This window comes from Sturnira hondurensis, unplaced genomic scaffold, assembly GCF_014824575.4.
Source record: "Sturnira hondurensis isolate 20B ecotype Veracruz unplaced genomic scaffold, ASM1482457v3 Scaffold0018493, whole genome shotgun sequence".
NCBI lineage: Eukaryota > Metazoa > Chordata > Mammalia > Chiroptera > Phyllostomidae > Sturnira > Sturnira hondurensis.
The window spans coordinates 1,650,522-1,782,275 of NW_028091124.1; the positions used below are offsets into that span (position 1 = coordinate 1,650,522).

The 131,754-nt window shown below is 60.7% G+C and overlaps 5 protein-coding genes across 11 annotated transcripts; all 5 read right to left on the reverse strand.

The window, feature by feature from the left end:
- Positions 1-1,843: 1,843 nt before the first annotated feature.
- Positions 1,844-9,665, reverse strand: ERFE (erythroferrone). Its single transcript, XM_037069201.1, has 8 exons — positions 9,026-9,665; positions 6,721-6,825; positions 6,107-6,206; positions 4,887-5,101; positions 4,708-4,816; positions 4,537-4,627; positions 3,855-3,933; positions 1,844-2,609 (listed from the first exon to the last, which is right to left on the reverse strand). Exons 1-8 carry the CDS (start codon positions 9,215-9,217, stop codon positions 2,511-2,513), a joined length of 990 nt encoding a protein of 329 aa, XP_036925096.1. The 5' UTR covers positions 9,218-9,665; the 3' UTR covers positions 1,844-2,510.
- Positions 9,666-21,094: 11,429 nt separating this feature from the next.
- Positions 21,095-31,411, reverse strand: KLHL30 (kelch like family member 30). Of its 2 annotated transcripts, none has more exons than XM_037069245.1 (8): positions 31,325-31,411; positions 28,954-29,768; positions 27,607-27,745; positions 25,851-25,937; positions 25,226-25,381; positions 24,332-24,520; positions 23,785-23,930; positions 21,095-22,408 (listed from the first exon to the last, which is right to left on the reverse strand). In XM_037069245.1, the coding sequence occupies exons 2-8, from the start codon at positions 29,725-29,727 to the stop codon at positions 22,157-22,159; spliced, it is 1,743 nt and encodes a 580-aa protein (XP_036925140.1). In that variant the 5' UTR covers positions 29,728-29,768; positions 31,325-31,411; the 3' UTR covers positions 21,095-22,156. The 2 variants fall into 2 exon arrangements, with proteins under 2 accessions (XP_036925140.1, XP_036925139.1); XM_037069244.1 differs by having other exon boundaries at positions 28,954-29,765; positions 31,325-31,398.
- Positions 31,412-35,365: 3,954 nt separating this feature from the next.
- On the reverse strand, positions 35,366-55,619 carry ESPNL (espin like). 2 transcript variants are annotated; one of them, XM_037069181.1, is made up of 9 exons: positions 54,492-55,619; positions 53,246-53,436; positions 51,687-51,873; positions 50,794-50,976; positions 47,162-47,293; positions 40,962-41,073; positions 39,927-40,036; positions 39,057-39,251; positions 35,366-37,929 (listed from the first exon to the last, which is right to left on the reverse strand). In XM_037069181.1, exons 1-9 carry the CDS (start codon positions 54,783-54,785, stop codon positions 36,322-36,324), a joined length of 3,012 nt encoding a protein of 1,003 aa, XP_036925076.1. In that variant the 5' UTR covers positions 54,786-55,619; the 3' UTR covers positions 35,366-36,321. The 2 variants fall into 2 exon arrangements, with proteins under 2 accessions (XP_036925076.1, XP_036925075.1); XM_037069180.1 differs by having other exon boundaries at positions 39,927-40,042.
- Positions 55,620-55,665: 46 nt separating this feature from the next.
- SCLY (selenocysteine lyase) lies at positions 55,666-91,725 on the reverse strand. Of its 3 annotated transcripts, none has more exons than XM_037069183.1 (12): positions 91,530-91,725; positions 84,434-84,543; positions 81,431-81,531; positions 78,055-78,235; positions 74,464-74,591; positions 74,082-74,246; positions 73,277-73,383; positions 68,268-68,304; positions 59,531-59,614; positions 58,954-59,056; positions 57,903-57,978; positions 55,666-56,536 (listed from the first exon to the last, which is right to left on the reverse strand). In XM_037069183.1, exons 1-12 carry the CDS (start codon positions 91,613-91,615, stop codon positions 56,365-56,367), a joined length of 1,350 nt encoding a protein of 449 aa, XP_036925078.1. In that variant the 5' UTR covers positions 91,616-91,725; the 3' UTR covers positions 55,666-56,364. The 3 variants fall into 3 exon arrangements, with proteins under 3 accessions (XP_036925078.1, XP_036925077.1, XP_036925079.1); XM_037069182.1 differs by having other exon boundaries at positions 84,434-84,546; XM_037069184.1 differs by lacking the exon at positions 58,954-59,056 and having other exon boundaries at positions 84,434-84,546.
- A 5,382-nt stretch (positions 91,726-97,107) lies between these two features.
- On the reverse strand, positions 97,108-125,784 carry UBE2F (ubiquitin conjugating enzyme E2 F (putative)). 3 transcript variants are annotated; one of them, XM_037069206.1, is made up of 10 exons: positions 125,650-125,783; positions 121,631-121,763; positions 119,132-119,161; positions 115,441-115,506; positions 106,467-106,534; positions 104,374-104,444; positions 102,715-102,772; positions 100,792-100,824; positions 99,859-99,921; positions 97,108-98,105 (listed from the first exon to the last, which is right to left on the reverse strand). In XM_037069206.1, the coding sequence occupies exons 2-10, from the start codon at positions 121,746-121,748 to the stop codon at positions 98,055-98,057; spliced, it is 558 nt and encodes a 185-aa protein (XP_036925101.1). In that variant the 5' UTR covers positions 121,749-121,763; positions 125,650-125,783; the 3' UTR covers positions 97,108-98,054. The 3 variants fall into 3 exon arrangements, with proteins under 3 accessions (XP_036925101.1, XP_036925104.1, XP_036925102.1); XM_037069209.1 differs by lacking the exon at positions 115,441-115,506 and having other exon boundaries at positions 125,650-125,784; XM_037069207.1 differs by lacking the exon at positions 119,132-119,161.
- Between the last annotated feature and the right edge of the window lie 5,970 nt (positions 125,785-131,754).

Below are 131,754 nucleotides of genomic sequence, written 5' to 3' on the forward strand. Positions count from 1 at the left end.
GCCCCACAGACAACGGGCACTCAGCTTCCCTCAAAAGTAGGGTTTCTGTGCAAAAGTGGGGGTGCAGACGTGGTGCTAACTGTGGTCTGAGCCCAGGCTCAGCTGCTTTCCAGAGTCCCCTCCCAGCTCTCCTGGGTCTCACAGCTGGGCGCCCCAGTGTGAGCCGGCACCTGGCTCAGGGCCGCAGCACCGTCAAGCTGCTGTGGCTGATGGGCTCTGCCTGGGCAAAGTCCCCACCCCAGCAACCCCTGAGGGGCCCTTCCGTCCTACGTCCAAGGGGAAAATGCGTGGTCGATCGAGCACCTGGAAGATACTCGTACCTCCCAGGTTCTTGTTTTTGCGTGAAACGGGCCATCGGTGTTGCCTATTTCTTTTCAGGGGAGCAGTTCGGGTCTCTGGGTCAATGCTCTCGTCAGGATGATGTAAGATTCTAAAAACTTGCCACTCCAGAGCCGTTCTGTTCACTGGCCCCGCCCAGCCCCGCACATGGTCTTATCACCCTATGGGTTAGTGGGACCCGTGTCCCTGCCGCAGGCACCTCATGGACGCCGCGCACACACCCTGCCCCCTCCCCCAGACTTCCGTGCCGGGTCCCACGGCCCCTGGGGGCTGTGGTGTCACAGAAGACAAAACCTGAGCACCTCAGCATCGGGAGACAGCGGTTTCTACAGTGAATGTCTTCTTGGGGAAGGTGGGGTGTCTGTGACTCCAGGGCCTGAGGGCCCCGGCCCCTGAGCTGGGCGAGGCCTGCCCCTGCCTGCCTGGGGGCCAGGCCTGTCGCTGCTCCCCACCCTGGGGTCCCCGATGGCGAAGACTGTATTTTGAGGTCTACACTTTATTTTTGTGACTTTGTGCGATCATGTAGCAATTCTTGCACTGGAACCACCTGGTGGGGGCAGTTGCATGGTCAGGCCTCACCTGGCAAAGCGCGGAGGAATACTTGAGTGCATGCTGTGTGGCACCGGGGCTGAGGAAGTGAGTGCGCCGTGGCTCTTTCAAGGGTAAAGCTAACTTTTCCAAAACATCTGTGGCTACACCTGCCCTTATCAGACAGCGAGGGGGCACAGGGCACAGCTGGCTGGCACTTCCTGGTAGGGCGGGTGCAGGGCCTACTGAGAAGCGTGCCCGGCTGCCAAGGGGCACAGTACTGGGGGGGCCGCGATTGGGGGGGTGCCTGGCTGGGAGTGAGGTGTTTGACTGTGGGAGTGGGGAGACTGGGCTCCTGGGGAAGTCGTCCTGAGGCCAGCTAGGAGGTTGAAGTGACAGTAGCCTTGGTCCCCTTCTGTCCCAGGTCTCAGTGCACCCAGCTGGGCCCCCAGGGCATGCTGTGGTGGCAGGTCTCAGGGGAGCCCAGCGGGTAGAGGGGTGGGCGTGGGGGCGACCCAAGGGACCCCTGCTCCTTGGGAGGAGTGCCCTGTAGGTTGACAGCCCTGCCCCCTCCTGCGGTGGCCCCTGGCCCCCAGGTCCCATCACTGCTGCAGAGGCAGGGGGACTGGCACCAGCCCCCTCAAAACCGGCTCTTTTTCTGCACGGCTCCTCTCCCCCCGTCTGAGCTCGGAGCTGCTTCCGTCCGAGTGGGGCAGACACTCGAGGGCCCCACAGCCAGCCGGCCCCTGCTGGGCTGTGCTGGGCACGGGGGCTGCTGCTCTGCTCCCCCAGCTCTGGGGGGCGGGGTGGGAGGGGCCTGCAGAGCTGTTCTGGCTCTTCCACCCGGAAAGTGGGTCCTTCAGTGACTCAGCCTCAGGGGACGGGAAAGGCCTTGGCTCTGAACCCGTCTGCAAAGAGGAGCAGGCAGCCCCTCTGAAAAACCGAGTCCGCTAGCAGGCGGGCCAGATCCGCTCTGAACCCGTCTGCAAAGAGGAGCAGGCAGCCCCTCTGAAAAACCGAGTCCGCTAGCAGGCGGGCCAGATCCGGGCACACATTAGAAGCAAAAAGAGCTGGAAGCCGGGCCCAGATTTGCCCTACCCCCTCATGAGCCCTTTCCAGCAGCTGTGTGGTGTCCAAGGCTGCTGTGCCAAGGGGCCACACAGCGGGAGTGCCAGGCAGTGCCCTGAGGTCCTTAGGAAGCCAATGGCACAGCCAGGTGGGGGGCTGGCAGGGACTGGGGAGCCCTGGGGGGTAGGGGGAAGGCCTGGCCATGCCGCTTGGGTTCCCCAGGGCCCTGCCGCCGTTCCACACAGATGGAAAGATGGACATGATGGGGCCAGGCCACAGGAGAGACACTGAGGCTGCAGGCAAGCCCCCTGATAGGCCAGGAGGGGCCCAGGCCACAGCCGGGCACAGAGTGGAGCAGGTGCTCCTGGGTGTGCTGACCCGGGGTGAGAGCTGGACCCTGAGTTCCTTCCCGGTCCTCGCGGGCAGGGCTGCCTGTCACCACCTCAGGCCGCCTGGAGTGGCCATCCTGGGCGGAGCCGTGGGAACCCCTGCGGGCAATTGCAGTGGGCCACCTCCTCCATGCAGCCTCTGTTCGTGGTCGCCAGGACCCAGCTTGGTCTGCGCAGCTGTGCCTCTCAGATGCCGAGGAAGACGGCACTGAAATGGGAGCCACTGTGCACAGTGACGGGGGAGCTGCCAGTGTTGTCCAGGAACACGGAGGTGTACTGCTGCCTCTGTGGAGGGGGAAGGGGGTGTCGGCCAGGCCGCCGGCCACACATCCTGGAGCCCCTTCCAGTGCTGCTTCTGTAGGGAGCCCCACTTAGGGCCACCAAGGGCTCCAGGGCCCAGTGGACTTATCTGCAGTTTGCAGAGCCTGGACGACTCTACCCAGGCTAAGGGTGGATCTGGCCGCTCCCAATGAGATCTACACACCAGCAGGACCCCCTGGGAACCCCCAGCACTGCAGACTCGGGGGTCCCACCAGACCCCGGGTGCATTGAGAGCCATCTGACTCCTCCCAGCAAGCTTGGAGGTGCCCGGGACCAGGCCAGACCTTTCTGCAGCTGGGTCACCGCTCCCAACAGCTGTTTGTGCTTGGGCAGGTTACTTAGCCCTTCTGTGCCACCGTCCCGTTTGCAAACAGGAGTGATAGCAGCCCTCACCTCACAGTGCTGTGACAATGAACTGGGTCACTTGTGCAAAGCGTTTAGGGCCTGGCACGGCGATACGGGGACAGGAGCTGTTGCCCACACATGTAGGCACNGGGGTCCCACCAGACCCCGGGTGCATTGAGAGTCATCTGACTCCTCCCAGCAAGCTTCGAGGTGCCCGGGACCAGGCCAGACCTTTCTGCAGCTGGGTCACCGCTCCCGACAGCTGGGTCACCGCTCCCAACAGCTGGGTCACCGCTCCCGACAGCTGTTTGTGCTTGGGCAGGTTACTTAGCCCTTCTGTGCCACCGTCCCGTTTGCAAACAGGAGTGATAGCAGCCCTCACCTCACAGTGCTGTGACAATGAACTGGGTCACTTGTGCAAAGCGTTTAGGGCCTGGCACGGCGATACGGGGACGGGAGCTGTTGCCCACACACGTAGGCACCATTTCTCGTGTGTCCCACCTTTGTGTCAGGTCCTCGTCGACTTGCCCAAACCTCACCACCAGAAGGAGATCGTCACTGAGGGCCCCGAGTGGGAAAGGACTATACACCCTGGGCCCCCAGGTCACCAGGGCATCAGCCTGGGCCTCAGAGCTGACCCCTTGCCACCACGGGGAGCACCAGCCCTCAGTGAGGGACTTGGGAGGTCTCACACCTGGAGAGAGGCGCCATGCTGGCCTGAGGGCTGTGGTGCGGCTCCAAAGCTCCCTCAGGCCTGGAGTCAGGGGGTTGCACCCGGACTCCTGAGTAGCCGCCAGCACCCCTCCCTGCCAGGCTGCCCCCTGGAAACTCCCAGGGTTGCCCCAGTGCTGAGACAGCCCGCACCTTCAGATACAGAACGCCGCTCACGGAGATGGTGAAGAGCTCTGTGCCAGTCGGCCTGCTCACGACGGTCTCAAGGGAGCTGTGGCGAAAGCAGGAAGGGTGAGCCTGAGCCCCCCACCGCAGACCCCACCATGCGCTCCCAATGGACACAGGGCCCAGCAAAGTGCCAAGGAGACAGCTGTCTTGGACAGGTCTTCTGGCGGGTGTGGTATCCGAACTGGGTCCCCCAAAGGAGGCCAGTCTCCCCAGAACCAAAGGTGCTGAGGTCCGGGAGAGGAGCATGGCCCAAGCCCTGGGCAGCTCTGCCGACTGCCTGCCCCGCAGCCCAGGGCCGGGCGCAGCCCGCTGGGAAGCCCTGTCAGGCTGATGTGGGCGGGGGGGCTTGCAAATCCGGAGGGACTTTTGCGCTTCATTCCTCTCCGTCACGCTTTCTCCAGCTATTGCCAACTCCCGCCTTCTGTGACCAGGTATGGCCGGAAGGTGGGCATGGTTCAAGCAGTGAGAGGTTCCCAGGGGCGGGTGAGAGCGAGTGGAGGGGGGAGGTGGAGTGGTCAGGGAAGGGCCCCCCCAGCAGGTGATCCAGACCTGCTGCCGGGAAGGGAGCGCGGGGGTCACCCAGGGCAGGGCGGCTGTGGAGATGGGGGATGCCTGGTCCGCTGCCGCAGCTGCCGCGCCCACTCACGTGTTCTGCTGGCACCGGGACTGGATGCAGATGAGCAGGCGCAGGCGGTTCCGGGGGCGCGGCAACTCCGGCCTCCGCTGCCCTGGGAGGGCTTAGAAGAGGTAGGGCTAGCCGCCGCCCCCGCCCCCACGGCCCACAGCCCGCCCCGCCCAGCCCCGCCCCGGGCCTCACCCACGTGCAGCGTAGCGGCGAGTGCGTAGAAACCAGGGACCGACACCGTGTACTGGCCGCTGGTCAAGTTCAGGCCGAGGCCGCGGTAGAAGGCTCCCTCGGCCTGGGGCTGCGGGGCACACACACGGTCACCCGGGGCTCCGCGTGGCCCCTCGCCCGGTGGCCCGGCGCGGACTCACCAGGTAGTAGCCGCCGAGCTCGTGCAGCGCGCGCCGCTCCACCGACACGTTCTGGCGCAGGCGGCAGTGGAAGGCGGCCTCCACCATCCGGGCCCGCGAACCCCGGTTGGAGGCTTGGGTCAGCAGGGCTACCACGGACGGATCCCCCGCCGCCACCTCCTCGTCCTCCGGGGCGGGGCGGTGCTCCGCGTCCTGGCGCAGCAGCTCGGCTGCAGCTGGCACAGAGCAAGGGGTGGCCGCGCGCCGAGCGCACCGGGCCCTCGCCCCCAAGCCCCTCACGGGAGACCCTTTAAGCCTGCGGCTCCCGAAGGCACATTGCCTCCTGACCCAGCCGCTGCTCCTGTTTCCTGTCACGCTTAGGCCACCGGGAAGCTCAGAAGGGACTTGGCCTGCGCCCTCCTTCTCCCCTTGGCCTCCCTGCCCCACCCACACGGCCCTTCCCGCTGTTGCTTCGGTCAACGCGATACTGAGTCGCCGAATGCAGCACTACCCGCCAGGCCCCGTCATTTTTGGAAGCAAGCTGAGTGTAAATAATTATTGGAGCTGTACTGGAAACAATAGTTTCTGCTTCTTTGAAGCTGCTGTGTTTAACTGGAGGGACAATGACTCGAGGAAGGGGACGCTCTGTCACCAGGGCGGCATAACAAAGCGAACCTGGTGAATCCTGTGAGTGCTGGTCACAGTGCGGGACACCCCGGCTCTGCTGCCCGCTGCCGTGCCCTCCGGCTCAGCTACCCAGCCTGGTGAGGGCGACCTGGGGCTGCTGCGCTGGCCTCCTCACTGCACTGTCCTCCTGGCGCCGTGCCAAGGGGCTGCCAGCAGCTGAGGCCCCTCGGGGGAGGCCGAGGTGATGAGGGGAAAGTTGGGGGCCACTCTCAGCGGGCCTGTGTTGACCGGGGTGAGCCTTAAGTCCCCCTGAGGGCGCAGGGGAATCAGAGGGCCACTTTGGAAGCTCAAGGGGCCTGGCCTCCCCTCCCTGGACTATCCCCACTTGAGGGGTCTGGGGTCAGGTCTCCTGTCCTTCCCTGGGCTCCCCCAATTTCCAGGTGGGGCGTGGGTGCCTGTCCCCAAGCACCCACGAAGCACAGAGCAGTCAAGTCCACCTTTCTCCATGGAGCTGCCTCCTCACCAGCTCCTGCCCTGCCCCTTGAGGGGCAGGGCTCTTCAAGGAGTCTGCCCCACCCCCACTGGAGGCCTGAGCCCCCGTGGGGTGCCCCTACCTGTCAGCAGCTGCTGCCACTTCTGCCGTCCTTCCTCGGGGACTGTGGTGCCTGTGGGGCCCTGGACACCACAGGGCTCCCGGGGCCTGGTCAGGCTGGGCTGGGAGGGAAACTTGGAGTGATGTCACCACAACTGGCCAGCTGGGAACCGTTCCCCCACTAGGGCACGCACAAGGGACTCCCACTTTGACCTCTGACCTCTGAGGTAAAGGTCAGCCTGGGGCGGGGGATTGGGGGCTCAGACTCTGCTGAGAAGGCAGTGAGGATCCCTGCTTTGACACCTGTCTTCCCAGGCCAGCCTGGGCCTCCTGCCCGGGACACAGAGGAAGGAGAAAGCGCGTAGCCATTGGGGCTGCCTGGCATTCCAGGGGTGCAGGGTAAATGGGAGGAACAGGCTGCAAACTCAGGGCCACTTTGACCCCTGGCTTGATGCTTCCTTTGCTCTCTGACCCAAGGCCAAGGGTGAGGGTCTGTGCTTGGTGAAGTGGTCGGGGTGTGCTTGGGGAGGGGGCTGGTGAGGGGTGTAGGAGTGCGGGTGATGGCCTGGGATTCAGGGAGGGCCCGCAGGCGCACGCACATACGTGCACACTAGCAGGCTGGGCTCCTATGCTCACCTTCGACTTCCTGTCTTTGACCCTGTCCTCCTTGTCACTGTGCCTGAGGAACCACAGCCAGGTGTCCCGGGGGTTCAGGCTGAGGGCCGGCTGCGTGGTGGGCTCCTGGAACACAGCCCCCAGCAGCCCCCTCAAGTTCCCATCCTTGCCAATGGTGGGATGACCCCTGGGGACCAGGCCACGGGACGAGGCCACATTGTGACCCGGACGGACCTTGTGGGAGAAGGGGACCCCGTGTGGGTGGAGGGAGGCCAGTGCGGAGCTCCGCAGCAGGCAACCCTGCCGGGCCCCAGGTTCCTTCCAGCTCCCCCCATGGGGCAGCCGCTCGGAGGGTCCGACTGCAGACGCCCAGAGGCACCCAGGAGGAGGCGACTGATTACCAGGGTCTCTAGCTATCAGCAGGCCCCCACCCCACCCGCACCCTCCAAAGTCCCAGGGGACTCAACTTCAGCCCTCAGGCCAGGGCGGCTGGGGGTCTGAGTGGCCCAGGACTGGGGTGTCAGGATTCAAGGCCTGGACACAGGGTGCAATGCTGCCCATCTTCCTCAGGACGGCAGCCTGAGCCAGGGCAGGGACAGCCCCTACACAGTGTGTTCTGACTGGTCTGGACTCCAAGGGAAGCTCCCAGGAGGCACCTTCTGGGGAGTGGCCTTTGGCCTGTGGCCCGCTGCCCACGGGCGGTCTGGTTCCAAGGAAAGGCAGCCAGCTGGGAAGGGAACTGGCCTGCGGTTCCAGTGAGGTCATGGGCACTGACTCTGGTGGCCAATGGGAGGGCCCAGAGTCTTACAGCCAGGTGGGTCCTTCCACCACAGCCAGGCCAGGTGGCCTCGTGGGAACTCTGCAGGAACCCCGTATCCCTTCAGGGACCACCATGCTGCCGGGGGGAGCGTGAGGGCTTCTGTGGGAGGAGGCCCAGAGGCCTTTGTCCTCTCTCAGACTTCCCCATGTCTCACTGGATGGCGGGCCCTACAGGTCGCCGACCTGCTGGCTGCTCACTGAAAGCACAGGGACCCGGGTCCTACCTCACGGCCACGGCCTCACACGACTGGAGGAGGCCCATGGCAGGGGTCCCTCAGGGCTGGCCCTGCCGGACAGCCAGCTGTGGGGCATGTGCCTGGACTTGGTCCCCAGCGTGCCTGGGGTGGGGGGCAGAGACAGGCGGAGCCACTTGGTCTGGCGACCTTGGAGGGGCCTGCTGCAGTGGGGGGGGGGGGGGCAGCGGGGCCGTTGGTGCTGGCAGCTGCCTTGGCTGATGAAGGTCTCCAGCCTCAGGAGCTCCACTTTGGGCCCCCAAAGAGGGTCCAAGGCCAGAACCCCACCTGGAAGCATCCCAGCTCCCTCTGTGCTTCCTGGCACTGTATCCAAGACTCCCAGCAGGCGGCCCTGCCCCCTGGGGTGTGGCTGGCCGGGAGGGGTCTGCCTGTGACCCCTGGACAGGCGCAGAGGTGGGAGAAGCCACGGGCTGCAGGGAGGTCCCTCCCAGGGAGCTGGAAGGGCTGGCCACCACCTTCACGGGTGGGGTGTCCTTGGTCTATGAGATGCTGGGAGCAGAGGCACCACCCGAGGCCCTGCTGCTGCTCCGCCCTTTGTCCAGCCAAGCGTTTTGATCCCAGGGGGACCTCAAACCACCTCCCCAGCTGCTCTACTGCTGGGAAAGGCTGCACCTCACTGAGGGCCCCCCCCACTTCCCCACTGAGGGTTCCCCCCACCCCCAACCTGAGTGCCTCCACCTCAGCTGGGAAGGAGAGCGCAGGGCAGGGAGCTAGAGATGACGCCTTCACGTCCAGAAGTCCACTTCCCTGGGGAGTCTGATGCCCCCACCCCACACTTCGTGCTCCCAGACCCACAAAAAGGCAGTTGTCCCAGGGAATTCCACCATACAGGTGAGGGAGGGGGTCGGTCATTTGCTCACACTTCTTCCCAGTTCCGTGAGAATCAAGCTACTTCCACTTATTTCCCAGCTTCTTTCCGCCCCAAAACATATGGCGTGTCCCCTGGTCTAGCAGAATTTTGCTTTAGTGCCGAAGGAGACTCCCAGAAGCCGAGGTCAAGGCGGGCCTTGCAGTACCGGTGTGGGCAGAGGGGCGGCGCCCAGGTCCCCCTGTCTCCCCGGAGCCGGCCAGAGCAGCGTCCCGATCCGCAGGTTAGAAAGGGGGGACCAGTCCGGCGTCAGTCCTGCCCCTGCTCGCGCTTCCCGTCGCCCTCCTCCCTCGCTGTGTCCCGGACCGCGGCAGGCTCCGGCTGGGAAACTGAGGCCCGGAGGTCCCCTCGGCGAGGGGGCCGGTCGCGCGTCGCAGCGTCTTACCGACGGGCTGGTGTCCAGCCTCGCGCGGCTCTCCCAGGCGCCCGCGGGCGGCTTCTTCTCGGGCATCGGCTCCTGGCTGGCGCGGGTCCCCGCGGGCGCACCGGGGTCCCGGGAACCGAGAGCGGCGGCGGCGGCGGCGGCGGCCAGCAGGCACGCGCAGACGAGCAGCAGGCGGGCCCCGGCGGAGGCCATGTGGGCGGCGGGTCCCTCTCGGCTCCGAGCGCGGCTGGCGGAATCCAGCGCTCTCGGACTCCGCGCCTTATAACGCGCTTGAATCCCCCGCCTCGCTCGGCCGGCGACGTGCCGGGCGCCCCCTCCCGGCTGGGGCGCGCGCTGCAGCGGGGGCGTATGAGGGACACAGCCGCGGGCGGTGCACCTGGGAGGGCGGGGTGCCTGGAGGGACTCCTGGGCTCGCGCGGGAGTGGGGGTGACGTGGGGAGCGGGAGCCGGGAGCACTCCCTCGTGGTGGCCTGAACGCCCCCTCCTGTCAAGCGCGTTTCTGCTCCAACGCCGACTCTGGGTTCTCTCTCTGCACACCGTCCAGCACTCCTGTTTTGGGGAGCCCCTTCTCCGTCGCTGGCCCCTTCGTCTTGTCGACTTCCTTTTCTCCTAGAAAACAGGGCGCCCTCCTCCTCTGGCCTTGGGGCATCTTTTCTCTCCAGCGCCCTTAGAGGTCCAGGTCAGTGTGGGAAGATTTTCAGGGCCCCCTTCCCAAGAGGGGACCCCCCTCTCTGGGTTGCCTTCTCCCATGGCTCAGAGATGTGTGGGTTATTTTATTTAATTAAATTGTTTTTTTTGGAGAGAGGGAGGGAGAGACACGCGGATTTGTTGTTTCACTTACTGATACAGTCATTGGTTGCTTTCTTGTATGTGCCCTGAGGGGTGATTGAACCCATCACCTCGGCATAACCCTATGGGGACGGTGCTGTAACCAACTGAGCCACGGGGCCAGAGCCGGGATGCATGGTTCCTCCCAACTCGGGAGCACCTGCAGGGGCCTGGAAGGTGTCCCCCAGAGCCAGCCCTGCACTATGCTGATGGGGGTGGAAGAGACCCAGGCCGGGGGAACTCAGCCCTGTGATGACTTAACAGGGCGTGGGGGCTGCCCTCTGCCCACTGCGCCCACTCAGGACGCTCTGCTGGGACAGGTGGGCCAGCACCTGCAGCCTGAACTCCAGGTCTGTCCCTGAGAAGAACCAGCCACCCCTCACCCAACCAGGGCTCTTAGTTCTGTTACGTGCTCTGGGTAAGAGACGTCCAAACCTGTAGAAAATTTTTATGGGTTTATTTGAGCCAAACTGAGAACAATGCTGGGAAGATAACATCTCAACGAATTGAAAAATGCTCCAGAAAATAGCCGTTTTATGGCTTATTTTATGTTAGAATCAAAGGAGGGGACCCAACAGGGTCATAGGGCCTCTCTCGGAGTTAGATTCAAGGGTCAGGAGAAAACAAACCCAGGGACCCCTGGGACTGGGTAAAGGGGAAACACAGCGGCGCGCCATCTTTTGCCTCAGCGGGGAGGGCAGTTAAGGACCAGCGCTTCCAGCCCCAGGAGGTGGAGTTCGAAACGGCCAACAGCCAGGGGCTCTGGGGCGGTGGGCGGGCCCGGAGGGGCCTGGACAGGAAGCTACCCTGACATTCCCAGGGCAGGCGGGCTCCGCTGACGTAAAGCCTGACCTTTGTCAGGGAAGCCACAGGCCCAGGCCGTGACCGCTGACAGGACTTGCTTTTAATTAGGAAGTTCCATGTTCAGACCACCAGTGACTTTGGTCTCTGAGTTTGTAGGTGTCCCTGAGCTTGTCAGGTTCAGTGTGTGGCCCCTTTTCTGTCTATGCGTCCCCGTTTGGGTCAGAAATCAACCCGGAGGATGTGCTGATGGCCACGCCCTTGGCCCCACGGTGCCGAGAAGGCTCCTGCACAGTGTGTGCATCTGTCTGGCAGAGTGAGAGGCCGCTGGGGGTGGGGCAAGACCGTGACCTTGGGTGGAAGTTTAAGGCGGAATTTTTCTCAATAGGGAAAGGCAGGTAAATGGGAGGCTGTTCGTTCTCATGGGCCTTCATTCAAAAGAACTCCCCAGCCCTGGCCAGCATGCCTCAGCAGCTTGGCTGTCACCCCGCAAAGCGGAAGGTCGCCAGTTCAATTCCAGGCAAGGAATGTGCCTGGGATGCAGGTTAGGTCCCTGGTTGGGGTCTGGATGAGAGGCGACTGATCGGTGTCTCTCTTTCTTCCTCCCTTCCTCTCTCTCCAAAAATAAATAAAATTTTAAAATATTTTAAAAAACAAGAAAAACGCGGTGGGTCATTCTACCCTGAATGCTCTCACCACCCAGTCCTGCCGCCTGTCTCATGTGTTTCGCATCTCGGACATTTACTTTCCCTTGGCGGGCACAGGAGACCAAGGTCCGGCCTGGAGGCGGCGCCGGATCTGAGTCTGATCTCCGCCCCATTGGCACTCAGGTGTCGTCACTGTTCATCTGACTCCTGCTGGTTGAACAACTGGGAGCTGCCACTTTAAGGTTCCGTCGGGGCCAAGGCCATCAGGACCCAGGGCGGCGAGTCACAATAACCGCCTAAAAAGTCCCAGAGGCCAGGCGCATGGTGAGGACGGTTCCTGCCCCTCGGTGGCCCTGTGGCGGGGGTGCGTGTCTTTCTGGCCCCATCAGCCTCGTCTGGGCTGCTGCAGCGAGTGAGCGGTCCCTGCGGGGTTGGGGGTGAGCACTTCCCCGCAATCGTGTCTGGAGTGCATTGATGTCAGAAACGTCCCAACCTGCAGAGAATTGTTGTGACTTTATTGGAGCCAAACTGATGACAGTTGCTGGGAAGCAGAATCTCAATGACTGAGAAAATGCTCTGGAGAATGGTGGTTTCGCAACTTATTTTATGCTTTAGACTCAAAGGAGGAGAGGTGAGGGGGCATTACATGAAGTCCATTGGGGGTGGATGAGAGAGAAGGCAAAGTGGGGGCAACTCTGGGGTTGGAGAGATGCACACCCCCTCCCCGCCGGGCGGCGGGTGCAGAGCGCAGAGACGGGATGCGGGAACATGCTGCGGTCCAGCCGCAGCTGGGTCCAGGGCTTCCTGGGAGGTGGGCAAGGCTTTGGCGATGGAAGACAGACACCCAGTTGGATGCTGGAGAGCAGCCAGCCTCTGTGGGACTGACCGAACTCGTAGGGTTTGATTTAGGCTTTATTTTTATAGAGAGATTGTTGTATGACATCAAGGAACAGGGGCGTGGCATGATCGGTCAAGTAGGAAAAACAAATACAGAGGTAACCAGGAAAAGTACAAGAATTTCCATAGCTTCAGTTATGTTAAACAAAAGTTGTTTTGACCAGGAGAACCATTAATCAGACAATTTGAAATAGCTCTAGGTACAGAGTTTGTACAGCTTCCTTGGAACTATGCGAATCGATGAACCTGAAACACGGGTGTCTAACAGCCCCACCACCTGCTGATCGCCAAAACAAACGTGTAAGGAGGGACAGACAGGAAATCCAGCCACCGTTGCCTCTGCCTTAGGGATGCATCTCAACCGTCCCGACCTTGTCAAGGGACGGTTGCTGGCTGGCTCCCGGCAGGAACAGGCCACCCCTGCAGGCTCAAGCCTCCTGCCCCGATGTGACCGGGAAGAGAGATCACACTGACATTTCAAAGGTGTGCGGTCTGAGAGGCAGAAGACAGTGGCCTCACTTGCTCCGCTGAGGTAGAGACTGCTGTTTGTCAAGGAGGCTGCAGGCCTGGCTGTCCCCGCGACTCACTGTGATCAGGAACTTCGGTGTGCAGGTCACCGTGGGGTCACTTCAGGTCTCCGAGCGTGTGCGGCCGGCACGAGAGCTTCCCCGGAGCAGGGTTAATGTCTGGCCCCTTTTCCATCCACACCTTTATACAGAAGATTCCTTCCTCAACATTCCTGCTTCACTGTTCTACAACATCCCTGTCCCTGTTAGCTTTCTCCTTCAACTCATTCAGAGTCAACTGGTCCTGGCTCCTATGGCTCAGCAAACTGCGCACCGGACTGGGAGCTGAAGGGTCACTGGTTCGATTCCCAGTCGGGGCACATGCCTGGGCTGTGGGCCAGGTCCCCAGTAGGGGCTGTATGAGAGGCAACCACACGTTGGTGTTTCTCTCCCTCTCTTTCTCCTCCCCTTCTCCTCTCTAACAGCAAATAAAGTCTTTTTTTATAGAAAAAGAAGTAATCAAATATTAGGACAAATTACTGCCTTTTAACTCCTCTCAGAAACACACACCCCCCTTACCTTCCTTTTGTAATCTCTTCCTTGTAAATTTTCCAAAGTAGAACCATGAAGAAAGTACTGTTGATAATACGGAAGGTATACGTCGTTGGCAGTCATTAACGGTTGGGCTGTACATATGAGGTTTGAGGAAGGCCCAAAGTGCCCTAGCAGGTGTGGCCTAGTGGATTGGGTGCCAGCCTGTGAACCCATGGGTCACTGGTTCGATTCCCAGTTGGGGCGCGTGCCTTGGCCTGAGGGGCAGGTCCAAAGAACAAGTATAATGGCTATTCTGACCAACGTTGTTAGTAGACAGGTAAAAAGTCAATTTTTTTTTAATTTAAGAAAATCAAATCTCATTTTTAAATACCTTATTTATTTGTTTTCAGGGCAAGGGGAAGGAGAAGGACAGAGACACCACTGTGTGGTTGCCTCTTGCACAGGACTCCTACTGAGGGCCTGGCCTGCAAACCAGGCCTGTGTCTCAACTGGGAATCGAACCAGTGATCCCCTACTCAGCAAGCCTGCACTCAACCCACTGAGCTATCCCAGCCAGGCCAAACAAGAGGTTCTTAAAGTTCAACATCAGTTTGTAGGGATGCAGGTCCTGTCGATGTCTTCGTACAGCTCTTCGTCTTTGATGGCGGCTTCTCAGCCTCAAGAAATCTCTACACCATCGCTGTAGGTGGAGGCAGGGGTCAGGGACAGGGACGATGTCCAGTCCTGGTTGGCACCTGATAAGGTCCTTCCCAACGAGGCTGGAGAGAGTCTCTAGTTGATATGGGTTCCAAGGAACAAGAGTCTCCTGGTTGCGAGCCGTGGTCTTTGCAGCCTTGGAGGCCTGGGAATGCGCTAGGAAACGAAGCCTCTGCTGGTTGGCCCACCCCTTTAGCCGGGTAATGAGTCCTTGTTAATAACGCGAAGGTCTCCTTTCAGCGAGGCTGGTGCACACGCCCCTTCCTTCCGACGCGCAGGACGGCCAGGGGCTGGGGTGCGAGCAGAAGGGGGCGCTCCGGGGGGAGCTGTGGGCCCAGGGAGAGTAGCAGCAGCGCCGACAGCGGCGGAGTCGGGTTGTAACTGGGCCCCTGCGCCGCCCCGCCCCCCAACCCAGAGGCCCGGGTGCGAGGCGTGGTGAGATGCTGCCCACTGAGCGGCTGGGACAGGGGGTCGTGCTGTTTGCCCCGCCACAGCGTAACTCGGGGAGCCCCCGACTGGGAATCACTTTCCTCAAACTCGACGGCCCTGCGAGGGCGCGCCTCCGCCGGCACGAACGCGTGCAGACCGCGACCAGCTCGTGTGCGAGCCCTGCAGACGGCGCGTCGGGGTGCAACCCGGCGGCCCTGCCTCGCACGGAAGGGGCCTCGTGCTCGTCTTCCCTGGGCTCTGCGGCGCTCCGGGAGGACCGACCTCCGCCGCACCTCTGCGGGCTCGGTGGGTGGGTGGGTGGGTGGGGGGGCCTCCAGTCGCGGCGTCCGCTCCGTGACGTCGTCCGTGAGCCGCCTACACGCCGCGAGGTCCAGGCGTTGGGCCTCCACGGGTGACATCGGCTTCTGATCAAGCCCGGCTGTTTGCCTGGCCGCAGGGCCCCGGTCACTGCGCGTCCCCTTCCCGCCTCCGGCTGTCCGGGGCCCTGCCGGGAGAGGCTGTGGCCAGTTTACCCGGGTGGGCAGGCTCCGGTCTGCAGAGCGGGGCTGTGGGGTGGTCTCGCCGCCGCCCCAGCGGAGTGATGTCGGCGGCTGCCCGCGGCCGCTTTGGAAGCCCCGGGGTGGCGCTATTGCCCGTTGTCTCGCGGCTGCAGGACAGCGAATGATCCTGCCACCTGTTTTCTCTTCTTCATGGGCTGCCTGCCGGGAGCGAGTTCAGAAGCCTCGCTGGCTCCACAGATCCACAGACTCTGACCGCGTCCCCAGGGACACTGTGCCCTGGGGTGAAGGGGCTCCTTCTGGGTTGAGCTCCAAGGGGCCATCACCTCCAGAGTCTCATCGACCCCCTGCCGAGGCCCCGCATCTCTCCCCAGCTGCCCAGTACAGACGCCGGACCCGGGGCGCTGCCGCGCGCCTGGCCGGGCGTGGACGAGTCCGGGGTTGGGTTTCGGTTGCCCGTGGTATTCCCCACGGGCTTTGCTCGTCCTGCGGGGTAGGTGCCTCTGGCACCTCCATGTGGGCTCTCGGGTAAGTGAAAGTAGCTGAAATCCGAGTGGGATGGGTAAATGGCCCTTGTCTTCTGAGCTGAAGAGCTCGGGCTCTTGTTTATCCACCAGAAGGGCTTTTTGTTCGGGCTCTCAGCGAGCAATTCCAAGTGAAAAGCACGCGTCAGCCCTGGCTGGTGCGGGTCAGTGGACTGGGCCCCCGCCTGTGAACCAAAAGGTCGCGGGTTCGATTCCCGCTCAGGGCCCACGCCTGGGTTGTGGGTTTGGGCCTCCTGTTGGGGTGCCTACAGGAGGCAACCAATCGCTGTCTCTCTCCCTCTCTGTCCCTCCCCCTCTATAAAATCAATAAGCACGTCCTCTGATGAGGACAAACAATAAGTAAACAAATAAATAAAAAGAAAAGCCGAAATTAAAGCCCAGTCTCCCGTTTTTTTATTCCTGTCCCCGAGTTATCTAGGCCCTTATTCTTAGCTTGGGTTTTCTCACCTCTTAACCTTTGGTTACACCTTGAGGGTTGTGTGTTTTTTTTTTTTTTTTAAGAACAGCTTAAACGAATTTAGAGCCCTCCTGCCTTAAAAACAGGCAGGTCCAGGACCCCAAGGAACACTGCCCAGGTTCACCTGCTGCCCACAGACAGCTGGTGGGTGCGACCCAGCACCGAGCTGGGTCTGCAGGGAGGTCTGGGTGGGCTTCTCGAATTCTGGTGACCATGCCTAAACCTGAAGAGGATTTCTGTGAGTTTATCTGAACCACACTGACGACCATGGCCGGGAAGCAAAAGCTGAACAGACTGAGAAAATGCCCCCGAGAATGGCAGTTTTGCGGCTTATTTCATACGTTTAGACTCAAAGCAGGAGGCTTCAGAAGGTCACATGAGATTTGTTGGTGGCAGACTTGGGGACCAGAGAAAGCCAAGTGGGAAACCCCCCGGGACTGGGTAAAAAACCTTGGCAGGGGCGGGGAGTTAACAACGAACGTTCACAGCCCCCGTGGTGAAGTGTGGGGACCGGCCAAAGAGAGGGGCTGTGTCTCAAGGGTGGGGGGAGGGCATGCCTGCAGAGGTCTGGAAAAGATGGCCCAGCGCTCCTGGTGTGCTACCTTGGGTGGACAAGGTCAACTGATGGGCTCTGTGACAGAAAGACTGACCTTTGCCAAGGAAGCCCCTGGGCCAGGACGTGACCCCCTGCCCTGACCTGCTTTGAGTTAGGGAGTTTCTTGATCGCCTCGTTGCGTGGCTACTGTGAGTGTGTAAGGCGCCGTGTAGGCCTCCCCTGAGCATGACAGGTTTAGTTCCTGGCCCCTTGTTTGCCCACAGTGCCCACTGTCTGTTTGTCCGTCCCTGTCCCCAAGGTAAGGGCATGAGAGCGTCGCTCCAAGCTTTCTGTGCCCCCTACGCCACCCCTGGCTCCGGGCTCCAGCACCTGGTAGATGCACAGCGCATAGCGTATGAGCCTGGGCAACGGCGCAACTGGGGAATGTGCCTCCCACGGGCCTGCCGTCCACACCGAGAAACGATGTCAGCCTCTCCAGAGAAGAGAGGGCACTCACTGAGTCTCTGCCACTCAGCCCCTGGCACCCTGTTCCCATGCCCACATCCTGCCCCAGACAGGCAAGCAAGGAATGCTCTGCCCTTCGGAAAAAGCCTGGCCTTCAGACAGGACAGTGACAGGCCAGGGAAATCCCCTGGCCCATGAGGCCACCCACTCAGAGACACACGGCTTGCCTGCTAGGCCCATGGTGTGGGCTGTGAGCTCCAGGATCAGCTGGAAGGGTTCTGAAGAAAACACAGCCCTGCCTTTGCCCCAGGAGGCAGGTGCCCCCTGTGGGGGGTCGCCTGGTGGTCTGGCTGTGAGGGCAGCCTGGGGAAACACGCGTACCCACCATTCTTGAACCTGGGGGTTCCTCCACAGAGCTGTCTCCCCTGGGGTGAGTGGACGTCCACATGGGGAGCCCCACGTGGTGGAGGAAATGGCTCTCCTTGGTGCCGGCCAGTCTGGGGCTCCTCGGAGTCTCAGTTCCCCTGCCGCGTGCTGGGGTAGAGGCCCGGGAGCCCGGGAGCCCGGGGCCTGTTCTAGGGTGGGCTGTGCTCACGGGGGGTGCTGCGGCTCCCCCAGCCGAGCCTGCACTGCGCCACGTCAGTGCCCTCGGACAGACGCTCGGGGCCGTGGGCGCCTGGTCACAGAGCCTGGGGAGACCCAGTGGTGGGTCTGCTCAGCAAACCGTGCCCCTGCGTGGCCATCTGGAGCAAAGGTCGGATGTGCCATTAGAAGAGGCGCATCCAGGGCGTCCAAGGCTCAGTGTGCTCGTCAGCAGAGTGGGCGGGGCAACAGCTGGTGGCCTGGAGCCTGGTCTGGGGAGCACTTGTGAGGGGCAAGTGGACAAGGCCGAGGCCAGGGGCAAGGAGGCGGTGGTGTGCACCCCTGCTCAGAGGCCAGGCGCTTGGGGACCGGGACCTGTTCCTGGGGTCCTGTGCACAGGAGCGTGATGCATGCTGGTCTCAGGGCCAGATGCTACATGGCCCGACCTGCACCCTGGGAAGGCGAGGCTCAGGCTCTGCCACCTTGGTGACATTGGGAATGTATGGGGACAGGAAGAGCCAATTCGAGGTACAGGTGACCCTAAGATTCCGTGTGACATCAGTGTCACCTCCCCATGGGGGGCCGTAGCTGCCTGAAGCCGTCACGGAGGACCACAGCCGTCGCCATGTGCAAACAGTAGTTTTTCCCAAGCGGTGAACAAGGCTGGTGCCGTCCGTCAGAGGGCCCACATCAAATTGGTTCCAGTGTGGGGCAGCTCCTGCAACGCTATCCGAGGTGACCATAGCCTGGCCCGGAGGAGGAGAGGGTGGCGGGGGGTGGCCTTCAGGTGGACTACCCTGCATGTTTTTGGGGTCACATGTCAGAGGAGGCCAGGGCTTAGCAAAGAATCACACAGGCTGGGGACACCCCAAAACAGGGCTCATGTGGCACCAGACGCCCCTCCTCCACAGTAGCCCACGGGGCTACGGTGGGGCCACATGGGGGGACTCCTACATCCCAGGGTGAAGGTGCTGAGTGGGGTGCTGGGTGGGGCCCAACAGAGCACACGGTGGCAGCCCCTTCGCATTGTCAGTCCTGGTTGACATCAAACCCTCGTTTCTGGGCCCAGCAGCTAAGGCTGGCACGCAGTTCCCACTCTGCCCTCCTCATTCCGAGGAAGGACCGTGGCCGGTGAGGTCATGGGGACCCCAGCTCCCTTCGCACCCGAGAGCAGGGGGAGCCTGAAGTCAGCTTGCTGTGTGGCCTCCCCCGTCCAGGCCTGCGACCTTTGCTGGTTCCCAGAGCCTTCCCAGCAGGTGACATCATGTCATTCTCAAGTCACGTGGTCGTTCCCTGGCACCTATGAGGACACGGAGGCTCATACTCTGGACGGGCCCGAGGTCACGACGCCACCACAGGACACCTCCTGGGCTCCCACCCCCACCACTGGAGGTCGCCAGGGTCTCCCAGGGCCCGGGGCCTCAGTTCAGCTCAGTGAGCGCTCGCTCAGGCCCAGCTACTTGCCGGCTGGGGGCCAAGCGCCGGGACTTGGCCCCTCTCGGACAGGCCCCTGGTCAGTCTCCTCTTTCCTGTTTCTGCCCTGGGCGTCTCTTGGGTTATTTTCCGTTAATTGTCGTCGTCCTGCTGCCAACAGATGAACTCTTAAAAGTTGACTTCGGTTCACCTCTCGGTGTAACGCACAGGGGAGACATCCGTGGTGAGGTCTGCCATCCTGGTAAGACTCGCACTCTTACGTGTGACGCTGTGTCACCTGGGTGTGTCACCAGGGGTGCTGAGCCCAAGCTGGCTGTGACCAAACTGCCCCTGGACAGCCTGGGATGGTCATCAGCTTTGAGGGAGTCATGTGGGCCCCTGGGGTGTTCATGCCACTCGGGAAGGACTTCCTCCACGAGGGTGTCATCGCGGTCTGTGTCACTCTTCACTCAGCTTCATGCCTGGCCGCCCTCCCTCATGCCTGGTGCTGGGGGCCCAGGGGGCGCCCACGGCAGCCACACTTCAGGCCGAGTGTTCCGTATTGTGCCGGGCCCTGGGACCGATGAGGAAGGACGCAGCCCTGGGGAAAGCGTCTTCCTGTGGTGTGTGGCTGTGACCACCCCCTCCTTGGGTCACTCCCAGGCCGCAGGTCAGCACAGTAGCTCCTCACTTAAGGGCGCCGATAGGTCCCACTTTAAGCACAATGTCGCGCAGCAAACTTGCTTTACCGCGGGCCGACCGGGGTAAACGCGAGTCCAGGTCCTGTGGCGCCTCATCCACATTCCGGCGAAACAACACTGAACAAAACAACTCTGGTCGAGAACCTGCCCTGCCTGCAGTTTCCCCTGGGCCCCCTGGGCCGACTGGTCGACCCTCAGGGCCGTGGAGGTCCACGTCGGCCACCGTGAGCTGTCAGGTGCCCTCTTCGGTTAACCACAAACACTTCCACAGGGGTGTCCACCGCCTGACTCTAGTGATCGCTGTTCGTGCCCAGTCCTGGGAACACACTCAGTGATAAGAGGGTCTCGTCTGGGATGTCCTAGAAAACCCAGGTCCAACGGCGGCAGCTGGAAATGTCCCTGTACCCACCCTGACTCACCGGGCCCTGAAGGATGCTGAGCCCAAGGTAGGCTGTGGTGGGCTGGGCTGCAGAGGACACTGGGTGGTTGCCGAAGTCTGTGGTCTGCTGGGTGAGGGGTGGTGCCTCAGTTTACCCCACATTGTCTGTGGGAAGGACGACATGCGCCCACCTGGCAGACATGAGCACCCAGGGCCGGCAGAGGTGCCCTCCCCTCCCGCCGCCCCCCCGTGGGCCCGGAGTGCGGTGGGTTTGCGCAGGTGTCCCGAGGCTGCCCGCGCCCCTCCGTGGAAGTCCACAGCGCCCCCACCTCCCAGAGTCCTCGTGTTCCAGGGGCCTTTGATAAGGGAAGAGGATGGCTCGGCTTGCCCTGAGGACATTCCTTGCACAATCATGACCTTAGTGCCCTTTTACACGAGTGCCTGGGGGGGGGGTTGGGGCTTGACTGCAGAGCTCCCGTGGGCCCATGTGGCTGTATGGCCACCACGCACAGGGGCCACAGCTTGTCTCCCCTCTGATTCTGGTTGGGTTTGGCTGGAGGAGGGACTATCGGGAGACTGGGGGGCAGAAGTGAGAGTGAGGCTGGGTCCCTGCTCCACCACTTCCTCCCCAGTGGGTCGTGGGTGGCAGGTGGCAGCGGCTGCATCCCCCAGCTCTCCATCTGGAGCCTGCTCCTGCCCCGTCACTCGTCCCTGGGGCAGAGGGGTGGGGACAGCTCTACTGGCCCTTGGTGTCTCTCCAGCCCTCGCCCACGCAGCTGGAAACAGCTCTTATTACACCCTCTTCCTTCATTTAAGTTGAGGGGTCACATGTTTCCTCTGGGGACCCTGAAGGATATAATTAGCCTGATCCGGGATCCTAAATAGGGCAACTCAGCGGTCAGAGGAGGGCCCCCGCGCAGGGACGGCTCCCCACTGCCCAGGGTGTGCAGGGGCGGAGGTCCGCCCGGGGCCAGGACGCTGCGCGTGTGCGATCAAGGCAAGTCCATTCCCACCTCTGGAGCCTGCGTTCTGAAGCAGTGCTTGGTGGAGCACCTTCAATGAATGTCGGAAACACTTCCCAGAACTTGCACACAGAAGGTCCAAGGGTCCCAAACGGGGCCCTGGGTCCCGAGCAGGCGCCCAGGAGGCCCCTCGGCGCCTGGGGCCTGGGTGCAAACTCACTGTCCCACGAGAAATGGTCAGGAGCTGCCTGCTCTGGGGGCAAAGTCGGTCTGACCTATGGGGCCCAGGGACCCATCCTCAGGGCCAGGCTGCCAGCGGCGCCTCTGGTCCCCACTGGGGCTCAGGGAGGAGCCTGAGGCCAGAGCGAGAGAGCCTGGAGTGCCCCAGGGCCCCAGCTGGGCAGTGTGGGCTGGAGCCAGGCTGGGCCCAGCAGCCTGCCTTGCAGTCCCCTGTCCCTGACAGAACCAGTGACAAAGCAGGAGGGCCACTCAGCACCCAGTTAGAGTCCTTCACTGTCTCCTCGGTGACAAACACGGGGATGAGTAAGAAGCAGCAGGAAGCCTGAGCCAGCCCTGTGTGGGGTCATCACCCCGGGGGCTCAGCAGCAGGCCTGTGTCATCCTGAGGAGGCACGCTCTGCTGGCTGGTGAAAGAGCTCACCGCTGCCCTTGCCCAGGGGGGTGTCAGGCAGGAAGCCACTAACATGTCCAAGAGGCATCCCTGGAAATCCCCACAGCACCCCTGCCCGGGCCTCCCCCGGGGGCTTCCGTTCTGATTAACAGCTTTGTTGGAAGCAAACCACCCCAGAAACAGAAAACTCCGGCCTGAGAGTGCCCGCCCTGCTCGTCCGCCCCGGGAAGCCTTCATTGGCCGCCCCCCATCCCCCAGGTTCCCGGCCCCCGCGTGGGCAGAGGAACCCTGTCTCCAGTCCCCGTGGCTGCTTCTTCCTCCTCCTGTTTTGGCTGGGTGCTGCCCTCCCCGGGGTGGGGCACAGAAAAGCTGGGCGGCAGCCTCCTTTGTCCCCAGAAGCAGTGATTTGGGGTCCTGAGTCTGGTCCACTCAGAGTTGGTGTGGCCATGGAGACGAAGACCAGGTCCCTCGGACGCTCCTGGTGGCCCGAGCCGCCCGGCCCTTGCCGGGCGAACAAAGCAGCAAACATGCATGGGGCCCCCCTTGGAGGCCGGCCGCCCCCACGCCCCCAGCGCTGCGAAGGGCTCAGTGCTCCAGGGCAGGGCCGAAGGGCTGGCCCCACTTGGAGACGTCTAGGAAGACGCTGGAGGCGCCGTGGTAGAGCCAGAGGCGGGGCAGGGCACCGTGGCGCGTCCAGGCGTCCCGCCCGGGGTCGTAGGCCTCCATCTCCACGTGGTAGTCGCCGTCCATGCCCTGCCAGCGGCCCCCGGTCACGTACAGCGCCTCACCCAGCGGCACCAGGGCCCCGTTCTCGTGCAGGCTGTGCAGGGGCTGGACCTGTGGGAGGTCAGCAGTCAGGGTGCAGCCGGAGGCCAGAGGTGGCAGGCAGGGACCTGCAGACGGGACGCCAGCTTCCTGCCACTCCCCTCCCTGGCCAGGACCCCTGACTCCCCCTTCTCTGGGGAGACCCCGCTGCCCGCCTCTGTAGCCCGCACCTTGGGACGATGCTTCCAGGCCCCTCTTTCTCTCCTGGGCCCAAATATGCTTATTTCTGAAAGCCGGGGTGTGGGGCATGGGGGCCTGAGCCTGGAGCTGCCTCCCAGGGTGGGGCCCGGGCTAAGCCGGACTCTTAGCAGTTCCCCTGCAGGGACAGATGTGGCCTCTGCCCTGACAGACACCCGTGTGGGGACACTGGCCCCACAGCGCTTTCGCTGGGCCCCTGCACCGCTGGCCTTGGCCCACGGCTCAGGAGGGCCCTGGACGGGGCTGTGCATTAGGGCCAGCAGCCTGCCTGAGGCCCAAAGGGAAGTGGGTGCTTCGGGCAGAGCCCAGGGTGGGTGGCAGGCAGAGGCTTGTCTGCAGCCTCCACGTGAAGGCAGCTGTGGGCGGCCACCCCCGGGCCTGGAGAGGGCGAGGGCAAGGGCAGCCCTCCAAGCTGGACCCCTGCCCAGAGCAGTGGCTTGAGCCGGGGCCCCGCAGGGAGGGAGGGCCTGGGGAGAGAGCCCCGCCCAGCAGGGAGCACCCAGCACCTGTTGTGCGGCCATAGTGCGGCCTCTGGTGTCAGCTGAGCACTGACACCAGGGGACAGCTGTGGGCAGTGGGACCATGGAGGCCCCGTGTGGCCCACCGTGCAGTCAGCCTGTGGTGGTGCAGCAAACACAGCGTCCCCCTCAGACCCCCAGAGGCAGGGACTCCTACAGCAGGCGGACAGGCCCAGGGCACCCGACCGCAGCCGAGGTCGCTGTGGGCTCCGGACACTGTTCCTCCGCCTTTTCCGCAAGAAACAGAAGGGCCGGGGCCCTGGGGCCCCGAGGACCAGTCTCGAGATGCCCACCACCCACTCTCTCCCCAGGGCCAGTGGCAGACAAGAAGCTGGCTGCTCCCTCCTCACCCACAGCACAGAAATCTGCTACCCTCTTGACTGCCCCAGGGATGGGAGGCTCACTCCCTCCTGGGCCTGGCCAGCAGTAAGGAAGGGTTTTCTCTCAGCCGACACCAGTTGTGAAGCACCCCCAGCTGAGCCTCGTTCTGCTTCCAACAGGGAGAGCAGGCTGCCCGTGCTGGGGTCAGGGCCCCACGGTGACCCTGGCCCCCCGCCCTCGGGTCATCGTGCTCCTGGGTCTCGGCCCAGGCTCACGTCTCGCTTCACTGCCCTCCCCACTGTGGTCAGGGGCCCTGGGGGGTGTCTCCTGGGAGGCAAGGTTGAGGCCCACCTTCTGCCACAGGTTGGCCCCAGGGTCATACACGTAGACCTTCTTGGTATTGTCACCGACCAGGTAGAGTGCGCCCTGCAGAGCGGCGCAGCGTGGCGAGGACAGGTACTTGGGGAGGAAGGGCGAGGCAATCATGCTCCACGCTTCTGTGGGGACGCCAGGTCCAAGGAGGGCCACTGTCACCGGGGATCCTGGGCCGGCCAGGGTTCCCCCGAGGCAGAGCCCCATGTGAGCCAGGGGAGGGCGCCCCTTTGCTGGGCGCTAGGAACCCACTGCACCCCCTCACAAGCCCCGCTCTCTCTGGATGGGTGGGAGGATGTCGGCGACCTAGGGGGCTGGGGGCCTGGGGGACAGGCGGGCCGTAGCACCTCACCCTGCAGACCTCCACAGGACGTTTAAGGCCCTGGCCTGACGCCCCACCCCACCCCTGGAGGGTGGCCTGGGTGCCCACCCGTCCCTGGGCCCCCACCCTCCCATTCACTGAAATGGGATTGCGGCCTTGAAGATGGGGCCCATGGCCACCTGCCCCGGTCCCCGGGGCGCCCACCTGTGACGGGGTTGTAGCACTGCAGGGCCAGCGCGTTGTACTTGCAGGCGCTGGAGCCCACCAGGTAGAGGCGGCCCCGGCAGCCGGCGGCAGAGAAGTTGCTGACGTACTTGAGGGCGGGGCTGATGGGCGCCCAGGTGTCGGTGTAGGGGTCGTAGCTCTCCACCTCCACCACGTCCTGGGTGGTGCCTGTGGGGGCAGGTGAGGCTGTAGGGGGCGGGGCCAGGGAGCACCCAGGGCCCTACCTCGGGTAGGGGAGGTAGCTCAGGGCGGGGCCTCAGTGAGGTTTGGAGAGGTGAGGGCCTTTGCTCAAGCCTGGTGGCTGAGAAGGGGCGTGGGCGCTTGCAGGCAGGGTTCCCTCCTATTGCAGCCCAGCTACTCCCAGCACTTCAGAGCGGGGGGAGGGAGTCCTGGCAGAGCTGTGGGCAGCCCGTCCCAGCCCCACAGAGCCTGGCTGTGATGACCATGGGGGCCTGTCCTGGGTGGGAGGGCCAGTCTGGGGGCCCCCGGTTCCCCCAGGCCTCAGGATCTGTGTGTATCCTCTGCTCTTGGCCTGGACACGATGGCCCCTGAGGGGTAAGAGGCTGGCCAGTCGGGGCGATGAATGAGGAACGGCCTTGGGGCCAGCCGGTTGCCTACAAGGGCCTTGGGAAATTTGTCTTTCAATATCCGTCCAACCGCTCGGGTCCCTGGGCGACTCTGACAGGGTTCTGGGGTGGAGGGGGTAAGGTGGGCTCCTGTGCTCAGGCTGGGGCGTGGTGGGACAGAGGTGACATCAAAAGGACCCATAGTGCATCCCCACACCCCAGGGACGTCCTGAGGAGGGGACCCTGGCATGAGACCTGAGCCCTCAGGTCTGGGATGGGACAGGAGAGGCTCAGCAGGCGGCCTCACCGCCGATGACGTAGACCTCTCCGTTAAGCGCCACGCTGGCGTGGTTGGTGCGAGCCTTCCGCATGGGCGCCACGGGCCTCCAGGCCGCCTCCGTCAGCGGGAAGCACCAGGCCTGGGTGGTCGACCAGGTGTCCGTCCTGGTGCCCCGGGAGCCACCTGCCGAGAGAGGTTCTGTCCGCTCGGGCGCCCGTCAGCCTGGGGTCTCTGAGCCGGGGGGGTGGGGCACCAAGGGTCCCGCTCCCTTCTCCCCAGGCCGGGCCTCCATGCTGCCAGACACCGGGCTGGGTGAGACCTTGGTGGCACAGTCTATCTGGGTGGCTTGGACACGTCCCTCCATGCCCCACAAACAAGGGAGCTCTTTCCCAAACAGGCCCCCCAACTTCGGAGATCAGAAGGGCAGAGCGACCCCCCCCCCCCGTTCTCCCACGGGTCCACCGGGAAGGTCTGGGCTGCAGGGGCGTCCTGAGGCCGCCCGGGGCCCGTGTCGGACAGGAACCGCTCCCCACACCCACGCACGGTCCCTGGATTTTATATTTCCTCGTTTTCACACCACCGAAAGCTCTGGAAGAGTCCTGACTAGACTATTGGGGGTCCCCAAGTGAGCTCCCCCCACCCGCCTGCCCACCTGTGACATAGACACAGCTGTTCAGCGCAGTCAGGGAGAAGCCCCACTTGTTGAAGTCAGGGAAGTCGGGCAGCGTCATCCAGGTCTCTGGCCGGAAGAGAGCAGCCGGGTGGCGTGCAGGGCTCGCTGCCCGGGCTCCTGCCCCACCGCTCCTGCTCTACTCACAGCGAAAGGGGGAGGGGACCCAGCACCGCAGTGGTGGTGGCGACCCCCAGGGGCCGGGGTCGGAGGCGGCCCTGGGGGCTCCATGCTCACTGCCAGGCCCGGGCTCTTGGGGCCCCACGGAGCCCAGACTGGACACAGGATGAGCTGAGAGGCGGCCCGTGCCCAGAGGCCGAGCTCTTACTGACCCCGCAGTTGACCCCACGGCCCCTGAGTGGACCCTGTGGACTGGTCCCACCTCAGTCCGAAGGGACGGTCCTGGAGAGGCCTGACCTCTAGACACTGGTGTGTCATGACAGGAGCGTTGCCACTCACACCTGCCTCACGCATCCCTCCACCCTGAGCCCTGTCTGTGTTCACGGGAGCCGGGCGTGCGGGGACCAGGCACGGGCCTGCGGCAGACAGAGCGGCCCATGCCCAGCCCTCTCGCACCCGCTGTGGGGCCTCAGCCAAGCCCCGCCTCAGTTTCTACTTCTGTAAAATGGGGGTAGTCCCACCTCCAGGGATGTGTGGAGACCATGCGAGGTGGTGTGTGTCTGTCACACAGCCACCGCTCAGCCAGGGGCGGCTTTCAAGAGAGGAACACACCCACCTCAGACCTGTGTAATGGAGCTCCACGAGGTAAACCGAGGCAAGGGGGGGATGAGAATATTTAAGTCTGTAAGTGGACACAGTCGGGTTTCTATGGGAGGCTGTGGGAGAAGGGCCACCTTGGGGGTCCCTTGGGAAGGCTATTCATTGTTGATGGCAGTTTTCAGGGTACACGGATCACTGGGCCTTGCTGGGCAGGAGCTGCATGACCCCCTGACTCACGTCTCTGTCACCCTGGGGTGGGGACTGCCCAGAGGTCAGTCACCGGCCTCTGCCTGCCAGTGTGCCCCCGGCCGCCCTCTGAGCAGGACCTGAGGGACAGCTGCCCCCAGGAGAAGCCCACAGAGTTCATCTCCTGATGTCAGGCCTGAAATGCCCCTTGCCAGCCCCTGACCTGGGGCAGCCCTCCCCGAGACCCTGGGCCCCAGATGCCATGGGGGTGCTGGTGACCTGCCCCGAAGCCCTGGGCCACCAGTCAGACTGCATGGGTGCTGCCCAGATTGCTGCCCCGGGCCAGTGTGCCCTAGGGCAGGAGAGGCATGTCCCCACTCATGCCTGGACCATGCTCGCTGGCCCCATGGCAGCTGTGTGTGGAGCTCATTCCACAGGTGAGGAAACTGAGGCTCAGGGAGGTAAAGTGACTGGCACAAAGCTGGTCGGGCAGCTGAGCTCTCCGGCCTCCTGCACCGCCCCCCATGGCCACAGACAGTTTCCTTGGCCGCACAGGGCAGGACCGCAGGAGGGAGCAGCCAGCCGGGCCGCCCACCCCACGCGATGCGCTCAGGGCAGCAGAGTCCCTCCAATGGGGCCCCTTGGCCCAAAAGACAAAACCGAGGGCTGTGGCTGGAGGGAGAGGGACCTGCAGTGCCCACCACTGTCCGCTTCCCCCAGAGCCCCCAACCCAGGCACACTTGGGACGGGCCTGACCTCTGTGCCCCTCACAGGTGGCTCCGGGCAGGCGGCAGGGGCAGCGGGCCAAGCTTGGGGTGCCCAGGGTACTCACTGGCTTTGGTGTTGTAGAACGCGAAGTTCCCATGGTGGGGGGCCTGCTCCTCCGCACCTTCCTCCTCCTCTTCCTCCAGGGCCCGCCCGCCCACCACCACCAGAACCTCTTCCAGCTGCTGAGGCAGGGCCGGTGGTGCCTGTGGGCCAGGAGGGCGGTGGTCGGAGGGAGCGGCGACAAAGGTGTCCCTGACCCCAGGGCCCTGGCACTGGTGGTGGCTGCTGAGGCAGGCGGCGGCCTTGACATTGGAGGCAGCTGTGGGTCCACTCGTGCTTCGCATTGGTGCACACTCGTGGGTGATTGAGCTCGGCGTGTGTGCACACGTGTGTGGTAACAGCAGCAGGACTCAGAACGGTGGGGACACCCCCACCCCCATGCGTCCTGGCCTTCAGAACTGCTCCCCCCAGCCCCGCCTGCCTCTCAGACGAGTTCCTGCACCCAGCTTTGGGACAGCCCCAAGCCTCACCCACACCCGCCTCCCCTGCACCTGGGAGCCCGCCCTCCTGGGCCAGCATACCCAACTAGGGTGGCCCTGCCCCTAGGGGACCGCTGCAGGGTCCACCCCGGATGGTAAGTAGCCACCTTCAGAGCTCCAGGGCCGGGGACCCACCCCCTCTCTGGCCCCGACTGCAGGCGCTCACACCTCTCATCACCACAACTACACGGCGCCGCCTGGTGGGGCAGGGCCCCCAGCTGGCTCCACCCCGAAGCCGGCCCTGCGCCTCTGGGGTGCAGGGACACTGTGCGCCCCAGCCCTGGCCTGAGCCCGGTCTTTGTCCCAGACTTGGCTGCTGGGGCATCCCCTGGAGCAATGCCCTGAGCAGGCAGCAGGCAGACTTGTCAACCCCTCGTCTCGGCCACACCCTGGTCTGTCACTTCACCAGGACCTGCCTTGCCCGCCAGGCCTCCCGCCAGCACAGATGAGAAACTGCACCCCATAAACGCTTAAGGGGCAGGCAGTGGCCGCGGCCCAGCCTGTTGGTGTCCCTCGCCCGTGCACAAGCTGGGCACAATCCTCTTTGCTCCTGCTGAGCTCCTATCCCCTCCTCTGAGGCCCGGCTCAGTTGCTGCCTCCTTCAGAGAGCCCTCACTGACTACCCACCCATGTGAGGGTGTCCCTGGCCCAGCGCTGGCCTTTCTCATGCTGCCGTAGGTCTGTTCCCGGGTGTGTCCCCCGAGTGGTGGGCTTCTTCAGGGCAGGGGGTGGGAACGACCGATTCTAGGTTCTGCTTCCTCTCCTGTTTGCTACACTCGGGACACAGTCTGCACTTGGGGTGAACGGTGTGCTCTCCAGCCCCCACAGGTGGAGTGTGTGAGCTTCCCCTCCCTGCCCCCACGCCCCCTCACCGCCTCGTGGCCCCGGGACAGGGCCGCCTGGCACGCCTCGGACTCCAGGATCAGTGGCTCCGTGGTCAGCAGCTGCCGCACAAAGGGCCCGGCCACGGCGTCCAGGCGCACCAGGCCGAGCAGCTCGGGCAGGTGGGCAGCCCGGGCCGGCGGGTCGTGGCGCACCCAGCGCAGCAGGGCCTCCAGCCGGCTTTGTTCCGGCTGCACCTGCAGCAGGTCGCCGGCCAGACAGGCAGCCAGCCGTTCTCGGGGCAACTGTAGGAACTCGTCCTCCCGGGCCACAGCCTCAAAGTTCTCCCGCAGGAAGGCCCAGGCCTTGGCGGCCACACCCAGCAGCCCCTGCTGCTCCCCGAACTCGCAGATGCCCAGGCAGTTGGTGGCGTCCAGCTGCTGCTGCAGGTAGTGGCCGCACGCCTTCTGCACGGCGGGGAAGTGCAGGCGCGCGGCTGTGCGGGTCAGCGCCTCCACGTTGGCCTGGGTGATGGTCAGCCGGCCCGTGTACACGAAGTCCACCAGCTGCCCCACCACGGCGGCCTCCACGTCCCACAGCTCCACACGCGCCGAGAAGCTCTCGGCGAAGTCACCCGCGAACATGGCGTGGAAGTAGGGGCTGCTGAGCGCCAGCAGGCCGCGGTGGCAGGGCAGCTCCCGGCCGCCCACCAGCAGCGTGACGTCGGCCAGCTTGGGCTGTGAGCGCAGCCTCTGCAGCCCGTCCAGCATGTCCTGGGCGTGTGAAGGTAGGCGGAACTCCAGGTCGTCCACGTTCCGGACCATGGCTGCAGTGCCAGTGTGGTCAGCCCCCCAGGGAGAAGCTGCTGGGGTGACGGGGGAGCAGGGTCAGTGGGGGCGAGTGGTCTCGTTCACACCAGTGCTTCCCACCCCGCAAAAGCCTTGGCTGAGCACTTCGATGTGGGAAGCGCTTTACCCGGCACCCCCAGCCCCACCCAGTCCCACAGCCTGGTGCTTGGAGAGGGCGGGAGACCCACCCACAGCCCCTCTCGATCTGGGCAGGATGGGGCCAGCAAGAGCACCCCAGCCTTGGGCGGCCCCCCATCTCTGGGCCACATGGAGCAGGTCCTTGGGGCTTCGGGGTCCCCATGGCCCCCAACCCCCACATGGACCGACCCCCTTGGTCCCTGATCCACCGTTGTTGGGGAGGACACTGGGGACATGGGAGAGGTGTCCTGCCTTGGCCTGTTATGGCCTTGCTGGTGTCTGGGGGCCAGGCTGGGGGTCTCCTGCTGAGCCCCCAGTTTCCATCACCTCCGGGTGTGTGGGTGGGTGAAGACAAACCGCGGGAGCTTCGTGGAGGCAGAGTTGGTGACTCAGTGATCACGCCATCTGATTCAGGAGACCCACCTCGGGACTTACTCAGTTACAAGCACATTTATTTATGTGCTTCTGACGCTCTCAGAAAACCTCCCCAGAGAGCGAAGGTCTGCCTGGGGGCCTCCCCCACCACTCCGAGTTACCCACCACGGGAAGGGCTGCACCCCAAAGAAACGGTCTGTCCACCAGGGGCACCTTCTGGAGCCGTGCGCGCAGCCATGGGGACAAAACATCAGAAAGGGAAGCCTGAGAACTGTGAACTGTGGAGGCCGAGGGCGGGGGGCCCTCCTGAGCTGCCGGGGGTGGGAGCTGAAGGCCTGCTCCCTCCCCAGCGGGTACCGGTCCCCAACCTGCAGAGCAGGCCCAGACCCAGGCAGCCCACCTGGGGGCCTGGGCACCTGCTCGGGCTCCTGCTGGGACAGGTTGGGTCAGTGGGCCAGGCTGAGGTCCGTCCTGCCAACCTGCTCAGGAGGCCCGTGGCTGGGGTTGGTAGCTCTGTCCTCCGAAGGGGGGGTTGGCAGGAGCCCAACGGGCCAGCCACCGCCCCCAGGCCTTGCATTCCTATCATTGTTGTGACCCTTTGGCCCCTGCTACCACGCGGGGCCGGGGCAGCAGCACCCAGCCACACTCCCTGGAGCCTTAGCAACGCCTGCCGACACCTGCCGCCCTGCTGTCCTAGCTCGAGGTGGGGGCTTCGGGAGGGTCCCCGAGCCTCAGCCGGGTGCCTGTCTGGGCCAGGCATGAGGAGAGCCCCGTGGGCAGGACTGGGAAGGACACTGATCCCAGACGCCGGACACTGGCCCTGGCTGCAGTCAGGCTGCGGCCCAGCCTCCCCCTCGGCTGCCTCTTCAGCCCGACTGGAGGGAGGCCTGCCTGCGGGTGCCCACCCCACCCTGAGGGGCTGCCTGGACCAGGACCTGGAGTCTCTCACCAAAGCGCCAGCACTGTGAGCTCCAAGCCCACGCCATCCCACCATGACCTCTCTCTTCCGGTCCCCACTCTCCCCTCCGGTTGCCCCTCTCCAGAGCCCCCTGGATCCTACCTCTCAGTGGGACGCTGCACCTCGTGCTGAAGACTCAGGCCAGAGAATGGGACTGGCCAGCTGGCTGTGGGGGCACGGAGGGCCTGCAGGGCGGAGCGGCCACGTGGGGGTGACAGCATATTTTTAGCCTCAGCCTACACCAGGAGTGGGAAGGGCGGGCAGACAGGGAAGGATGGGCCAGTGGGGGAAGGAGTTTGGTGCGGTCCCCTCCCGGGCTCTCCCCTCTGAAAGCCTGGGCGGGAGGCAGGAGGCATTCCTGGGTGGGGTGAGAATAGGCGTCACCCCTCCCTGTGGGCTGACTATGGGGGTGGGGTGGGGGGCTGGCGGTGCGGCTTCCGCCTCTGCTTCCTCGTCTGAGAGAAGGGACAGTGGAGCCTGTCCTGGGGACTCAGGAGGGCACACAGCGACCCCGACTGGGGCCCGACAGGCACGCGATTCTCCGAGATCCCTGACAGGCACCTGTGTGGCTCTTGCTCCTCTGCCAAGTGGGAGGAAGTGGTGGTCGTGAAGAGCTGGTCAGCAAAGGCCTCCCAACCTGGGGCTCGTGGTAGCTGCGGGCAGCAGGAGTGGTGGAGGGGTGCCCAGAGAGGTGAGGAGGCAGCCCTGAGTGTCCCCAGACTGGAGAGAGGGGTGCGGGATCCTGAGGCCCTGTCCCCACTGCATCACAGCGGTGGCCTTGGGGCCGCCGTGGTGCCTTTACCCGTCATGAGAGCCAAAGAGGGCCAGGAAACGGGGCCAGCGAGGGAGACGGCAGCGGCCACAGGGGGACCTGGTGTCTGGGGCTCACGGGAGCTCCGGTCCGGGACACCCAGAGGAGTCTCTGGGCATCTCCCACACCAGCTGTCAGAGTGAAGCCACAGCCTGGGGTGGCCGGGTGGGGGCTGCTGCCTGTGGGCCACTGGCCCCCTCACCCACGAGGGCCTTGCTGACACCACGTCTGGGTACGTGGGCACGCGGCAGTGGCCAGCGGGGTGGTGTCCAGAGGAGGCCTGCCCGTGTCCGCTGGGACCAGCTGGTACTCCAACGGAACTGAGAGGCCCAGGTGGCCCCAAGGGGGACAGCCCCACTCCTGGCCACATCAGGTCATTTCTCAAGGGCAGAAGGGTGTCACAACAGCGTGGGTCTGGGACAGGATCGTGGGTCATGGCTGCTGGGCCTGCCGCCTGCTGGGGAGGTGGCTGCGAGCTCTCCGGGCCTGCGCAGCCTCGTGGCACACCAGTCACTGCCGTCACCGCAGTGATCTGCTGTCACCACAGTGGTGGCTCACCCCAGCACAAGTTCACGGGCGCCTCTTCACTCAGCCCCTCATGGGCTGCCTGGGCCCTGCTTTCCGCCTCGGCTTGGCCTGCTCAGCCCTAGGCCCTGTCCCTGCCCTCCACGGTTTCAGAACCTCCCCCCTGGCCTTGGGCAGCGCCTGTGGAGGGGGGTTGCTGGAGGGGGAAGCGAGAATTTGATCTCCACCCCCACACCCCCCTCACCCCGTATTCAGGCAGGACACCGAGAGTTAACGCTGGAGGAAGGGAGGATGGGGACTCTGAGGAGAGGCTGCTGTTGCCAGGAGCTGCCCAACCTGGGCAGGGGGTGGAGGCCTCCCAGGGACACGGAGCTCGCATGACGGGTCACTCGATACCGGGCCTCAAAACGGATCCTGGTCAGCAGGTCGCCACCGAGCAGACAGGTTTTGAAAATATGCAGCTGGTTTCTTTTTACGACAGAAACAACACTTGCTAACAGTGGATAATTTGGGAAAGCAGAGGTTCTCTGGCCTCTTCCCTGCCTGTCTCCCCCGCAGTGCCGGGGTGACGACAGGCAGGCGTGGTGTCCTGGCTTGTCACCAGCATGGCCCGTGTCTCTGATGTGACTGGTCTTCCTTCAGGAAGTGTCCTGTGGAATATCGTCCTAATGCGGACCCATGGCAGCGTAAGGAGTCGGAAATGACATGCAGTCATTTCTGTTAACAGACACTCGGTCGGGTGGCGTGCCATTTGGGATGACAATGACTGACAGTGTCACTTCTGTGACTGCTTCCCCGGAAGACAGGAGAGCAAAGTGTGTGGTCACCTTTACAACCCGGGGGTTGTCCAGCTGGAGCGAGGGACACCCTGTCTCCAGCAGGGGCACAACTGCGCCTGTGCCTGCCGGGAGTGGCCGCGCCCACCCCCCCGGGCCCTCTACAGACATCTGGCCACCTGGCTTGCTCAGAGTATCTCTTCCTCCACCTGGGATTTGCTTGGGGCACAGGATGCCACGAGGTCCCCCTTTTCTCCCTGTACTTAGTGGACAACGCCCTCGAGACTATAACGTACCATCCCTTCTCCCTGAAAGGACTCGCTGTGACGTTTTCTCTCAGGGCAGACCTTTCTGGGGGAAGCGTCTCAGCCTGTTGGGCCGAGAAACTGTCTTCTAGGGCCAGAACCTGCTGGTGGGACGGACCATTGCTTCAGAGCTTTGGTCTCTTATGAGCTGAAGTGGGCCCAGGGGTGTGCTTGTTGGCCGCGGCGGCATAACAAACGCCCCGCAGTCTGGCGTCTGAACTCGACAAACACAGACTGTCTCACCGTGTCTGGGGTGGCTCTGCCTCCAGACCCATTCTCAGCAGGCACCAGGGAGCCACCGGAAGGCCGCGCTTGGGTGGGCGGTGGCCTCCCCAGAGATAGGAGCAGTGAAGGCGAGGGTCTTGATACCTGCGTGGAAGTTCTCCGTCACTTCTGTGGCGCCATGTGGGGGGCCACACGGGCTGGGACGACAGGGGGCAGGGTCACCGGGGGGGCCCAGCCAGGGCTTTGGTTGTTGTCTGACTCCGTGCTGAACCTGGAGTCAGCGCAGGTGCCGGGCTGCCCGCAGCCCCTGGATGGCCACGTCCTCTCACTGCCAGGGGATGGGCTGTCCTCCGCATGTTTTTCTGCTCGTGCTAGGGGCCGGGGAGCGAGCGGAGGAGCAGGGCTGCCTGTCTCCGGGTTCTCCTATCGGGGGAAGCCCAGAGTTTCACCTGGCTTTGTGTCCGGTCACCGCACTGGGCTCTGCAGCCGAGGCAGGGGCTCTGGGCCCTCGCCAACTGGACGTCAGGCTCACAGGCACCACGGGGGCCTACAGCTGGGCGTGTGGCCTGTCCGGCCAGCCGTCCACTGCAGGCCCTGCTCCCCACAGGTGAGCTGCCGGTCCCTGGGTCCTGGGCTGCCGAGCATCGAATCACCTGTGATGCCCTGGAAATGCGGCTTCCCTAGCACAGGCCCAGGGCTCAGGGCTCACAGCGGGTGGGGCTGCCCTTGGAGCACTGTCTCCATGAGACCCCGGGAAGCAGGGTGGCTCCTGAGGGGACGTCTCCCTCCTTCCGGGCCTCAGGCCTGGCCGTGGGCCTCCACTGCCCTGTCTCCTGGTAGTGCGCCCGACTCTACGCCCTCCCAGAACCCAGGGTGCTTGCAAGGTGCCCCCTGCTGGCCTCGGTCCAAAGGCTCTGCTGGGAAAGTGAGGCCGGGGTCACAGCGAGCGGGTGGGAATGTCCGAGGCGGGTTGCCGGCCAGTGCACAGGGCTCTCCTGAGTGCCCCAGCTTGCAGGCCACCTCTGAGGCCACGCTGTGCCCACCACCCACCTCCACCTGGCCCCTCAGAACAACACGGTCCTGCTAGCTGTGCAGGCAGCTCATAGGGATGGAGATACTGAACGCCCACATCCTCTGACACCCCCACCCCAGGGCTCACCCGGCCCCCCATCAGGCCCACACCGAAGGCCAGCCCTGGGCAGCCCTCGGTCACGCTCTGGGGCCAAGCGCTGGGAGGCAGCGTGGAGATGCTCGTGGGCGCTCAGGGTCAGCGCCTGCTTGTGGGGAGCTGCTCCTTGAACGACGACCACAGGCCGGCGAGTAACACGGCTGTACCAGGACAGAGGCCCGTCCCAGGGCGACCTCAGCCCACCTCCCATGACCCGGGGGTGGCAGGTCAGCACCACCCCCCACTGGACAGACAAGCACGTGCACCCCCGTGCTGGGCCCTGCTCTGGGCGTCGGCAGCCGGCCGGGCAGCAAGCACGGCGCGCAGACCAGCCAGGATCCAGAGTCTTTATTCAGCAAACTCCGTTCCAGGCCTGGCGCCCAGCACCCCGCCGACTTGATGCCTCCCTGTGGGGTTCTGAGGGGCTCTGAGGGACTGGCTGGGGGGGCTCCAGGCCACCCAACAGCTGGCCTGCTGCCCTCCCCACCGGCTGTGTAGAAGGCCTGTCACGAGAGGCTGGGCTGCAGGGATGTGGTGGCCACAGCAGGGTCCGGAGGCCCCTCCCCACACACTGTCTGTTGAGGCCACTGTTCAGCTACAGGACACCCTCTCCCAGAGTCCCCCGGGCCAGCCCCCCAGCTGGTGGGGCCCCACCCCTGGCTGCCCTGGGCTCTGTCCCCCGCCCACCTGCTCATGAGTGCTCTGCAGCTCTGGAGGCTCCCTGAGGGCACGGCCAACCCAGTTCCTCCTTCCCTCACAGAGAAGGCTGTGGGTGACATCCAGTGACCAGGGTCTGGCTAGTGTGCCCCCACCTCTGCCACAAGTTCTCTGGGGACTGCAGCTCACCTTTGAGGGTCCCCTCTGCTCAGAGCCCCTTCCAGCCACTGCCCCTGTCACAGATGCCCTCCCTAACCACAATGAGCCCACAGAAGCCTGGGAGGGGCTGTCCAGGGCCACAGCGCCAGAGAAACTGGGGGACAGGACGCCAGGCGCTGGAAGGAGGGCCCATGGAAAGCCAGGGATGGCATGCCTGGGGCCTGGGGACCAGTGGGCAGAGGGACCTGGGGCTGGGATGGCAGGTCATCATTTCGGGGCTGAAAGAGAGCTCAGGGGGCCCCTGGATTCGGTGGTGAGCTGAGCACCCCTGTCGGGGACAGGGCAGGGGCTCGGTGAGCGTGCTGTGTCTGCCCGGCCGTGGGCTCACCTGGCCACCAGGTGGGTGAGAAAGCACAAAAGAGGAGAAATCCCAACCCCCCCAGGGCCCCTCCAGAGGGGGCTGCCCGCCCGCCTCAGTCTCCAAAGCTGAACATTTCGGCTTCCTTCTCCTTCCAGAAGGCGAAACTGCGGTCGATGTAGCCACAGATGTCCTCGCTGTTGAAGCTGCCCCCCTGGGAGCCGGACCCCAACTGCTGTGCCGCAGGCTCGGGGCCGCCGCTGGGGGCAGTGGTGGGGGCCAGGGGCGGGAGCGGGGTCAGATCTGACTTGCGGCCTGGCTCCCTGTCCCAGGCGGGGCCCTGGTGAGGGCCGAAGAAGCGGGCTTTGATGTCCTCAAAGCCATCGGTCCAGGCGCGGCGGCCCGCGGCCACCTCGTCGGTTACGGCCTTGTGGAAGGCCCGCACGGCCTCCCAGCCGTGGGCGCCCAGGTGCTCGAAGACCTCGAAGCAGAGCAGGTGGCGCGTCTTCCGCTCCTCTGCAGGCAGGTCGCACTCCAGGAGCTGGAAGTAGCCCAGCATGAAGAGGTCCAGCGTGAGGCTGCCGTAGGGCACGGGCGCCCCGTCCACGTGGGGCAGGAACTGCTCTGGGGACAGGAGGCCCCGGGACCGCCGGCTCAGCCGCCGCAGCTGCCGGGCCGGCACGTGGGCCATGACAGCCTTCCAGGTGCCCAGCAGGTGTGCGATGATGCTCCGCTGCTGCCACAGGTGGCCGAGCCGGGGGCCCTCGCTTGGCAATGGGGAGGGTGGCGCCGGGACCCTGGCTGCCTCCTGCCCTCTCGGCCCCGCGCGGCGGGCCTCCAGGGTCCTGCAGGCGGCCGTCTTGAGGGCGGGCGTGTAGGCGGACTTCTTCCAGTGGCTGAGGAACAGCATGACAATCCGCTCCTTCCGCAGGTTGGCCAGGTCGGGGCCGTGCCCCGCGCCTGCCTCTGGCAGGGCCTCCTCGCAGCTGATGCCCGAGTCACTGGCCTCCTCTGTGTCGCCCGGCCCAGGCTCCCCTCTGGTCAGGCCACCCTGGGGCTGCGGTGGGGCGGGCCAGCAGCCTCGAGGGCACTGCCCGGGCTGGGCTCCCACCTCACAGGGCCCCAGGTTCGGGGCGCAGGGCAGGCCGGGGGCCAACTCAAAGTTGCCACGCAGCGTCCGCACGGACACCCCACACTCCTGGATCTCACGCTGGGCCTCGCTCTGCGGGGCACTGGCCGGGGCCTCCTGGCAGGCCGGCCGAGGGGGCTGGGTGGCCGGCTGCTCCTCGCCCTGCACCAGCCCGTTCACCCCCTTCAGCAGCAGCGCCAGGCTCCGCACCAGCCGGGCCACGTGGCTGCACCAGAGGGGCAGGGGCTGCCCGCAGGGCACGGCCTCCCCTGCCCCTCCGGAGCTGTGGGGCTCGGGCACTGGGCCGGGGGCCTCCGCTCCCTCCAGCTCAGGCGCCCGGGGCAGGAAGTGGCTGTTGACGGTGATGCTGACCAGGGGCTCGGGCAGCAGGGCCTGCAGCTCAGCTGCCAGCCGGCCCAGCTGGCTCTCGTACTCCTGGCACCGCTTCCGCAGCTGCAGGTCGGCAATCTGCTTCTCCAGCTGCGCCAGGTCGTCCTCGGTCAGCAGCTCCCCGAAGGGGCCCAGGATGGCCTGGTGGGTCTGCGAGTACCGCCAGGCAGCCGGCTCCACGGGGCCCGCGCTCCCCCTATCATCCTGGGCAGGGGGAGGGCGGGTCAGCGGGGTGACATCCAGGGGCCTCGCTCCTGTGTTAGGTGGAATTTCCCCCCAGGCGGGCCTGCTCCGGGTGTTCAAGGGTCTTGGATGCCTGGCCCCAGGCACTCTCTGCACCGAGGCTCGGACTCTTTGGCCCAGCTGCCTGGGGCGGGAGCAGCCACTGTCCCGGGCAGCCGTTGATCTGTATCTCATTTTAATTAACTTAAGTAGCCACAGGCGGCTGGCATCACCGGCTTGCACTGGGCTGCTCTACCCAGAGCTGCTCTACCCAGAGCCCTGCAGAGCCGCTCATTCAAGCACAGCTGTCTCCCTCTAGGGTCGGGCTCTGGAATTACAGTCCAGGGGCAGCAGGGGGAGCCTGGGAAATGTCAGGTCAAACCGTCGCCCTCTCTGCTCAGGTTTCCAAAGGTTCCCCAGAGGCCTGGCCACCAGGGGTCCTGTAATGGCTGCCTGTTCCCTCTCTGACCTCACCTCTGCCCACCACCACCATTCATGCCACTCCCGCCTCCTCCTGGTCCCCCCTCCGGCCGGCCTGTTCTGCCTCAGGACCTTTGCACGTGCTGGTCCCTCTGCTTGGCATCGCTTGTCCCACACATCCCTACTTCCCTCTGGCCCCTGCTCAGGGTCACCTCCGCAGAGAGGCTGCCCTGAGCACCCCTACGGAACGGCCCCGCCCCTTTCCCCTGCTTTGTTTCTCTCCACAGCAGCGGAGTCTCTGGCCCCTGCACACCAGTCTTCCCTGCTAGAATACGGATGCCGGTGGGGAGGGCCGCACCCTTGCACACCCCAGGCCAGGGCTTGGCACAGGTAGGAGGGGATGCAATTCACTAGGTCAGAGAATATGTGGGGATCACACCTATAACCCAGGAGACGGGGCGCTGCTCACAGCCCTCTGAGCATGGCAGAAGGGGAAACCGAGGACACAGAGGAGCACAGAGTGGGGGACCTGGGCCTCAGGACTCCAAGTGTAGGATCAGGGTCCCACCCCCTCCAAGTCTACCAGCCAGGATAAAACCCTGCCCCCTCTGCCCTACCTCTGGCTCCACCCCTCCCCATCTGACCACTCCCCGTCCCCATTCCACTGGCCCCGCCCTGCCCCGCCCCACCTGAGAGTCCTCCGCGAGGTCTGAGCCCAGGCGCGCCTGCAGCTTCCGCACCATCACCTGCCGCTTCCACTCGGGGATGGGCCGGCCGCGCTCATCCCGCGTGGGCACCAGCCCGTCCAGGTCACCAGAGGGCAGTCCGTCCAGCTGCAGCGCGGCCAGCCCCTCCGGGGCATTCCCTGCTGCCATCTCTGCCCCCTGTGCAGGTGTGAGCAGGTCACTCGGCCCGGGGGAACCCTGCCCAGGGAGGAGGGGCTGTGGGGGCGCCAGCGGGGCAAGGGAGACCACAGACAGCATGCATGCCCAGCCTGGTTAAGTGTGGGTTTTCCGAGGGCAGGAGCCCGCGCTGTCCCTCGTGGGACCCAGGGTATGTGCGGTGGGAGAGGCAACTGGACATCACCCGGGCTCTGCTGTGTCCGGCGGGGAACTAGTGGCCCGGAGCCATGCAGATGGGCAACCTCCACTGGGCACAGCCGCACAGACCAAGCCTGGAGGGGCTTGCCGGAGCCTTTAGTGCGCTGTGCGCACCGTGACCCTCCGAGAGGGGGCGGCCCTGAGTGGCATCACCCAGGCCGAGGGCCTGGTGCCCAGCAGGAGGAAGAGGAAGGAAGGGTGCCCCCTCCCATGGGTACACCAAGGAGGAGTGCGGCAGGCGGCAGGCCCACCCTCCCCACGGACGTCTGCCTGCTTCTCTACAGCAGCACTGGCGGAGGGCAGGAAACACCCTGAGTCCAGAGGTCACCCCAGGCCCCACCTGCTGTCCCCTGGGAGGAAGGCTCCGGCTGCCCCGGGGTGACCTCGCCCAGCCCACACAGGAGGACCTGAGAGCTGGCTGGGGGCCTTGGGAAGTGAGAGGCGAGGGCCAGAACGCACCGCAGGGACGGCCATCCTGCTGGCGGTGGTCACCAGGGGGACTGCGAGGCTCGTCTGCTCCCTCCGGAGAGGCTGGTCCGGGCGGCCGGGCCAGGGTGGGCGGAGAGACGCTGCTGCTGGGAGTCAGAGGGGCTGGAGTCAGAGGGGCTTCCAGAGAGCGCAGGGGGCTGGGGGATCCAGGACCCGGGGCCTGGGGCAGGGCTGGCACCGCATGTGGGGCCAAAGACCCAGCCAGCCTTCGACCCCCAGAAGCACCCCGGGCAAACTTGTTCACCCTGGGGGAGTCCATGGGCCTCTGGACACGGGCTGGTTGGAGCGTGTGCGTTTGGCCCTGGGCATCACAGCCCACGGCCAGTTCTCTGCCCGCCCTGTGCCCCCCTACAACCCGTGGTCTGGGGGCCAGACGCGGCCCATCGAAGGACAGGGCCTGTCCTTCGCCCCTGGGCCCCAGTGCCCCCAGCCCCACCACAGACACCGCCCAGGGCCACACCCCAAGGAGAAACGCGCTCTGCACCCTGCCCAGGCCCACACAGCCAGGACCCATGCTGACCCTCACTACACAGGGGCCCGCCGCGGACTTCGCTCAGCGGCTCCATCCCGCTGATAAATGCTGGTCTTGGTCCCCTAACTGGTGGCGTCCTGCCGTTTAAGGGTCGTGTCCCTGCCCCCTGCTGGTGTCTTGGAGGGCCCAGCACCTCCAGCAGGGATGCACCTCTGGGCAAGTGAGGCCCAGAGAGGGGAGACTTCACGCTGGTCGAGGGCCAGCCCCAGGGGCTGTGAGCTCACAGAGGGAACCTGGGGCTGGGGAGGGGTCAGCGCCCACTGTGGGAAATGCTGACCTCACTCTGAAAGAACAAAGACCCTAAAGGAAACCCGGAGGAGGTTGGGGGCTGGGCAGCGGGCAGGCGACCTCAGTGCGGAGTCAGCCACTCTCCCCCATTCCACCGTACCCCCAAAGGGCCTCAGGGTGAGGCCAGCAGTGCCCATTCCTGGCACCCAGGCCCCAGGCCTGTCCTCCTGGACAGGGGTACTCACAGGTGGGGCTTCCAAGACCTGAGCCCCGTCTCCCATCCTCGGGGGAGCATCTGGCAGCAGACAGAGGAGGCGGGGGAAATGGCGGGGGTGGGGGCGTCATCAGGAGCGGCACCTGGGGGCAAACAGGCCCAGTCAGTGGAGGCCCAAGTGGGACTGGACTTGGGTTGCCTGTGCTACAAGGTGGGGGTGGGGCTGTCCGGAGGTCTAGACTGGCCCCATCTTGTGGGGTGTGGGGCGAGTTTGCCTCTGGGAACAGGCCTGGAGGGGCCAAGTATGCAGGAGGGGCGGCATCCCTCCAGGTCCTGTCCCCCATGTCTCCCCACCCCTCCACACCAGGCGACTGGGGCTCCCCAAACACCTCATGCACTTGTCTGAGTGTCGCCACTCATGTGGCCCCCAAAATCACTACCACCACGTGAACCCCTATCTGAAGGTGTGGCTCACTGGCTCCCTCTAGAGGCAGCTCCAGGGGCTGGGTCAGGACCGGGTGGCCAGCTCGTGCTCACCTCTCTCAGTCCTCGCCAGAGATGAGGCCCGACACAGCACCCACGCACACGTGCACAAACACACACACACCCTCCCAGACTGTCCCTACCCTCTGTGCTGACTCGAACCCCTGGATCGGCCTCCTCCCAGAGGAAGGCAGGTGCCAGGCCTCTAGGCTTAGGGGGAAACCACTAGAAACTTGGAACTCGGCAGCTTTAGCAGGGGCCCCAGGCTGTGACCACACCTCAAAGCGGCGGCGCTGCACCCATGATGCACTCACTGCCCAGCCACCCTCCCCAGGGCCACCTGGAAACAGACTGCCAAGGTTGGGCCCGGGGGCCTGGGGCCCGGAGTCCACGCTTCACCCCCACGCCCTGCCCTGTGTGCGGAAAAGGCACCGTCCTGTCCTTGCCACCTCTCCTGCCCCCAAGCACTGAGGAGAGGGCAGCTGGAAAGAGCCTTGGCTGGGAGGGGACCCCCTGTGCAGTCTCAGCGTCGTCATTGCCTGTCTGCTGTCTGGGTGGACGCACAGGCCAGCTGAGCCGGGGACACCGGGCAGGCAGGCCGCCCTGACGCAGGAGGTGCTGTCAGCAGGAAGGCTGTGCCCGCCTCCCTGCCTCCGCCTGTCCCTTCCCAGGTGGCAGAGGGAGTCTCCCAGAGCCTCCGCTGTCCTCACAGGACCCCGACGCCTTTGGTTTGAAGCTGGAAGTTGAAGGCCGTCTGGCCCACTCTTCCAGCTGGCGGATGCCTGGGCTCCCAGCTGGGTACATGGTGGCCCCAGCTCCGTCTCAGCTGGGAGGGCTGTGAACTGTGTTCCTTCGGAGCACCCCACCCAGAGGAAGACCACAGCTCCTCACCTCTCCTTCCGGTGGGCACCTGGAGTGGGATGTGGCCTCAGGGCCAGCAGGGCGCTGCTGGGGAGAGTCGGCTGGACAGAGGACCTGGGTGCAACGAGCCCTGGGCCGGCACGTGGCAGGGCTGCAGCCCCGCACTCCGCCCGCTGGCCCTGCCCTGTTGTCCCTCATCGTGTGGAACAAGAGGCCTGCAGGTTTATCGTGCTCAGAGCTTCAACCTGGGACGTCGCTAGTCCTGCCGGGGCAAACCCCTCGGCTGCGCTGAGTGTCCCCTCACTCATCCACAGGCGGGTCGGTCCCACCTCCCGGCAAGGGGGCGGACTCTTCCACTGGCCACCCCAGCTTGGGGGTGCCCTTCACACCCACCTCCTCCAGCCCTTCAGTCACATCCCCGTCCAGGGCTCTCCGCCCACCACAGCCACTGGACAGGAGCTCTGCCTGGAACCCGCCTGCCCAGCCACCACGCACCTCATGCCTCGCTGCCTGCGGGAGCCCTGGTGCACAGCGAGCCGGGGAGCACCTGCCGGCGCCTGGCCCGGTCAACGCAGGGGCTGGGCTGTTAGCTCCGGGAGCTGGGGCCGCCCTGGGCCGCCAGGGGCTGTCAGGGGCTGTTGTGGCTGCCGCCCCCAGGGGTGGGAGGCAGCACATTAATATTTGAAGGCAAAGGTGTCAGGTGGCCAGGCGGGCGTGGGCTGCCTGTGGGATCCCTTACCACATGCCCTAACCCTCCACGGTGCAGGGACCCGGGGAGTGGACCCTCTGGGAGGGTGGGGCACCCGAGATCCTGGGTCGCATGGGAGGGAGAGACCTCCTAGGGGAGCCCTTGAGAAGACGTTCCTCCACCCCAAGACAGCCCCAGAGCGCAGAGAGGGCAAGGTGCTTTCTCAAGGCCCCACAGCCAGGGCGAGGCAGGTCTGGGACCCTCGTCCTGGCTCCTGCCAGGCCCGGAAGCCCCTTGAATCACTGCTCCTCCGTGACATGGTCCCAGGGCTCCAGCAGGGGAAGAAGAGGCAGGCGGTGGGCCTCTCGCATGCCTGCTGCGGGTGGAAGTGCTGGGCACTCTCACCGGGCGCTTCTCAAGGCCGGGTTTGTGGGGAGGGACACAGACCTGCTCCCTCTAAAACGGCCGCCCAGGCTCCAGGGTCCTCGGCTGTGTTGCAGACTTCCTGTGGGCACAGCTGCCGTCTGGGCATCCTGGGACTTAGCAGGGAAGGACGCCCCGCAAAGCATGACGCTTGCCCTCTGCCCTGTGACTCGGACCCAGGAGTCTGCTGTGTCCTTCCAGCATCCGTGATGCAGACACAGCCTGGCTTAGGAGCTGCAGCCAGGGTGAGCCAGACCCTGCGGGGTCAGGGTCGGGGGCAAGTCGGCAGCGACAGGCTGATGCACAGAGGAGGGCTGAGCCGGGCGCTCATCCCAGAGCTACCCCGGTGCCCGGGCTTGCCTGCCCTGCACCCTGCTCTGGGGCAGGGGCAAGAACCTTCCCTGCCCCTCATGGTGGGGGGGGGGGGTGAGAGGGAAGAGGCAGGGTGTTGGAAGTTGGTCTGGGGTCAAGGGGAATGAATGTTGGGCCCCAGGTGGCCTCTGTGGCTGGGGGACCTCCCCCTACCCTGTTTCTGGGGCTGAGCCCTGATCAACTGCACCAAGCCGAAGCTCTGGGGAGGCAGCCCTGAGCCTCAGGTCCCGCCCTCGCCTGGGAGTCTGGAGGCCCCTTAGGGAGCCAGGCACTAAGCAGGGGGCCTGGCAGGGCTGGGCCTGCGGGACAGGCCTCATTGCATGGTCACTGTGGTGTCTTGACGCTCTGGGCTTTGGATTTCAGCCGGGACAGGGGTCTGCTGCAGTGTTTCCCAGGTGGCAGGCGTCCCTGCCTCCCTGTGTCCCTGCATCCCCGAATCCCTCACTTAGGCCCCAGACATGAACCGACTCAGCAAGGACCCGAGGACCAGCAGAAGTTGGGTCCGGACCTGCGGGGTCCTGACAGCAGGTGCGTCGCCCCCCGAATCGGGCAGCTGCCCCAAGGCTGGCGCCCTGCCCGCAGTGTGCGACCTCCCTTCCCTGGTTTTTGGTGAGATTTGAGTGGCTCGGTGGCGGCCATGCATTATGCATTGAGGACAGCGGTGTCGAGCCGGGTTACAGCCCTGTAATGCCACCCGGGCCGGGAAAATCATGACCCGCAAAGGGGTGCCGGACACCGGTCACCACAGCTGAGATTCAGTTACTGGCCACCTGGCCAGGCCTGCCCGTCCCCTGCAGAGGAGGCTTCCCAGGGGAGCCCCTTGCCCTCTCTGGGCCTCAGTTTCCCCATCAGTAATGGGAAGCGGTGTCAGGGCCCTACTGGGCCTGGAGGGGAGGGGAGTCGGGGCCTGCCCCGAGCACCCGGCAGGTGCCTCCTTTAATCTGCAGCTAGGCTTCTCAGTCCCATTTTACAGATGAGAAGGTTGAGGCTTCAAGACGCGCAGCAGTTGCCTCCACTGCCCGGTGGCAGTGAGTGCTGGGTAGGGGCAAGTAGGGCAGTGGACGCATGGAAGGGTGGGTGCTCGGCTGGAGTGCGGAGGTGTGGCCCCCACTGGAAGGACCACGCTCACCATCGGGCCGCTGCCCCTGCCTGCTGCTGCCCAACCAGGACCTCACGTACATGGGCCCCACAGGAGGGATTTGGGGCCCAGGGATTCTGGTCCCTGTCTCAGCCCTCACTGTGCACAAGTGTGCCCAGGGAACCAAAGGGCATGGCCATGGTCGAAGTGGGGAGGTGGAAGCAGGGCCTGGACTTCGGAGCAGTATGCAGGCCCTGCCCCTGGTCCCACAGACCAGCCTATGAATGGCGCGCCTCCCACAGGCCAGGCAGGCCTCCGCCAGGGCAGCCCCGTCCCCAGGCTGCCTCTCCTGGGCCTCGAGGCCTTCGCCACCTCCCCAGAGCCTGACATGGGGAGAGGCCGGCACCGGCGACCCATGGATATTGCGTTTCCATCAATATTGTATCAGGTGCGCAGCCTGCGAGGCCTCGGCCCCCAGCTGACAGCCACCGGCCACACCTGGCAGCGTGCAGCAGGTGGCCCGGTGGGGGGACGGCTCCAGCCAGCAGCAAGTGGCTAGCTCCCCCTGCTGTCACAGGTGCTCACTGAGGGAGGAAAAAGAGAGGCCCCAGTCTTAATCCCAAATCTCCCCCAGGCTCCGAAGCTCACAGGACACGCCAGCCTCAAAGGCCAAGGGTCTGCCTTTGGCTGCACCAACCATGGGCCCAAGGCCAAGGGGCCCTGCATTGGGAAGAGGTGGAGGGGCCCTCCCAGCCCTCAGCACCGCAGGCGGAGCATGTGGGTGGGCTGGGGGCCGCTCAACTGCAGTGGGGGGCGGGGTGCTGCATCTGCAGCCCAGGCTCGTTGGGGGTATTCACTAATCCTGTGGCGTCACCAAGGAGACCAGAAGAAGCCCCAACAAACCTGAGATGGGCCGGGTCCCCACACCCTAGGGAGTCAGGAGAGCACCGAGCATCTAAGAGTATTGCACACAGTGGCTGGAGGGGCTGGCAGATGCGTGAGGACCAGAGACACAGGGCGGGGCAGAGACCCTGCTGGGACAAGGGTGGGGACAAGCCAGGGTCCCCAGCCAGGGGCAGGGCGGGACCTACGCCCTGGCAGCCGGAGAAGCCCCCCGCTGCCCTCCTGATCTCAGTGACCCCACCGGGCACCCGGCTGATGGGCAGCACACTTTGCCCACCGCTCTGGCAGCCAGTCCAGCTCCGTCAACAGCGCCAGCCTGTGCCAGGAGAGCGACCTTTAACCAAGAGGTGCCCCGCGAACACTCAGTAAAATAACGAGTAAATAAGTTATTTCAGCAGTTGCTCCAGGACAAACCAGGGCACCACCGTGTCCCCAGAGCCCCCAAGGTGCCCCTGACTCCCAGTCGGTGGGTGTGGGCGTCACGCAGTGGTGACAAGGGGCACCTGGCGGTGGGTGGCTGGGTGAGGACTGTCCGAGGGCCGGGGCCAGGGCCAGGGCCAGGGCGGGCTGCAGCCCCACCTCCACTGACCCGGGCGTCCCCCAGGGACAAGGAGGAAAGGCAGCCTGACAGGTCAGCTCTCCAGGCCTCGGTGAAAATGGGGCCCAGCCACTGTAGGGACACCTCCTGCAGGGGTGGCCTCGAAGGAGAAGTGGTGGGCTGGGACCCATCTGTCATGGCGACCACCTTGGGCCTGGAGTTGGGGGATGGGTGGGCGGGCCTGGGGGGGCCTGGCTCCCCGCCTCCGGGACTGCTGGCCCTGCCCACGTGCCCGCTCATCCACCCGCATGTCCCTCCGTTTGCTCCCTCACCCGTCTGCTCCTCTGTTTATCCAACGAACACTTGTGGCCTGTCACGCACTGGGGACGGGGCCAGCAGGATAGATCCCTGTCCTTATGCACTCAGGGAGGTTCAAGGTCACAGGCTAAGATCAGGAAACTGGGAGCTGCCACTTCCTAGCTGCACAGGGCAGGCTGGGCCTCTCAGGGTCACCACACCAGGGACCCAGGGCCCCGCTCCCACCCGTGGGTAACCTCAGTCTGACACCATGTCACCCTGGGGCCCTGGTCACGGGGGATTCAGGGTCAGGAGCCGATGACTCTGTGGCCCAGGGGGATAATAGGCCTCGGTCAAGGCCCAGCCTCCAGCCCAGCCCAGGTCCCAGCCACAGGTAGTCCCGGCCCGGTCACGGCCCCTGCTCAACCCCGAGCTGAGTGCCCAGCAGGGTGGCTCGGCCCGGGCCCAGGACTTTGTCCCTGCAAACAGCATGGTGCACACAAAGCTTTCTAGCTAACTGGTCTGTCAGTGTGGCGAAGGCCCCGTCACCCTCCCCCCACCCAGGGTGGTAGGCACCATGAGACTTACGGGCTTGGCCGCCTCCCGCAGGTACTGGGCGCAGTCTGGGTGCCCGTGGTACTCGGCCAGATCCGCCGCCGTGTAGCCGTCTTCGTCCCTCAGGGAGGGGTCCACATGGTGGGAGACAAGGGTCTGGCAGCACTGCAGGGAGGGGCACGGGTGACCCACGGTGGCCACACCTGCCCCCAGCACCCACCAGACACCGTGGAGGGCGGCGCCACACCCCCAGCTCCCGGGTGGGGAACCTGCCCCGCCCTCTGCACCCACAGCCGCCCTGGCCTGGCCTGGAGCCCCGTAGGCTCCTAGCTCCCCATTCCGCTGGGGGATCTAGGCATCCAGGTCGGGGTTCGAGGAGGCCTTGGGTGGTAGGAAGGAGGCCCGGCGGGACCCTGCCCGGCTTGGAGCCCGACCAGACCTTGCAGCCCACAACCTGGGCTCGGATCACAGAACTGCTGCTGGGTCTGCAGCACCCTCAGAGGAAAGAAACCGGGGTGCAGAGTGACAACCTGACCACAGCTGGGACTTGTGGGCAGAGGCTGGTGGCCGAGATGGAAGTGGGGTGGCCATGCCGGCGGCAACAACAGGCAGGCTGGAGGGTCCGCATAGGGGAGCAGAGAAGCAGGTGGGTCAGACTCGTCCGCTCCCCAGTCAATGTGAAATGCGGGCTGGACCCAACGGTGGCCTTCCTAACGCGCCCGAGAGGTGACAAGCCAGGGGCAATTGCCAGGCCAAGGTCAGGAGACAAGGGCCGGAGGGGTAAGCCCGGCACTCAGAGGGGCGGATGCAGGGGCGACGGTCACGCCCTGAGCGGCTCCCTGGTGACCTCCTGGGAGGAGTGAGGGTGGCTGAGCTCAGGGCCCTCCAGGGGTGGACTTGGCCCGCCATCTGCTGCAGCAGGCGGAGGCCGCTGCCCGCAGGGGAGAGCAGAGCGGAGGCCCGCCAGCAGGGGCTCCAGGGCACCTGTGCCTGGAGTGTGGGCTGAGACGCCCCTGGGCTCACGGCCCCTCGTGTGCTGGCAGGCAGAGCACACCAGACACGGTCCCAGGCCTCAGACGACGCCTGCCAGTCATCTCTCAGCTGCGACCCACACCACACAGTCAACAAAAGCAGGAGCCCGGGAAGGAGGCCAAGGGACCCAGCACCAAAGCCGGCAGACCCGCGGAGACGGAAGGACAGATAGAACAGCTGCGGCCGTGCTCACGGCCTTCAGAGAGGGGCTGGGCTGGAGGGCTCAGGCGCAGAACGACACCCACGGAAAGTGACCCGACAGACCGAAAATGTGGCCTGTGGGAAGGTGGAGACACAAACGTGGTGACCGAGCTAAAAACCGAAGCTGGAGAACCAGCGAACAGCAAAGGGACCCGCAGAAGCAGGTCGGACGGACAGAGAGCCCAGCCCGTTCGGTATTTTTTTGTGCCACGGCTCTAGTCGCACTTAGTGTCTTTAACTTCGTTCGAGACAGTCCGACTCGATTGTGTGGTGACAGCTGTCGTGTCAGCGTGCATTTGAAAAAGAAAACTTATCAAATTGGTGATTTTTTCGCAGCCCTATTAATATTGAAGATGGAAGAAAATAAACGTTTTTGGCGTATTATGCTTCATGTTTCAAGAAAGGTAAAAACACAACTGAAACGCAAAAAAAAAAAGGTGTGCGCGGTGTATGGAGAAGGTGCTGCGACTGATCAGACGAGTCCCGAGTGGTCTGCAGGGCTCTGTCGGCACTCGGGACCAGGCAGCTCTGTGCTGGGGGCCGTCTCACGAATCAGAAGGCATTCAGCAGCCCCCCGCCTCTCCCCACCAGAAGCCAATAGCAGGCAACAGCCAACTTACACAAAATATCCAAACCAATAAACTTATTGGTGAAAACCAAAAATGTGGGGTTTATTTTATGGAAAAAACCTAAATGGACTTTTTGGCTGACCCAATAACATGAACCCTGGAACGAGAGACACAGCGTGGGGGCAGGGGGCACGTCTGAGAGGATACCGGCTGGGGACCCGACAGACAGCAGGTACCAGAGAAGCCCGAGCAGCCCGGAGTAGGATGGACACAGAGCCGTCACCTCTGGACCCATCACAGCGAGGAGGCAAGACCAGACTGGCCACGCACCTTAAAAGCAGCCTGAGGAAAAAGAATGAGCTTCAGTGACCCCCGCCCCCAGCAGACCTCGTGATGGAGAGCAGAGGGGAGGCGGCATTTTCAAAGCACCGAAGAAAGCCGGTCACACCTGCCACGCTGCGGTTCTTGACCCAGAGGAGTACCCTTCGGTACTGGAGAGAAGCAAAGATGTTTGCAGACAAACACAGAAACAAAGAGCCAGCCGGCAGGACGCCCCGCCTAAGGGGCTGTCAAGCTGGGGTGTCCGACTTTTCGGCATCTCTGGGCCACACTGGAAGAAGAGTTGTCTAGGGCCACGCATTAAACACATTGCGACATGTAATGTATTTAATTACAAAAAAATCTCATAATGTTTGAAGTCAATTTACGATTTTGTGTTGGGCAGAATTCACAGCCACCCTGGGCTGCACATGGCCTGTGGGCCAGGGGTTGCACCCCGCAGAAAGCATTGCTCAGACTGAGGGAAAGGGGGTCCAGGGGGGCTTGGGATACCGGAAGGAACGAGGAGGGAAAATGTGTGGCCGTGTTGGAATAAGTCCTTTTCTGTGGACTGAATAAAAACAAAAATGTCACATAGGTTTTTAAAAACTAGAGATAAAACACATTAAAAATGGCAACCTCATCCTGTCTGACCTCCCCCCACCCCGGATCCCCTCTCTGTGGCCACATGACCACCAGGCTGTGCCTTGCGAAGTCCAAGGCTGTCCCAAGGAGCCGGGGCTGTGGGGGCCCTCTTGCTCACCCCTCGGAGAGGGCTTGTCCCACCGGTGGGGCAGCGAGGCCTCCCACGGGGCCCACCCTGCCATTCTGGGGCAAAATGAGGCACCAGGAAGGACGAGACGCCTCGAGAGGTCAGAATGCCAGGAGTTGGGCAGCCCGAGTTCAAGCCACGGATCTCAGAGCCGGGGACCTTTCCGAGGCGCCTCACAGGACCCGGGGTAGAGGGCACCTCAGGCACCAGTCAGCCCAGGGTCCTCCGTCCCCATGTCGGACCCGATGCCCTTTCTATCACAAGTGTGTCCCGACCGCTCCTTCCCTGTTCTGACCCAAGTCCAGAGACCGTGGCACACCTGCACAGGGCTTGCTGCATAGCCTGTCCTCCTCTCTGACTCGGTCAGCAAGGAGGAGGGTAACTCGCCGTGCGAGCCTTCAGGTGCGGTATGGAGGACACAGGTCAAGGGGCGTGTCGGGAGGAGCCAGAGAGGCCCCCGATGGGTGGCAGCCAGAGCCCAGCACCGGGTTCCCATGTCCGTGTCCCCATGTCCGTGTCCCCCTGCTTTCCAGGCGCTGCCTGTGAGCCAGCAGCCCTGCACACTGTGAAACCCGTGCCTCCAGGACCTCTAGTCCAGAAAGAGGCGAGGTGTCCGAGTGTGCTGGAGCCCTGCGGCCACTGCCCCCAGTCTGTGTCCAGGTGTCTGTCTGCGTGTCCCCCCGTGTGCACACGTGTGTGCCTGTGGACACCACTTTGAATTCCCGGTCCCCTCACTGACAGCCGGTCACACAGGAGCCCCTGCGCCGCCTCACCTCCATCTGCCCGTTCTCCGCGGCGTCGTGCAGGGGTGTCCCACCCCAGGAGTCCCTCGTGACGGGGGCCCCCATCAGCAGCAGCCGGTCCAGGATGGGCGTGTGGCCGCCTCGCGCTGCAAAGTGGAGGGCCGTGGCCCCCTCATTGTCCCGAGCCGTCAGGCCGATGTCAGTGAAGGTGACCTGGGGGGGGAGGGGAGGGAGCGGCTGAGGCTGGACAGGGTGACTGCTCCCAGTGGGCGGTCACAGGGAGGAAGACATGGAAGGTGGGAGGTGCTTCAGGGGCAGGAGCACAACCCCCCAGGAAGCTGGGGACGGAGCTGGCTCCCCCACTCAGTGCATCATCCCCACAGCCTGGTCCCCCCGGAGCGGCGGACACCCTGCCCGGCCTCGTTTTTGTGGTGGGGGCAGGAAGTCCCAGCCCCTCCCATCCCCAGCCAGGGTCATTCGGGTCCCAGGGTTTTGGGGCTTCCTTTCTGGACACAGGCCTCAGTGGCCCGTCTTGGGGTCCAGAGGGTGCAGGGCGGGGCCCTGGCCCTGCTCTGAGGCGGCTGGGCTTAAACAAGTGGCTGAATGGCCAAGACCAGGCACCTGTGACCAAGCACCTGGGTGCCACCAAGCCTGACAGCACCCAGGACGTGAGCTGGGGCTCCTGGGGGAGGGGCAGGAGAGCCCCAGGGGGCAGTGCCGCAGTCCGCAGTCCTCCGGGGTCTTGGATGTGCAGATCACGGGCCCCGCCTGGCACAGCTGTGAGCTCTGGGCTGCAGCCCTGCCCTGGCTGAGCTCGGAGCACACCCGACCCCCCCGCCAAGCCCTGCTCAGAGGGGCCCTGGGGAGCAGGTAGGAGCAGGGGCAGCCTTCCCAGACCTCCCGGCCCCCAGCCATCCCCCTACCAGCCAGACGACGAGGGAGTAGTGGCCGCGGGCGGCAGCGGCGTGCAGTGCACTCATGCCGTCCAGGGCGCGAAGGTGCACGTCGGCCCCGCAGTCCTTCACCAGGAACTGGGCCAGGTGCAGGTGGCCCTCCTGGCAGGCCAGGTAGAGCGGGGAGGCGCCGCTGCGTGTCCGCCGGTTCACGCTGCTGCAGAGGAGGGCGGGGTGCAGAGGCCGCTTGGTGCGGGGCGCAGTAGGTGGGGTGGGGGCTGCTCCAGCCGTGGGCCCAGAGGGAGGGGAGGTTGCACCCCATCCCTGCCCCACTGAGGGTTCCCAACCAGGCACCGCCTGGGGTGGGGGGTCAGTGGGCGGGGGCCCAGCGGCCGGAATCCTGCTTCACCCACTGCCCGTCAGGCTGCACATCCCAGAGCAGCAGACGGGGGTGCTCCCCGGGGTGACCGGCCCAGTGGGTCTGCGGGTCAGGGAGCTCAGAGGGGGCCTGCTTTGTAAGAGGGGCCACTGGGAGTGGGGCCGGGCCGAGCCACTGTCCTCGGGCGCCAGGCCGGCATTTGGGGTCGGTGTGAGCAGACGGAGCGGGTGCTGGGGTTTCCTGGATCCCCTCTGCCTCCGCCTGCTGCAGGGCCAGGCGAGTCCCCGGTCCCCGGATACTGGCTGCAGGGAGGGGCCGTCACCTACCCAGGGCTGACCCCATCCCCTGGTGACACAGATGTCACCGCTGGCTCCTGCAGTCTGTGCCAGGTGGGAAGGCTGGCCCCTGGAGCAGGGCCCTCTGTTCGAGTGCCTGTGCACATGTGATATGTGTGTGACTTAATGTGAAGTCTCCCAGTTTTCAAAGGGCAGAGCCCCCTTTAAAACTGTGGACCTTGCCCTGGCTGGTGTGGCTCAGTGAGCTGGGCGTCATCCAGGAAACCAGAGGGTGGCTGGTTCGATTCCCAGTCAGGGCACATGCCTGGGTTGCAAGCTTGGTTCATGGTTGGGGGTGTGTGAGAGGCAACCAATCAAGGTTTCTGTCCTTCTCTTCCTCCCTCCCTCCCCCTCTCTCTGAAAAAAGCCTTTAAATAAAAAGTGAAAATCGGGCCCTGGCTGGCGTAGCTCAGGGGATTGAGCGCGGGCCTGTGAACCACACGATCGAGGTTCGATTCCCAGTCAGGGCACATGCCTGGGTTGCAGGCCAGTTCCCAGCAGGGGATGCACGAGAAGCAACCATACATTGATGTTTCTCTTCCTCTCTCCTTCCCTTCCCCTCTAAAGATAAATAAATACAATTAAATAAAAAGTGAAAATCGTGGGAAAACCACGGCTCTAAGAGACACTCTGAGGAAGGTCTGCAGAGGTGAGTCCCAGGCCCCGGCCAAGGGGCCAGCGTGGGGGCCGGGCATGAGAACGCTGTTCTACGGCTGAGATGCCAGGTCTCGTTGGGAGCACGGGTGGGGACAGCAGGCTGCCCCTACTGTCTCCTGGTCCTGGTGCCTGCCCCACGCGGCCCACAGCAAAGGCCACCAGACAGCCACCAGACGGCCACCTCTGCTCCCCTAGCTGCAGCCTCCCCGGTCCCTCACCTGCTGTGGGCGGCCGTCAGGAGCTTCAGGCAGGTCAAGTCCCCACTGACGGCGGCGTGGTGCAGCGGCAAAGCCCCCTCCAGCGTCTCCAGCGTGGCTGCGTGGCCCTCTCGGAGCAGCCATTGCACCAGCGCTGGGTGAGCAAAGCGGGCGGCCAGGTGCAGCGGGGAGACGCCCGAGGCGTCCTGGTCCTGCCGAGGCACAGGTGGGCGGTGGGTCTGGAGCAGCCGGTGGGGCAGCACCAGTGCAGCCAGAGCCAGCCTGGGGTCCGCACTGCGGGGGACCCCACGTCCCTGGGGGCTTCTGCTGCCCCGCCCCCTGCTTGCCTGAGCGAGGGCCTTCTCCTCTGACTGAGCACCTGAGCGGGGCGGCTTGCTCGAGGTGAGAGGCGGGGCGAGGGCTCAAGTCCAGGTCTGGGTCCTCGCATAGGCACCACTGCAATGCTCAAGGGCCCCACACCCGAGCACAGCCACGCCTCTTCCCAGGGTCTGCTACCGTCCGAAAGGCCCCCTGAGCCGGGCTCGGCAGCCTGCCGTGTGTCCCAGGACCATGCCTCCTGGCCTTGCCCCCGTCCCCCGCCCTGAGTGCCCACCCCCACTGGCCATAGATCCTGTGGCTGGGCAGCACGTCCCCTGTGGGGTCAGCTCTCCTGCCCGGCTGCCCCTCGGGGCTGTGACTGGTGGCAGAGTCTTCCCTCTCCCGGGACCCATGGGCCACTGATGCCCACGCATGTCCACCAGACCTTACTCACCATCCCCCACACAAGGAGTGGTGGACAGACAGGGGCCAGGAGAGGATGGACTCTGGTGGAGATGCGCCCCTGCAAGCCTGTCACTCGGCCCCGGAGACCCCTCTCTATCAGCCAGGTCTGTCCCGCAGGCGGTTCCAGCTCCTGAGCCCGAGTGCACTTGCCCATGGCCCCTTCCCTGCCCCCGAGGAAGATAGGCCCCAGGGGTCAGGCCTGATGGGTGCTGGCCAGCCCCACCAGCAAGGCCAAGTGCTCCTGGAGTGAGGGGACCGGCAAATGGCTGCTCTGTGCGAGGTACAGGGTGGTGCAGGAGGCAGCTGAAGCTTGCCTGGGGTCTGTGCTGTTTGGGTGGGGCAGAGGCAGGCTGTGCTGACTGAGCCGGGGTTTGTGGTGAGTCCCCGACAGGAAGGAAAAGCCCAGGGCTGAGGACCTTCTGGCTCACGGCTCCCTCCTCACTCCCTCCACACAGACACTGGCCCTTGGGCCGTCCCTGCTCACCTGCAGACCGCAGCCCCCCTCACGCACCAGCCAGCACATCTCTGCCAGGCTGCCAGTGGCCGCGGCGTCGTGCACAGGGGTGGCCCCGTTGTGGGCCCGCTGGTTGCCGGGCAGCTTGGCACGCTGCACCAGGAACTTGACACAGGCCAGGCGGCCGGCCCGGGTGGCGTGGTGCACCAGGCCCGCCCCCACGGTATCGACGATGCCTGGGCCCAGGGCACCGGCCTCCAGCAGCTGCTCCAAGGTGGCCAGGTCCCCGTCCTTGGCGGCCGCGAGCGCCCGCTGCTCCTCCATCCTCCAGCCCGGCCCGGCCACCCGGCGGGCTCTTGGGGCTCATGCACAGGCCCGGGCTTCCTGTTTCAGGTGTGGACGCAGCTGCCGGCTCCGGTTACCCGATAAGCAGCCCACGGGGCAGATGGGAGGCGGCGGGGGTGTGGGGGGCAGGACTTGGGGATAGGCCTCGCAGCCCTGCCTGAGCCGCCCCACCGTGCCCAGAGCCAGGGTGGGCAGGGGGCGTGGGGCACAGGGGAAGAGTCCACGCCTTGTTCAGGTCAGGGGCTGGGCACTGCCCCGGGCACCGAGGAAGTGTGTGCCTCTCAGCCTGGGACGCACTCCTGCATCCAGTGGGTGTCACAAGACCCTCTCAGGAAAGCCACAGGTGCCATCTGGACTGGGGGAAAGCCACCTGGGACTCAAGTCCTGCACAGGCAGGACCCACCCACAGGGTCCCCTTCTGGGGACTCACCACCAGCCCTGTTGAGTCTAAATGCCTCGGCTGAGTCCTCATACAAGGAGCCAGAGCCGGAGCCGGAGCCCAGCCCCTGCCCCAGGGAATCTACGCCGGACGCTGTCTGGGAGCTGGCTGGGCCTCAGTGGCTGTGCGGGCCCCAAGGGACGGGGAGGGTCTTGAGGTCCCACCTCAGCCCACCTCCCACCTAGTAGCCAAGTGGGTGCAACCACAGCCCAGGGGCAGTTTTCCAGATCCAGGGCCGGACACCCAGAGCTCCCCTCGCAGAAAGCACACCTGGTCCTGGTCCCTGGGCCTCCAGATGCCGGAGCCGCAGGGTGACTGTGCAGCAGTGAGTCGGGGTTCTTCCCGACCAGCTCGGACACCCTGGGTCCTGAGAGGAATGCCCCTGGGAACCCACACAACACCGACACGAGTGCCAGAAACTTCTATTAGTTCTTTTAATCCCTGACCATGTTGCCCACGGTCATCCCGTGGTTCTTCGCTCCTCAAACCACATGAAAAGTGTTAATGAAGAGGTCACTGCTGTGTGCCCAGTCCAGGAGATGTGCCTTTGGTGGTGTCAGAATGCCACACAGTGCCACAGAGATGACAGACCCTCACAGATTAAATCCCCTGGAAGCTGGTTCAGGTGTGAACTGGTCCCACCTCAGCCTGGCAGCCCCACGACACAGCGCTGTGAGCCGAAGCACTGAGTCAAGGATCCGAAGAGAAGAGGCAGACGGAGGGGTCCGGTGAATCTGGTGCGGGTCGGTGCCGACGGGCTGACAGCCTGGGCCTGAGTGATGGGGGGCCAGGAAGTGGGGCACATGGAGCAGAGTGGCTGGGGTGTTGGAACAGGGCCTGGTGAGGTCCCCAGGGGAGGGCAGGCCCCCAGGAGGGGAGGCCGAGATCGTAGCAAATGCCAGGCCTCCGACTTGCGTGTTGGTGACTCACAATCAGTTATAAATTCTGGGATGTTATCTTCCAGGGGAAAATGCTGCCCTCTGCAGAGGGCCACTCATGACAGCCTCGCTTCCTGGAGGGGAGCATGGCCACAGCCCGGGTGCTGCCTCCTGGACTGTGCCACAGGGCAGCGGCGACAGTGATGGCCCTGCAGGGGGACCGGGGAGCCCGGCGCCCCACTCAGACCCCGGAAGGAGTACCACCCCGGCCCTCCAGCTGGGCCACGGCCTGCTTCAGGTCCTGCACCACCAGGTCCACCTGGGCCCGCGTGGTGCTGCGGCCCACGCTGAGCCGCAGTGCGTTCCGGGCCACATCGAAGGGGACACCGCAGCACAGCAGCACCGGGGACGGCCTGCAGGGGCGAGAGACCAGCACTGGCTGTTACGAAGAGGGGGCCGGGAGGAGGTGGGGACCCTGCTGCTCTTGGAGAGCCCCCCCCCCGCGCCCCTGCCAACCAGCCGCCCTGCTCCTCTGGGCCTGGAGCATCTTGCATGGCCACGCCATGGCTCCCCCGGGACAGACCTCTGCCCCCGGCAGGGGCAGCCCCTGGCTGCGTGGGCGAGGCTGGCCCTGAGACGCAGGGGTTCCCAGGTCTTGGAGGAGACACTCAGGCAGACACACACACATGTTCGCACACACCTGTGCATACACACATGTGGGGCCGAGCATCACACGTGCACACGCAGCGTTCGAGGCGGCGGCATGCTGAGTCTGTTCTGGGTTTCCCAGCGCACAGTGCAGGCCACTGTGCACTCAGTCTGGCCTTGTATTTGTGGGTGGGGGCAGTGCTGAAGCTGGGCTGTGGGTCTCTGAGGTCCTACGACCCCCAGGCGGGGCTCCAGGTTCACCTTTGCAGGCTGCGCATCGGCCAGGGGCCCAAGCAACATGGCAGAGTGGACGCCTGAACCCCCCAGGTCCACTCCTGCACTCGCAGTCCCCAGGCATCAGAGCCACAGGCCCCTGCAGCTGACCCCTTGTGGCTGTGAGCAGACTAGCTGGACAGTGGCAGCCCTGCTCTTGGTCCCTGCCCTTCCCTGGGTGGGGACCTCACTTCCATTCTAGGGGACACCACAGGGACACCCCCACACGGCAGCGAGCCCCTGCCTCCTCCCCTTCCCTCCAGGGCCACACGGGACACGTGTCCCTTCGGAGCTGTGCTGCCAGGCCCTCCTCGTCCCCTCCACCCCCTGCCCCTGGCTGTTAAGACTGCACACTGCAGGTTGCCTTCTGCCTCAGTTTCTTCGTCTGAGAACAGGCTGCTCAGACCGACCCACCCCCAGGGACGAGGGGAGCACGCTCTGAGCGATAGCAGCCCCAGTGCCCATCTGTGTGCCCCAGGCTGGCTTGACCTCACAGCCCCCCAGAGGACTCCAGCTGCCTTGGGTGCTGGTCACCGGCCCCACTGGAATCTCTGTGCCCTCGCTCACTCGGGAAGGCCTGGCCGCTGTTTCCAGTTCCACCTCGGCACCCCCACACTCACAGCAGCCACAGGCCGAACCCCTTCTCTTCCTCGGGTGCCTGGCCTGCCACCCCAAACCCCGCCCTGCCCCTGGACACCAGACCTGACCATGGCACACCCCTTAGCGCCCGTCACCCGGAGGATGAAGTGAGCACCTGCTGCCCGCCTGCCCGGAAGCTGCCTGCCCTCTCCTCCGGGTGAAGCCCCACCCTGCCCCTGGCCCCCACCCCAGGCTGCACAGTCCCTGCAGAGCACTCACCGGTCCCCGTGGTCCGAGTGGCACGCAGCCCCCACGCTGGCCTGCAGCACCCTGCACTGCGCCAGCACTGCGCGGCCTGCGGAGACAGAGGGCACGGCGCCCGCTGAGGTGCAGAGTCCGGGGCCCCACCCCGCCCTCGCCTGCCTCTCCTCTGCTGTGTCTCAAGGCTCCTGCCCTCACACCGCCACCTCATGCCACCTGCCAGAGCTTCGGGCACAGTCCCCTGCCCCCCAGCGCAGGTGAGAGGAAACGGGCTACAGGGGAGCAGGCATGATTCAGCCCCTAAAACTGGCCCCAGAATCATTGGTCCCGCCCACTGCCGAGTGGGAGACGCCATCCTCCTCACTCAGTAACCTGTCCTGGGGAGGAGCTGGATTTAACCTGTTTTCTAAGGTACAAACACCAGGGGGCGTCCCATGAAAGTGCTGCGGGGCACGAGGCCCTGGGGATGGTGGGCTCCGCCGCCAGTGTCCTTCCGTGGAGAACATGCCCGGCCTGGGCTCTCACTGCACAAACAGGCCACCCTGGGCCCTGCTGCCCGGGACAACAAACAGCCACGACTTCTCCTTCTAGGGGGCAGCTGTGCTCTGCAAATGGGGCTCCCTGGGCTGGGCACCCCGCCTCCCACCCCGCCCCGAACAGTTGTGTCTGCCTTATGAGGATCCCACCGGCCTCCAGCAGGAGGCACTGTCGAGGTCACGGGAACAAAGGGGACCCGCTGACTTGTGCTTGTCCTTGGCCTCAGCCAGGTTTCAGAGTGGCCACCTCTTCTTCCCCCGACCATACAGAGCATCTTGTGAAAAAGGGTCAGCTCGCCTGAAGCAGGGTCGCTTTCACCTCCTTCCCCGGCAGCTTTGGGAGGCTGCATGGCTGGCGCAGCCCGAGCATTCCTGGGTCCTGCCCAAGGACTCAGGGAGAGACGGTGCCGGAGCCCAGGGCCCCTGCATGGGGCAGCCGCCTGGCTCTGCTCTCGGAGCCACTGGTCCCTTGGTCCCTCTGCCTGGCCTGCGCCCGCCACCCCGCGGAAAGGCCAGGGGGAGAAGGTCATCACCTTGCAGCTGGGGTCCCCGGAAGGAGAAGTTACACGTGTTGGGGAGTCGCTCCACCCCGGGAAACTGGCAGTTCAGGTGGATTTTCTTCTCACCAAATTCAGCCTGAAAAATCAGCGAAACGTTCGGTGGCAGCTTTGAAGGCCCCTGCCCCACAGGCTGTCTGAACCCCACTCTCCTGGGAGGCAGAAGCTCACCCTCCACACAGAAACTGGTTCTTACGGGGGAGAAGCCTGACAGGGGGGCAGAGCCAGTCGGGACACAGACACGCATGAGTCCCCTCTGCGCCGCCCCGAAAGGCGCCGACTCTGCTGCGTTTCCGTCCTGAGTCAGGAAAAGATGACCCACTGGGCCTGGTGTCCTTCTGGGGGCTTCTGACTCACTTACATCTCGTCATTTAATTCTTGGCTCATGACCTTGGTGGCTCTCAGAGTCCCCACCCTGGGCACCAGCTCCTTTCCTCCAGGACACCAATCCCGGCGTGCCCCACCTGCTCCCTGGCCCCGCCCTCATCACCCAGCAGAGGAAGGAGGTGTGGCGGGCAGACAGCCCGCACCCCCAGCGTGGCCGCAAGCTCACCACCAGCCTCTCCTCCAGATAGTTCCGCACGTCCCTCATGTGGGCCTCGTAAGCCTCGCAGTTCTCGGTCACCAGCTCAGCAGCCTGGGGACATTAACCCATGTCCAATTAGTGGGAAGGCAAGGGCGGCAGAAAGCTTTGAGCAGCCGGGGAGACTCGTCCTCAGACTGGCCACTTTCTGGAACACTCCCAACAGCAGCTGTGCAGGGGCCCCCCGGCAGTCCGCCATGAGGGCTGGGAGCGTCCTCGCAGTGGGCCAGCGGGAGCTCACTTCTCGGGCCCTTCCCGGGTCCTCCACACCCCAGACACCGCAGCCCACAAGGCCCAAAAGAATCTTAACCAGAAAGCACATCCCACCTGTCCCAGAGGCACAGATGGACACATGTGGGGGCACGGGGGTGTCACACCCCCCAGGTGGGTGTTCTGCAGGGACAGGGCATGTGGGGCCGGAACACAGAGGTGGGAAGGGTGTCCCAGGCAGGGCAGCTACTCGCGCAAGGCCACAGTGGAGGGAGGGGGAGTGTGGCCCTGGAGCGGAGTGAGAGGTGGCGGGCCTGGTGACAGCAGACCGGAGCCCAGATGAGACAGGGACGAGACTGGTGGGTGTCACGAAGGACAGGGATGGCCTGCTCTAGTGCCAGTGGTCAGGGAAATGGGCAAGAGGCAGGCTGGCCTGGCTGCTGCAGCAGGTGTGGAGGTCAGGGTGAGGTCAAGGGCACCTCCTCGGTTTCTGAAGTGAGAGCCTGGATGGCAGCAGGCTGTGTTAGGGAAGAGGGGACAACAGAGGAGTGGGACACGTCGAGGACCTGGAGGAAACACCAGGCAGCAGGTGGGGCATGGGTCTCCCAGGAGAACAGTCAGGACCTGCTTGGAGGTGTCAAGTTCAAAGCTGGTATTCGAGCCATGGGGGTGCATTGGAGAGGGAGTGTGGGATGGCCCCTGGGGCCGAGGACAGGCGAGGAGGCAGAGGAAGGTCAGCAGGGTGAGGGCAACAAGCCAGAGAGCAGAGTGTCTCAGCAGCAGCCACGGGGACAAGGACAAGATGGCTCAAGCTTGGCCAGTCCCAGGGGCGAAGGGCACCAGGCAGCGAGGCTGGGTGTCAGGGTGGGAGTTGGGAGGTGAGTGTGCGCCGGCCCCCTTGGGGCAGAGAGACACAGGGTAGGGGAACCAGGGAAGGGCAGGGAGGACCACACAAGAGGGACAGCAGTGGGGTGGGATGTTCAGGCAGCATTGTAGGGGGCCAGCGTGTTCTGGTCTGGCAAATGTGACTCAGCTCTGTATGGAAAACCTACAGAAGTGAAGTGGTGGGCAGGAGCCAGACCTTCAAATCGGGTTTTCCCGTGGAAACCAGGCCTAGAAAATGCATACAGAGTGTTACGGCTTGCTCTTGCTAAAGCTCCCTCAACCTGGTCTGAAACAACAAATGTGTATTGTCGATCTTCAGTGTAATATTCAAAGCCTGTATGAGTTTTCCCAAGGAGAGAGCTGATCAGCTCGCCACCATTCCCCTCTGCATGTTATTTTCATTGTCTTGATTGTACCTAAAAGGTAGACAATAATATTCTATGTAATAGATAATAAATCTTTCTTGATGTAAGGCCCCAGGAAAACAATAAAAGCCTGTCTAGGCAGGGGTCTAGGGGCTCCCCTCTCGAGGGAGTGGCCGAGGCACCCAGAGGCGCTCTCCCCTGGAGAGAGTGGTCATGCCATTTCCTCTTTCTCCACAGGATTGTTGTCGCCTGTGCATTCATTCTCGCCGTCAGCCACAACAGGCGGACTCTGCTGTACAGGGTCCGCCACACCTGGCGCCCAGGAACAGGGACGCAAAGGCCATCAGCCAAGGCTATCGGGTTGTGGGTGGAACGCGCACAACAGCCCAGGTGAGGGCCTAGGACCCCGAGTGCTTTTCGGAGGGCGTAGGGTGTGTTGTATTTTAGGGGAAAAGGGTATCTTTTCTGAGGTAGCCCTCTGTTGCAACCACTCTCTCCTTAGTAAGCAGAAGCCTCGCTCTCTCTCTCTGGCAATTGCCACCCCCCGCGGGCACAGGTCGAGCATTTAAGAGCCACAAGGGCACTCGCCGAAACAAAGTCACCTGTGACAGGTATGAGTTGGACGTGGGCCAGGAAAGAACAGTAGGTTTCCTGCCAACTGCAAGCAAAGCCCACGCAACAAGAGGCACACTGTAAAAACACAAGCCCATCCCTGAGGCACAACCCCAATCAGGTTTTTGGGTTGGGAGAGAGAGCAATGAACTTTCCTTTCAATTCGCTTTTTTTTAAAAAAAAAAGTGTCTCTGCACATTCTTTCTTTAAAAGCCGCTTTTTGCAGCCCTTTTGATTCTGCCTTTCCCCTGCACCTGCCTGTGAACACGAAAACAGATAATAAATGAGTGTTTCGGTTACAACCGGACCCCGAAGATCACTCTGAGAACTCAGAGATAGTTAGAGGGCTGTTTCTGAGGGGCTCGGCTTCCTGCTGGGGCACAGAGGCATTCCTTCCTCCCGCTTGGGATCCCAGCGTTCCTACGTGAGGGGGGCCTTGTGGAGGTGTCCGGGGTCAATCCCTGAGATGTGCAGGGACCTCACAGGGAATTCCAATCACAGCAATTTCACTCTCGGCCCCGTCAGGGAGCACAGTACAAAGGTTGGTCACCTGGTGCTTTGAGCCCCCCACCCACAGTCTTAGACGCGTGGGAAAAACCTGGAACCCATGAGCGGGGTTAGGGGACCCTGAATACCAGGCAGCCCTCCCTGACGGTTTTCACCAACAGTATGTTTCTGACCCAGCACACTATACTCCCCAATAGCTAATTAGCTAGGGTTTAGTACAGGCTGCGGAATTTGAAACGGCAGAAATCGAAAGTAAAACAAGAAACCTTTTAACAACAAGAATGGGTTCTCATTTGTCTAAAGAGCGAGAAGTCTATCTGTGTGTGTTGCAGCAACTCCTCTGAAAACCGGGACGTGAGGTAAAACAACGTCTCATACAGCTTTTACAAACTGTAAAGGAGTGTTAGCCTGCTTTTCCCGATGAGGGAGCCTTAGGTATCAGGGTTTGGGAAAGAGCAGGTAACAAATCACAGGCTTTACAGGACAGCGGATTTCCTGTCGCAGTTCAGAACTTAGTGACGTGGGGACCAGTCGAGACCGCTCTCCTGCCTGTGTGGACTGCGAAAAAGGAGCTGGTCACAGAGGACGACCCGGAGTCCAGTGCAGGTGAGAAGTCGGATACCACGCAGCAGAGGAACAGGCTGCAGGAGTCCCACCGCAGCCCCAACAGAGGACCCGCCTGATGGCAGGACTCCTCATCTCAGTTCTGGGAGCCTTCCTCCCCCAAGAAAGCCAAAAGATCCCGACAAATACCCTGTTGGGACCGTGAGACCACGCCTTCAGCAGGCAGAGAGGAGGGTGATCTAGATGCCCTTTTGGCTTTTCCCATTACAGTCGAGGGTCAGAGGGTCAGAGGAAAACATTCCATTCCTCCAGATAAGACTAGCAGAAAAAATCAGGCCAGTACCAAAAACAGGAGCAAAGACTGTATTTCTCGATGGGTCTGGAAAAACCGGACGGGCTGCTGTTGCCTGGAAGGAAGGCTGTAGCTGGGAAGACTCTGTACCCTCAGCACATCCCTCTACTCAGAGGGCCAGACTTTTTGGTGCAATTGTGGCCCCGCAGCAATGGCCCAAAGAAGCTTTAAATATCATTTGTGACTCTGGATATATTGTCCTTAGTATTCGACATTTAGATCAGACATTAATTAAAACTTCAGTTGACTCAAATCTGCTTATTTCTGACTGTACAGTGTCTCCTGAACCAGCGAGAACACCCCCTCTTCATAACTCCTTCGATCCCACTCAGGCCTGCCTGGCCCCTTAGTGGGCGGTAACAGTAAGGCGGACGCCTTGGTCGGCGTCGTCACGGTTTTTCAGCAAGCAGAGGCCTCTCACCAGTTTTTTCATCGAAGCAGCCAGGCACTCCAAAGACAGTTTGACACTCCTCATTCCCAAGCCCAGCAAATTACCAAAGAATGCCCTGACCGCCAAGCCCGTGCCAAGGCACCTCCGGCCATAGCAGTTAAACCTCGAGGACTAAGCTCTCAAATGATTTGGCAAACAGACGTCACTCATTACGCTCCCTTTGGAGAATTCAAATACATTCACATTCCTATTGGTGCTCACTCTGATGCCCTGCATGCAGCTGCGTTAACAGGAGAATCTGTTAAAAACATACAAGCCCATTGGCTTGAGGCCTTCGGTCACTTGGGTCGGCCTCAGCAAATTCAAGTTGATAATGGCCCTGGATACCTTGCACATTCTACTCAGGCCTTCCTTCAGCACTGGAATATTCAACATAAAACAGGAATACCTTATAATCTAACCAGTCAGGCAATTGTTGAACGGGCACATCATACCTTTAAAAATCTTCTTAAAAACAAAAAAGGGGGAGTCAGGAGTCTACCCCCCAAATTTGACCATGTTAGCTATGTTTACCTATAATTTTCTAAACTGTGATGAATCACTCTGTACTCCAACCGAGAAACATTTTCAGAAGAAAGAGCCAAAGTCATCTTATCCTCAGGTTCTATATAGAGATCCGCAGGGAGATGGTACTTGGCAGGGTCCTGTAGACCTCTTAACCCGGGGAAGTGGGTGTGCGTGTGTTTCCATCCCTACAGGTCCCGTCTGGCTTCCAGCTGAGGGAGTGAAGCCTTATCATGAACAAAACCGACACCAAGCTCCACCACCTGGAGATGAAGGCCAAGCAGCTGACAGACCAGGTGGCCCGGCTGACACCGAACAGCCAGAAGGAACACAGACACCCACGCCACCGCACACGGGTTTGGATTTGCCAACAACGGGGGACACAGACCACCTCAATTATGGGGCCGAGGCTCAGACGCCCCCGGTAGGGAGTCGTCATCGTTCAGTGCCTCATAGTGTTCCTTTCTGACGTGGTGGTGTCCTCTTAGCACGTGGTGGGGACACTAAGACACTTAATACTCAAGCTGAGAAAATTGTTGTTGAAACTAAGGTGGAAGGCACCCCAGAAAATAGGTTTATTGCTTACTTAGTGGGGTTGTCAGGCAATTCAGCTAAAACTTTGCTTTTAACTGCCATTACACTCTGCCTAGGGGGGCAGGGCCCAGCTACTAACAGTAATTCCTCTCATGTGTACTGGGCTCACATTGCTGACCCACCGGGATTTGAGTTGCACACCGGGTGGGGTGCTGAACCTCCCTTTTCCACTAACGATGCTCAGTGGCCTGGAGGAGCGTGGATGTCCCCTGACGGCCCATTAGAAGAAAATAAGCACCGGATATCAGTGCCAAGACACTGTTTATGGTGCTGAATACTTATCAGTTTGTTTTTCTGTTCTTACACTTTGCGCTCACCTGTACGACACTCTGTGTGGCGAATAAGGAGCAATAGTGATTAGTATCAGCTCTCCGTGGCAATCACCATCGGTCTATGTACCCAGAAGGGATTTATCATACTCTCAACCCCGCTCCGGTTCCACCTTGTACTTTAGACCAAAGCCACAAAGACTCAGTCTCTTGGTCTTTGTGCAGAGGACTGAATGCTACTATTGTTTTTCTCCCCAAAAGTCCTTTTGTAGTGGAGAACTGGGGAGCTAATTGGAAAGCACTGGCTAAGCTTGGCACAGCAATAGTTCCCGCTCTGCCTCAAAGCCCATATACTAATATGTGGTGGGAGGGGCCCGCTACTGGGGCACCTATAATCAGAATGGTTCCTCCCGACCACACTACATTACACTACATGTAATGCCCTTGGCATTACAACTCATGGAGAATGAACTTGCCTTTTATTACTAGACTGCATCTGTATATAAGAATTGTATGTGACCCTAGGCCTGGCTGGTGTAGCTCAGTGGATTGAGCTTGGGCCTGCGAACCACACGATCGAGGTTCGATTTCCGGTCAGGCCACATGCCTGGGTTGCAGGCCAGTTCCCAGCAGGGGACTCACGAGAGGCAACCATACATTGATGTTTCTCTCCTTCCCTTCCTCTCTAAAGACAAATAAATAAAATCTTTAAAAAAAAGAATTGTATGTGACCCTAAAGGTGTCCAAGGACGTTTTTATCAAATTGACCCTCTAAAACAAGATGAGTCACAGGTTGCACCTCTGACCCTTGTTCTGGCAACCCCAGGGACAGCTCAAGTCTTTCACAATGAACCAGCAAAAACAGACTCCCTGCCGGTCCCTGCAGGCTCCATCTGTGCCAGCTGTCTCACCCATCTCAGGGTCGCTCAGTTAAGCCTCACTACAGTTGCTATAGTTAGAAGACAGACTCAGTATGGGTGCCAGTTGATGTAACCCGAGAATGGGAAGATCCCCATGGCATAATAGTGCTTAACAACGCGCTGGCCTCTTTAAGAGTCCGACGGTTTGTTGGCACTTTGATTGCATTTATTGTTTCTGCTACAGTTGTCGCGGCTACTGCAGCCACGGCCACCGCGGGCCTCATTGGGTCAGTTCAGACTGCTCATCCTGCTGATGTTCTCCTAACCAACTCCAGTTTAGAAAGCTCCAACAGGCCCAGATTGACCAAGAAATCCTGACTTGGCTTTCTGCAGTCAAATCAGCCCTCGACTGGATCGGTGAACGCCAGGATGCACTAGTGACCCGTCAGCAGCTGACCTGTGATCCTGGTTTCTCCAAACCGTGTGTCACCCCACTAGCATGGAGCTCTAGCTGATACTCCTGGAGTGATATTCAACATCACCTAAGAGGAGCTTTTTCTACTAATTTAAAGGGACACATCAATAAATTGTAACTGGAGTTAAACAAATAGTTGCAGGACATTCAACCCTTAACTCAGCAGGAGATTCCTCAAACCCTTAGTGATAATCTTGGCTCATTAAACCCAAAACACTGGTTTGATGGACTCAACCTAGGATTGTGGGTCACTGGAGCCTCTGATTGTTTACTGACTTTAATGATGTTTTGCATATTACGATGCATTTACAAATTATTTGCCCAGGGTCGCAAAAGAGACCAGAAAGTCTTGTGGAATGTGTCACCACAACAGCCTCAACCAAAAGAAAAAAAATGGGGAATTGTAGGGGACTGGTTTGTCCTGGCCTGGCAAATGTGACTCAGCTCCGCATGGAAAACCTACAGATGCGAAGGGGTGGGCAGGGGCCAGATCTTCAAGCCGGGTTTTCCTGTGGGAATCAGGCCTAGAAAATGCATACAGACTGTCATGGCTTGCTCCTACTAAAACTCCATCACCCTGGTCTAATCAGCTCACCGCCATTCCCCTCGGCATGTTATTTTCATTTTCTTGATTGTACCTAAAAGGTAGACAATAATATTCTATGTAATAGGTAATAAATCTTTCTATGATGTAAGATCCCAGGAAAACAATAAAAACCTGTCTAGTCAGGGGTCGGGGTGCTCCTCTCTCAAGGGAGTGGCCGAAGCACCCATAGGCACTCTCCCCTGGAGAGTAGTCGTGCCTGTTCCCTTTTTCTCCACAGGATTGTTGTCGCCTGTGCATTCACTCTCGTCGTTGGCCAAAACAGGCGGACTCTGCTGGCCAGGGTTCGCCACACAGGGTAGGGAGGGGGTGGGGAGCGCCTATCCAGGGGATTTGGGTGTGGCCTGGGGGGAGAGGGCCAGGGCCCGACTGCGCTGGGGACACAGAGGCCGTCCAGGCTGGGCCAGGCGGGAGTGTGGGGAGGTGGCAGTGTGTCCCCAAGTGGACAGCATGGCCAGAGGACCTGTGCAAGCCAGGAGCAGGGCGGGGTCACTGAGGGACAGGCAGGCGGCCCCCTCTGGCCCTCACAAGGGGTCTCTTTAGGACTCTTCGGCCACAGCCCATCTTGTAGGTTGACAGACGGCCAGGCTCGGGGAGGCGGGGCAAGTGGGCGGGAGTCCCCCAGGAAGCCTGCAGCCCCGACTCTGCTGTGGTGGCCTCGCTGTATCACTTACGGGGAGGAGACTGGGAAAACGGGGTGTCCCCTCCTTGGTGTTGAGCACGTGAACCCGCCCCATGGGAGGCCAGCCCCACGGAAGGGAAATCAAGGGCCTTCCCGGCGTCCGCCTACTCCCTGGGATCATGGACATGACCTCCCTAAAGCACGGCCATCCGTAAAGCCGCTGGGAAACAGGTGAGGGCAGAAGCAGGCGCGCTGCCCCCCCCCCGCCCCCCACCCCCACCCGAGACCCCAGGGCGTCCTGTGCTGCTGCGGCTGCTGGCACAGGCGCCTAAGTCCCTCAGAAACTCCTGGTGACAGGAGGGTCTTTGTTCTACTGAGGCTACTGTGGGCGGGCACCCCGCCCTCCAGGGAGGACAGAGGGGTTGGAAATGCAGTTCGTGGCCAGGGCGGGGCCCCGGGAGGGTGAGGCAGCCCTGCCCTCCTCTGCATCTTGGCCACAGTCCTTTATCACTTCCTTTTGTAGCAAACGGGCTGTGGCCAGTCGGTGTGTCCGAGCTCTGTGTACCCCTCCAGCGAATTAATAAAATCTGAGGAGCGTGGGGAACCCTCTGATCTGTAGCCCATCCCTCGGTCGCCTGTAAAGTGTGGGGGATCTCAGGGGACCGAGTCTAAAATCTAGCGCTGTCCCCAGGCACGCGGGACGCGCTGAGGCTGGTACCCCAGAGAACCGCCCGTGTGGGAGCGCCCCCTCGGTGCGGCAGCACTGAGGCTGCAGCGGGCGTGTGGGAGGGAAGGACACGGCAGGCAGATGGCCCAGGGTCCCCGAAGCTTACCTTGCCCAGGCCGGCGATCATCGGGGTGTTCTCTGTCCTGTAAGACAGGGGTTTGACCCTATGTCCATGCAAAGCAGCTGACAAGTGTCCCTGGAAGGATTCCCGTCCACAGGGATGTCGTGTCCCCATGAAGACCCAATCACAGGAACGTCCTTCCCACACGTGTGCCTTGGGGCCGCCTCTAGGGTAACCACAGGCCCCGAACCCTCCCTGCAGGTCACTGGTCCCACCCAGTGAGGCCAACACAACCCCCGACGGGCCACACGCATTGCTGTCCTTGGAGAGGATGCCACCCGGACCTGCCCCACGGGGGGGAACCCGCCCCGTTGGTCCCCGCCAACGGGGGGGGGGGGGGGGGGAGAGATCCCAAATCGGGAGAGAGCCCAAAGAGCTCATCCTGCCACTGGTCCCTCAGCGCGGCTCTGTGAGGCTCTCCATGGTGGAATGGGAGGAGTCCCAACACTGGAGTTTCGGGGTGCCAGAGAGCGAGACCCACGAGACCGGGGCCTTTACCCACTGACCTAGCAAACTGAATGCAAGGCTCTCCTCACTCTATTTCCAGAAAAACGAAACGTTGGCTTAATCACTTTCTTCCTGTTCAGTTTTGGCTGAGTCAAGCCCCAGGCCTCTGGAGCTGAGAGTTTCCCGATGGAAGACAAGGAGTGGGCTCGCGGCTTGAGGGTCGCAGGAGAGCTGATCCCACCCGGCTCCCTTGGGCTGCTGACGGTCACCTCTGTCCTGGACATGGGCGCTGTCCCACGAGGCCTGGGGACACCAGGACTTGGGCGGGAATCCAGGGGCCTGGGCGCTGGCCTGGCCTCCCCCCGCAGCGTGGGTCCTAATGTCACCCCCTATTCGGGCTCCCCCCTCCTCTGCGGACAATGCGGTCAGACCAGGAGGGGCTGCCGGGGTGGACCCGGGGGCCCGTGCGGGACCTGGAGCCCAGGTATGTTGGCTGAGTCTGCTGTCAGGCCACCACCTGACGCCGAGCAGTCACCCCCTCCACCCAGAGTCACTCGGACCCTGCTCCCGGCTGACCCCCAATATTCAGCTTTTCTTTTTTTAATTAAACTTTTTATTTGGAGACAACAGACTCTCACATGCAGTTGTAAGAAAGAATTTGGAGATGGCCCCTGCACCTTTGCTCGGCCTCCCCAGGTAACATACAGTACGTCCAACCCGGATGCTGAGGGGACCCGCCCTGCACTGCAAACACGCCTCCCTCGGGCCCCACCCTCCTGAACCGGGCAACTGTGGGTCTGTACTCCGTGTCTGTGCACTGATCTGTACTCTCTGATTTTGTGGTTTCAAGAATGTTCTATGAAGGGCCCTGGCTGGTGTGGCTCAGTGGATTGAGCATGACCTGCAAGTCAGAGGGTCGCTGGTTCGATTTCCAGTCAGGGCACAGGCCTGGGTTGCAGGCCAGGTCCTCAGTGCAGGGTGTGCAAGAGGCAACCACACACTGCTGTTTCTCTCCCTCTCTTCCTCCTTCCCTTCCCCTTTCTCTAAAAAATAAACAAATAAAACTTCAAAAAACATATATTCTACACAAGGAACCACACAGCTCATGACTTTGGGGCTGGCCCTTCCCACTCACCACAATCCCCTGGGGGATGCGCGCGGCTGGGGCGTGTGCATGGCCCCTTCCTTTTCCTGGCTGAGCCTCATTCCACGGGGCACAGTGCTCCATTCGCTGCTCCTGGGACGTCCGGCCGCTTCCAGCCTGGGGCTGCTTTGCAGGCGGCCTCCACACCCCTGCGCGCAGATGCGTGTGTGGGTCCCACTCTCCCTTCCTCTGGGACGCACCCAGGGCACCGCTGCTCAGCCAGTGCTGGTCGTCCGTCTGGTTTTCAGCGAAGCAGCCAATCGGTTCCCAGAGCAGCTGCTCCCCCCCACTCCCCCACCAGCGAGGGCTGGGGCACCGCACTGTGCGTGGGCCACTCTGACAGGCGTGGCTTCCCTCTGCCTGTTCCCGACAGTGACGATGCTGAGCGTCGTTTCCTGGGCTTGTCTACGGCCGGTGCCTCCCCTTCGGTGGGATGTCTCTTTGTGCCCTTTGTCCATTTTCTGACTAAATTGTCTGGGATTTTTTTGCGGTTGAGTTTTGAGAGTTGGTTGTATCTTCTGATGTTAGTCCTTTGACAGATGTGTCACTTCAAATTATTTTCTCCTACATGTAGCTTGTCTTAACCTCTTAGCAAAGTCTTCGGCAAAGCAAAAGTTTTAAATTCTGATGAAGTTCAACACTTTATCCATTTTCCCCTTTTATGGATGCTTTTGGCGTTGAGTCTAAGAACTCTTTCCAAGTCCAAAGTCCTGGCCACTCTCCCCCTAAAAGCTACACAGTTTTATGTCGTACGTGAGTTCACGATCTAGGTGGAGGGACCTCGGATGAACGTGGTTCATCCTGGGCGGAGGCCCCTTGGGTGCCCTGCTCCCCCAGCGCCACCGCTGGAGGGCTGTCCGTCCGCCACAGAACTGCTTCCGCATCTGACAAAAACCACCTGAGCGTGTTTCCGGTTGTGTCTGTCCTGTTCCAACGACCTACTTGCTGGGATTCTGCTAGGAATTGTGTTCAGCTCTCTAGCAGTTTGGAGAATGGACGTCTGCAGTACGCTGAGCCGTTGTCTGTGACCTGGCACACCTGCCGCTCCCTTCGCTTAGATTTGACGCCTTTCATCTGCGCCCTGTGGCCTGCGAGTCCTATGCATGTGTTGTCAGATTTATACCCGAGTATTTCTGAATGATTATAAATGGTATTGTATTTTTAATTTGGTTGTCCACATTACCAGTATGTAAAAACACAGTTGAGCCCTGGCTGGTGTGGCTCAGTGGACTGAGCACCAACCTGAGATCCAAAGGGTCACAGGTTCGATTCCCAGTCAGGGCACATGCTGGGTTGTGGTTCCGGTTCCCAGTAAGGGGCACATATGAGAGGCAACCACACATTGATGTTTCTCTCTCTCTTTCTCCCTCCTTTCCCCACTCTCTAAAGATAAATAAATAAAATCTTAAAAAAAAATCATGAAACCAATTGCCTAACCTTTACAGTGATGTTCAATGGTCTGTTTCATAGCAGGCAGGTTTGGGCGTGTTTTTGATGAAGTGGTTCCCTCGCCTACACTAGAGATCACGACTGCGGGTTGTTTGTGGCGTTATCTTACTGTCCTTGTGATGCCCACGGAATCTAGAGGGACGCCCCACTTCAGTCCTTCATAGGCACTGAGGCTCACTGGGGGCACGGCGACAGCCCACCTCAGTGTCCCCTGGGGCGCTGTGCTCTGCTGTGTGCTGTGCGCTGCTGTGGCCCGGTGAGGGCCCCCGCCCCCCTGGGCTGGGTCCTGTTGGGGGACCCAGCGGGTCTTCCCCTTTCCCCTTTCGGTTCTGCTGTTCCCGCCCCATCTGCCACTGCTCGGTCGTGGGCTGCCCCCCACCCCCACCCCATCGCTTCCGTCTGGGATGGCTGCGTCATCCGTGGGTAATGCCGCCCGGGGGGGGGGGCGGTTTCCTCAGAGTCCCCCTTCTCTACTGTGATGCAGCTGCCCCTGCTTCCCTCGGACAGACCCCTGTTCGGCACATCTTCGATTCCTCACGCCCAGCCCGCCTCTCTGGGAAGCCGGTTTCCCGCAGGGGCACAGAGCTCTGCCTACCACCTTTCGGGGCCCCATGGGCCCACTCGCAGGCCGCATGCTGATGTGCGAGCTTCCAGTGAGGACGACTGTCCTCCTTCCCAGCCCTTCGCCGTCTACAGTCGCCTGCAGCATTTCTTCCACACACACGTCGATGGCCCTGTCACTTTTGCTCCAGCAGCCGAGCGTCACGGGGACAACTCCGGAGGCGGGAAGCCCGTCTCCCTCACCCCCGATTTCACTGCTCACTGTGCCCTTTCCTTCCGAGGTCCCGAGGCCCTTCCGTCTCCCTCCTGCTGGGGCGTCCCTTTCAGTCCTTTGCAGCACAGGTCTCCCAGCGACAGTCCTACCAGCGTCCCTCGGCCTGGGAACATCCCAAGCGCCCACTGTCCCTGCAGGACGGGTCTGCTGGGCAGGGCTCTGGCCTGACCACTCCCCGGTCCCTCATGGTTCCTGATGAGGAATCCCTGTCGTTGGAATTAATCTTCCCCCAGGAAGCTGCCGTTTCTGCTCTGGCTGATTGTGGGATGTTTTCTTAGTCTTTCGTGTTCAGAAGTTTAATTGTACGTTGTGACATGCATTTCTTCCACTGCGCCCTGTTTGGGGTTTGCCCAGCTTCTTAAGTCTGCGAACTGGGGAAGTTTTCAGCCATTGTTTCACGGCCTTGACCGCCCACCCCGGCTCCCCCGCTGGGCCACACACGGCCCCGAGGCTCCGCTGGGTTTCTTCGGCTCCATTTCCTTTCTGCGGGTTAGATGGGATGATTTTATTTACTCCCCTATCTCTCGGGGCACGGACCCTTTCCTCTGCCCCCTACTCTGCCCTTGAGCCCAGCCACTGGGTTTCTGCTTTGGTCACTGGAGCTGTGAGTCTGAAGTCCCCACGTAGTCCTTACGCCTCCCCCCTTGGCGACCCCTGTGCTTCCGCTGCTCCAGGGAGCTCTCCGCAGCCTTTTCACCAGCCTTTTCACCGTGTCCGCCTCGACCCCTGCGTTTGACAGTTCTAACCTCTGTCGGCTCGAGGAGCATCTACTGAGGTTTCTGTTCAAGGTTCTGGCTGTTCCCTCGTTCCCCGGATGAGGCAGCCCTGCATGTCCCCGGGACACAGGGTGGAAAGGGGCCTGCGTGTTGGGGCAGCCCCGCGGCACCTTGGTGGCCGAGCTGGGTGACGGGCTTTGAAGCAGGTGAAAGAAACTGAGATTTCCCTCCTCACCAGAAAGCCTGCAACCTTGGAGCCCAAGGTGTAGACTCAATGGGAGGAGCCACGCTGACCCCGCAGCGAGGGAGGCCGAGCCGTGCGCACTTCCGAGGGTCAGAGGGGAGCCACCACCCTAGGCAGGCGGCACGGCAGCCTGTCAGAGCCCTGTGACCACCGCCTTACCCTGGCCTGAAATTCCGTTCCTGTCCACCTCCAAACAGCATGGGGCACAGTGGGGTGCGCTCCCCAAGCCCTCGGACGTAAAGTGCTCCGATCCTGGGACCGTAGAACTGAAAGGACAAGCCAGCCATTACTCGTCTGGGACCCGGCAAGGACACGCACGTGCTGAGTGGGGACAGGCCCCCAGAGAGCCACCCTCAGTGTGCGGCACCCCCACCTGGCACCACCCTGGACACCGGGCGTCACAAGGCCTTTGGGAGGTGGGCAAGCCAGGCCTGTGTCCTAGCCGTGTGGCAGGCAGCAGAGCCCCCTACATGTCACACGGTCGGGTTTGTGGAAGGACAGAGATGGGGCTAGACTGCTGAGGCTTTGGCTGGGTGCCAGCCCACGTTTCACATTGAACTTAACTGAACACTCTGAGCGCCCCAGTGCCAGGCCTGCAGCCCCCGCCCCCGAAACTAGCCATCGAGCCACTGAGCACTGGGAACGCAGAGGGTACGAGGGGCCTGCGTACCTTCCCCCTGGTCTCCCCCGCAGAGACCCCAGCTGCCCTCGGCCGCCCAAGGCCTCAGCACCCTCCCTCCCATGGCCTTGCCTGGTTGCGCCCCTCCGGTCCCACGTGCCATCCCAGTGGCCACTGGTCCCCCTTCTGTGAGCTCCCACGGCGGTGAGCTGCTTGTCACCACATTCAGGGTGGCTCCCCCGTGGCACAGGAGGGGACAGGTGAGTGGTGACGGTGCTGCCAGCCCGGCCCTGCCCTGAGGTGGCCCTCAGTTCACCCCGCTGTCTGCCCCCGGGGTGTGCACACCTTGTGCCCTACAATGGTCAGCAGGTCCACGCCCAGGTCCTCCACGTCCACGCGCCTCTTGCCCAGGGCCTGCGCGGCATCCGTGTGCAGCAGGATGACCGGCCGCCCGGAAGCCGCCCGCTCCCGGTTCAGGGCCTTGACTCGCCGGCTGATCTCGGGGACGGGCTGAGGTGGGGACAGGAAAGAGCTGATCTTTTGGTCTGTTTTCAAGCCACTTGGCTGTGACGAAAACTGAGTGAAAGAAGTAAGGTGACCGAACGGGGACGGGCCACAGCATCACAGAACTGAACACCAGAAGAGGCCCGGCCACAAGGTGGGGACACACCAACAGGGCTGGCCTGGGACCCCCCGCTGGGTTTTCATGAACGGAAAAGCGACTCACCATGACGACGCCGGTCTCATTGTTGGCCAGCATGATGGTCACCAAGCAGGTGGCCGGGCGGACAGCCGCCAGGATGTCGTCTGCCTCTGCCTGCCCGCTCACCGTGGACACTGGGACGAAGGTGACCTCTGAAGGAGGAAGCACAGGGGTCATCGGCGTTAGCCCTGCCGGCACCCTCTCGGCGGTTCGTTTAGACGCAGCTTCACAAGGACTTTTTCTGCAGCTAAAGCGCAGTTCGTTGTAAACGCTCAGAAAACTGTGGAGAAGGAATCTCCACCCCCGTTAGCACCCCACCCAGAAACGACGGACCCGGGTGCTTCCTTGGGGATGCTTCAGCAGGCGGGCTCACTCTGTGGGACACTCTGCTTTCTGCCTCTCAGGGACCCATGAACTTGACCTCCACTCGCTCAGCGCTGACAAGCACTCACTCTACACCTGCTCCTTACTGCAGATGGAAAACAGTGGGGGTGACCAAACAGAGGGTTTTGGCTCCAAAGACAAACACGCCCCCTTTCCCCCAAGGCCCCTTGGAAATGAGAACGGATACTTTTCTAAAGAAGGAGAACCCCCCGTGGACCAGGAATGGTGAGGAATCCCCAGGGAGCAGACAAAGGACCACGGCATTGGTGCACAGGAACAGGCTGGACAAACTTGGGACGCAGACACACAAACAGGGCCGGGGGCCATCCAAGGTCAGGGTGCAAAGCAGGGCGGGGACAACAGGGAGGGCTGTCTGAGCACCCCCACCATGTACCCCAAAGGTGGCTGGCACCACCTGCCGGAGACAGGAAGGGCGAGAGTCCATAGCATCCTCTGCGGAACTCAGACCCAAGGCAAAGGGGAGGTGGCTGGGTCAGGACCATCTTCTTATGAAGACCTGAAAAGATGCCCAGCGTCGGCAGCCACAGGGAACTGCAGACAAAAACCACAATGAGAGTCCACTTCACACCCACTAGGATGGCTACAGTAAAAAATGCAGACGGTGACAACTGTGGGCGAGGATGTGGAGAAACTGGATCCCCCACGACAGCTGCTGGGAAGGCAAGACGGTGCGGCTACTTTGGAAACAACGGTCGTCAAGGTTAAACCAGTCCCTGTAGGACCCATTCTGGGGTGTGAGCCTGAGAACTGAAACGTGCCCACAAACACACCCTCAGGCGGGCCTCACGGTGGCGGCACCACGACGCCGAGTGTCATCGGCTGATGACAGCGTGAATGTTATTCCCAGAAAATGAACCACACTCACCCACATAAAGGCGCTAAGTACTGGCCATGACAGGGGTGAGCCTGGAAAACGTTACGCTGAGAAGCAGTCACAAAAGACCCCCTGCAACACGATCCCACTCACACGAAAAAGTCCAGGTGGGGACTCTGGGGACAGAGTACAGACTGGCGGGGGCCTGGGCCGAGGGGGACGGAGGCCAGCTAGGGCACACAGGTTTCTCCTGGGGCGAGGCAATGCTCTGTGGCCGAGAGCAGTGGGGGTGCACCACACTCGGGAACTGCAGGGGGTGACAGGCTGGAGCCGACGGATGCCTGATCCTGGTCTCTACCCAGAGCACCTGGGTGGGTGGAGGGTGCATGCAATAAAGTCCACATTTTATAAGGGGGGGCGTGTCAGCAAACAGACGCTGAGCTGAAACAAGGATCAGGCTTGTCAGTGGTTCAGTTGGAAGTGATTAAAGTGAAATGTTAGGCGCGCGCATGCGCGCGCGCGCACACACACGCGCACACACGCACGCGCCCTGGCTGGTGCTGCTCAGTGGACTTGAGTGCCAGTTGGGAGCCAACGGGTCACTGGTTCAATTCCCAGTCAGGGCACCTGCCTGGGCAGTGGGCTGGGTCCCCAGTGCGGGGGCGTGTGTGACAGGCAACCACACATTGATGTTTCTCTCCCTCTCTTTCTCCTTCCCTCCCCCCCTCTAAAAACAAAACAACCCCCCAAACAACAGACAAACCCCAGCCAAACTGAGCAGGACAGTGGCTGGGGCCACGGTGCTCTGTGCCTCACATCTGNAATTCCCAGTCAGGGCACCTGCCTGGGCAGTGGGCTGGGTCCCCAGTGCGGGGGCATGTGTGACAGGCAACCACACATTGATGTTTCTCTCTCTCTCTTTCTCCTTCCCTCCCCCCCTCTAAAAACAAAACAACCCCCCAAACAACAGACAAACCCCAGCCAAACTGAGCAGGACAGTGGCTGGGGCCACGGTGCTCTGTGCCTCACATCTGTTTCTCTAACGTTAAACTGTTTCCATCACCTGCATTTCACCCTTTGCAAACCATGTGTGAGTTCAGAGCAGAGGCCGGAGGCCACAGGAACTGAGAACGGTGCACGCTGACTGCCGTCCTGGGTAAGCAGGGCCGCGGAAAGGCGGCAGCGGTAAAAGGAGCAACTTCCTGGAGAAGGGAGGCCTGGCTTTTCTAATGTTAAATTTAACTGGGGCACTCGGGTGAGACCAGGGGGAGGAAGGCCTTTCCAACAGGACAGCCAGCGCACAGGCGCCCGCAGCGGCACCCGCCCTCCGGCACACGGAAGGGCCTGCGCGTCTGCAGGCAGGCTCACCCGGAGAGCCAGGACTACGAAGTCAAAGGGGAGTGTTAACCCAGCCTGTCTTTGAGGGAAAAGGCTCTTAGTTTTTCTTTTCTTTTTTCTTTTTTTAAAAATGATTTTATTTATGCCCTGGCTGATGTGGCCCAGTAGATTGGGTGATGGCTGTGAACTAAAGGTTGCTGGTTCGATCCCCAGTCAGGGCACGTCCCTGGGTTGTGGGCCGGGTCCCCAGTTGGGGGTGTGCGATCTCTCACATACTTATGTGTCTCAAGACCTCGTGTCACAGGAAAAGCAAGAGCAGGACCAGTCCCTTCCGTGTGACAGCAGCAGGGCCCCCGTCACTGCCAGCGAGCCTGGCAGGCTCTCAGGGAGGCCCGGGCCTCCCTCCCTCAGCCTCACCGAGGGCCTCTGGTTCCCACCACCTGAATTCCATGACTTTGGTCTGTTTTCTTCATAGGGGACCTGGAAGCCAAGATTGAGTGACTGAAATCAAATAATGCAAAGCACTACTTAGTGTGTTATGGACACGCTATTTAAATGTGTACTATAGCCCTGGCTGGTGTGGCTCAGTGGACTGAGCGCTGGCCTGCAAACCGAAGGGTTACTAGTTCAATTCCCCGTCTAGGACAAGTGCCTGGGTTGCGAGCCAGGCCGCCGGTGGGGAGAGCATGAGAGGCACCCCTGCACTGATGTTTCTCTCTCTTTCTCCCTCCCTCTCTCTCTCTCTAAAAATAAATAAAATCTTTAAAAGAGAGACAACATTAGATATGCACTAATGCAGTTTGCACAGCATGCACTGTGTACGATCATCTGAAATACCACCTGGGAAAACCGACCGCCCTGCACCTGCTTGTCACTCTCCCTCCTGCCGCCCTGGGCCAGCTGGAGGGCCGGCTGTGTGCCTGCACCTGGGAGCAGCCGGGGAGCCAAGCGCGGCAGGGCAATGACCCCGGGCGACCCCGGACCACCCCCACCCCCAGCCAATCAGGCAGGCTCGGTGGAGTTGTCCAAGCTGGAGTCCAGCCAGGCTGGTCACTCACCGGCCACTTGTTCCTCCACCAGGTGCTCCAGGGGCAGGCGGATGGAGTCGTGCTCCACAGTGCAGGTGACGATGTGGGGCATGGCGCGCTCCACCGGGCTGTGATGCTGGGCCGGGTCGCCCTCTTCAGTGTGGGTTTTGTGGAAGTGGGTCACCGCAGAATGGATCACCAAGTTATTCGACTGCAGAGACACGGCAAGAGAGCACTCACAACGCTGTGCTGAGGGCAGGGTGGGGGCAGGGCAGGACCACCCAGTGCCTGGCACTGAGAAGAGGCTTCGCTGCAGAGACTAGGGGTTCCAGACTGTCGGGCGCTGCAGAGCTCGCTTCTGGGCAATGGGCCTGCTGCACCTTAGGTACGCACAAACCACTCACGCCTCCTTAAACTCTACGAACCTGTCGGAAGGGACTACTTCCCCCAGGTGGACAGCTGGGGGGAGTGCCGCTCAGCACTGTGGCCAGGCCCTGCGGCACCCCCGTGGGCCTGTGTCCAAGTGGGACCGGCCTCACCCACCACTGCTCTGCCAGCAGCAGCGTGGTGGCTGAAAGGGTGACCGGTGGTGGCGCCATCCACAGCGGCAGCGCCTTGGAAAGCCCTTTGCTGGGCACCAATAACTGGCCGCCATGAGTGACGCGACCTAGTTCAGTGGAGCGCCGAGCAGACGTGGAAGCTCCGGCACGCTCCGCGGTGGACCCAAAAGCTCGGACACTTGCTGAGTGGACAGGGCAGCAAGCAGTATACACAGCACCACAAACTGTACGGAAGGGCCAGACCCACACATGTCAGCTTACATGTGCAAAAAAACCCCGGAAAGGTGCAAGGGAAGGGGGAGAATCCACAAATCTACACATTTACTGCATTTCACACACAGGCGGCCCGCGGGGCACACAGGACCAACAGTGCTGGGCTCCTGGAGAGAGAAGCGGACCACAGAGAAAAGTGGGGGGGTGAGAGAAGCCTTTTTTTTTTTTAAAGTAACCTTTTCTCTTAAAGGGGAAGTGTGTGAAACATTAACATTTTGATGAAAAAGCACAGCAGTGGGGCCTGAGTGACTGCCCCTGGGTCTGGACGCAGCTGCGGCCGCCTGGAGCCCCGCGCCCCAGCTTCCGGCGCCTTCCCCTCGAGCATCCCCAGACTCCAGCGCGGGTCTGGCCTCTTCCTAGCCTTCAGGGAGTGGAGCCGAACTGAACCTTTTCTGCGGAGATGGCCGCAGAAAGGCGGTGGCCATCCTGGTCTTGTCCCCCGTAGAGGCACGCAGGGACAGCGGGCCCCGGCAGAGAGAGGGACGGCCCGCAGAGTTCCCGCTGATCTGAGACACACCAAGCCGGGTGTTGGTGAGGACTCGGAAGGGCTCCTCCAAAAGGGGACGAGCCCTCAGCAGCCCCAGGAGGCACCCCCGAAAATGCAGCCGCCCTCGCAGCGACTCTGCACATCCTTCTGGGCCCTATGGCGGGAAGGGCCCACAAACCACTTCAGGGGCGGGGCCTGCACACCAGAGGTCGCAGGGATGGCAGGGTACAAGGTCACCCCAGTGACTGTGTCAAGATGCAGATGCCCCGCCCCCTGCCCCATGTGCCACCTCCGCGGCAGGCAGCGGCTGACAAGGCCACGGGGACGCACGCTCGCCCCCGTCCTGAGAAACCCCACGATGGCTGCACTCCCGGTGGCCCCGAGACCACAGCGGCTCCATCAGAACTGGGTCCCAACCCCAAATGTGCCCCATGCTCCCAGGCCAGGGAGCTCTGACAAGACCAGGACAGCCGTCTGTGCCACTGGTCCGGCAGTGACAGACAGCGTCCAGGGGCCTGGCGGCAGCTCCCCCATCTCCTCACTCAGCCAGGCCACTCGGCTCCGCCCTTTCCAGGAACCCCCCACCCCTCGGCGCCTGAGCCCCATCCCTGCTGCCACCGGGAACTGCGGATGCTCCGCTGCAGGTCTGTGTCATGGGGGGTCACTGCGGGTCCATTTCAACCCTGAGGGACGTCTGCTTGTTCCAGCATCTGGCTGTCCTGAACAGCACTGCTCCGAGCGGTCCTCTCCTGTCCCTGGGCCCGGCGTCTGTGCGTTGAGGACACATGCCCCGAGTGGGGCTGCCAGCTGAGAGGGTTGGCCTCGTCCCCTGCACCGGACGATGAAGCCGCCTTCCAAGTGCCCTCCCAGCTTGCATCCTGCCATCTCAGGCTGGGTGTCCCTGCCCTCCGGCCCTGCCCCTGCTTCCCCACAGGGGACGGTGCATACGGCAGGTGTTCACTCCTGGACCTGGGTCCTCAGGAGGCTGAGATGTCCTCACTGCAGAGACCACGGGCCTCTCCGTGCAGCACGTTGCCAGTGTCCGGCCTCGGGGGTCCACAGATGCCGTCCACTTGCGGCCTCGGTGCGGCCTCGGCACCTGTGGGCCCCCAGCCGGTTGGCTGTCGACTCTCTCCACGGTGCTCCTTGACGAACCGGGATGCCCCTGTGGTGGCGCTGGGGGTAGAACGTGCTCCTCTCTTCCTCATGGTTTCATGCCTTCTTATGGTTAAGGAAGCCACCGCTCCGCAGTACCGCAAAAACACCTTCAGCCCTGGCCGGGTACTCGGTTGGTGAGAGCAGCGTCTGGGTACGCCAAGGCTGCGGGTTCGAGCCCCAGTCAGGGTGCACAATCAACGCTGGTTGTATCAGTAGTAATTCGCTCCATTCACTTAGGTCTTGTCTGGCGGCCCGCAGTAATACTCTATCGCTTTCCTGGGGGTGGGGGGTCTCACAAACTCGTCTGCGCCAGGTTTACTTCCTAAATATCCGACGTGATTTGTGGTAATTTGTGGTAAACACCCATTGTGTGGCGGGCACATAAAAACACAATGGATTTCTCTACGTAGTGACTTCGTCACATTCTCTTGTGAACTCAAACAACGTGGCTGTGGATCCCTTCGGGTTTCGGGGTGGGCGGGTAGTCACAACAGCTGTGGACGGCTCCGGGCCTCCCTTCCCCGAGCCCAGTGACACGTGGAGCCTCTCTCACTGAGCCAAGGGCTCGGTGCCCACGGGTGACCTCAGTGACCTCTTCCTGGGTCTGAAGAGGCGCGATGGCTCGGCCCTCGCCCTCAGTCCCGCCAGTGACTTGGCGGGCGTCCGGGGACTGGCTCTGGGCGAAGGGAGGGCGAACGCTCTTCACTGAAGCCACATGCAAAGCAAGTTGGCTCACACGTCGCACCACGGGCATCCTATCAGGCACCTGGAATCCGCTCACGGGATAAATACTGCTAGCCCCATCACGCTGACTGATAAAACAGCAAGCGCTAACATTGCTCTCTCTGCAAAGAACCTGCCGACCAGGAGCCGCCTTCTCTCACAAGGAAGTTCGCAGGCCCGAGCCCACGGGGCCGGGAGACTGTACCTCGGTGCCGCCAGAGGTGAAGACGATGTCCCGAGCGCTCCCACCGATCATCTTCGCGAGGCTCTCCCGGGCTGCGCTGATAACGTCCTTGGCCTTCCTACCTGGAGGGACCAGAACAGAGATTCATTAGCATGCCTTTACCAGGTGAATCAATGCATCTGGGGAGTGACAAGGACAGAGGAGCGAGCGAATTATCACACCAGACGAGTTCCGGAGACATGGTGACCTGGCACTGGGGTCGCAGTGAGGAATTAGCTAACCAGGAGCCCCCATTGGAACTGGGGGGGACTGGCGTGAGCTGGACACAAACATGGGGGACGCCTGGGAGCCCTGACGTTCCCACACGCGCTGCTTCATACCGGGCACCAGCAGACGGGAAGCCGAGGCTCCTGCCCTGCCCCCGACTCATCAGGACAGAAGGACGGAAGGTGGGGTAATGGGCTTAAAGTCACACTGCAAAACCGCAGAAATAAGCAAAGCTGAAACCCATGACCACCCCACAGAGCCAGGTGCCCTGTCTCTCACTGCAGGTCCCGCAGCAAGTGGCCGCTCTGGGGATGCACCTGCTGTCCCGAGGGGCCGGGACCCCCCAATGCCACCCAGTCTCTGTGGCTCTGGCAACCAGCCCACCAGGGGCAAAGACGGACAGACAGACAGGGCTCCGGGACTCCCTCTCTGTAAAGGTCAGTGACCACTGTCGGTCTACAGAGCCGGCAGTTGCTAAGCTTTTTTGCTTTTTCGACTGTTTGATCCTATTTGCAAAGAAACCAAAACACAAAAGCCCCAAGGACTTGAGCAGACACCATTATATGTATAATTATATGTAATAAAACAGATGTAAAAAAATAGGTGTGGCAAAAAGAAATGGACACAGCAGTCCATACACTCCTTCCGCCCACGGTGTCGATTCTCACCGAGAGTGGTGACGGGCTGAGGGCTTCGGAAAAACTTGGTCACTGCAGTGAGAGGCTGTGGGGGGACTGGTGACATCGGTGGGCTCAGGCAGGAGAGTGGCCTGCTCAGCCTCTTAGCTCCTCGAGGACAGTCACGCAGACGCTCACAGGGATCTGTGTTCTGTGTCACTATGTGGGACCTGAGTCCTTGGAGGGGGGTCTCGACTCCACCCGAAGCAGGTCCTCCTCGAGAGCGCTGCTGGCCGGGCTCGGGGGACTGCCCACTGCAGGGGGTGGTTATGGCGGGAATAGCCCAGAACCCAGGGCGGAAAGAGCCAGTTCTCCCGGGGACCAGCCAGTGATGGTGGATGCACTCGGCCGCCCCCTTAACATGTCTTTAAGTACATTCCCCCAAATGAACATTAAGTCATAATAATGAAAGTGAGAGTAATGACATCATTCTATCATAAAGGCGATTTTCTGGGCCCCCCGTTTTTTAATTTTTACCTGAGTACCAACAAAAAGCGAGTTGCAATGCATTTCTTACTAATGGCTCTTAGTTTGTGGAAACGAGGCTGTCAAGGTACGAGAACACTATTTCTATTGTAAATAGTGGGTTAGGGTTATTTGTAAACTTCTTCGTTTTAACTGCTTTTTATTGGCATTTAATTATTTTCCACATTCGCAAGGTCAATGCATCGGCAAGTGCAATCCGACTAGAGGAAAGATGAGAGACAAGGACCAGCCCGGTTTGGACAGAACACACGGGCCGAGGAAGCCCACAGGCACGTCGACAACACTGGTGCCTGCTTCCGAAAATGCGCTCGGCTCTCAGGTCGCGGGGAAACTGCGTGAACGCCTGGCATGCAAGTCCACTGCGGTGGGGAAGCCCAGCGGGGCATGACTCAGCCCTGGTGTGGAGACCCACTCGAAAGCTATTTTTGGTCACCGTGCTCCACAGGTGAGGTAGGTCTTAACAGACGGGAAACATTCGATCAGAGAGGTGCAGCTGGAAAACACTCTGTCACTCTGCTGTACGGCCAACGGTGGTAGGCGGTTCTTTCCCACAACCTCCGATGCTCTGCACCAGCGATTTCTAACGGGCGCTGCAGGAATTTTTGGAACCTGCAAGGGGCGCTGACCTCTTTTTCCTTAGATTGTCAAATGACAAAAATGACAACAGCCGACACCACAGCAGCCGTCTGGTGTGAATGCCCTGAACCAAAACTATGATATCTGAGATATGTATGTCCGTGTGTGTGTGTGTGATCTTATTGGTCACGTTGCATAAAAAGGTTATGTCTGGTTGATTCTTGGTACAAGAAATCTTCATATAATGACACCTATATTTTTGTCAGATCGGCAAAAAACATATTTCTTGGTGTGCCGAAGAATTTTAGTAATTCATTTACGTGTGCTGGGAGATGAGAAAGGTTGGAAATCACTGCTCTATGTCCAAACAAGAACAAATGAGAATAAGAAGATTTCTAGTTAAAGAATTTAAAAGTAATTTTCGATAAAAAAAAAAGACCAGGATAATTTTTGATCCCGATGATGAAAAAGATTTTGCAAATTTTGTGAGGATCAATTGAGACAGATGCCTGAAAGGGTTTTAATAGGTGTAGTTATCACAAATAAGTCTTTTTTTTTAAAGAAATTATTTATTTTTAAAGAGAGGAAAAGGGAGGGAGAAAGAGAGGGACAGAAACGTCAGTGTGTGGCTGCCTCTCACACGCCCCTCTCTGGGGGCCTGGTCCGCAACCCAGGCATGTGCCCTCACTTGGAACTGAACCAGCGCTCAGTCCACGGTGCCACGCCAGCCAGGGCCATTGCAAATAACTCTTAGTAAGGCATCTCATTTGTCTGTGGAAGGGAGACAGGAGCGTATGTTAAAGATTAAAGATTGTGGTGTCAGCAAGGCTCAGCATACCAAGTTGGACTTCCCGGAAAAAAGCTTGCAAAACACGATTAAAAAATAATAAAAAATAAAAAAAAGAATTAGAGCTAATCTATCCAACACCAAGCAAAAACTGCACCCCCCGCCAGTGGGGGGTGCCCACTTTCCCGGGCGCCTCCGCCCCCACCCGCCATCTGTGCGCGTCTACATTACCTGCAGGGTACGGGCTGCTGGGGTTGCCCCAGGCGTCCCGCAGGGCCTCGGTCACCGCCTGGATGACAGCGGGCTCCAGTGGCGTGGTGGCGTTGTAGTCCATGTAGACGCTGCCGGGGGAAGGAGAGGAGAGGGATGCGGACTCGCAGGTCCTCTGGGCCAGCTTAGTAACCACGCCGGGTCTCTGCGGAGGCGGTGCGGCCGGGGGCGGGCCGGCACCCGCCCCTCGCATCCTCCCTCCCTCTGCACTTGCCCAGGAGCGGGTCTCCTCGAACTTTCGGGTTTCTAAGCCTGCACTGACCACACCCCCTTTGCCCCCTTTTTCTTTCTGGTCTGTGCTCTGACTCGGCCCTCTGGTGGGGACCCGCAGGGGGCCCACCCCTGCCTCCCAGCCTCCTTCCCTGCAGCTCTTCCCAGCCCTCCACCTCTCAGGCGCCCGGACCTGCCCCTTGGTGGCGGTAGCATCCACGGCCAGTGGCGGAACGACAGCTCCGGGGGCTCTGCAGGCTCCCTCGCTGGCCTGTCACCTGCACCGGGCACAGTGGCCCGCACGACGACAAAGTGATGTCACAGGACGCACCTCCTCTGCAAGACCCGGTGGGGAACCCCACCTGTGTGCGGTTCACCCAGAACAAACCAGAGGGCGGTGGCTGCGCGCAGGAGCGAGCCCTGCCGCTGCCGGAAAGGGCTGTGCCCGAATTTTAAGTCAACAACAGTGTTGACACCCATTCAAACACATGAACGTCCAAACACAATGACCAACCACGGCTCTGAAAACACGGTTTCTGTTTTGTTTTGTTTTGAGGGCATAATCATTTTCATTATGTAAGCACAGTTCATGCCCACGCTTATTAAACTCTGCCATAGGCTGGCCTTCACAACATTTGTCGCAGCCCTCGTGAGCGCCACACGACTTTGGAAAGCAGCCCACCCATCCTCGACTGGGTTTGGGCGCCCGACCACCTTCCGCGGTGACGCTGTTTAACAAATGAGTACACCTGCGATGGACATCCTGCTGCCCAGAGCGTCAGACTGCTCAGGAAAGCCTAAATCACCCTGTAAAACCGTTAAGCTGTTTTATTTAACATGTAATGGTTGTGATAAAGCAAAGCTTAACGTTTCCGCAGCCTTTTAATGTATACTTTTATAGACAGACTTTACCATCCCAGAAGCCAGAATACATTTAGTTTCTCTTCATGTGTAACTAAAACTTTCAAGAGGGTGTATGCTATAATTCAGATACAATTACTCATGGCGCTATAGCAAGACCTGATACATAACCAGGAAAGAGATATTTAACATCATTGCTTAGACTCATAAAATGGTGAATTTTCACCAAATTGATACTCTTATTTGTAATATTTCCTATACTCTTAAATGATACTGCTTGGCAAGGGACTGATATAATTTTTTATTGCAATTAGTAGCAAATGAATTCTAACTTATTACTCAATGCATACATTCCTCTTTAACTATGGCTTTGCCAAAAAGTTCATTCTGTTTTTAGGTAAAAAATAAAAGACATTTTTTATATTCACCAATAACTTTGTTGAACAACACATTCATCGTTTTGTTCCGCTACCATTATAAAGGTGCCCATCCTTTAGGCAACTTCATAATTCCATCTCCCCAAAACTTTTTTTTTCTTTTTTTTAATATATTCTATTGATTATACCATTACAGTTGTTCTATTCCCCCCCTTCATTCCCCTCCACCCGCACACTCCCTCCCCCACCATTCTCCCCCCTTAGTTTATAACCACGTGTCTCAAGTTCTTTAGATTCTATATTTCCCCCACTATTCTCGCCCTCCCCCCTATCTATTTTCTACCTACCATCTATGCTATTTTCTGTGCCTTCTCCCCCCTTCTCCTCCTCCCACCCCCCTGTTTCTAACCCTCCATGTGTTCTTCATTTCTATGGTTCCACTCCTGATCTAGCTGTCCTCTTGGTTTGCTTTTGTTTTAGGTGTGGTTGTTAATAACTGTGTGTTTGCTGTCCTTTCACTGTTCATATTTTTCATCTTCTTTTTCTTATATAAGTCCCTTTAGCATTTCATATAATAAGGGCTTGGTGATGATGAACTCCTTGAACTTGACCTTATCTGAGAAGCACTTTATCTGTCCTTCCATTCTAAATGAAAGTTTTGCTGGATAAAGCAATCTTGGCTGTAGGTCTTTGGATTTCATGACTTGGAATACTTCTTTCCAGCCCCTTCTTGCCTGTAAGGTCTCTTTTGAGAAATCCGCTGACAGTCTGATGGGTACTCCTTTGTAGGTGACTGTCCCCTTATCCCTTGCTGCTTCTAGGATTCTCTCCTTCATTTTGGTCTTGGCTAATGTAATTATGATGTGCCTTGGTGTGTTCCTTCTTGGGTCCAACTTCTTTGGCACTCTCTGAGCTTCCTGGATTTCCTGGAAGTCTATTTCCTTTGCCAGACTGGGGAAGTTCTCCTTTATTATTTGTTCAAATACGTTTTCCACTCGTGGCTGTTTCTTTCCCCCTTCTGGTACCCCTATAATTCGGATGTTGGAACGTTTAAAGATGTCCTGGAGGTTCCTAAGCCTCTCCTCATTTTTTTGAATTCTCATTTCTTCATTCCTTTCTGGTGGGATGTTTTGTTCTTCCTTCTGGTCCATTCCATTGATTTGAGTCCCAGTTTCCTTTCCATCACTATTGGTTTCCTGTGCATCTCCCTTCATTTCAATTAGTTTAGCCTTCATATGTTCCTCTAATTTGTGCCTATGTTCCTCTAATTTGTGACTATAATCTACCAGTTCTGTGAGCATCCTGATAAATAGTGTCTTGAATTGTGCTTCTGAGAGGCTGGCAATTTCTTGGTCGCTTAGAGTTATTGGCTCTTGGACTTTGAGTTCTTCTTGTGCCATCTTTCGGGTTGTTCATGCCTGTTCAGTAGCAGGATCAGAGCCCTAAAGTGTTCACTAGAACAGGGCAACTAAGTCGCTGGGTCGTGATGTTGTATGTGGGGGCGGGGTCAAAGAGGGACAATGGCTTCCCATATGCCCGGGCCGCCAAGGCCCCGGCGCCACAGCCACCACCGTCACCAGGCCCATGTGTTTCATTCCACTGCACTCGAGTGTGCCACCACCATCTACCCTCCACCACTGGGTTCGCCCCCTGGGGCCTGTGTGGTCCGTCTCACTGTGCGCGAATGTGCGACCGCGGTCAGTCTGCCCCGCACCCCGACTAGGTCTGGGCTGCCTGCGCTCCTAGGTCTGTCCTGCCCGACCCAGCTCCGCTGCTGGCTCCGCCTCTCTTACCGTCCCCGTTGAATGGTTCGTAGTTGTCAGACTTCCGTATAATTCCATTTTCTGGTCTTTGGGTGTGTCCTAGTTCTCCAAACCTTTGTTGTGTTCAAACTTGGTTGTGGGAGAAGGCACAGTGTTTCCACCTATGCCTCCATCTTGGCGGAAGTCCCCCCAAAACTTTTATCTTTTTGAGCAAAGAACTGTTCCAGGTGCCTTTTGCAGTCTTCCAGAGAACTGAAATTTTTCTCCATTAAGACAATTTTGTAAAGACCAAAATAAATGGAAATCCGAAGGAGGCACAGTGTCTGGGGAATACGGTGCATGAATCGGGACTTCCCAGCCAGGCTGTGACAGTTTTGCCTGGTCACCAAAGAACCACACGGTCTCGTGTTCTCCTGATGGAAGATTCCGCGTTGTCTGTGGACTAGTTCTGGACGCTTTTCACAGAGAGCAGCTCTCAGCGGTCTACTTGGAGTGGTACTGGTCGGAATTAGTCGTCTGGTTTTCCGGAAGGAGCCCCGGATAGAGGACCCCCTCCCGAGGCACCGTGTACACAACACCACCTTCTCTGGACGGAGACCAGCCTTTGCTGAGGCTGGTGGCGCTTCATTCGCGACACCACGATCTCCTCCCTTCCACATTATTGTAAAGTATGCACTTTTCATCGCCCATCACAAGTTGTTTTTAAAAAGAAATGCTTTTGTTACATTTAAGTAGAGAATCACATGCAGAAATATAGTCAAGGAGGGTTTTTTTGCTTAACTTATGTGGAACCCAAACATCAAAGCAATTAACATGACCTAGCTGGCGCAAATTATTTTCAATGCTTGACTTGGACATTCTGAGTATGTCGGCTGTCTCCCATGTGGTATAACATTGATTGTTCTCAATCAGCGTCTCAACTGGATCCCTGTCAACTTCAACTGGTCCACCCGACGGAGGAGCAACGTCCAGCGAGGAATCTCCAGCACGAAACTTCACAAACCACTTCTGACACGTTCAGTCACAGCACCTTCTCCAACACTGCACACATCTTTTTTTGTGTTTCAGTTGCATTTTTCCATTTTATTGAAATAGCAAAGTATACATTGCCCAAAATGTTGCTTATATTCTGCCATTTTCAATATTAACATGGCTACACAAAAATTCACCAATTTTAATGTTTTTTTAAATGCACACTGACATGACAGCTGTCAATGAAGTTAAAGACAACTAAGCACTACTAGAGCCAACATATGGAAAAAAACAGAATGAACTTTTTGGCCAACCAATGCTAACAGCATTACTTCAGAATTAATCCTCCTATGGAAAGTAACTGTCCGGGGGTGGGGGGGGGAACCATTGCAGAACTGATCTATTCCTTAAAGATTTTCAAGTATTATAGGAACACAAAGTCAGGAAAAACTGAAAACTTGACACTCCATCTTGTTTTACTAATTATGAAGCTTCTCCACTTAACACAGTATCACACCAAGAACTACTGTTAAGCATGAGCCATTTTCAGCTTCTTCGAGCTCGCGGCACTCTACAGTTCCACCGGCCAGGAGAAATGAGTAATCAGTCTTAGGCAACTCAGAAGAGGCATGAAAAGATAAGGTGACTTTGGCTTATAAGAACCTGCTGTCAGCCCTGGCCCCTGTGGACTGAGCGTCCGCTTGCAAACTGGAAAGTCGCCGGTTCCATTCCTGGTGGGCACCCGCCTCAGTCCGGGTCCCCAGTAGGGGGCGTGTGAGAGGCAACCACACAGTGATGTTTCTCTTTCTCCTTTCTCCTCTCTCTAAAAATAAATAATTAAAGTCTTAAAAAAAAAACCCTGCTATAGACCCTGAAATGCCAGATTCGAAGTAACAACAGCAAAACCAAAGATCACAGCAGTAAGCCGCCACGTCACCGCATGTCAAGAATTCTGAAATAGGGAACAGCCTTTTATTCCCTCTCAACGCCTGCTCTTCGTTGCTGCCAGCTTGTGGCCGCAGGCCGATGGAGGCCAGCCGGCACGCGGTCCGCTTTGCTCACAGCGACCTGTCGCAGCCCGTGTCACCTAACTCCGCTTCGCCCCAACCATGCCCCTTAATTTCACATTCTGACGCAATCCCGTCTCCCCGCCAACCGCAGCACGCGCACCCAACAACGCGCCATTCGCCACCACTGACGGAGCTGCGTGGGAAAGTCTGGCGTGCGCCGAAATGGTGGCCCCGCCCCGGCCTGAGCCCGTCCGGTCCTCAGGGAACAGCACTTTTCCCAGCGTCCCTTGCAGTCCCCGTGTGCTCCCCGTCGCACAGCCCCCTTGGGCTGAGCGTGCATTGAAGCCAGAGGCCTCTCCTCCACACCAGTCCCAGTGTCCCACTAATTCGTGGGCGACAGGCACTCCAGAATGGGACGCAGACTTCGGTGGAACCTGCCGTGTCTTTGAACAACTGCCATTTGTATACTGGATCTTAACTACATCACTACTTTCTTCTTTATTTGTTTCCCTTTCCCGATGATAGTTTAAGTTTATGAAGTGGTTGTTTTATGGAGGCAGATCCTTTTAAATCCAAACTGGTCATTGGTTCATCGGGGCTCAGCCTCTTTACTACTTACTTCTACTGGTTCAGGGGCTCAGACGCTGTGCTCCTTGGAAATCCGGGTTCTTTCTTCTCAGCAGCCCCGACCTCAGGTGTGACGGGCTCAGGAGGCTGTTTACCAGTATGTCTCCCTTTCGGACAGCCCACCACGCTTAAAAACTGGAAAAACCACCTCTCTCGCACCAAGACCCTTTGGTGCATCTCGGGGGCCTGGAACACTGGGGGGGCCTGCAAGCCTCGCCGGACAGGTCTCGGACTGAGGCACAGCGGGGCCCTTCTTTTTCCCGTCTTACGAGGGAGGCGCAAACACAGGGACGTGGGACAGTGTTTACAACACCCCCACCCCCACAACCACCGTTCTGGAGGCCAACCCACAGAAGTTTGGATGCAGCGCGTGGTCTCCAAGCTGCCCCAAGTCACCTGGGAGGTGCAGGGCTTTGGGGCTTTGGGCAGTGTGCCCTGTCTGGAATCAGGACCCTCCCTGTCCTAACTCTGCTCTACTCTCACACCCTGTAATTGTTCCAAAGGTCCTCAAGCTCCGGAGGGCAGCTAGTGATCACCGCTTTTCAGCCTGCTGCTTGGCTCACTTATGGCTTGACTTTCAGATACACACTTGGTAGACCGGCTACTTCCTTAAAGTGCTGTCAGTATTGGGTGGACGAGCTAAACTCTGTGACTTTCACAACCAAAAGGCAAAAAGGCATCCTGCATGCCCCTCCACTCGGTCTCTCTGGCGGACATCCTCCCAGCACTGCCCGGCTCCGTCCCAACCAGGCGGAATGCCTCGTGCAAGGGCTGGTCTGATGGAGACCGGGACCCAGGCTTTACAGGAGCGCACACATTCCCCGCGTTCAGGTAAAGAGGATTACCAGAAAAAAATGCATTTAACACCTTCCTGGAGTGGGAGGTGCAGCCTCACCAACTAGACAACGCCTCACCTGCACGCCTGGCCCGCCCCCCGCCCCCCGCGGGGAGGTCGGGTGGACCGGAAGTGCCGTCCGGTCTGCGCCCCCGCTTTCCCCGGAGCTCAGGCCAGAGGCATCCTCGTTAATCCTGCTTTCCCAGCACCACAGCATCAGCAAGGCCTGCGGGTTCTGCCTCCGTGCGTTCACTTCTCCGGCCACCACCCCTCCCGCCTAGAGTATTATAAATAGACCCAAAGGTTTCGCAATGTCCCCCTTGCCCCAACCCCGCGGCGTCCGGAGGGCTTCCCGGAGAAGGGGGCCGGCGGTTCCCCTCGCCTTCCCCTCCCAGGGCGCACCTCTCCGGCGGGCTCTTCTCTTCGTGGCCGCCGGGCGGACTCGCCCCGCGCCTCTGCGCGTGACTGCCCGGTGCCCGGGTCTCCATCTCGGTCGCGCCTCGGGCCGGTCCCACTCAACGGCCACAGGCGCTGTCACACCAGCTCAGCAAGTTATTTCTGGAGCGTAGCTCCGGGGCTCCGCTGCCAAGGGGGGGAGGCGGGGCCCCGAATCCCGGGGCGCGTCTGGATTGGCTCAGTTGTGCACACTGGGCCAATCGCAGCGCTTCAGCCTGTCTGCTTCTCGGCAAGGACGAGGTGGAATGTTGATTGGCTACGCGCAGTCAGGTGACGGTTCTGGGACGGGGCGGGGCGTGGTCGGTCGCACAGAGCTGGCGGGAAACCTGCGGGGCGCTGTCTCTCCGGCTCCTCGCTCTTCGGAGCCCTGCGCGGGCCCGCCGACATCAGCGAGGAGGCGGCACCCGAGCTGCGAGCGGAGTGGACCAGGGTGGGGACGGGGTGGACATCCTGGGGACGGGGTGGCGGGACGGCACGCAGGAATCGCCTGCGACTGCCCCGCAGGACCAGGCGCCGGGAGCAGGGCCGCGTGCGGAGGCCGGCGGGCCACGCTTCTGCGTCCTCGGGCCTGGGGTCTCCTGAAACCCGCACCCAGGGCCCCACGGGGAGGGCTCTCTGCACAGGTGACTCGAGCGGAATTAAGACTAATTCCCTGCGGCTGCGTGGAAGGTGTCCCGTCCGGGCGAGAGCAGGAGCCCTGCGCCACGGGCGTGGGCCGCAGGGGAGGCAGATTCAGGAGAGGTGTGGGCGGTGACGCGGCCCCGGGCGCGGGGGGCGGGGGGGGGAGCTGGGTGTGGGGCGGAGGAGAGCGAAGGGCCAGGGGTCACCGCGTGGCGCGGTTCCTTCTCCTTGGCAGGAAGGAGCCCAGGACAGGGGAAGGGCACGGACTGAGTTTTGGGTGTGTTGTGGGTGAGAGAGTCAGGTGGGTCGTCCAAGACCCGTGGGTCCAGCCGATCGTGAGAAAAGCCGTGATGGTGACGAGAGGGCCGAAGTCCGGGTTCTTGGCCCCTAAGAAGCCATGGACTGGTGGCTCCTTGCGTAACTGCCTCTGACCGAGCACCCAGCAGGGGCCGGGCTCTGCCCTAAGCTGTTCACAAGTTCAGACTGACCTCCGTGACGTGGTCCGTGGAGCTGCTTTTGCATGAGGAACTGGAGGCACAGAAAAGCGTCCAGCCCAAGTGCAGGAGTTAGCGATGGGGCCAGACTTTGAATTCAGGTCTACTTTGTAAATAAATTGCATTTTAATTGGTTTTTCAAGGACTTGCTCCACCTTATCTCCATTGGGGCCCAGAAGTTGTCTTTTCCAGCCCCGCAAGCCTCCACGTCTAGACTTTTTTTAAAGAAAGATTTTTAAAATTTATTTTTAGAGGGGGAGGGAGGGAAAGATTAATGTGTGGCTGCCTCTGGAAAGCTGCCCACCAGGGACCAGGCCTGCAGCACTGGCATGTGTCCTCGGCTGGGGGTGGGACTGGCAACCTTTGGTTCATTGCTCAGTCCACTGAGCCACACCAGGCAGGGCCACGTTTCCCTTGTGGATTTCCTTTCATTCTCGCTGGCACAGTGAGCTCATTGTGTGACAAATGCACCCAATCGTAAAGGACATGCCAAAATTGAAGGGGGTGATGCACAGGAGCCGGGGGACAGTCACAAGGAAGGGGAAGGGTGAATGAATGTCCGAGTACAGGGCACAGTGCAAAATGCACGTGAAAAGACAGGAGGGGCTGATGAGTTGAACAAATTTTGGGGGGTGCTGCTGCGGCGGGGTCCAAGTCAGGGAAGGACTGGGATGTGAAGGAGTGGAGGACACAGCCACCCCTTCCACAGGCTGAGCGAGGAAGGAGCCACCAGGGATGGGGGTGGGGGAAGGAGGGCTGAGCCAGGAGCACAGAGGGCGTGTAGGGCAGTGAAGCTGCTGTGAGGCATCCCAGCTGCGGACACATGCAGTACATTTGTGAACTCATGTCTGACGAAAAGCCACATGATGCATGGCCCCCAGACAGGGCCTCCACATGCATCGAACACTTCAGATGACAGTGACATGTCAGTGGAGGTTCATCAGTTGCAACAAATGCCACGTTAGTGGGGTGCCAATAATGGGGGAGGGTGTACCTGCGAGGGTACATACTTGCCACTCAGTGTTGCATGAGCCTAAAACCACTCTTAAGAATTCTATTAAAACATTGAACAGCTGGTCTGTTGCAATGGAACAGGCACAGCTGAAGAGTGGATCAGTGAGCTAGATGCTGGAATACAGGAATCCTAGCTCAAAATGCAGAAAAAATCCATCTAACACAGTGGTTCTCAACTGGGAGTGATCCCACCGCCGCCCCCCACCCCCGCCCCGGAGACACGTGCAGGGACAATTTTGGTGGTTGTAATCGGGGGGGGGGGGGGGGGGGGGGGGGGGGGGGGCGGACTTCTAGNGATAATCGGGGGGGGGGGGGTGGGGGGAGGTGGGGGGGCGTGCTTCTGGAGTCTAGTGAGCAGAGGCTGCGAACGCCACTCAGCACCCACAACACAGGACAGCCTGCTGGTGTGCCTGTCAGCTTCCGTCCGCATGAGAAAGGTCTTCACTTTGCCTTCATCCTTGGTATTTTCCCTGGATGCAGAATCTTCTGCCGTGGATTCACCGTGGTTATGGTTCCACCCCATTGCCATTTCATTTAGCTGTATCATCCCCAAAGTCTGCTGGGTGTGACTTCCTCTTTTTCCGCAATATTTTTTTCACAGGCCCATAGATTTTTGTCAAGCAAAGCAAACTTCGGATTTGGCGGTGGTGGCTGATGGAAGGTGGCTGCCGGCGTGCACAGCTTCCGGGAGGGGGACTGTTGGAGCACGCACGTGCCTGGCACGCTGTGCCCCTGCCGCGCCACTCCACTTTCCATAGCCTGTTGTGATAACTGAGTCCGTTATGGCAGGGTGTCGGGGTCAGGCAGGAAGCTGCAAGGGCAGACCCCCCTCAGCACCTCCAGCGCCTGGGAGAAGTGGGGGCACCTTAGGAAGTGTCTGGCTGCCTGCGAGAGGCGACTCCATGGGAACTGAACGAGGCAAGGGGCCCCAAGGGGGAAGCTGGGTGTCTGGAGTGGACCTCATCACACCTGGCGTGAAAGCGCTCCTTCATGGGCAGGGGCCCAGTCACAGTCCAGCGAGAGGCAGGGGGTGCTGCTTATTCCAGAGGCAATGGAAGGTGTGGCGGGGGGTGGGTCCTGTTGGAGGCCCTGTTGAAGGTGGGGAGGACTGAGGTGGCCAGTGCCTGGGCTGGTCTGTGCTGACCCACGTGTAACCAGGTCTTCTCCAGCCCGTTGCTCCTCCTGTGTCCACTGGACTGGTCTGGCAGGGAACACGGCGACCCAGCAAGTCACGGCTCCACTGTCTCCTGCTCCATCAGGTTCCCCAGGGACAGGTGTCTGGTCTCAGACTCTAAGGCGGAAGCCCCTTGGGGACGGGAACAAAGCCCTCCCTGCACACCGTGTCCTGGCCGGGGCAGGAGCTCGGGCACAGGGGGCCATGGAGGCTGGCATCAGTTCTGAGACAGGCTTTTCCGCCTGGAGCCCCACGCACTGCCGACAGTGGTGTCGGGGGGAATCTCGGTGAGCTCTGACCCCAAGGTGAGGAGATTCCAGCAGCAGAGTGGGAGCCAGAGTCCTGCCGGGCCAGATGGGTGGCCGGCAGGCCTCACACGGGCTCCCAGGGCAGGGACGCGTCTGCCTGCGCATCGAAGACGAGGCGCGAGGAGCTGCTGAGCCACCGCTCGCCCCCTCCAGGGCCTGACAAGCTTGCCCACGGGCCGAGCCTGGGCCTGCCCAGCCCCTTCCCGCTGCGCTGGGGGCTCTGGGGGCTCTGGGGGCTCTGGGGGCTCTGGGGGCTCTGGGGCCGGGCTTTGTTTTCTCCCGGCCAGCCTGCTGTCAGCTAAAAGGAACAAAACTGAATCTGGTGATGAAAAGGAAAGAGCCCTAAGCTGGATCTGTAAAGAGGGACTGTGATTCAGGTCTTCCCACGGCTCAGTGTGAATGGACACTCTTAACACGCAAGGTCCCCGAATGCCTCCATCTCTGGGCTTCTTGAAGTTTTTCCAAACCAGTCAGTCAGTTTCGGTAACGCGTGGAAACCCAGGGTGAGAGTGGCAACTCCGGGCACAATAGGGACCCTTGGCACTAGCCCTCCGAGCCGCTGCAGTCACGGGCTGGGCTCTGGGAGGGACAAACAGGCGGGGCGGATCTCCTCATTTCCCAGGCTCTTTGGCAAAGAAAAAGCAAAACATTATTTTACTAAGAGAACACATCAGCACTTTACGGAGAACTCGCAGTGAGCCCGACTTTCCAACGTGAAACGTGTTTAAGGGACGAAGGTGAAACGAAGGCGAAAGCGATCCTGAGGAACTCCATCGGCAGGTACTCGGCAACCAGCCCTGCCTGGGAGTTAGCCCTCAGGGACGGTTTTGCTGAACTCGAGCCCGCAGGTGTGCCCTTCAAGCCGACACTGGGTGTGCTGCATGCTGCCAGGTCGAGGGAACTGCACGGGGAAGCCCACGACACTCAGGCTCGAGTTCTGCAGGACTGTGGGTGTCAGCGCAACCAGCTCTCGCCCATTTTCACGTGAGCTTCTGGACTGCAAGGACTCCCCCAGCAGGCACTCTGCCTGGCTCCCCTTGCACCCGTGGGGACCGTGCACACATGCAGCCCTCTCCTAGTGTGGAATCAAGGGCGGGGATGCAGGACCTCTCGGGACTAGCTGCCACCACCTTTCAGACCAGAGTCTGAGGCCCCAGCTAATGCTGGAGCCGTCTGCCCAGCAGCCCTGCCCTGGCAGATCCAAAATCAATTGGCCGGGGCTGGTGGGCACACGGACAGGCACGAGGACCTGCTCTGTCCTGAGTGGGGAGGGTACCCCCCAAAGCTACAAGGCCTCCAGGTCAGGGCCCAGAGCCGCTGCCGGTGCCATGGGCCCCCCCAGATGCTCATGGCAGCAGGCCGAGCCGCATGTGCTGCTTGGCAGGGTGCGGTCTCCCTGGACAGGAGGGGCTGGTCCAGGTCTATGGGGACACCGTGTTTTGAATAACGCGATCCCTGACAAAGCAACTTCCATCATCAAACACTCCGAGGTCCCAAAGAACAGGTTCGGCTTCCGGTCTGGCCCAGAGGTGGCCTGTCTCCCACCTGTGTGGCACCTGTGAGGAGTGCCAGACTCAGGCAGGGAGTGGGTAGCTGGGAAGTTGCAGTGACAGAGGAGCTTCCTCGAGAGCTACGTGGCCCCGGCCTGGCCTGGGGGCGGGGGTGGAGCTGCTCTGCTCAGGAGCCACCCTCTCCGGCCTGTGTGCCAGAGGGGCCACAAGCCAGGGGCCACCCCCAAGTCCAATACATGATGCCTGATTGTAGATTCAAACAGGAAGCATGGCCTTTGTCCCTGCACTGACCTCCAGGACAATGGTGTCTCAATCAGAGACTGCTATATAAGTCAGGAGTGGACACCAGCCTGGCAGACCGGGGAGCCAGAGGTCAGGCAGAATGAAGGGTGCTTGGCGGGCAGCAGGCCAAACCACGTGGACGTTTATTTGCACCATGGGTCTGGGGGCTCCTCTGTGCGCACTATCCAACCACCGCCCCGGCCCCACGTGGGCCCGGAGCCACGGCAGACTCAAGGGCCACGGTGGGCAGCCTCCGCAGTGTCAGGCAGCAACCCTTCCCGGGGTGCGCCCCGTCCCCAGGACTGAGGGCCGGCTCCCGCCCCTTGGGCTCAAGCCCCCAGACCTAGCTTCTGGGGTGCTCAGAGTCTCGCCCCGTCTGGACCCGAAAGTGAGAGCTGGTTTTTCAAAGCCAAGTTCTCGCTGCACTTGGACAGAAGGGATAGTATGTCTTTCATTTTCTTTGTATTTCTCGTCAACAGTTGCCTGACCCACATCTTTCTGTCTGCTCTACACAATGAAAATACGAACTAAAGGAGAATAGAAAAAAATAATTAAAGCATTAAATTGTACAAATTACAAATCTCTTCCAAAATATACTTACATTAAATAAAGCACGCGTTTCAGTAAGAGATCTACAGTGAATGACTGCATTCTGGGACGCTGTGGACACCAAGGCCAGCCACCATTCAGGGGTGAGGCTGAGGGACTGTGCAACCAATCACAGTTTGCGCGGGGCTGACCGCCCACCTGCCAACTACACTGGCATGTGGTTAGTCGCTGTGCAGGGAGGTGACCTGGGGACAGGGAAGAAGCAAGCTCTCCTTGGATTCTGAGTTCACCGTGAAGTCTCAAGCCTCACCCCAGCCGGTGCAGTACAGGCTCGCAGAAGTAAACGGGTGAAGGTGAGCAGACGCGTTTCCTTGCTGTTTGCAGTAGAGCTCTCCGTCCACAAGGGGCAGTGGTGAGGCGGCTCCTCCGGGGGCAGGGCACATCACAGGACCCGCAGAGCCAGCAGGGCTGAGGGAGCGCGGGGACTCTCGCACAGTTGGTGCCCGCAGGCCCCCCTATCATCTGGCGTACCGCTTGATGTAGTCTTCCACTTTATTCCGGAAATCCTCCTATGGGGGACGGGGGTGGGGGGGAGGGGGGACAGGAGCCAGTGAGTGGGGGCGAGTGACACTTCAGGGACCAGTCTGAGCCAGCAGTAGAGGTGGCGGGACAACTAGAGACCCACGGGATTGGTGCCCTTCTGGGCGCCTATGACACAGTGCCAAGGGTGCTGGAGGGAGGGTGTCCCCAACAGCAGCTCGGAGCAGAAGGGATTTTAAGGCCCCTCGTTTGCAGAAGGGGGCGTGTGGCCCACAGATATGGTCACAGTCAGGATGCCCGCACCTGCAGACAGGGCCGGGCCAGGCTGTGAGGAAGCACAGACCAGCCCCTACCAGACAGGACTTTGACGGGGCCACCATCACAGCGCCTAGGTACCAGTGGGGCTGCCGGCTCCCAAGGCATCCCAGGTAAACCTCGCTGGACACCGAGCAAAGGCCCTGGGCACACTCACACCCCGTCCTGCCCCGGGGACCAGCGGTGCCCTGCTTGGTCTCACTGCCCTTTGCTCTCACCCTCTCACCCTCTCACCCAGGACAAAGCCCAGAGTGCAAGCCTCTGATGGCCCTGCACACTCAGGCCCCTGCTGCCTCCCAGTGCCCCTCTGCCCCTCGGGGAGACACCAGCCCTGCAGCCGGGCCTTGGGGGTCCCAGTCCTGGGCTCCGCCCCTTTCCGGCGAGTCTCTAGGCAGCACAGCAGGACTGAGGAGAGACCCTCCTGGTGTTTTCAGGACAGCCAACCACTCTGGGGGGTCCCACAGGGTCGCTGCCGCCCTCCCAAGCACCCCCTCCCAGGGCCTCTGCACCGGCTGCAGTCAGTTCCATCAGGTCTCCAGTCACAGCCCCTCAGAGGTTTCCCCAAGTGCCCTGCGTGCGTAGAGCGGCTGCACCCTCCCTCCCCCTGCCCCCGACACTCACTGCCGCCAGACCCCCTCCCCTGCTGCTGGCTCATCCCCTGCTGTGCCTCTTCGGGCCAGGACGTTCGCTCCCCGGGGACAGCAGCTGGCTGTCTGTGCCCTGGCCTCCCCAACTCGAGCACCCTGCTGGAACTTAAGAGCTGCCGACCACACCAGGGCAGCACAAGGTGGCGAGACACAGGGAGCAGCAAGCTCCAGACTGCGGGCAGGGCATGAGGGCGTGGGCGGCCTGGGTGGCTGGCAGGTCACGTGGAGGCATTGCTCTTTGGCCAATGCGAGGGCCATCTCACCAGGGACAAAAGTTACTCATTGCTAGTCTGCCCCTTATTTCATACAAAGAACAGGAAGCAACCTTCCAAGAAAAACCAAACGGCGGAGGGTCTGTACAGTCCCCCACGGCTCTGAGGGGCTCCCGCCACTCTCTCTTTTGCCGACAGGGTCTGGGCCAGTGAGCAAGTGACACCCCACGCACGGGTGGGAGTGCAAGGTCAAGGAAAGGAAGTGGCGCCTGGGAGCAGCAAGCACGACCTGCTCCGATGGGCCCAAACCAAAGGCGGTGCTGGGCCGAGCTCGTGGGGTGGGGGCGGCATCATGAGGCCCAGCGGGCACCACACCATCCTATGTCCCTTCTGCACTGCGATGCTGCCAGCAAGGTGAAGGGACAGCACGCCGAGCGCCACTGGAGTTCCCCTTCCCGCGGACCACTCCCACCCGCCATGACGTGGCACCCCGACCCCGCTGGGAGCTCCAGCCCTGGTGCCCTCCCCCAGCTCCGCACACATCCGACCCACGGGCGGCAGCCACCTCTGCCAACGCACCAGCCGGGGCCTTCCCGTCTCGGGCTCACCTTGTCCCGCAAGTGATGCTCTGCAGCCTCGATATTCAGGGGGTCGTCAAAGTTCAGGAGGTCCTGGCAGAGAGCAGGTCCACGTGAGTAAGGGAACGGACCCGTGTTCCTGCTCTGCTGAGTCCTGTCCTAGGAACCTGGCAGCTGGGACCTACACGGCGAGCCGCAGGACGAAGCCCCACGGTGAAGTGGGGTCCCTCCGACGCGCGGCGCCGGGCTGCACGCTTTTCCCAGTGAAAGCTGGCGCTTGGGGTTGCGCTCCTGTGTGACTGCGTGCAGTTTGGTGAAAACAGAAGAACCGCAGCTACACGCATCCCTCACGCTGCGGCGACTGGAGGACCAAAGCCACTCACCACACGCTTTCCGAGTCACAGTCCCAACACCCCCTCCCCTCCTGCGCCGTCCATTCTCCTGCACCTTGTAACCAGCAGCTTTTTCTCTGTCTACGGCTCCCGTTCTGACCTTCGGCTCTGACACGTGTTTACAAGGACCACGCTCATGGGCAAGGCCCCAGGCGGGGCTGCCCTGCCCTCAGGGGCACCGGCCCCTTTCTACCTAGACCAGGGTTGGGGGCGGGGGCATGATGGGTTTCTGGAAGGTTCCGCTGAGGTGGCAGACAACGATGACAGTGTGACCTTGTGCTCTCTGGCCTGTGGAAAAGGGGCCCAACGGCCAGGCAGTCTGCGCCATGCCTGTGAGAGCAGGTGGAGTGGGCCGGGCTCGGTGTGGCCAGAGGGGCCGCCACCTGGTGCATAGGCTGATGCCATACACCTGGCTTTCGGGGGGACTTAGGGTGCTGCCCCCCCCACCAGCTGCCTCAGTGACCCCTTCCCCCCAAATGGTGTGCAGGAAGGGACCGCAGGGTACCGTCTCTAACCCCATTTTCCCTAAGGGGGAAAAAGGGGAGCTCGGGCTTTTGGTCAGAATACTTACGGTAAACAAGGAGTTCAATCCCCAAACAACGTCCTGGAACAAGGGAGGAAGAAGAAACGAGCTTCAGACTCCTACACACTCAGTCTCACACCCATGACGGGACTGGACCCTGTCAAAGCCCACCGTCAGTGGGCTGCTTCCCCAAGACGGCCACTGACACAACGCCTATTGTGACAGCCAGGCCCTCGGAAAGGTGGAGGGGGACACGCTGGGCCCGCTGGTGGGCGCGGGCTGCAGGCTGACCCGGCAGTGACAGAGCCCAGGGCAGCGCCTGCACAGGACAGGCCGACCCGCCACTGCCGCTGGCCCATCCCTACCGCGCAGCACCCAGACTGCACCAAGTCGCCTCCAGCACCCACTCTGTCTTTTGGGCACCGGTCACTCTTGGTGACTGTGGGTGTCACCCCAGGCCTCTCGCTCTTGGTTGCTCCAAAACTCCAGGGCGACCAATGCTTTCTCAAATTCGAAGGTCAGAAACTGTCACCAAAGAGACACTCAGGGCCACCTGCCCTCTGGACTGACTGATGGGGGCCAGTCAGGCCCTTCTTCGCCCTCCTCCGCCTCCTGAGCTCAAGCGCCCTGTTCCCCTCGGGCCGCTCTCATGCTCACTCACTCTCGGCTCAGTGTGGCTGCCCGTCTCCAGTCCACCCACAACCCGCACCCCTGCCCTTCTGGTGTGCGCCAGGCCTGGGGCCGCAGCGGGGCTCTCCGGACGCGTCCCTGGTCTCAGCGGGGCTGCCACATGTGGGTGGCCTCTCTAGAGGGCGGGGGCGGCAGAGCGCGGGCGGTCTCCGAGATAAGCCAGCAGTCAGGTTGCTGGGGGGGTCACTCAGGAGCACAGGGCCCGGGCCTGCCCGCTGGCTCAGGCTCGCCCCTGAGGCACGAGGGGCAGCGCCAACACGGCTTGCACACCATGCCCACTTCTGGTGCACAGGCTCAGGCTCGGGCTGGGGCCACTTCTATGGCCCACACTCGGCTGTCCCGGGGCCACCACTGCTCTGGGGGGGAGGGGAAGCCGGCGCTGTGTCAGCCAGTTCTCAGAGCGCCACCAGCACGCTGGCTGGACACCCAGACCCTTTCCCGGGGACCTACCAGGACCACCGGCCTCAGGGGAGGAGGGGAACAGTCAGCAGGGGAGATGGCCTGGCCTGGACGACCACACTCCTGTGCTGAGCCAGGGCCGGCGAAGTGCAGGCTGGGAACACGCTGCCTGAACCCTCTGCTGGGTGGCAGCACCCCAACATGAGATAGGACACAGGTGACGACCATCTGGAACCAACTCCCTGGTCAGAAATGGCGGTGGCGGTCGAGTGGCTGCTCACTGCTAAGCGCGCGCAAACCAGAAGTGTGACTGCTTTTGATGCGGGGACCAGGCCACAGGGAGAAGCCCTGGGTGTTCCCTGGACACCACTGCCGAAAAGCCTTGCATGGGGGGCACAGCTGGGGCCCCCGTGGGCACCGTGACATGCGCCCCTGAGGGCAGCTCAAGCCCGCACTGGAGAAGCCAGTGGGGCCATTTACTCAGTCCCTGTGGCTCCCAGGCCAGCCCCTCTCCACACCAGGCATGGCTGCCTGCTGTCCAGCATATTCAGAAATGACACACATAAGTCACACCTAGCCCTCCTCTCCCCCAACTCCTGGAACCCCCCTCACCTTTAAGGGTAAGACTATAAAAGGCCAGCAATGGGGATGGGTAGAAAGAACAGAAACGGTCAATCATACACAGCCAGCTGGGACAGGGCCAGGGCAGAGCAGGTGACCTGACGCCCTCCACTGGCTGGTGCTGGGCTGAGCAGCCCCGGGGGGCAGTGGGTGGTAGGGCGGGGAGGGACAGGACACAGGACATCGCTGCTCTCCCGGGTGGCTGGTTCCTGAGGGAGAGGGCTCCAGGGCATGGCTGTGGTCATTGGCAGTGCACCCTACCTTCAACGTCCTCGTGGGGGCCCAGCCGGTGCCGTCGATAGAATGTTCTCGTAGCAAACTGGAAGAGAGCAGAAAGCAGGGCGGTCAGCAGGGAACCAAGGGGTTGGCACAGGGCCGGGCAGCTCCGCAGCCTCGTGGTCCCCTGTCCTGCCACCGGAGGCTGCCTGCCCCCCCGAGGCTCAGCCCATGCCTGAGCCTGACCTCCTGGGACCTCGGTCACAGGCACAGTGGCCATTCCTCCCAGATGGGAGGGTGTGAGCAGGACACTGGAAGCACTGCAGGACCTGTGTCGACCTGATGGTGAGGAGGCGACAGCGACGACAGTGGGGACAAAGGGCACCCGGGGCTTCCTGCTCAGTGGCCCCTTGATCCTGAATTTACCACACCCCTGACCTCCCCGAGGGCGGTGCCTACGTCCCTCTGTCCTGCAGGGCAGCTCACCCAGGGCGGCAGCACGGCTCCCATGAGAGCACCTGGCACCCACTGTGACAGCTGTTGTCACCGAAAGGCCCAGAGGGGAAACTGAGGACGAAGGCAGATTGACCCACGACTCTGGACGGTGCTCATCGTGGGTGGGAACGGGGCCCCACTGGGGAAGGTCCCGGGTGCACCGAGAGGTGCCTCCGCGCCTCTTCTGCCGACCGCAGACATGCAGCGCACTCCCCACCCCCCGACAACCACTCCAGACTGTGAAGCATTTATTACAAGTTTCCTTCTGGCGGAGAATGCGCTTGGCTTTGCTGAACTCTGCACACCATCGCCTGGCCAGTGCCTCTGCCGCCGCTGCCCACAGCCCCGAGGCGGCGCCCTCCTTCTTCATACTGATCCACAGGGACCCTCACAAATGCTGTGATCCAGCTGCTCCCGCTTTGGCTTTTGTGTTTTCGTGTCTTTGACCCTAACCTAGGGATGACTTTCCCTCGTGGCTCTGGATTCTGAAGCAGGCAGCGTCTGGTCAACTCCTGTCACGCTTCCCTAACACCGGATCTCTTGGGAAGACAGGGAAAGTGACAGGAGGAATTCTGCTCCGGACTTGGCTCTGCGCGAGGACGGGGGCAGGGGCACAGGAGCAAGCCCGGGGACAGGCCGGGCCAGACACCCCTCATCACCCGGAGCGGAAGACGGCTCACTCACTCGCAAAGTCCCAACACCCACGACAGACACTTCTAAGGGAAAGGCCCTGTGACGGGCGCGCTGCTACGGGTGTGCTCTCAACTGCAGAAACTGGGCGGCCGCGGGGGAGGCAGTGTGCGCCGAAGAACGGCGGGAAAGGGCACCCACCAGCTGCGCCCGCCAGAGAGGGAAGGGGCCCCGCCACCCTCGCAGTGGGGGCGCGTGGTGCCGGAGCAGGACTGGTAGGAGGTTTTCTTCCCGGATTTCACGAGTGACATTTCCCCTCGTAGCCGAAATCAGCCACAGGGAGGGAACCCGGCCGCACTGAAACAGGACAGGGAGAGGGTAAGGGGCCCAAGGGCGAGCCCCCAGGGCAGGTGGCAGCAGCATGGACCCTGCGGGACCCTGGCCGGCAGAGGGCGTAGGAGGCACGGCCAGGTGCCCAGTGCAGCTCAAAGCCCCAGGGTGGTCTCCTGCCCCGCCCACCCGGCCAGACTCACACCCAGGGCTCACAAGTGGGGAGGACAGTGAGGAGGAGGCACTCACCTCAGACATATCTCTCCGGTCTCTGTGATGTTGGGGTGCCAGATCCTGGTTAAGCATTTCACTTTCGGAGGCTGCAACACACAGAGAGGTGCAGAGCATGTCCTAGCCCTCGGCTCCAACATGGGCTCCAGCCAGCCCCTTGTTCCCCCGCTTCCTTGGCGTCCCACCTCAGACACAGGCTCCTGTCGCCCACACGGGACTGTGTTGTCATCACCCTGCACCTAGAGGGCCTAGTTGGCTGGTAAAGCCTGCCGCGGGCTGCTGGGCCAGGCTGTGAGGAGGTGCCTGCAGCTCTGCCCCGGCGGCCCCCCTCCCCCAGGCCAGGGGCCCACAGCTGGCCCGGTGCTGACTGCTGAACCGTGGCTGCACGTGGCCCCCCACTGGGGGCCGCCCCTACTGCCCGCGCTCCTGAAGACGCTGTCAGCAGCCGCAGGTGCAAGTCCGGGCCAGGCTCACTTACGGGGAGAATGGAGGGGGTGCTGGGCAGCATGGTGGGTCTGCATCGTTTACGAGGGGCGTGGGGGGCAAGGGGGTTCTTTCAAGGGGGCTCTTGTAAAAGCAACCGTACTCATTCAAGACAAGACAGCGGAAAGGTGTATTTATGCGTAGAAAGTGACTCCCCTGGGAGTGACCTCCACCACCCTCACGTGCACGAGCGGGACACCCTGCACCTTCCCACCTGCTTTTGCCGCCCTTCCCGGTGGCTCCGGGCTCCCTCGCGTTTCGTGGCACAAGCAGCAGTATTTAAAAGCTGACTCCCTGCTGCCGCACATTCAGCGGGCCTCCCGTGCCCTCCACGGACGGACGGTGCCCAGCCCGTGCCTGTCCTCACACACCCTGCAGGGCGCGGGTCCAGGACGGGTCCAGGCGGAGGGGCTGCTGGCCAGAGCCCCGGCTGAGGATGCAGCGCCACGTGGGCCCTCCCCCACAGCACGGGAAGGGCCTCTCCCGTCCCGGACTCCCGGCTGGTCTCCTTGGCAGGTCACCTCACAGGTGTTAAGTGTCAGCCCCTGGTCACAGAGGGGCGTTTCCCCAGCTAGTCACTTGGCGTGAGTTTGCATTTATGAGGTTAGTCTCCGGGGCCGAAGAGTTTGAAAAAAATCTCTGTAATCAAATTTGTGTCCTGACCCCCACCCAGAGTGTCCCCCCTGCCCCCACCGTCACTCTCGCTGGCTGAAGCAAATGCACTTTCTCAGCGCCTCCGCCGTGAGTTCCCGTCCGGACATCACGGACTCTGACTTGCCCGACTGTGCAAGCCCAGCGTCCAGGCACCAGAGACTCAGGTCCAGAGTGAGTTTCAATCCCTTCAATGTGCTGATTTGCTTTTCGATAAATAAATGGGAATGAATTTGGCAGACAGCAGGTACAGCCTGCGTGGCTGGTGAGGCCTGCAGGCCAAAGCAGGGCAAGGGGGTGCAGACTAAAACCCCAACTCAGCTCCAAGGAGGGGACAGCTGTCCCTCCCTCCCTCCCAGGGAGCCCCATGGGGCTCATGCTGACCTAGAGGTCCCTGCAGCGGCCAGACACCTCTGCCCACTCGGAGGCGGCCCACAGCTGCTTCTCCAGCAGCTGAACCGGCCGGCCGCTCTCCAAAGAATCCCCAGAAATTAGTTTCCTATCACTGATCACTAGTGTCTGCTTCTTCCCTCTTTCAACGTTTGAGGATCATTTTCTCTCACTTCTCTAACTGGTCAGGAAGTTCCTAAAAGCAAAGACGGGAGAGCACTTGGCGTAATTATGACCTGGGGGTCCATGAGGGAGTACCACGCAGCCACGGGTTTAAATTACTTGCGGTTGGAAATTACAAGACTCTACTTTCTCCTAAAATTCTGAGCACACACTAATGTGCCTCTGGAGTTCCAGTGACGCAGCGTGAGCAGACTCCAGCTCCACATACAGCGCCACTCCCTCCCTTCAGTGCCGCAGCCTCATGGGACTGACACGGAGGGCCTCGAAGCAAGGAACCCCGCCCCCCGCTCCCAGACCAGGCGTGGGAGCAGGCGGTGGCTCTCCACTAGACTCTGCCACAGGGTACCAGCTCGTTCAGCCTGGCCACGCCGCATGGCAGACAGGCCCTGATGCAAGCTACTCACCACCATGTTGTACGCGTCGGGGACTTCTGTCTCAAACTGGAATTTTCCACCCTGGTAGTAACCCTCATCTAGCAAAAAACACAAAACAAAATGAAAAAACCCTTTAAATCAAGAAACAAGGAGCCCTGGCTGGTGCAGCTCAGTGGATTGAGCGCGGGCCTGCGAACCACACGATCACGGTTCGATTCCCAGTCAGGGCACATGCCTGGGTTGCAGGCCAGTTCCCAGTTCCTGGCAGGGGACGCATGAGAGGCAACCATACATTGATATTTCTCTCTCTCTCTCTCTCTCCTTCCCTTTCCCTCTAAGATAAATAAATAAAATCTTTTTTTAAAAAAAAGAAACAAGGAAACAAAAGCAGACACTGTTGGGATGCGGCAGGCCCGGAGAACTCAGAGATCACGAGGGAACCGCGGGGCGTCTCTGCCAGGCCGCCCGGGCCCACGCCGTCTCCCGAGCAGCGCGCCCACTGCGCATTGGCGCTCTCCGCAGTCTCCAGGCACCTGCCCTCCCCCGGGCCCCGCTCATTCCGCATCGGGCGCCTAGCTGTCCCCTCACCACATGTCACTAGAGCTCAGCCCTTATTTAAGCCACGTGGCCACTCATCGGCGGCTGGTCTCCCACCAGGGCAGCAGCTCCACAGGCGAGGGGACTAGTGACAGCCGCACCCCCAGTGCCCGGCACAGGGCTCTGGCCACTCAACACAGGCTGACTGGGGACAGACCCCGTGCAGGGCGCTGCTCCAGGCCCCGGGCACACGGCCCCTAAGCAGGGACAGCTGCCACCTCGCAGAGGAGCCCCACGGGCGGGCGGGCAGACGGTCAGGGATGGAGTGGCCGGCCCAGCCCGCACCAGCGCTCTTGGCTGGGCCACTGCCTCTCGGCCTCTCCCAGGGTCCGTCAGCGGGGGAGCCCAGTTCCCAGGGGTTCACACTACAGACATGAGCTCAGAAATGAGCCCCAGGAATTAAACTCTACAACTCGACGAGATTAACGCATGCTAAACATGAAGGCTCAACCCCAACCGGCGTGGCTCAGTGGGCAGGGAGCCGTCCTACAACACCCAAGGGCCGGTCCCAGGCCCAGTCGCCACGCCTGCACGGGTTTCGAGCCTGTGTGCAAGGCAACGACTGACCATCTCTCTCACGTTGGTGTTTCTCTCCCTCTTTCCCCCTCACTGGCAGATTAAATAAAATCTTTGAAAAAAACGAAGGTTCAGCTTTTCCCCAAAGATTGCCCATCAGGGACCCATCAGCAACGCGACGTCCACGCATCCCCCGACTGCTGATGTAGAACGAACGTGCGACGGCAGCAGCCCACCGTCCGAGGTCGCTGTGGGGCAACTGGCCTTCACGTTCAAGTCCATCTCTCTGTACTTTCTGTCCTTGGTGTTCCCTTGAAAAGGTCTTTCCCAACAGGGGACAGAAATACCTCACTTCTCCATTTTCTGCTAGTGACCTAGGGGCGCCCACATTCACCTGGACTTCATGGGACAGATGGCGGGGGCGAGCTTTCCAGCTCCGTGCCCCACCCCCACCCATCTGCAAGTGCCAGTGCTCAGTGGCCGGCAGCCCTGTCTGTGGGAAAGGTATTTTTGGGGAAATACTTTAACTCCAGATATGAGCACTGCTCAGCCAAGTGGCCATCTTCAGAACAGAACACTCAGGGTGTACCCCCCATGGTGCTGTGGCCACCAGTCTCAGAGCTGACGTTGGTCACCACGCTCAGCAATATGACTGGGGCTCCCGACACCATGTGGTGCCCTGTGAACTGTGGTGGAGGCGCTGGCTTCTGCGGCACCGCTTGGTCCTCCTCCTGTGCCCCCAGGCCCTGGGCAGGCCCTCCACCCCAGATACCCCTTGGCTTCCCTCCGGCTGGCTCTGCATGTCTCAGGTCACAGCTGGGGCCCGCCACTGCGGCCCACCAGTTTCAGAGAAAACGCTTTGGGCCAACGTGGCTTGAGTTCACGTGTCCCTCTGCTCGAGTTCTCCGTGAGCGACAATGAGACTCTGTCCTCTCTCAACTCACTGGAAGTAGAGCAGGCTGTTCTCATTTTTTCCCTATTTCATGGAATAAATCTTTCAGGAAAATGATTTGCTTCTGAGCCAGAACTTTCTTCCTTCTCCTGAGCTGCACAGCTTTGCACACAGTCCAGCCTGCCGACTCACCAGGGACTCTGCCCCGGGGCCCTGCAGTCCAACTCGGAAAGCCGCCAGGGGCAGACCGCAGTGGGACGGGCGGCTCTGGCACTGGTTCCCCCACAGGGACCCGGCGCAGGTGTTCGCGTCCTCCCTGCTCCCAGGTCTGACTATCTCACAGACCTGGCGGGTGCAGAGCACCTGTGACCCAAGGTGCCCCGGGGCCCAGGGCCCTGTGTGCCCAAGTGGGGCAGGCCAGCGGTGTCCCTGTCCCTAGTTGCTGTGCCTGCAAAGGCCCTGCTCCTTGGGCGCTTGAGGACAAAGGTGAATGAAGGCTGAGGGGCAGCCTGCCAGCTCCGGCCCCAAGGCTGCACTTGGAGGACGTGTCCCTCCCTCTCTGGTGCCCCGGAGCTGCGCCCCCTGCCTCCCAGGACCCGTGCACCCATGTGCGCCGGCAATGGGTGTCCCTGGGAGGAAAGACTGCCCAAGGTGTTTTCAGGGTCCATGCGTGCTTAGTCCAAAATGGACCTGCTGGACAGTGCCCGAGGTCAAGGCGTCCTGCCAGGTGGGACGTTGTGGTCCTTCCCCTGCTTGTCCAGAAGACCTCCTTCTCCGTGTTCTCTCACTGCGAGGCCAGAGGACCGAGCGATGTGCTGCCTTGGATCTCGAAGTGTGTGGCTGGCTTCTGAGGGCTTCGATGGTCTGTGCCCCCCGTTCAGACTCCCACCAACTCAACTTGGAGGCACACACCCTCCATGCGACGCAGTGAGCAACCACATGGTGGCGCTGCTCTCACACAGTGACCAGCTCCATGGGACACGGCCACCAGAAACTGGGCAGCCAGCCAGTTGTGAGAGGCGCCGTCTTGGGAGCGCAGAGGGATGGTGTGGCCGAGGCCGAGACTGGCTGCCAACGGAAGGGTACCTGGACAGGCATCGTGGGAAAGTGGTTCTGTGCCTCAGACACGGTAACGTCGTGGGACCCTGATGCCCGGGGTGACGAGGCCTCTTCTGCATCAGCTGCTTTCCAGTCCCTGCTTTCAACCGAATGGGAGATGGGCCCTTGCATACCCACCAGCTGAAAGATCACCGAACAGCCCACGTGGTTTGTGGCCTCTCGCTCGGAAGCCCGAGGACTGGCCGACGAGCGATAAGGAAACGCCTCCCCTGCCGTCTGCTTGCTCCCGGTGCCCCTACCCGCAGAGCCAGTGAGGGCTGGGGGTGTGGGGCCCGATGTCCAGCACAGAGGAAGGGCCTTCACGACACCCGAGACGAGCACTGACAGGACAGCCGCGGTGCCCTTCCCAGCGCGGTGACCTGCAGAGCCTGCCGCCAGTCCTCTGGAGTCACCACGCACTATGGGAGGACACGTGCCAGGCACTGCCCTGGTCACAGCGGACACGGCAGCATGGCTCTCTGGCTCGTGCGGCCTGAGCTCCAGCCGTGGGGGCACGACGCGAACATGTGAGTCATGTGAACAGGAGGCGACAAGAACCAGGGCACAGGCAGTGGCGGGGGTGGCCGTTCTAAATGGGGCGGTGGGGGAGTGGCCAGGCAAGGACACTGGCAACGACACTCCTCCCTGGGCCTGGGGTTCCGGGAACCGCAGAGGCGGAGGCCAGGGCCCGAGGCGGGCAGTGGTCTGAACTCAGGCAGCAGGGGAGGGGGCTCGGCTGGGACATGGGGTGAGGAAGCCAATGTGGGGGTGCAGGCACACTCCCCGGGCTGAGGTTTAGAGGGAACCGTGAACACAGAACAGGAAGCAAACCACAACAGCTAAAAAAACCCCAATGTCGAGATCGAAGGCTTCGCTGCAGGAAAGTCACACATGTCCGACCGCGCAGAAAGAGCCACTCCCCAAGGCCCAGGCAGAGGGTGAGCCCGAGACCGGCGGGCGGGACGCAGATGTGCGCATGAGAGGCAGGGACAGACACACAACTGGAGTCCCAGGGAGGGGACAGAAAACAGGTTTCAGAGAAATGCCGACCACACTGTCTCCACATTTGGTGAGAACTCTTAACTACAGGTCCACAAAGCTCAACGAACGCCAAGTGAGATAAACAGAAAGAAAAGCGTATCAGTGACCAGAGGGGAGGGAATTTCAGGGGAAATAAGGGAGGGATTTAGAGGAACCTATATAAAGGATACATGGACAACAACTGAGAAGGGTGGAAATGGGAGGGAGGGGGGAGGATGGGGGGTGGGATGGGATGGGAGTAATAGACAGAAAACTGTACTTGAAAAATAATTAAATAAAAAAAATTGGAAAAAAAAATAAAGCAAAGCGTATCAAAGCGCATCGTGATGAGACCACTGAACAGCGAGAGTCGGTCTTAACAGCAGCCCGAGAACAAGATGCACGAGGCATTGAGTGGGACGGTGCACCACTGCCCATGAGAAGCACCTGTCAGGAGCGGGGCAGCCCCTAGGTGCGGGCACTGTCACCTCCAGCTCGGCTGATGGAACCCACCACCAGCAAACTGTGCTGACCCTGGCCCCAAGGCCAAGGACCCCCTTCAGGCAGCAGGAGAACGACGGACAAGGAGGAGGACGGGTCAGAAGTCGTGAGCGTGCTGTCTGCTGCACACCAAACACCCAGGGCTGAAACCCGGGCCGAGCAAGCGAGTGAGGACAACACAGGCAGGCACAGGGGGAAGGGACGTCGCTGCCGTCTGACTAGGCCCCAGGAAAACTCACGCAGAGCGAAAAGATGGAAAACAAGCAGCAGGGAGGAAGGAGCCAAGGGTTGAGCGGGAAACAAAATATCAGAGGAACCCGATGAAACCAAAAGCTGATCCTTCGCATGGACCAGCGGACACTCCTCCAGCTAACCTGGTCGAGAAAGAAGGAAAACCCGAAACTCCGACAGCAGGGATCCAGAGCGGCCGCGACTGCACCCCACAGAACCTGAAAGGACGAGGCAGCAGGCACAACCTCCCCCAAGCAGCCTGCAAACGTGGGGGGCGTGCACACACTCCGTGAAGGACACGAAGGACCAAGGCGGGGGAACGACTGGAGAGTGAATAAGCTGAGCAGGCCTTCGCCTCTGAAAGGAGTGGGTTTGTGCCATCTGGGCACAGAAGCAATGAGTGGGAGGGAGGCTGCCTGGCCCTGGGTCCCGCAACTGACCCCACACCGCCCTGGGGCCCTCTGTTGGGAGAGGGGGAGCACTGCTTCCCTCTTCCTGGGGGCGCGGGGGGGGGATGGGGAGGTACCAGACCTGAATTCTGCACCATAGGCAAAAACCAACTCAAAGAATCACAACCCTAATGTAAAACCTGAAGCTATAAAACCACTTCTTTAAAAAAAACACCATGTATTTGTCTTTCTTAGAGAACTCTTCGGAAACAGAAAGCACAGCTACCGGTAACAGTGTCGCCCGCCGCTGTGCACGCCCAGACTCAGTGGCTCACACCATTCGAAGGTATCATCTCCTGCAGTCAAGAAGCCCCAACTCGACAGCCTCTGTCGCCTCGGCAATGGCTGGCCGGGAGCATCCGCTTCCCTCATTGCCCTGGCTCTTAGCTCAGGGCCCCTCCTTCGCCTTCAAAGTCAGTGACGGCACATGGGCACGGGCCCAAGGGAGGTGCCCAAGAAAGCCGCAGCAAGAGGTGCCCGCCGGGGCGGCCGGGAGGAGAAAGACTGACGAGCAGTTTGGTGGCAAGAACATGGGCCAGGGGAGTCTCCTCCACGCTGGCAGGGACGGCGCCGGTCCTCCCTCGGGAGGAGGGTGTGGCAGCAATCTGTGCGGACAGCTGTCCCTCACCCGGGACCCAGAGACCGCAGGACTAGGAGAAGCAAACAGGTCCACGCAGCACAGGCCTGTCATCCGAGGTCCACTGCAGCCCTGTGCATCACGCACCCACATGGACCACACAGGTCAGCTGCTGGACAGACAGACTGGCACACAGACAGGAGACAACTCATCCACAAAGAGGTACAACATATTGCCCTTGCTGGTGTGGTTCAGTAGACTGAGCGCTGCCCTGCCAACCCAAGGATGGCGGGTTCGATTCCCAGTCAAGGCAGATGCCTGGGTTGCAGGCCAGGTCCCCAGTAGAAGGCACACAAGAGGCAACCACACGTTTCTCTCCCTCTTTTCTTCCCTTCCCCTCTCCAAAAATAAATAAAAGCCTAAAAAAAAAACCCCAACCAGCAGCTGACACCGTTTTCAACAAACAACCAGCACTGACCACACCCCGAGACCACTTTATTTACGCCCACAGCCCCTTGCCTAGCTGCCTGCAAGCGGGCTGGCCACTGAAGGACACCCCCAGGCGGGCTGGGCCCCAGCTGGGCATTCGGACACTCCCTGGCCCCCCAAGGCTCCAGGGGGATCTGAGTTATCACTTAGGGTCTTGCTTTGGTTGCTTTGGTTGGTTTCCTTTCACTTGCGGGTAGTTTTTCTTGTGTTGTCAGTTGACATGAAGACTTTTTTTCCTCCTAAATTCATTTCCTGCCCCCAGATTTCAGTTCCACCTTCCCTCTGAAGAACACACGCCCAAGCACGAATGAAGCACATTCCAAAGACCCACAGAACTGAAAATGTCGCTGACTGCCACGTCCAGTGCTAACCAGGTCGGCTGACACAGTCACGGCTTGGGGACAAAGGCTTCACAGAAGCGTTTTATAACCATGTCGGTTGACACAGTCACGACTTGGAGATGACGGCTTCACAGAAGCATTTTCCAGCAGGACGGACGTGGCATTAGTGGATATATGGTGTTGCTTTTATTCTTACTGTTTCTTAGTATTCTAACCTTTGCACTTCTGATCATTTGGAATCTCCTAGAATTAATGACCACTCTCAGAGAAAAAACAACAGTTGGCTCAAGTCCTAAGCAATATCACCCTGGCTGAATTAAGGCATCGTACTTTACTTATTTGTTCCTGTGAAAGCCACCCAAGAAAGAACAGTTCAGGGAAAAATATGTATTCCCACAGAACTGCCTCATAGAATAGCAAAAACCCCTTTAGAAAATAGCCCCTGATTGTCAAAGACTTGTTAGAGTAACAGCCCCTCCTTTACCTTGAATAGGAATACATATCAATTAGAATTAGACAGGCATAAAAACAGAAGAAGCTGGTTAGCCATTACAAACTAAGCACTTAGAAACAACTACCAAGGAGTTAGAGTCCTCAGTATACAAAAAAACATTTTAGACAGCAAGACAGATAGCTAAGTTAGATACTACAAAGGCTTATAATGAATTTCCTAACCTCTGCTCGGTCTAAGCATACCTGTTGTCCATGACGATTTCTGAGAACTTTAATAAACAGTAAGACATTCAAACTGTGTACATAGAACTATTTCAAATTGTCTGATTAATGGTTTTCCTGGTCAAAATAACTTTTGTTTAACATAACTGAAACTATGGGAACTTTCGTGCTTTTCCTGGTTACCTTTGTATTGATTTTTTCTGCTTAACTGATCATGCTATGCACCTGTAAATGTTAATCTATGCCAAAAATGAAAATATAAAAAATCAGCTTGTACTCGCAATAAACGGAACAGTGCTTCACCTGCCTTTGAGCTGTGTGGTTGCCTGTTACCCAGCGCCGACGCCTACTCTCACCTGAGGACCCTTAGATGGGCTGCGGCTGGACCGCGGCAGCGGACAGCTTCTCAACCTCAGCGACTGCTAGCAGCACCCCGAACCAGTGCCCACGGGTCACCCCGGGACAGCAAGTGTGCCTGGCGCCCCTCAGTCAAGTCAGCAGAATGGGCAATGGGTTTTAGGGAGGCGGCCGAGCATGGAAACCATTTCCGCCGTTTGGACGTCCCGAGGCTGATTATACCGGGGTATCAGGTGTATGGAACAGCCCACCTCCAAGAATGGGCAGGTGTAACTCTGCCCTGGCTCACATGCACAGCTCACACGCACCTGAACAGAAACGGCCCTGGACCGAGAGTCCACTCATGTCCACGGTGGTGTGCAGAGCCACCGGGTGGATCAATACACTTTTAAAACTTCTTAAGCACATTTTTAAAACAGGGTTTTTCCTGCTACTATAAAACACCTTCCATAGGAAAACCAAGAACATTTTACCTCCAGGGAGATGAACCCAGGGCTGATTTGTGGGCTCAGCCTCACCTACTGGAAGTCTGCGTTCTCTCCTAAGTTAGCTAGTGACACCAGAGTCTGTTTCCCACCCCCAGTCCGTCCCCCAAAGAAAATGACACCCTCGTTTCCCCCACCACACTTCCCTCCCCCCCAGGGAGCTCCCTCTGTGCTCCCCCACTACCCTCGCTGCCCAGGGCACCCTGCTTGCTGCCCGAGGTGAGCGCGGCACGTGTGCTGTTGGGACCTGCAACCCTGGCGCCGCACAGTAAGAACGACGCGAGCCCTCCCTCCCGCAGCCCGGGGTGGCCGGGGAGCAGCATGGCATCCTGCTGGGGCCCGGGGAGCAGAGACACCTATCAGTCCTAACCCGGACAGCTGGCGATCTGCCGGCATCCGCCTGTGCGCTCACGCCATCTCCACCGTCCACACAACCGTCCCAGGAGACAGTTCTGTTCCATCCCCGCTGTGCGGCTCACTCAACCCCGGCCACACAGCTGCTCCCTGCGGGGCCCAGGGGACTCCAAAGCACATGCCTCAGCGCATGCCGTCCGCCTGTCCTGCTCATGGGGTCGCCAGGCTGCCCCGGTCTGTCCCCAGTCACTGGACTCAGATTCCCGTCACTGGGCTTTATTTGACCACAAAGCCGTGTCTCGCTCCAGATGGGAAGGTGATGACTGCCGTAACTTCCAAACATCTGGAAGTCACAGGTTGGGCAGCCTCTCACATCCAGGGTACAAAAACCACCATAACACATAAGTGAGCATGCACGTTACCTGGGGTCACGGTCAGCTGGAAGCAGTGGAGCTTGTTCGGGTCGGGGAAGTGCACTCTGCACGTGCCTGCAGAAGAAACGGCAGGTCAGGAGGCTGGCGGAGCCGGCGGGCGCACGGCGGGGCTCCCCCAGCTCACACGGCTGAGCGGTGCCGGACCCCTGCCTGCCTGTCTGGTGGCGGCCGCGTTGCTGTGCTTAACAGGCGGCCCCATGACTTCCTGGGACAGCCCCTTCCTACCAAATTCCAAATGGAGGTGCTCTCTGTCCTTTAAATGGTCACTGGCAGCAGAGATCTCCCCATTAACCTCAAGAACTGAGCTACTGGACTCTGAAAGAACTCACATCGGGGAGGTCAGAACACACAGAGGACAGCCGCCAAGCAGAGGGAGGCCGGGGGAGCCCAGGCCACACTCCCAGGCCGCGCCCCTAGCCCCCCTGCGACTGCCATCCAAAAGGATTCGTGGTCAGCCAAGTCAGCTTGCACCCAGCATTTTCTGTGACATGAAAAAAAGCTGTCCTCACAGTTCACAGTGAGGCAGCTCGACTCGCTCCATTAGTGGCCCCAATGGCCCTGGCTGTGTCCACCGCATCACCTGGCAAAGGTGTGGGCATGCACACGGACCCCCGGGAGGAGAGCCCTTGGCCGGGGGCGCAGATGGGCCAGCGGGCTGCGTCCTGCACCTGCCTCCCTCGTGCAAACGCGAAAGAGAAGGGTTGACACCAGCAGAACGTGGGCAGGACGCAGAGGGAAATCGTCTGTGCTCCAAGAACACGGGGCGTGCTGTGCGGAGCTCCTCGGGCACCTGTCGTGTCCTACGAGTCCACCTGGAAATCTCCGACTGGCTTCATAACAATATGGGTTTCCACCGACAATAGAGTAATTCAGACGGAGACGGCCTGAGTGACCACCTGGTCTGATGTCCTCAACCATCGTCAAGGAACACATACAAAGAACCCAGGGACAAGGCCAGAGCGGGTAGGACTAAGACTGGAAGGTGGGTGGGTGGGCAGGGGAAGTGCTGGCGGGAAAATGGAGACAACTCTACTTGAGCAATTAAAAAATTGAAAATAAATGAAACTTAAGTCCTTAATCATCAGAGGTGACACCGAGGTGCAGAGGTTCGGTGACCAGCCCAGGTCACACAGGTTCCGAGAGAAGAAGTTTGGTTCCCGAAGGACATGCTACGTCAGGCCTCTTCTCTCCCACCACACCTCCTTCCCCCACGCGCGGCTGTGCCAGGGGCCGCGCTCAGAACAACGCAGCGTTGCGGGGCGGGTCCCTTCCTGACTGGTCCTTCAGAAAACCGCTGCAGAATGAGAGCAAGCAGGGGTCCGAGAGACGGCACAGTCACGGCCCTAGTTTCGGAAACAGGAAGACAGCGGCCCACGGCCCCGGACCCCACCCGACTGCGCAGCGGCCTGCGTGCCAGACGGTTTGAATGGGCTTCGCTTTCCTGTCCTCGGGTGAAAAGAGAAGTGCCGTCTTTCTAGTGAAATGTTCGTAACGAGAACAGGACAAGGCACGTATACGTGAGGTTGGCGTCACCCATTTGTTTCAATTCTGAGCGTTCGCCTTTGTTTGGAGGAAGGTACTGGTGTAAGTCAGTCCCTCTAACGTGGACTAGCTCTCCAAGAATAAAGAAACAATCAAGGCAGACCACAGAACAATAAAACTACTAAAAACAACACCAAAGTTCTAAATGTCAGAAAAGTCTAAACTCTGTGACACCATCAATTAAATGTTAAGTCAAGCTTTGGTTTCAGTCCGACGCAGGAGCCCGGCTGAAACCGCAGAACTGGGCGTGTCCTCCGAGGGCGCGGCCCTTGCAGCACGTGCCCCCCCCCCCCCGAAGATGCGCAGCGGGGGGGCGCCGCCCCACCTCCTCCCCCGGACGGCACGGAAGGGGCACGGAAGGGGCACGGAAGGGGCTCTCTCTCTCTCGTTCTCGGCAGACAGAGAGGCTTCCGTGAACACGCAGGCACAGAGGCCCGCATGGGCTCCGGGCAGTGACTCAGCAGCACGGCTCCGTGGCGAGTTTCTCCGCTTGCCTCAATAAACGATTCAGAGAGATTCCTGAGCATTCAGTAAAGACTGACTTGGGGCTCGTGTCCTCGCTCAGATAACGAGCTGCACAGTGTTGGAAAGCCTGGCTCCTCCGTATGAACTAACCTAGACCCCCGCCACAATGCGTATGGGGGCGCGGGTGGGGAGGGAAGGAGGCACGTAGCTGGTAGTCTTTTTAATCTGCCGCTCCAGCCACAGGGCTAAGATATTTCATTAAACCTAAGGTATTTGGTTAACATGGGTTTGAAAGCCAATTAAAAAGTTATGTTGTTTTCAACCCAAATTTTTAGACAAAACTAACGCTACACTCCTTGGGCGAAGAGACAGCCACCAGGTGAGACCCATAGTCGAGGACAGAAGGAGCTGCGTGCCAGGGGAGGTCTCCGGGGTCCTTGATGAGCGGGGCGCCCGTGTGTGTTCAAGTGTGGGGGGTGGGGGGATATCATGAGAGGAGAGGACAGAGCTGCTCCACCTTTTTCTTCCAGAAATGTCCCAACACACAAAACTTTTAAATAACAGGAAAAAAGAGAGAGAGTGCAGTGAACCCATCCAGCTTTGTGTTCTGCCCATCTTGACCCGCCTGGCCTAACCAAATACAAGGTGACTGGTTGGTTTGTTTTCCCGGAACATCCTGAGGCGCCCCAGCTGCAGGCGCCCCAGTGGGTGGAGAGAGAACCTTCCCGTGAATGCCAAGGCACTTCCTCTGCCTCCGACTAGTAGGACACGTTGAGGCCAAGGAACCGGACGACTCCTGAGACATTTTTGACCGAGACCCACAATGAGGAACATTTCATATCACAACCCATTCTACCCATAAACACTACATATAAAAATACCTTAAAAGTAAAGAGCGATGTGTACTTACCTCGGAAACGGGCGTCATGCCTACTCAGGGGTGGCAGCCCACACCACCTTTCCAGCTTCCGGAGAAGGTGGAAGTGCCCCCTGCCCTGCCCTGGGCCCCGCCGCAGGCTTCACCCGGACCAGGGGACTCGCGTGTGAAACATTTCACCCACAAACATCCTCAGCCCCAGAATGATTTTCCCACAGACTTCGATGAGAAAAGGCTCTAATTCAAACAGACGTTCAGAGGGCGGAGCTTTCAGGCTCAGATGGCCCGGAACAAAGGTTCTGGGCCCGAAGCCCTGCCCACGGCCTGACAGAGGGCTGCCTGAGGGTCAGAGTCTCAGCAGGAGGGGTAGCAGGAGGGGACGGGTGACAGCGGGCAGCCCACCTCCTTCTCGTGCACAAGGATCAATGCAAACAAGCACCTTCCAGACCAAGAGGGTCTATTGTCACCCAAAAAACTGGACTGTCCACCTTGGTCCACAGACCTTCCGCTGCAAAGGGGTGGGGTGGAGGAGTGACAGGGCACAGACCTGGACTGGACTGCAGGTTGGACCCAGCTGGGCACCTATGAGGCAACCAGTCCATGTTTGTCTCTCAAGTGATGTTTCTCTCTCTCCCCCTCTCTCTCCCCCTTCCTCTCTGTCTAGAAATAAACAAATAAAATCTTTCACCAACACACATGAAATACAGACTTGTCGGTACGTGACATTATGAAACACACAAGCATGTCCACGCAATCGATTCACGGCGCCGATGCCGGCCAGGGTGCTGTACTTACAAGGTAAGTTGGCTTCGAGTTCTGCGACCTCTGTGGAAACAAAGGGACTGGCATTGGTATCAGTGTGTCCCCCCCCACACAAAATCACCAGCTCTAGCCCCGGCCGGCACCGGCCCCCCAGGGACAGCCTGGCCCCAGCCCCCACCCTCAGCCTGAGGGCCTTCCAGCAGCACCTGCAGGGTGAAGGCCAAGAATGCTCGAGGCCCCCCTGCCCTCAGGGGGCCAAGGCCACAACCCTGAACACCTACAAGGCCCTGCGGCAGAGCCTGGTCCCATACCATGGTCCCATACCCCGAACTCCAGCCAGAGCAGACGGGCAGACACGAGCCCCCTCTGTCTCCCACAGACCACCCTGCCTAAGGGGCTAGTCGGCACACTGAGCAAAGGTCAGTGCGTAACAAGGGGGGCGCCTTAACCCCTTGTTAGCCTCACTCCTCCTCTCCCGGCCAGGCCCCCCTGGCTTTTCAAACACGCTCTATAGTGCGTGGCCCTGGCTGCGCCTACTGCACAAGGCACCGAGGCTTTGTGCACAGGACCGCGCCCCCCCCCCCCAGTTCCTGTTGAAGCCCCAGCCCCACCCCACAGTGCAAGGCTATCAGGAGCTGGGGCACTAAGACACCCTGCCACCACGGCACACCAAGCCACCACAGTCCTGGGTGGGGCCCACACCGGGAGAGCAGCCGTGGGGCGCGAGGCCGGCTCTTCCGCCGTCGCCCAGGAGCTGCCTGATGGATGGTCCCCCAGACCACCCCACGGCTGGAGCGCACCCCGCAGGTGCTGGGCAGCACACGGGGCAGGTGGGCAGCCAGGCCCTCTGCCACCCTAGGAGCCACCCACCGGAGTGGGGGCACAGGGGCTGCCGCGGACTCACTCCCTTCCCTGCCCATCCGGGCCTGACCCTGCACTGCACCCCTCCGTGCTGAGTCCACAGACACAGCTGTCCACTTTCCTGCCGACCCCCCGAGGGACGTCCTCAAGCGAGCCAACGCCAGCCTGGGACCGCAGTCCTGACCAGAGCCATCCTGCTGAACTCGGACACCCTACTTTCCTCAAAGTTCCCAAGTCGGGGGCTCCTGCCATCAGCAACCCCGCTGCGGCTCACGGCGCCCTCGTGAGCCAGGAGGCCACCACCACCGCCCCTGGCCGAGCAGAGGAGCCCTCCAGAAACAGGCCCGGCACCTCGTATTCACTGCCTCCTCCCCCAGGTCAGCCACCTTGCTCTCTCCCCACCCTCCCCACAAGCCCAATCCACTCCCCACTCAGCCAGCCTGGCCCAGCAGCCCCTGAGGCAGATGAAGCAAGCAGGCCCATGGGGCATGTGTCTCCCTGAGCCTCAACGCCCAACAGAGCCCGGGAGGATGGGGACCGGTGGCCACACCAGGGGTCCGGTGGCCACACCAGCGGTCCTGAACCTCTCCTTGAGTGGTCTCACGACGCCAGACCACCTGACGCCCGCCTGTGCTCCAGCAGGGGCGGAGTCTGCTTAGGCAAGCCCCAGTGGGCTCCTGGGGCTGCAGGAGCCCCTCTGCGCACCCGCACTCCTGCCCCGCTCTGTCTCTGCGTGCGGGCCTGGCCCACCCTGTGGCACTAAAGCAGCCCCCTGGCAAGTGTCCTTCCCCTGAGTGAGCCCAGCTACAAAATGGACCGCCCCCCGGCACAGCTTAGCAACAGTCACCCAGGACAGGGGCCTGGCCAGAAGAGGCCAGGGCATAGGAGCTGTGTGACAGTGATGGGGAAGGGGTCGAGAATCGGGGACCGGCGAGCCGCCAGCTCCCCACCACCCCTCCCAGCCGCAGGGCTGGACCTTCCTCACGCTGACTCCCCAGGCCCTGAGCCCCCTCTGCTCCCTGGAACGTAACACCCTGCGTCAGCACCAGCTCCCGGTCTCCTCTGCGGTGGAACCTCTGGGCCAGCACCAGGGAGAGGCAGGTCCCCAAGGGCCCACTGGGGAGGTGCTGACACCAGGCCCAGCCCAACCCACAGATGCGGCTGCTGCAAAGCTCTCAGGGGGGCACACATGCCCCCACACCCCCACCTCTGCCAAAGGGGGGGACGCCCGCATGCGGGCCAGGCTCCTCAAGCCTCGCGGAGCCTGACTCCAGGGCGCCCTGCCGCTGCCCCCGAGGCAGCCACATCTTTGGCCGGCCCTCCTCAGGCGCCGATGTGACTTGTGGAAGAAGGGGCCTAGGACCCTCCCGAGCCCTACTCCCCCCGTGCTGAGCCATCCGGAGAAAATGAAGGACCCCCCACCACCACAGGCCAGAAGGTGACAGCAGAGAGCAGAGCCACAGGCCCTGGACCCCCACGCGCACGCTGGCAGCCCCAGGTTGGAGAGATGCAGTCCCTGAGGCCCATTTCTCGAGGCCAGCGCCCTGCCGCACACGGTGAGCGACAACCCTCTAAAGCTCCAACAGGTGTTCGTATCCAGCCACAGGCTGTTTCCTGCCCCAACAGAGCCCCCCTGACCCCCCTCCCCCCGCCCCCGCTGGGCGGCCTCACCTTTGACGAGCAGCCTGTCTCTCACAGACACCCTCCGAGTGGGGTCGGAGGCGGTGGCCGAGGCCCGGGACCCTTTGAGACCGTCATCCCGCTTCAGCTTGCTCGCCAGCGTCAGCATCACGGCCGCCTTTCCCTGGAAGACAGACGGGGCACTGTGAGGGACGGCCGAGACACAGCCGAGACACTGGTGGCATGGGGTGTGGCCCGGCGCACGGGGTGCGTGGGGCCTGGGTTCTGTTGCAGGGAACGAGGGTCACCTCTGCACCACCCTCTGGAAGTCCAGTGATCCCCAGTGCGAGATACAGCCCGAAAAAGGGAGCACCATGGGCTTAGCCTCACCAGACGCCAGGCCCTGGGCCAAGGGGGAGCCTCCGATGACAGGTTCCGGGTGGACTCCCCGCTGTTGGGGTCAGTCTGCCCTCCCTACCCCCACTGCGGGGACCACGCACCTGCGTTCGGCCCCAGGCCTGGCCCGTCGCAGACTGAGGGGTGTGGCAGCCTCTGGTGAGGAGTGGGCACCGCAGTGCTTTGCTTCCTCCTTCCTTTACGAAAGGTGTGGCCTGAACCTTAACAAGCATCTTTGCATCTACTTATGTGTTTATTTACATTTTGAGGGAATATTGACATCAAGACTAACTTATAACTAATGCCCCGATTGGAGCTTCTTTCCTGGCTGCTTCCACCTCTCCCAGGGAAGCTTGCTGGGATGGGCACCGGGGACCAGCAGGCGCACGGCCCAGCTGCCTGGGAGGAAGGGCTACAGAAATGGCCCTACCCACCGCGCCGCGGTCCCCCAGGACCCGCACTGCTTCCACTGGGCGGGCCTCCCGCCCTCGCCTGCTCTGGCACCACCGGAGAAGGGCTGGGGAGCGCCCTTTGACAGAGGACAAACTTGGTCGCCAGCCCAGCATTTCCAGAATTTCTTCTGTTGCAGCAATATCAGTTCTTTTCAATGCCAATCTGATCCTTTTGAAAAGAAAACGACCCAAAACTCCCAGAGGAGAACTTGACCTAAGCACAGAACGTTTCATCTGAGGCCAAGAGCTTGAAACCCAGAATACATAAGGGGACCCCTCCCAGGTCTTCTCACAGCCCCTCATACCATCCTCACAGCCCCCAAAGATGACAAGGTTTCACGTCCACGACCTGCACCGTGAAAACAACACAGAAGGTCGCCGGAGCCACCCACGGCCCCAGCGGACACACCCTGTCACATGCACACATGCACACCCCCCCCCCCCCCCGGGGTCGCAGCCCCCCCCCCCCCCCCCCCCCCGGGGTCGCAGCGCTGCTGGAGGCAGTTCTGCTGCACAGCGGGGGGGGGCTCGAGAGCTGTGAGCTTCTCGGATCTGGGAGGGGCTGTGCCCCTGACTCGAGTCCTTCTTGTAGACGTGGACCCCGGGGCCAGGGACTGGCTTCTCGGGGGATGCTCGGCTGCTAGAAGCAGTCACCACAGAAGCGAGAGTTTCCCTCCTGCAGACAATGGGAGCCCTTGTTCCTTGAGCATGGCATGGTCTGGGGGCACATACCCGCGCCCGGACCCACAGGATGTGGGCAGTGCGGCGCCCTTCACTTACACCTCGACCCAGCCCACAGGCGGCAAAACCACGCCCACACCAGTGTCTCCTTCCCACCCACCGTGCCAGCTCTTCAGTGGGCCCAGGTGGGGGCACAGACCACACCAACGAGCACACCGCCTCTCAGGTTTGCTGAGGGACGGGGCTCCTGGTTCCATATGGGAAGTAATCTCACGAGGGGGGACTGGGAGTGGGTACAGACGAGGAGCACCTTCGGGGATGCAGAGTGGCCGAAAGACCCTGCTGGGAACCCGTAGGCAGGTCTGGGTCACAAAGCGGAGGCTGCCACCCAGCCAAGTCCACTGTCACACACCTCGGGTGAGCGCCCAGTCCCACCGACGGGTTGGCTAGTTTTTATCCTCTAGCTGACCTTGGCAATGAAATATGGTGTAAAAATATAAAAGGCACAGTGTGCACAGAACCCAGCAGGCAGAACACTAGGGAAGTCACATGGAAGAGCCCTGCAGAGAAACACAAGCCACACCCAACAAGGGAGCCTCTCAGAGGGTTCCGGCGAGGCTCGCCCACACAAAGAGGGGCCCGCACCCGGACACTCTCCTGTGTCACTGCCCCAGAGGACACCACTTAGCTCCTCTGTGACCCTGCTGCCCCCACTGAGCTCCTCCCTGGGGGCCCATACTCAGTTCCACCTCGATGCCTGGCGGTCTTCAGGTCCACGGTCCAGGAGGGAACACACTGGGCACTGCGTGTGCAAGGTGCACGAACAGGTAACAGAACACAGTGCAGACGCCCTTCCCTGCCAGTCTAAGCAACCAGGTGTACAGGGCCGCCCACTTCCCCATCGCCTGTATCTTCCCTGGGACCAGGCACGGCTTTGGGGATGAAACACACCTAAATAATTTGGGCACATAACCACGGATGCCAAATTAATTCCAAACAAAGAGATCTGAAGACAAGTAATCATCCAAACTTCCCAGAGGTTCGCCGAGCAGCCACAGCAGACTCAGAACCTCTTTTCCTTCTTTACTAAACGTCCCACTCCGACCACCGCAGCACAGAAAGGGCCCGCACCGACAGCACTCAGTCTCCAGGCTCCACAAGTGGCACCGGCCCCTGAAGTTCCTCCTCCGGCGGGACGTGCTTTCAGATTCTGCCCAAAGGAGAACCTCAGCTGCCGTTCACCCGTGTCATCACCCAGAAGGGCTACTCGGCCAGCCCCCGCACAGAGACTCCGCGCCAGTCTGCTCGCGGTGCGGGGCTCCTGCTTCACACTTACTCCTGCCAGAAAAGCCCTGACCTAAGTGTAAAGGTGGAACTGCGTGCAGGTCACTAGGGGACAGGCAGCTTCCCCAGCCAACGCGGCCCCGGTCTGGACACCACAAAGCTCACACTCGACCGCCTCCTGCAGAGCCAGGGCCCGGGAACCTCCCCCCAGGCCCAGAGTCCGGCTGGTTGGCTGACGCACCTGTGGAGCCCGACCCCCACCTCGCCAGCACTAAACCCGCCCCTTCCGGCACAGCCTGCTACCTGCATGGCAGGTGTGGCTGGGCGGAGGTCCCCCAGACCCACAGCAGCCTGCAGGTGACGGTCTCTCAACTCCTCTCCCGCCGGCACCCTCTGCCGACACCCGCCTTCCTCCGGCCAAAAATCCTCTGCACCGGGCGGCCAGCCTGTTCTTTGTCCCCCAACAACACCCGGCTCATTTCTGGAAGCTTCTGCCCGATGTGATACGCAGGCGTGGCAGGTCCTCCTTCCATCCACCACCTCATTCCCCACCTGGCCCAGGAAGGACACACTCCTATCCAGGTCCCAGGTCCTCCGAGAAGCCTTCCCCGGCCACTGCAGTGCACGCAGCCCCACGCCCGCGCGGGAGGAATGCGGACGCGGCGGGCCCAGCCCCTCCGGTACTAGATGAGGAAACTGAGCCCGCGAGGGCAGAGCCACGCCCAAGACCACACGCCCGCCGAACCGGGTCTGGAATCGGGTCCCGCTGGGCCGACTGTTCCAAGATGTCTTCCTCGTCCCCCCTCCGCCCCCGGCAACAGCTTCCCAGCCGCCGCGGCCGCCCCCGAGTGTGGGGCAGCTGCCTGGCCCGACTCCCAAGGCGGTCTCCGGCGGACTGCCCGCGTCCGAGTCCCGCTCCCTCCGCCACGTCGGGCTGATGACCTTGGCCCAGCACTGCGTTTCCCCTGGACTATGCGGCCAGCAGCACCCCCGCGGCGGCGGGCGCGGGCCGAAGAGGCCGTCTGTGTGGCTGGCACGGCCAGGGCCCGAGCGGCGGCCCCTCCGGCCCGGCCAGCGCCCCGGCCCGGGCCTTCCAGACACGCCGCCCAGCCCGGCCGGCCAAGAGCAGCCGCGCGGCCTGAGGCGGCCCCGGCGCCTCCCGCCCTCCGGCCCGCCGGTGCATCGGCGCCGCGGGAGCGGAGCCGCGCGGAGGCCCGCGGTCGCCCCTCGCCTGCCGCGGGGCCGCGCGCTCCTCACCTGGACACCCCGAAACAGGCGAGGCGGGCCCGGCGCCCAACACCATGACCCGCCGGCCGGCGACACCGAACGCGGCCCCTCACAGCCGCACCGGCTCGGGGCGGCGGGACCGGAAGTGGCTGGGCGGAGACTCGGCCACTCTTTAGCCTGCAGCCGCGGGAACGGTAGCGGGCTCTTTAAAAAAAAAAAATTCAAAGCTCTGAAGAACTTTATTTGGTGCTTGGTGCGATCACAGCGGCGGGTGCCAGTGGGCCTGGGCCTCGCTCATTGGTAGAGGGCGAGGTAGGGGGCGGGTTCGAGTCGCGCAGCCCCGGATGACTGGCCATTGGCGGTGGGGGCGGGGCCTCTGAGTGGGTGTTTTGGAGCCTGCGCCTTCGAGCACCGGGCTCTGAGCCGCTTTGCTGCATCCATTCATTTCTCTCCGTACTGGGCCGGGACTTGCGGCTCGGGAGACTCGCGCGACTCCCGAACTGACAGCCTCGGTGCGCGTCCCCGCAGTGCGCCCAGCGCAGTGCCCAAGATGCAGAGGACCGGGCGGATCCCAGAGCTGCTGGGGAGGAGGCGGGGCGGCAGCCGAACACACAGCCACCAACATTTGGGGTGCCTTGGCCGAGGCTGCAAGGGAGTGGGCAAGGCCTTTTCTGTTTTCATCTTAGTGGTTTTTACTCCTTCTTTCATCTCCCACACTTTTGTATAATACTTTTCAGAATCTGCTTCAAATTGTGCAAGTTCTCCCGTCCATCAGTATCCTGCGTGGTTGGTGATAAGCGCCTGGCGAGGGTTGCGGGGGCTTGAGGCCCCTGGGGGAGTGGGCCATGTGGAAAATGAGGTTCACTGCGCGGACCGGGGAAAAAGCCGAGGAGTTGGAATTTTACTTCCCGAAGCCCCATAGAAAGGTTTGAAACAGTGAAGTGACGCTATGGTTTTCTTTCTGAAAAAGGCTTCTGGCCCTGAGTGAGCTGGTGGCGGGGGGGGGGGGGGGGGGGGGGGGGGGGGGGGAGGGATGGGGGTGTCAGAGACAGGAGACCCGACCCAGGAAGAGCAGTGAAGAGCACCGCGTGGCTTTCCTTCTGTTTGGGAGCCGTTTCCTCCTGCACCCAGCAAGTTCCTAAGCTTTCTGTGCTTTCTGTACAGTCAGTTCCCCACCCTCCACTGCCAGCCACTGGTCCGTGAGGCTTCCCTTTCAGGCTGCCCATCGGATCTGGTCCCAGAGTCCGCAAAGCCCTGGGCGAACATCGCACAGACCAGAGCAGCCACGATAAGCTCATGTCGCCTCCAGGACGCATTCCCTGCACTGCTGCTGGCCCGTGGGCCTTCAGGGGGTTGTCAGCCCAGGGCTCCTGGTGGCTCACTTACAGGGATTCCAGGCACTGAACCCACTGTGGCAGCGACGCCCTGTGGCCTGAGATCCGCGTTCTCTGTACTACCTGCACTTTTGGTTACTCTGGGTATAGGACACCCGCTTCCGTGTGTGCTGGGGGCAAAATGCCTCAGAATGCTGCTTCCCTAAAAAAAAAACAACCGCAACCACTGCGGTTGAAACCATACGTGCATCAGAGTTGTGTGAGTGCCAGAGTGAACAGGCACAATCAGGAGCAACGGCCCCGTGTTCGCATTTGCAACATTCGGGTGGAGTCTGTGATCTGGAGCCACCCTCAGCAGTCACCTGGCATGTCCAGGCCATGCCACCACCTGGTACGGCCCCTCCCCTCTTATCCACAGCTCTCTCTCCCTGGACCCCGGGGGTAAAGAACCCACAGGCTGGCGACTCCTTTCCAACACTCATGACTGAACTCCCACGCCAGAAATCCAGGGCAGCGATGCTGCAGCGCTGGTCTGTGACTCGGAGCCACCTTTCATCACGGGCCTGGACCACGGGTTGCTCTGGGCATTGGGTGACTTGGTACAGCCCTCAGGAGGGAAATAAAAGTCCTGAGAGCCTTCGAGTCTTTTACTTCTACAGAGTAATTTCCCTCTAGGGAGCGGCCTGAGGGAGCAAGCCAAGATCAAAGAAAGCTCTGGCACAGACACCCCCAGGGTGTTCGCAGAACTTGGACGCGGCCTTCTGTTCAGTGTTAGGGGGATGGTTAAGGAAACTACCCCTCATTTACTTACAGAAACGTTGCACAGCCATGAAGCTTGATCATTATGCAGATTACCAGCGGGTAAAGCCACAAACATACTTGTTAACTGAAATGAGAAACATTCAAATTGTACAAACTCAATGGCTGCAGATCTGAAAAAGATCTATGTTTGGGCAGAGACTGGAAGTAAATGAACAAAAATGAATAACTTTTGTGTTCAGGTGGTAAAACTATGAGTAAATTTTCTTTAAAAAAAAAAACCCTTTAGGCCCTGACTGGTGTAGCTCAGTGGATTGAGCGTGGGCCTGCAAACCACACGATCGTGGTTCGATTCCCAGTCAGGGCACATGCCTGGGTTGCAGGCCAGGTGCCCAGTATGGAGCATGCAAGACAACCTCACATCGATGTTTCTCTCCCCCTGTTTCTTTCTCCCTTCCCCTCCCTCTAAAAATAAATAAGGTCTTTAAAAAAACCCTTCCGAGGACTTCCGCCAAGATGGAGGCATAGGTGGAAACACTGTGCCTTCTCCCACAACCAAGTTTGGATACAACAAAAGTTTTGGAGAACTAAGACACACCCAGAGACCAGAAAACGGAAGTATAAGGAAGTCTGACAGCTACAAACCGTTCAACGTGGACGGTAAGAGAGGTGGAGCCAGCAGCGGAGGTGGAGCCAGCAGCGGAGCTGGGTGGGGCAGGACAGACCTAGGAGCGCAGGCAGCCCAGAACTAGTCGGGGTGCGGGGCAGACTGACCAAGGTCACACATTCGCGCACAGTGAGACGGACCACGCAGGCCCCAGGGGGTGAACCCAGTGGTGGATGGCTGACAGGGGTCGCACACTCGCGTGCCGTGGAGCGAGGCACGTGGGCCTGGTGACGGTGGTGGCTGCGGTGCTGGTGGGGGTTGCGGCAGCAGGCGGCGGAGGGAAGCCATTGTCCCTCTTTGACCCTGCCCCCACATATAGCCTCACAACCCAGCGACTGAGTTGCCCTGCTCTGGTGAAAGCCTAGGGCTCCAATCCTGCTACTTAACAGGCACAAACAGCCCAAAAGCTGGTGCAAGGAGAACTCAAAGTTCCAGAGCCAATAACTCTAAGCGACCAACAGATTGCCAGCCTCTCAGAAGCCCAATTTAAGACACTATTTATCAGGATGCTCACAGAATTGGTAGAGTACAGTCACAAATTAGAGGAACATATGAAGGCTAAACTAATTGAAATGAAGGGAGATGTCCAGGAAACCAATATCGATGGAAAGGAAACTGGGACTCAAATCAATGGAATGGACCAGAAGGAAGAACGAAACATCCGACCAGAAAGGAATGAAGAAATGAGAATTCAAAAAAATGAGGAGAGGCTTAGGAACCTCCAGGACATCTTTAAACGTTCCAACATCCGGATTATAGGGGTACCAGAAGGGGGAAGGAAACAGCCACGAATGGAAAATGTATTTGAACAAATAATAAAAGAGAACTTCCCCAGTCTGGCAAAGGAAATAGACTTCCAGGAAATCCAGGAAGCTCAGAGAGTGCCAAAGAAGTTGGACCCAAGGAGGAACACACCAAGGCACATCATAATTACATTAGCCAAGACTAAAATGAAGGAGAGAGTCCTAGAAGCAGCAAGGGATAAGGGGACAGTCACCTACAAAGGAGTACCCATCAGACTGTCAGCAGATTTCTCAAAAGAGACCTTACAGGCAAGAAGGGGCTGGAAAGAAGTATTCCAAGTCATGAAATCCAAAGACCTACAGCCAAGATTGCTCTATCCAGCAAAACTTTCATTTAGAATGGAAGGACAGATAAAGTGCTTCTCAGATAAGGTCAAGTTCAAGGAGTTCATCATCACCAAGCCCTTATTATATGAAATGCTAAAGGGACTTATATAAGAAAGAGGTGATGAAAAATATTAACAATGAAAGGACAGCAAACACACAGTTATTAACAACCACACCTAAAACAAAAGCAAACCAAGAGGACAGCTAGATCAGGAGTGGAACCATAGAAATGAAGAACACATGGAGGGTTAGAAACAGGGGAGTGGGAGGAGGAGAAGGGGGAGAAGGCACAGAAAATAGCATAGATGGTAGGTAGAAAATAGGGGGGAGGGTGAGAATAGTGGGGGAAATATAGAATCCAAAGAACTTGAGACACGTGGTTACAAACTAAGGGGGGGAGAATAGTGGGGGAGGGAGTGTGCGGGTGGAGGGGAATGAAGAGGGAATAGAACAACTGTAATGGTATAATCAATAAAATATATTTAAAAAATTTAAAAAATAAAAAAATAAAAATAAAAAACCCTTTCATTTATTTTGTGTACTGTCTTCATAGCAATATAATACAAGGGTTTCGTTTATACACAGTTAAATCTTGACTTGGGATACAAGTCTTGTGCAAAATAAGTGACTTCCATGCAGCTACTTGCTGGAGAAATAAACGTGGAGAAGCTTAAGCCTCCCGGAACAGATGTTTAAAAGGCAGGCGGTCCAGACCACGCTTAGAAAACCTTTCCGAAGTCCAAGGTGACAGACACCATCGTTTTGAAATAACGGTGACTGAGCGGTGACAGGTCAGTCTGAGGTCACACCCACATAGCAACAGAGCTGCTCTTTGTGTGCTAACCATCGCTCACTGTGAGGCCCATTCAGTGGCATTCTGCACACACATTTTCTATAGGAAAACACATCTGCGTGCCGGTCCCCAACACCTACCACAGGGACAAGCAGACCCCACCCACATCTGGGAGGTGGGAGAAGGGCTGTTGGGAGCAAGGACACACAGGTAACGATGACGGGAGAGGATAGAGAGGCCCCGTGGAGTAGGCCAAAGGAGACTCAAAGACGTCGGCTACGCGACCACCACAAAAGGGGACCGTGGGGTCACCTCCCTAAAACATCCAAGAGGCAGCTGAAAAATGTAGAAGGGAATAAGAGATGAACTAAGTAACTTGACTCAAAACAAAACACAACAAAAAGGAAGGCACATTTTCCACACCACCAACGCCTGATTACAAGTTGCCAAAAAAGCCCATTTCACAATGGGGGAAGGAGAGACAAGTGAGATAGTTAAACTTGACGGCAAACAGGCGTGATCTGGATTGTGAAAATCGGTAAAGGAAGCCTCAGCCAGAGCTGGGCTCCGGGGGTTGGGGGAGAGTGCTGTCGCCCTGCCCACTGCTCACGAACCACGGCAAACACGGAGAGACCGGACCTGGCATCCGAGACGGGAGGGTGCTGGCTGCCACCTTTGCAGGAGGAGGACAGACTTTCTTCTGGCCCAGCAGCAAGCCCAGCCAATGGAAAACCCGCCACAGCTCAGTCCGTGAGAAGCCATCATCACCTTGAACTCTTCCCTTCAGTGAACTTTTTTCTTTTGCTAATGACTTCTTCACCCCACGCTTTTTTCTGTAAAAGCCTTCCATTTTGTGTGACTCCTCAGGGAGTCTCTCTGCTTTGCTACATGAAACGCTGTCTGATTTGGAATCATTTAATAAAGCCAATTAGATCTTTCAATTTATTCAGTTGAGTTTTTTAAGTTATTTAAAAAAAAAAGATTTTGGAGTTCCAGCCAAGATGGAGACATAGGTAGAAACCCTTTGCTTCCTCGCAAAACCAGAAGGAGGACAACCACCAACCTAAAATCAGTAAACAACCAGAAGTGACAGAAAAATCAAACTGCGTGGAGCTCCAACCACCAAGGAATTGAAGAACAGCCGACCAGAGCAGCCAGACCATTAAGAACCCGCAGCGAGACGGCAGACCACGCGGGTGGGGCTGGCTGAACGGGAAACTGAGACTGGGAGGTCCCTGTGCACTTCGGCGGGGCTGCCGCGGTGAGAGACACTCCCAGTCTCACAGAGAGTGCGCTGGAGAGTGGGCTAGAACCGGGCAGGCGGGCTGCACGGCCCCTCTCTGAACCCTGCCCCCAGGCAGCACCACAGAGCAGCAAGGAGGGTGGTCCCGCCCTGGGGAACACCTAAGGCCCCGCCCCCTTACAACTGAACAGGTGCCCCGAGACTAGGAA

Coding starts and splice junctions, on each gene's coding strand:
- ESPNL (XM_037069180.1), bottom strand. CDS start 54,785: ATGGAGGAGCAGCGGGCGCTCGCGGCCGCCAAGGACGGGGACCTGGCC. Junction 41,074..47,161: donor TGCGGGAGGCGGCCAAGCCC/GTAAGTCTCATG, acceptor GTTTGCCCCCAG/GTGCCGCTCCTGATGACGCC. Junction 37,930..39,056: donor ACCTCGCGGAGGACTCTCAG/GTGGGGCGGGGC, acceptor CCCCCTGCCCAG/GATGATAGGGGGAGCGCGGG.
- KLHL30 (XM_037069245.1), bottom strand. CDS start 29,727: ATGGTCCGGAACGTGGACGACCTGGAGTTCCGCCTACCTTCACACGCC. Junction 25,382..25,850: donor CAGCTGTGTCTATGTCACAG/GTGGGCAGGCGG, acceptor CTCTCTCGGCAG/GTGGCTCCCGGGGCACCAGG. Junction 22,409..23,784: donor GGGCCAACCTGTGGCAGAAG/GTGGGCCTCAAC, acceptor GACCTCCCACAG/GTCCAGCCCCTGCACAGCCT.
- UBE2F (XM_037069206.1), bottom strand. CDS start 121,748: ATGCTGACGCTGGCGAGCAAGCTGAAGCGGGATGACGGTCTCAAAGGG. Junction 115,507..119,131: donor ACTCGAAGCCAACTTACCTT/GTAAGTACAGCA, acceptor TTTCTTCTGCAG/GCACGTGCAGAGTGCACTTC. Junction 98,106..99,858: donor AGCATCACTTGCGGGACAAG/GTGAGCCCGAGA, acceptor CGTCCCCCATAG/GAGGATTTCCGGAATAAAGT.
- SCLY (XM_037069182.1), bottom strand. CDS start 91,615: ATGGAGACCCGGGCACCGGGCAGTCACGCGCAGAGGCGCGGGGCGAGT. Junction 78,236..81,430: donor TCACCTCTGGCGGCACCGAG/GTACAGTCTCCC, acceptor GTGTCTCTGCAG/TCGAATAACTTGGTGATCCA. Junction 57,979..58,953: donor CCGGGGACCCCAGCTGCAAG/GTGATGACCTTC, acceptor CTGTCTCCGCAG/GCCGCGCAGTGCTGGCGCAG.
- ERFE (XM_037069201.1), bottom strand. CDS start 9,217: ATGGCCTCCGCCGGGGCCCGCCTGCTGCTCGTCTGCGCGTGCCTGCTG. Junction 5,102..6,106: donor GTGGCAGCAGCTGCTGACAG/GTAGGGGCACCC, acceptor GCTCTGTGCCAG/CTGCAGCCGAGCTGCTGCGC. Junction 2,610..3,854: donor GCGGCGTTCTGTATCTGAAG/GTGCGGGCTGTC, acceptor CCCCCTCCACAG/AGGCAGCAGTACACCTCCGT.